The 111,273-nt window shown below is 51.8% G+C and overlaps 1 protein-coding gene across 2 annotated transcripts; it reads right to left on the reverse strand.

Moving 5' to 3' along the window:
* Positions 1-12,321: 12,321 nt before the first annotated feature.
* LOC136663243 (gamma-aminobutyric acid receptor subunit beta-4) lies at positions 12,322-77,756 on the reverse strand. Of its 2 annotated transcripts, none has more exons than XM_066640233.1 (9): positions 77,677-77,756; positions 76,050-76,138; positions 61,739-61,806; positions 29,374-29,594; positions 22,576-22,658; positions 21,373-21,510; positions 16,540-16,692; positions 13,347-13,591; positions 12,322-12,699 (listed from the first exon to the last, which is right to left on the reverse strand). In XM_066640233.1, the coding sequence occupies exons 1-9, from the start codon at positions 77,754-77,756 to the stop codon at positions 12,322-12,324; spliced, it is 1,455 nt and encodes a 484-aa protein (XP_066496330.1). The 2 variants fall into 2 exon arrangements, with proteins under 2 accessions (XP_066496330.1, XP_066496329.1); XM_066640232.1 differs by having other exon boundaries at positions 13,320-13,591.
* Between the last annotated feature and the right edge of the window lie 33,517 nt (positions 77,757-111,273).

Raw genomic sequence — 111,273 nt, forward strand, 5'->3', positions numbered from 1 at the left:
CCTTTTGCACCCCCGGAAGTGGCGTGGAAGGCTCCTTGGAGCTGGAGAAGTGGCGCACATCTCCAAGATCAAAGAAGGCACGCGCTGCTTCTCACCGCCGGCAGGTCCACTGCCTCCTCCCACCTTGCATTAAGGGACAGCCCTTAGATGCAGCCTGCTCTCAGTGCAGTTCCCAGCTGCTCTGAGCACCACGGGGGGGGGCCGTGCCCCTCCCCTCTATGAGGGAAGGTGGAGCCCTAAAATACCTGCACACAAGAGGTGCAACTCCTTGCGCGGCAACGCTCTAGGGCGCCCCTTTCTGCTGCTCCAGAGACAAGAGGCTACCTTGGAGAGGCAGTGCACTGGGAGTCGTGACTCCTGGTGCAATGATGCTCTAGGGCACTCTTCTTGTCTCCTCCTATAAAGGAGAGGAGGAGACCCAGCGCAGTGCCAAATCACTGCCTTGCTGTCTCTCCAGCAGCGATTCTGGGCTCGCCTTCTCCATCTGGAGGTTTTTTGTTTGGTGGAGTGGTGGCTTCTTTCCCTTATTAAAAAAAAAAAAAAAGTGGGGTGGCAGGCAGGAGGAGCCTGGCAGAGGCACCCCCAGAGGATTCGCACTTGGGTCATTTGCCCTGCTTGCCCCCTTCTCGGTCTGCCACTGGCACCAACAGTCTGAATTGAGGCTCCCCTTGTGTTATCCCAGTCCCTCCACTGGCAAAAAGACTCCTTCCAGCTGATGGCCTCCCCTGTGGGGTCTCAGATCCTTGCCAAGGAGGGATCTTCATGTTTATTTCACATGACTGCGCTCTCTCTCAAGAGAAATCATTTCCTCCCTGAGTCTGCTGCAGTCTAAAAGGCAGTTCTTGGAGGTGAGTGTTTGTGTGAGCAGCATACAGGCCTTGGACCCTCTTCTGACTTGAACACCAGTCATGGAATTTCCAGCAGTTCCCTGCTCTTGCCTCCTTGCTGTTGGCAACACAACACCTCTGACAAAGCCTGCTTGTACTTTGTGTGTGGGAGGGTCTCCCCATGCTTGGTGGTACCTGCTGTTTTGTTACTTAGGCCTGGGGGCTACCAGGGATGGCGATATCCCAGCAGTAACTGTTCTTTGGACCAGTGCCTGCCACCCAGGGGTGGATCCAGTGTTTGTATTTAGGAAGGGCCATGGGCCTCCAGGGCTCCTATTCTGACTGCCCTTTCGCCCTGCCCAGTGAGCATTCCTGTGGTACCTGACTTCACTCCCCATTCCAGTGGGCACCCTTCCCTGCTGGTGTGACAGTTTGGGGGAGGCATGCACCCATGGCCTCCCCTTGGATCCACCCCTGCTGCCGCTGCTGTGGTTCTCCTTGGCACTGCTGCTATGGCTGCCACCTATGGGGCTGTGTAGATTGCAGTGATGGGCTCTTTCCTCCTTGGGCCAATGTTAAGTGACATCAGGCCACCACGCCTAGATTGGTGGGCTGGGTGGGGATTTCAGTGGTTGCCAGTGGGGATAGTAGGTTTTGTCTTCTGCAATGCGTGCACATGAGGAGCATTGTCTCCACACTGTCACATGTGAGGCTGACGTGGAGTCATCTTTGGACAGTCACTGCCACTTGGTGATTGGTGGAGTCTCTGTGGCTGCTGGTGGAATTACTGGGATGGCTGCAAGCAGCATGGATTTCCCTGAGTGTTGGGAGAGTTAGAACAGACAAAAGAAAATATTCCTTTACTCAGCGTGTGGTTGGTCTGTGTGGTTGGTGTGTGGTCCATGTACAAACCATGATGTGTATGTGCAACCTCCTGATTTTAGAAATGCGCTCTGTCAGATGCAAGGAAGGGCACCAGAATGAGATCTCTTGTTATCTGGTGTGCTCCCTGGGGCATTTGGTGGGCCGCTGTGAGATACAGGAAGCTGGACTAGATGGGCCTCTGGCCTGATCCAGTGGGACTGTTCTTATGTTCTTAACTACAATTCCCAGGAGGCCTTACAGGTCTTCTTGTTATCTGGTGTGCTCCCTGAGGCATTTGGTGGGCCGCTGTGAGATACAGGAAGCTGGACTAGATGGGCCTATGGCCTGATCCAGTGGGACTGTTCTTATGTTCTTACTCCTTCCCCTTATCCTGGATGGCCTTAGGATAAGTTACCCTGATATTGCATCAACATAGCAGTGATATTGGTGCAACTTTGCAGTACATCACCTCAGCTGTGACAGCATCACCCCGTCAAAAGCTGCCGGATGTACTTCCCTTTCTTGCAGGAACACAGAACCCCTGGAGACAAAGCACAACACTGCACATAGCCAATTCACACTTACGGGTCCTTGAAGGCCCATTGGCTGAATGTGGGTCATCTGTAGGGCTCCACTTCCCATATGGGACTTCTGAACAAACATCCAAACTTGAACAACAACATCTACAGAACAAACATTCTGCATTCAGAGGGAGACAGAAAAGAAGGAGCCTGGTCTTCTTTCAAGGCTGTATTTGAAAGCGTCATTTCTCTTTAGGGTTAGAAAAAAAATCAAGAAAGATTCCTGACCAATTGATATTTAACAATTTTAAAATACATTTTAGTCCATGTAGATTTCCATTTGCTTAAAAAAGAGGGTGTGTGTGTGTGTGTGTGTGTGTGTGTGTGTGTGTGTGAGAGAGAGAGAGAGAGAGAGAGAGAGAGTGCGAGTGTGACCTTTTTCAAAATAACAAAAGAAAGACATGAATGTACACATTACATCTGTTTGGCACTGTTATGCTCATTAAAAAAAACAATTTTTGTCACGATTGATCATGTTTTGTACAAAACTGTAAACTATTTTCAAGTCTGTTTTTCAACATTAGTTCATTGTCGTCTTCCAAAAACTGTCCTGTGAAAGAAACAGGATCACAAAAAAGAAAAGCCAACAGATCTCTCAAAGGAGTCAGTTTCTGAAGGACGTACATGAAGTGCCTGGTGAAACCCCACTTCCTGTCCCGGCCGCTCTCCTTCCGCAGAGGGTGGGTTTCCGATGGCTCCGATTGCAGGAAGTGCTGCTTGGGAACAGGAAGTGAGTGCTCACCAGTCAGTTTCCATACCTGTAGAGTAGACAAAGATGGCTCTTTAGGTCATTTTATTTTATTTCTTTGTGTTTTTTTTTGTTTTTCTTGCCTTTTTATACAAAAAGTCTACATCTAAATCACTTTGCTAGAAACATTATTTCCTTTCTGTTTGTACATGTCTGAAGCAGAACCTGCTTTCGTGGAAAAGACAAAGGTCAAGGACTTTTCATGCAGAAAAATGCAAATCAAAGAAAGGTCATAAAAACGGGTGTTTTCTTTTTCATTTTGGAAACACTGTACAGGATGCAAAGGAGCCGTTCAGAGAAGGGTGAAGGTGACGCTCAGCAGTTCCTGCTGCAACTACGCACATTTCCCGCCTCTCCCTCATTTAATTTTGTGTCTCCCAGATACAGAGGATCTTCATTAGCAGCCAAAAAGATGGATGCATCTTACAGCCCAATTCTATGCGTGTCTACTCAGAAGTAAGTCCCATTCTCAGTGGGGCTCACTCCTAGGTGGGTCAAGATAGGACTGTAGCCTTACAGCCCAATTCTGGGCTGCCTGGCACCCAGAGGAGCAGTGGCACCAAAACGGCTGCCACTGCATCCTATGCATGGCAGGCAGCCACTGGCATTTGTCCCCTTTCCCCACGTAAGGGCACAGGCCCCACAATGGGGCTACTCAAAAGCTGACACAGAGTTGAGAGGCCCTGAATTGGACCAGAAGACCCAACGTGAGGTTCTGGATCCAGCAGAGCTTCACCCCTCCCATCCCGCTCCTCCGCCCTGCCCTCTCCCCCAGAACGCCTCCCCCTTGCCCAACAAACCTCTCTGCCACCCAGAGCTCTTCCCTTGCTCCAGGTGGCATGCAGCATGCTTCCAGGTGGCTCTGGGTTCAGCGTGGACTGATGCTGAGCTGGTGCCTGTGCTGACCTGGCGCCAAGTGTCACGGGCATGCCTTATGGCAAATTGGTGTCACTCGGTGCCGGCGAAGGGCCAGCACTAGGAGCCCCGGATTGGGCTCAAACTCAGCAGCTTGCCTACCTTGTCTTCTGATTAGTAATGACTTGTTCTTGCAGTTTAAGGAGCAGCTTTGCTGTCCTCCAATCCAAGTCAATCCATATCAGGGTGTGGCATTTTACAGCCAATGTCTATTTTTCAGTTGATGGCTGTACTAGCTAAGTTTGCTCACCAGCTGTAACTATTGTGTGGTCCCACCCCAGTTGCTTATCTGGGAAAACTCACCGGAGTCAGGGAGAAATGGCACCATGTCATCAGCTGTCAGGTTGCAACTGAGGTTTCCTTCTGTACCTGATATCACCACCACCTTGTCCAATGACTTCTCAGTACTGCCCTGAAAAATGACCTGAGTGGCAACCCTTTTGAAGCATTACTTCAGTTCTTTACCCCTCCCGTGTTTGCTTGCAGTTTTGGTTGGACTAGACTGCTGTTGCTTCTTGCACCTGGAGAGTAAGCAATTGCTACAGAGGGTCAGTAACAGGTGACGGGAGACTGCTGTCCTTTTTGTAAGAGTACAAAAGACTTCACCTTCCACAAACCTATTCAGTGGGTGGAATGGAGGATTTTGTGCATGTGTTTTTGCACCGTCAACTGCTTCACCCATTAAAAAGTGCCACATTCTCTTTCATCACAAAGACATCTGTACAGATTCTGTCTCCTGGGTCTCCTCTAAAACTACTGACCTGGGTTCTAAACAGGAGTCTAAAAGTATTGTCTTGCTTTGATTCAGTCCTGTAAAAGGAAGTTCTTCCTGCTCCTGGCTGAACAAGAGATGGTTACAATGGAAATCTCAGTGGAAAGCTCAAATGAGCCTTGAGAACCCATCTGGGAAGAGGGAACAGGGGAACCCTAAAAGTGGACGCCCAGTATTTCTCATCCCTGCACAACAAGCTGCCCCTGCCAAAATGTCTCTACAGAAGTACTAAAGATGCAGAAGCCCAGGGTCCATTGCAGCATTTCCAGTTTTTAAGGAGGAGCAACTGGATCCAAATTGCAAGAGGGTCCAGGTCCGATCACATCTGGCAGGCCTCATTCTTTGTAGCCAGCATGGCAACAGCACACTGTCCATGCAAAAGTTTTGGACTAGCATTTCATGAAGATCCCATGTGGAGCCAGCCTCAGCTTCACTCAGAAGCATTTCAGGAATGGCCAGTCTCTACCAGGGGTCTGAAAGGGAGCTCTTCAGACACAAGGAGGCTGATCGCATAGACAGACATCCTCTGAGAACCATTGCACCATTCAATCCTGATGCCTCTCACAGATCCCAGGCCTTGCTGGAGCAAAGACAGAAAGAGAGAGAAGCTGTTTCTCTTTGTGGGGCAAAGCCATTGAGGAGCTTTGCCTGAGACTCAGCTCTGTCCGATCACATCCCTCCTCCTTCCTTCCTTCTCTTGCAAACACAACTCTTTCATCTTGCAAGGTTCTTGCAAGAATCCTGAGGCCTGTTCAACAGTTCCTTCCTGGTTCTCTCTCTTCCCTCAAAGCTCTAGTGCAGTGGTTCTCAAACTTTTAGGGAGCTTTACTCCCTGAGTCTTTGGGGGGAGGGGCTAGGGCAGCAACACAATCCCCAGGATCATGTCGCTAAGTGGGGGGAGGGTGCTTTCACTTTCACTCACTGCAGGCTCCAGTAGTGGGGAGCCCTGCACAACCCTCTGCAGGGCTCCGGAGGCTTAGAATCTTCAAACTTCATGATTGCAAAGCACCTCCTGAAAGCCAGAAGTGCTTTGCGTTCACTGCCCTTGCCCCTTCCAGGGACCAGGGGACCTTTACACAAACTAGTGGGTAGCAACCCACCAGTTTGCAACAGCATGTACATGCTGTAGGAGACAGGTATCTAGACACCTTTGCCAGCCAATAAAGAGCTTCAAATATCCAACAAATGGTAGCAGAGTCTGCTTGTGCAGTGAAGCAGGCCCCTGTTCACCTGTGATGGTTGCACACTGATATTTGCAACCCACTTTTAAAGTGTGTTTTGAATCTCACACTGTCTCAGTCTGCAAAAGGCAGCTCTGCTCACGATCACATTCTGTACTAAAAAGCCAGTTCAAAAAAGGTCATTGGGGTGTGGCAAGGAAGTCACCATTCAGTCCAGTGGTCATTAGGAAGGACTGCAAGATGGATACTTGGTGTGCACACAAAAGGGTGACACGAACAGGAAGACCACCAAAAGTGGGGGGGGGCACTAGTCCTTTCCTCTGAAGATCAGTGTGCATCCTCCTTGCCACTTCCCTAGTTCACAGTATGATCTCTCACAAACCTACACATTTACTTCATCCAAGCCCTTAGCAACTAGGGCTGCACTAATGAGTTGCTGTCATAATTATATTATTATTAACAGTATTTATATACTGCTTTTCAACAAAAAAAATAAGTTCACAAAGCGGTTTACAGAGAAAATCAAATAATTAAATGGCTCCCTGTCCCAAAAGGGCTCACAATCTAAAAAGATGCAAGAGAGACACCAGCAACCAGCCACTAGAAGAGACAGTGCTGGGGCGAGGACGGCCTTTTCTCTCTTTTAATAGTGTAGATCAGAAGTGCAACATGGGGCGCAATCCTAACCAACTTTCCAGCACTGACATAGCTGTGCCAATGCATCCTGCAGTGGGGAGGCAGTCAAGGGGGCCTCCTCAAGGTAAGGGCATGTTTGTTACCTTACCTTGGATCTGCATTGCAGCTAGGCCAGTGCTGGAAAATTGGTTAGGATTGCACCCATGGTCTGGTAAAATGATCTTTCATTGGATGTGAAGTTTCAGATATAGGGAACTGCCATTTAACTCTGGGATTAATCAGATTAATCTGTTGAGTATTTTCAATTTTTAAAATTTTTATATTTCATTCCATTTTCATGAGAAATGCTGAAATTGTTAGTTTTCACACTTCAAACTTGGATGCACATCAAATTGGGGGTGTCCAGAGCCAAAATTCAGGCAAGTAACGTTTTGACTGAGGATGCATGCGTCCAAGATTGGTACAAGGTTGATGCTTTAGTGATTCCCCCATCAAGTCCAGTACTATTTCTCTCTCTCTCTCTCACACACACACACACACACCCTGCACAATCTTGCTTTGTGTCTGTCAATTGCTCCACTCTGGAATCCTCTCACAGGAAGCTGTGCACAGTGGTCAAGACAGCAGTCTTCCTGTGCGCAGTCTGGATAGAAGGCCTGGCTCTGCTCTCTTCCCAGGCCCTCCCACCACCATTGTCAGAGCCTCGTTCTCCTTTTAGGTCTTATATGCTGACTCTGTCCCATCTTCACCTGCAACTCTCGGCTAATGTTTGAGCTAATTGACATCAGCATCTCATGCAAGGCTCCTTCTGCTTGGGGGAGGGAAGTGCTTCCCCCCTATATCTGCATAATTGGGAAGGAGCATGAGGCAAGCCAGAACAGCTGACACCAGGGTCCCAGCATGGCTATGACAATACAACCACCCCACGTTCTGAGTTTTGGAAAAACCACCTGACAAAGGTAGACAAGGGGCTTGCTCCTCTAAGGAAAGTCAGCACAGGAAGGTGCCTTGCTCGGAGTGGAATTTTTAGAGGCCCCTTCCAAGAGTTCACTCCTTGGCACGCTGTGCAAGCAAAAGGGGTATGAAGTGGAACATCACTGGCCTGGTAACGGGGCAAAGCGACTGCCACTTTCCACTTAACTCTCACCCTCCAAAGCCTGCAGTCCTCTGCACACTACCCTTGGGACAAGTCTCACTGACTTCCCAGGAAGGCACTTCTGAGAGCAGGCACAGGCTTGCACTGGAAGCCACTCGCCAGACTGCCAGGTGGGACCAGACACGTGCACTATTGTTTTGGGGCTCTTTGCAGTTGGGAACACAATTTTGGCACTTCCATCACCGTGCAAGGAGCGACCCAACCCTGGTGCTCTTGATGGTTTGGTTATCCCTTCATTCCAGCCCCTCATGCTGACTCCCCCCTTTCTCAGCCCTCACATTTGCTGTTCAAAATGCCTGCGCTAATCTCTCCCAAGAATTGATTCTTGGACAGCTGTTCTGTCCACCTTTCCCGAAGTCACAGAACAAAGATCATTTGGGTTACAAGACATCATGGAATAAACCACCACAAAACAAAAGCTGGTACAACTACCTCCACCCACCCCTTCCCCACAGACCCCAGTCCTCACTCCCACTAAACAATTCCCTGACTGTCATGCCTGATGAAACCACTCCATTCCCCCACATGGTCAGCCACGGCACATGATCTGGGAAGCAGGGGCTGCTGGCGCAGTCTTACTCCATTCTTTGGCGCCTGCCGTCAGCCAGATGCAATTATAGCCCCTCTGCTGAAGACCACCCTGGTCCACCCAACTTAGTAAATACCCTCTTTACAACTGCATGCCACGCTGCTTCCCCCTCCAAGCCCAAGGTCAGCTCCACCCATCACAAATGTCATGGGCTCTGATGAGACACACATTCAGTATATCCAAATTCAACTATCTGCACTCAACAAACCATTCACACCACGCGGGCCGCTGCTCTGCTCACCATTCCTCACAATAGCCTGAGATGGGAGTCACGAATCTGCTGCTCCCCAGTCAGTCTGAGTTCCTGCAAGCCTCTCCTAGTGCGATTCTAGCATGGAAGATAAGAGTACATTTTTAACCCAATTTTTTGGGTACATTTTTTTGGGTCCTAAACACAAATGATTAGGGATTTCAAGGGTAATTTTGACTATACATAATTTTTGCTTGACTTTAAAAACTAAACCTCGTGTAAGATGCCACTCCACTGTAGACTCTGACATGCCACTAACCCAGCCACTCTCAAACTCACCAGGAGTTTGAGAAGCCTGGTAAGTCTTTGCGGGGACAAGGAGATGGTGGTGACACAATCACCAGGACTGCACTGTCACTGGGGACCAAGGGACTTCATTACATCTCTGATGAACTAATGCAAATCTCAGATATCTAATGTGCCCCACCCTCGTCTCTCCGAGTGTCCCGGCCTTTAACCCATGTGGCTCAGCTTTTGGGTAGTGAACCTTGCTGGTCGTCGTTGTCAACAACAGAGAAACTGTTGAGCCTGGGCCATTGCCCCATCTTGTTGCCAGACATGCACATCCCTGAGATAGCCATGTTAGCTCAGATGCCAGATGTCTGTGAAGACCAACCGACAGTCCCATTCACTTCATGCACTGTGGACTTCTCCTGTCCAATGATAAGCAGATTTATGGGTGCAGCATTGACTCCCAAAGCACAGCACATCCTTCACCTTCAGCTGCATTTTGTCATCTTTTGCACTGTCTGATTTCACATGTATTTCACTTCTGTTTCTCTCCCCAGAAGGAGCGAAGCATGGAGAAAGAGGGGCTGGTAGAATGATGAGAGTTTCCAGTTCATTAAAGTCCCTGAGAGGCGGCATGATTTTGTGCTAGCAGCAGAAAATGAAGCCTGCATGTTGGCCGAACAGCTGCCCTGAGATTTCAGACATGTCCCCGTCCCCCCGTCCTCCTCACCTCTGCTTCTGGCAAAAAGGCATTTGAGAATTGATAAATTCTACACTGGGTTGCAGACTAGTCTAGAACATTGTGGGGGGGGGCACTCTCCCCCCCCCCGCCTGCTCCAAGTCTCTCAGAGGCAAACAGGTGAGCCTAGCAGTGCTGCCAAGCAATTCTATACCCAGCCCTGCAGGCACTCCTCACCAGCTTCACTTGCACACGACTGCTCTCTGGTACCTGGCCGCGGCCTCAGTGTCACCCAAGTAACACATGAGAACTTCACAAAGTCCAAGCAACACATGGATTCAGAAGGCTTAGACAAGGCGGCAAGCATATCTGGAAGCACTGCCTCTAAGATGGTGAGCATGGCCAGGGAGAAAGTGGAACAGCTCCTCCCACTATGTAAGAGGGGGAAATGAATAGAGCATTGAGGCACAGAGATGACAGGTGAAGCTCTTGCTGGCAAGACAAAGCAATGCCCTGGAGGCTTGGTCCTCTCTTGAACTGTCAGGAAGATGGTCCAGTGAGTCCTTGAGTGAAGTCATGAACAACGGATACAGAACTGGTTTGGCACAAGTGGCAGCTTCAACAATGGACAGAGACCTGACCATGTATTCAAAAGGTGAGAAGCAGTGGGTCACTACTGTGAAGGTTGCTCTGCATCTGTCTCCAGCCCCTCATCACAGTGCGCAGGCTTGCACTGCAACGTATGTTGTGTGAACACAACTAGGTCATCCTCTCCAGTACAGGAAAAGCTGGAGCCAGTGCTTCTGGGCGCGCACTGCTGGAGGAAGCAGCTGGTGTGTGCAAGCACTTCCAAATTCACAAAGACCGTCACAACTGGAGCTGACCAGGAGCAGAATGACGGGCTGCGAATGGAAAGCTGCCTGCAGGTGTCTGGTCTCGAGAGAGAGGAAAGCAGACCTCCTGCACTGCGGGGGGGGGGAGCGGGGGGGCATGTGCAGCTAGTGGGAGATCTCTCAACAGCAGGGGAGAAAACCATTTCACACTAAATGTGATTATGCAGTTTGTTTCTGGCATATCATAAACCCTTCATGATGCTGCTCACAGCATTTGCATCTGTCACCTGATGAGGCAGAAGATCCACTGACTTTGGAGAGACGTTCAGTTCTTGGCTTGTTGTACCAAGGATGGGTGGGGGCAGGGGAAAGCAAAGGAAAACGGTGAAGACTGAAAAAGACAATGCAAGTATGGAAGGAGCATAGCAGAGAACAACCGTCATTCCTTCCTATTGAATGCTTTTGGGCTGCCCCTTATCTGAGTTTGCTTTTTACATCATATTTGATGCATGCAAAGAGGGGACATTTTTAGGCCCGGGGTCCTAAACCCCTTCATGAAATTCCTAATGAAACTTGAAAACGTGGCAACTAATGTTCGAGACCAGGTGAAGACAAAGCTTTGTGTCACTGCTTCAGTCCCAGCGCTGAGCTGGGAGGCTTCCCACATGCCTGTGATACTTTGGGTCTTCTGTGATCATCCCAGGGAACAAGAGTCATCATTTTGGCAATGCCTGTTGAGTCAGCACACTAGTCTAGTTCAAGGTGGGAATCCAATGTCTGCTCGAAAGACCACAGTTCTTCCTTTGCTGCAGAAGCTTGATGAGGGATCACGTACCAGCTTCTCTGGCACTAAAAACCCTCTTTAGCTTTCCACACAGTGAAGGGAAAGCCAGAGCAAGCTCCCCATTCCAAAGCTAACTCTGAGGCTCTTTTGCCACCACTGCAGACAATCTCCATGACATGTCTCCCTAGGTCCCTCCCCCCATGTTAGGGACACTGTTGAGAAAAGGGCAGGCATCACCTGTGTAATTTTCACAAAGGCTGCTGAAATTAGCTGCTTGCACCTGCCTCCTGAGACTAAGGTGTACCCCTAAATTCCTGGAACTGACAACACACACACAGGACTCTCCACACTAATGCTTCTCAGGTATATGACACCATAATCCTCCTTCTGCAAAATATATTTCAAACCCCTCTCCCCGAGCACATCTGCATGATCTCTCTCTCTGTCTGTCACTCACTCACACTCACACTCACACTCACTCACACACACACACACACACACACACACACACACACACATGGGGCAAAAAAAGCAGCTCCCAAATTCCTGATGTCTGGGAAAAGGCAGCTTGTAGTCTGGTCTTGGAATTGGATCTGCGCTTTTCCCCCAGTTGTTCTCCCTCCCTTCAGTAACTGTTTCTGCCCAAATATTTGCAAAACGACGATTCCCTTGTTTGTAGAAAGATCCTTATGAAACAGAGCTAAGATCTGGGATGCTCAAACAATGTGAGAATGTAGTTCCTTCTATCAAAGGAATAAATGAGGGAGCAAAAAAGAAAGGGGAGGAAGAAATCAGGCAAGGAATGACGCCAAGCACAGCCGATGAGAGAGTTGTGAGTGAATGGTGCTGATGGCTGTGCAGGTGGCAATCCATTTGGAGATTAACTTGTTCAGTGCCCCCCTTTACTCAATCAACTTCAATAATGTGTGCAGTTTTAAAGGGGGCAAGTGGGGGGGTTCCAAGTTCATCCAGCAAGAAACTGAAAAAAACCAGAATGAAGAAGAGACTGAAGAAGCAGAGGACGACCCTGCTTTGCCTCGACAGCCAGACCCTCCCCCTCCACAAACCCGTTTCCCTGCTGCACACATTCTGAATGTACTTAATGTGCTGACCAGAGAAGCAACATTTAGGAGAAACTTAAACCAAAGCCGGGAGTGGGGTGAGAACTGAGTATTTTGTCAAAACGAGGAGAAAAACCCAAAGACTGCAGCACTCCTGTGTGGTGGTTGTTGTCGTTTGAGCGTCTTTCCCTATGTTGTCTGGAACCTGCAGGCATCAATTTACATAGTACAACCAGTAAACCAGGTTGAAGAATCCAAAGGTGATGGGGAAAATGATCCTCGACCACTTGTCAATGGTGCTGACATCTGCCAGGTCCGGGATTTTGAGCTTCAGCTTCGAAGACCGCCGACGGAGCCGGCAGTTGGCACGATTGCGGGCACCAGCGTGGTGGGCCAGTGGAACGTGGCGGTCTAAGGTGGGGTGATGTCCAAAGCCATCTCGGGAAGCCAGCTGTTTGCGGAACTGAATTCCAGATCCTTCAAAGGACATGACAGAGTTTCGGGAGTCCCCCACTGTGCTCATCCTGTCCGTAGCCAGTAACTCGTTGTTCATTTCCAGGGTGCTGAGAAGGATGTTCCCATATGGATCCACCTAGAAGAGACAAGAGACATTGCGCAGACTGAGAATTCCAACTGCCTTTTAAGTGGCACCTGAGCAACTGCTGCATCTGGTTGCTCTGCTCCAGCAGTTCTGCTCGTGAGTCTGCAGCAGGACCGTGAGGGAGCAAATCCACACCGTTCCACCTGCTGAGGTTCACAGACAGAAGGTGGGATACCTGCTACTGCTGACCACCTCCCAGAACAAGAAGGGTTCTGTCATCTCAGACTGAGTCCACCAAACACCTGAACAGGAGCCACTGGCACACTAATGGTGAGGCTGACCTGAGGCGAGGCCACTCAGGCAAATGCTGCAGAACAGAAAGGATTCCAGTTCACCTGAGGAAGAGGGGCTCTGATCCCGGCTCAGCCACAGAGGCTCTCTGCAGCCTGGGCACAGCCCTGCCTCTCGGGTTCTCCTGCAAAATGAGTGCTTGGGACTTCCTTGGCTGAGAAGTTCCTTTGGAACTGGGCAGGGTTGCTGCTGTGCTCTTCTGTGGCACAGCCCTCTCCCCCTTCCACTGCAGACCACAGCCTCCCAAAAGGGCTTTTAAAGAAACTCCAACTCCACCCTTGGCCACGGTTAGGGTCAGGGTCAGAGCAAGGAACTGGCACTTTGCCACCGTTCTGCAACAGGCTCACCCTCTTCTCCTCATATCGGTGCCTCTCGTTGTTTGCCTTGTTGATGCGTTCACTCTGCTTCTTCTGCTGCCGGGGGCCTCGCCCAAAGAAAATGTAGTTGACAAAGGCATACTCCAGCAGTGCCAGAAACACAAACACAAAGCAGCCCATGAGATAGACATCAATGGCTTTGACGTACGGGATCTTGGGAAGGGTCTCCCGCAGGTGGGTGTTGATGGTGGTCATTGTGAGCACTGTGGTCACCCCTGCAAAGAACAGACAGAACAAGTGTGCTACGCTGCGTGACGGGCCAAGGGTCAGGCCAAGCAAGAGCAATGGGAGACCTCCAGGAGAGAGCATTTGGCCAATGTGAATACATGGAGGATCTGCGGATGTACCAAGTGCTGAGGAATGGAGAGGAATTGTGCACACCAGAGCTGAGCATAAATTCAAATAGCTGAATTGTCAAAATTATATACATAACATTCCAAATGTAAAATTTAAATTTCTGGCATCAATTTCTTACTGTTCATCTGTTATCAAAATATTAAGAGAAAAATGAATATCTCTTAAAAAAAATAACCCCCATTTCACTTTGATTTTAAAAAATTCTGGCTGTATAATCCTGCCTCAGCCCCTGGAATGTTTAGTTTGTAGTCCACTAAGACATCAAGATCCTATCACTCTCTCCTAGTAGTGTATCAAGCGGAGGCGGGGCAGATGGTGGTTCGTCCCAGGTGATGTGCCCTGGGAGAAACCGATGGGTGCGCCACCCAAGCTGTGGCCTGTGCCGCATTTGGTGATGAATGGGCACTCCTGCCCCCAGGCTCCGAATGGCCAGAAATGGCTGCCCTGGAAGCAATCTGACGGTGTGTGTGAGTGATGAGGCAATGATGTCATTGTGTCACCAATGAAACAAGTTGAGATGCAAGTCAGCGCAACTCCACAAAAGTCCACCGAAGAAAAAAACTCAGGCCATCTATTTGTCCAATCGTCTGTTCCGAGATCACCAAGAGAGCATCCTCCCTCATGTCCTGCCTGCCCCTAGCTCCTCCCCCCAGCTCGTGCAGACACACACACACACCCCGAGGCTTCTGAGAGGAATTTTATCAGGGGGTGCAAGGTTTCTTATGGGCCCCTTTCCAAAGGGGGAGAGGAAAAACAGAGCAGGGAGAGGGGGATGACAGCTGGAAAAGTCTCTGGAGGCCAGGTCTACCAGGCTTCCTGTTGCAGAGCCCAGGTTTACTCACCTGTGCAGCAGTTAGTATAGAAAACTAAACACACTTGTAAGTCTCTCTAAAATCTTTTACGTATAGAAAAATCATTGCAGAAAAGTGGCATCATTGTATTTAAGCTCACACTAGAATGGACAGTGTCCTGTGTGCACCAACACATACTTCTGCAGCAGCTGCAGTCCCACAGCTGTGTCCCTGAGCTCCTATCCACTCCTTCATGGCAAGCAGATCCACAGGCCAGCTTCCTCCCAGATTTGACAGTGTGTTAAGGAGTCATGTATGCATTCCTCAGTCTGGCACATAAGGCTGGTGGTGGCAGCAGCAGACACTGTGCCCAATCCTCACCAGCTTTCCTGCACCGGTGCAGCTGCAATGTGGCCTTGGGGTAAGGGAACAAATGTTTCCATACCCTGAAGAAGCCTCTGTGACTGCCCCTCCACCACAGGATGCAGCACATGCCCCACTGGCACAGCTGCACCGGCACTGGAAAATTGGATAAGATTTGGCCCACCGTGTGCCCGCAGTAGTGCCCCCAGCATCCTGTGTGGGTAGGAAGTCTGGGTGAGATCACAATATGTAAGAACCCAGGACATTCTTGGGCTCCTGAGCATGCTTTTTCACCCTGGGCCTGGGGACAAATTACCCCCTTTATCCCCCTCCCATGGGCCCTGACACACACACATGCACTCTCTCTCTCTCTCAATCTCACACACACACACAACTTAAGCCTTCCTCCTCCCCTCCAATCCCCACCTCCTGGAACAAACCTCCCCCCCACCACCATGTCTGCTGCTGCCTTGATCTGAATGCCGGCTTCCGGATCAGCCATGAGGTCTTTTGGCACAACACAGGAGTGAAAAAGTAAGCTCTGCTTGTGCGCCTTTTAGAGAGGCAAACCTCTTGACCTCCAGCATCCAAACGGAATCCCAACTCTTTTGGTAACACGTCTGCCAAACAGCGGCCAGTGGGCAGCCTGAGGAAGGCACATGGCCCATATCGCAGATTTTTTTTAAACTGTTCCCCACGTAGCCTGCCAAATTCTCCCCATGGTATTCATGGGGCCCTGGTTAGTCTATATGCCCCACTTCAGTGCCCACTAAGATAAGGGGGGAGCCCATGAGCCCCACTTGCTAGCCACAGAGGCCCATCTCTGCTGCAGAGGTGGGCAGTGTGAGTTCCAGCTCATCTCCCAGAGTCCTTGCATGGGCACTCAGGGAGACACCTTTTTCGTTAAACCTCAGTTCCCAGCATGCAGAGTGGACACAATATCAGCATTCTCCATTGCAGAATCTGTTTTAACATCAGAAAACATACAAGTGGAAACTGTTTTGAAAAGACTCTCTATTCCTACCTAAAGGACTTACTTGAAATACCGAATTCCAAAGAAACCTGGACCTGAACATGCAAATTAAGGAGTTTTATGTAAAACAAAGAGCTGAACTGAAAATGGCTGGACTTGCCCTGCCCTGAGCACACTGCTTCTCTGGGAAGCCTGTCACAGGCCACTTTGTCCTCTGCACTGCTGGTAACATCACCTGCACATGGGTGCAGCGATTGGTCTCCAAGGTACATTTGCCAGCACATCCACAGGAACCTGACCCGACTCTTCTGTGATATGCTTGATGTGGAATTGCTGACTTCAAACAGGAAATAACGGAGTCACTCCTTGAACACTGACTCGCTGTGGCAATGGTCTGCCTCCTGTTCAGGTCTGTTTGCTCTCTTGGTTTCTGGGAGTTGGCCTTGGCCTTGAACACTCTGCCCTACACCAGAAAAGGCTTCTAGGCCCAGTTCTAGCATCCAGGTCGCCCTTCAACTACTCAGAACAAGTGGCAGGTGGCAGTTTGGGCACTTGAATGAGACGGCTGGACGGCAACAATTTGCTGCCCCCCCCCCAAGTCCCCTTCTCCTTGATAACAAAGTGCAGAAAATGGCTGGCAAGTCCAGCTGGCAAGTCACTTTGCATAGACCAGACCTACCCAGTGCAACGCGGGCAGCAGAGGCATCATAATTGATCCAGAAGGAGACCCAGGAGAGGATAGTGATGAGGATGGAGGGCATGTAAGTCTGGAGGATGAAATAGCCAATATTTCTTTTTATCCGGAAGCTGAGGGAGAGTCGAAGGTAGGAGCCTGGCAATGAGACAAGAGAGCAGTTGGAGGGTTAGGAAAGGCCACTGGATCCTCTCTGGGAATCTCTTACCCTAGCTTTTGACTGGACAAGGTCAAATGGCTACTGTGTCCTTCAGAGAACTGGCCTTCTGCTATGGGGAACAGACTATGGGCGTGTGCTACATTTTTCAAACAGATGCATTTTTCACATCTTCCACTGACAGGCCAAGAAGCAACATAAATTAGGAAAGAGCAATCATTTCAAACTTTTTAACACAGCTAAACGTAAATTCCAAAGTGATAGGCATCAGACTGCCTGTATATTCAAGGTAAGGTGAAAAACCAGTGGGCTATGATGATGAGTATGCAAAGGTCTGTTCATAGTATCATCTGATCAAGACAGTTTGCCCCATCTATAGGACACTGGCTAGGGAAGCTGCCTTGTGAGCAACAGATGACATTTCATAGACAAGGGCTGAGCTAGAGCAATCCTGATTTCTTGCTCTGAACCAGATGCCTCCCCTGCTGACAAACATTTTGCTCCCCCCCCCCCAACATCTAAAATTTCTTCTTGGGCAGTTTAGACATTGGGCCTGTCTGTGTTGTGTCCGTGCTGTGAGTGCGACTGTCCCTTTCACTTCTTGGCTTTACCTGTTCCTAGAAAGAAGCCCATGTGCCCCGAGTACCTTGCAGGTGAGCTGGCTTCCTGTGTGGATGGAGAAACACATTTGCAAAGCCTGCACCGGCACTGCACCAGAGCAGAAAGAGGACAGGATTGCGCCTCAACTTTTGCTTTGGTGAATTAATCATTTTCTGAAGGGTCTTTCTCCATCTTCACCAGTAAGTCCTGAGAGATTCAAACAAGTCAGGCAGCACTGCCCAGTCAGGACCAATCCTATCCAGCTTTCCAGTGCTGATGCAGACACGCCAACGTGGCGATCACTATATTTTCACACAGTCATGTTGTTTTTGACTGGATTTTGTTTGTATCCACCTATCAAGCCCTTCCCAAGGACCTAGGACAGGCAGCTATCTTTTGTCTTCATGATGTTACGCTACAAATATTGCCGAAGTATATGTGCTGTTCCTAGTAAGGCTGACTTTGTTCATGGGCTGATGGTACTTGTGCTCATCCCAATGGTGTTCAAGTGCTTTTCCAGGTGTTTTGGGATGGCACCCAAGGCCCCTATGACTGTTGGGATACTCTTGCTTTCTTGTGCCACAGTCTTTCTATTTCTATTTGTAGGTCTTTATACTTGCTGGTTTTCTCCAGTTCTTTATTTTCTACTCTACCGTCACCGGGTACTGCAATGTCTACTATCCAGACTTTCTTACCCTTCTTGTCAATGACGGCTATGTCTGTGTGTTGTGTGGCAGATGTTTGTCGGTTTGTATTCTAAAATCCCAGAGCGTTTTGACTTCTTCGTTCTCTACCACGTTTTCAATTTTGTGGCTCCACTGCACTGTTTGTGTCTGGTGTGTTGCAGCATCCATCCAAATGTGAGTGTGTGTGTGATTTATAGTATTTTGCAGCATGTGTCCTGTGCATGGTGTGCCTTCTCACATGAATCTTTGCATCCTGCACGAGAAACACATAATCTCACAATTTACATGATCCAGAAGGCTTTGCTGTAGGAGTGACAGATGAAATTGCTGCTCCTGTTGGTTTCTGTTAGGGCCCAATCCTAGCCAACTTCCCAGCGCTGATACAGCTACAACGCATCACATTGTAAGGGAACATACATGAGGCCTCTGTGACTGTCTCACCTCCGCAGGATGCAGCGCACGTACTGTTGGCACAGCTGCACTGACACTGGAAAGTTGCATAGGACAGGATTGGGCTCTTAGACTCCATCTCTGAGGAGGTTCCACCAAACAGTTTCTTGATTGCTTGAGCAAAGAGACTGTAGTGAGGAAATGTCACCTGCTGCAGACATGTCCCAGCATTTTCAACTAAGGCACTGTTGCCAGCGTGGCTGAACACACAAGGATAACCAAGTGGCTTTATCACCATAGCCTTAGAGAGGAAAATAGGCAGAACTTCAGCAGGACAGTTCCACTTGTCACTGCAAAACTTTCTCCAGCAGATGGCGATGCAAGAAGGTCGTAACAGAGAGAGGGACTAGGAGTATAGGTCTGAGTGGCTTTGCTGGTGTGTTCAGCCAAGCTGACGCCTTGGCTTTTTGGCACCTGCCTGAACGGTTACCATAACAGGGGCAATTTGTGGAAGCATCCGGCAGACATTCATCAGATGCATCCCTAGCAAATGACTGGGGAAGCTTCAGTTCTTGAATTTCCTCCTCGATTCATCCCTTCTCAGCCTTTCAATACTCACTGAACATTGAAAGCACCTTAAATGTCATCCTAAAAAATCAAAGGCCTTTTAACATTTGAATATGATTTTGGGTACATGATGGGGGAGCATTAAAGGCTTTACTTAATTTTAAAAGAATATTCAGTACAATAAAATAATGCAGTAATATAAGAACAGAAGTACCTAAAACAGGATATAAAAAAGTCAGGATAATAAAAATACCATTAATTGCATCCCAGAAATATATAATATAAAGTCATTTGCACAGATAAATGCAAAATCATAACCGACAAATAAAAACAACTAAATGGAGCACAGATGTAAAAAGAATGCGGAGACCATTAAGGGCCCAGTTCTAAACTGGTCCAGTGCTGGTGCTGAGCCCTAGTGCCAGTGCCGGGTGCTGTGAACACGCCATAAAGCGAGTTTATGGCACCTGGTGAGCAAGGTCAGTCAAGCACCAGACCCAGCACTGGCAAGAGGAAGACACAGCCACCAGGGTAAGTGCAACTGCTGGGCAGTGGGGCAGCCTCTGGGGGGCGGGAGGGGGGTGGAAACGGGGGGGGGCAGAAGGAGGAACCTGGTGGGAGAGCGGTGGGACTGGCGGAGTTCTGCTCAACCATATCCTGAAGTCTGAGTCAGGCTGAAAAGTCTGACATGGAGTCTCTCACGTCTCTGCTGGCAAAATAGCCAGAGCAGACTTGAAAAGCCCCATTGCAGGGCTTTCCCCAGGGGAAGGGGAAGAAAGTTCCCCTCCCCAAGGAGACTCTGGTGGCTTCCAATTCCTGCTGGATACAGAGGTAGCTGTTTTGGCACTGCCGCTCCAGCAGGCACCCAGAAGCTCAGGACTGGTCTGTAAGCTTGCAGTAGGTGCTAGGTCTGTTTTTCTGCTTGGCAAGTAGCCAAGTCATCTGTGGTCACTCCTCTTAGCCCCAGGAAAGGACAACTGGCACTTAAGAAGCAGCATGGCCAGTCGGCAGAGGGACGATGGCCAAGAGGGAGCCACAGCCTCTGCCTGGACTAGAACGGAACTGCAGAACAGTCTCAGCAGAGCCAATACACACAGGCAGCGAGACAAAGGATCTCCCTCCCCAGAGCTGGGAACAGCGACGCTGCGGGGCTGAGAGCAAACCCCACCTGTTCTGAAATCAGGACTTCAGGTGGTGATCAGATCAAAGTATAAAATTTCTTGGTTTTTCAAAATGGAACAACTGGGAAAAGGAAGACGGAAAGCAGGAAAAAGATGTGAACTGAGGCAGCTCAAAGGCCTGAAAAAACATGAAAAACAGGCCACGTCTCTTTCGCAAGTGTTCTCTCTGAGCGCGCTCAGAAAGCCCGGCACGGAGACTCTTGATTGAATGCCGACCTTCAGGTTGATGTAGAATCGAGTAGCCCCACTGCAGGGTTACTCGCTTTACCTGGGGGAAGGAGATGAAAGATCCCTTCTCCCAAGGAGCCACCGGCAGCTACCAGGAGCCCACTGGATGCAGCAGCAGCCATTTTCAGTGCCGCTGCAGCCTGGTGTTTTGGGCAGCTCAGGACTGGGCTGGTAGTCAAGTAACAACTCCAAGTCTGAAGTTCTAAAAAGGGAGTAGACAAAAACTTTTATGTTAGAGTAAACCTGCTGTACATGTTTCCCTTTCTCCTCTAAACATGCTCCAATCCAGAATCTGTCACAAGCAAAGTGATTCTGGAGGAACAACAGGGGAGGAAGAGGATTTATTTTCCTCACCTTTTATTTCTGGAATAAGTCCTTCAGTGTCCCCTGTTCCAAGATTTCTCGATTGAGAGAGGGGGTCAGAGAGAGCAACTCACCACACAACCATCCAAGCAAACATTATGATCATCTCATCCTATTTGCTGTGGTGACCCAGAGGACCTGGCCAAGCATGGCCTTCTCACCGCAGCCAGCAGAGTCTTCCCATAAACTCTGGCAGGTCCTTTTGGAGCACGGTACTGAGCAACCAGGGGGTACAATTCAGGCAACACAGTCATCTACAGGGGCAACAGGGCTGCCAGTTTTCCCTGACATCTGCAAGTACACATTTGAGCAAGGTAGGGTTTCAGGAGAAAACCTCCATGCCATACAAGATGCACTGATGGCAGCACTGGGGCAGCGGGAAAGAGTGGGGCACTCCTCCTGCTAAGCATTTCTTATCCTCGGGAGGGGCAGAGGGAGGCTAGGGAAGGGCACTGGCCTGTACACATTTGAGCAACAAACCACACTGGCTCTCTGGTGCCCTCCGCGCATTTATGAAAAATGGTTTTCCCCAGGTGTCTGTTGAGAGTGGGTGCCAAAGCCTTCAGCAGCTCCATCCAGCTCTCAGAGCCTAAAGAAGCAACTACAGTTCCTTTGGCACCCAAATGCCTTAAGAGAGACCACCCACCTGTAGTGAAGTTCACTTCTCTGGTGACCAATCTTTGTTCAATGATGGTGAACTGGGGCAGCTCCAGCACTTCTATGCCGGTCACCGCTGAGTCATTTCCTTGCCAGAAGAAGACAATGTCATCGATCGTGTAGCCATCTGACCAAGAGAGGAAAGAGGAGCTCACTCAGATCTACGCCAAAGAGACTCAGCTGCAGGACCCATGTCGTCCCCCCAGGCAGGAAGCACCATCAGTGACTAGACGTGAACCCAGCCCACCTGTCTCACGCTTCTTGTCAGGAGCAGAACCAAGGGTGGAAGGGACTGATATTTGCAGAAGTTGGCACAAAGGAAGTGGGAGGGTGGAGGAGGCTCAGCCTGCACAGACATGCCTCAGCAAGTGGGGGGGATTGTTGGGGAGAAAAACTGCTCAAATGCCACTAGTTCATGTCCTAGGTGGGCGGGCACACACCATCATCTGAACACCCTTGGGGCTGGGCTCCCTGCAGTCTGGAAAGTCTACATGGAAGAACACGGGGGAGAGCCAAAGGCCTCGACTACCAGCTCAGTAAGATTAGAAGTGAAACAACATTTAACTCAGGCTCAGCTTCTGGAATTTTGAATTTGGCACCTGAGGCCAGAGCTGTAACCAACTGCACCGGCACCTGGGACAGGGATGTCACGTGACATCACGCCATCACTTCCCGGTTCTCCCAGGGGAGGGGCACTCGCATTCCTTCACTGTGGAGGATGGGAGCCTCCTCAGGAGAAGGAACAGGGAGCGCGAAGCCTCCACCAGGGCGAACCCAGAAGCGACTGCCTGATATGGCTTGCGGCGCAAGGCAGTCACTGCCAGGTTTCCCCAAAGGAGGGGCACTCGCTGCGGCTGCTTTGCACATCCCTGTGAAGGCTCCCAGGAAAAGGAATGAGGTGCGCAAAGTCTCCATAACTAGGGCAGCGCCTGGGGCAGTCATGAGCCCCTCTTGGCGGAGCACCTGGGCAAGGGCCCCAGGCTCAGTCCTAGTTGTGGCTCTGCCTGAGGCTGCAGCAGTCTCGTTTCCAAACTCTGACTTCACAATGATGCAAAGCTAGGACTGCTGCCACTTCACAGTGTTCCTCAGGCCACCTCTTGCAGGGAACGAGAGCAGGGCCCAGTGTGGGAGTTAATGGGAAGGCCCAGAGCCCAGCCTCAAAGGCCACAGCGGCCCTGCCTACGGTACGCACAGCTCTCAATTTCCAGGGTGCAGTTCTGCTGGTCCAGGGGGTATCTCCTCAAGTCCATCATGCATGCAGCTGTGGTCGTGATTCTGGAACAGAGCAGACAACAGAGAAAGGTAAGTCAGCAAGAGGGGCTGCTGTTGCTATGACAACTGGAGAAAGGCTGCGGGGAGGAAGGATCGTGTGCAGGGAGGGCGTGAGAGCAGCTCCTCTCCACATCCACTGCATGGCTCAATCACTGGTGACTCACCGCGTGTCTCGGCTGAAGGGAGGGTGGGAGGGCATGCACGAGAAGGAGGGGAGGGGAGGGGAGCATCACTGGGGAGGGGGCTGCGAGGAAGGAAGGACAAGGAAGCGAGGGCAACTCCAGCAGGGAGACAGTGCAGCCAGCTCCACTCCTCTGGCCTGACCAGGAGAGGCACTACAATTGTGTGGGCTGAGGAAAAATAGACATTTTCAAACCATCTGACTGAGAAACGCCATCGAGCGGAGAAGCTCGTCTTTCAAAGCGCGGCTTCCCAAAATTCCCCACAAAATTCCCGCAGGCAAAGGAGGGGTCCCACATGGGACCCACAAATCACTCCCCCTAAGCTGCACAAACAAGTTACGTAACCCCCAGTTCTCCAGCACAGAACGACGAGTTCACAGGAGCCAAAGTTGGCCAATGGCACCACTGAGCACATCCAGTGTGGGACCGGCACGCTGGCTCCAGTCCACAGCACCAGTCAGATCTGGGGCAGGGCCTGAGCGCCAGGCTGCTGCACAGAGGAGGGGACCAGGGCCAGTGGCGCTTCTCCCACTACGGGCACCACAACAAATGGCACTTTCCCCACACAGCTGCGGGAGTCTTTCCAGGTCTGGGGGCCACGTGCCAGCAGCAGCCATCCAGTGGCGCACACACGTCTGTCACTGGCCTCCCCACAGTCAGCTGGTCAGCCTTTCACAGTCGAGCACCGTGCTGTGCAGACAGAGGCTGGGAGCGCACTGCTGCCGACTCAAGCACCTGCTAGGGAAAAGGAGGCAGGGCATCTGGGCTTCTGCCCCCCTTTTCTGCAGACCAAGAGTGCCCATTTCTTGGCCGCGCCCATGTGAGCTGCCCTCTCTGGGACTGAAACACAGGGCACATTGGTTAGCGCCATGGATACCATTGCCAGGTGCCTGTCAGTCACTGCCCCTTCCTGCCTGCTGCTGCCTGGAATGCCAGCAATCAGAGGGCCAGGTCTTCCCCGCCCTGCCCCCTCCAGTCAGTATCTGAGACTTTTGCCCCAGCAGAGCCCTCAGGAAAGGCTACAACACAGCAGCAAGACAGTCACAAAGGCCCAGTGACACAAATGGGAGAACGGAACACCAAAAAGCCAGCCTCAAAAACCAATTCCCCAGCAGAACTTAAACGGCTGAAGACGTGCCCCATCTCTGGTCCGAGATCTTGCTGGAGCAGAGGGCTTCTCTGCTCTTGCGATGGAGCACAAATCTCCACTCTCTCTTTCAAAGCAAAAGACCCTCCGGTAATTGGAGGGAGGGTGTGGGCCAGGGGAGAGCAAGGGCTTTCTGTCACAAGGCCTACCCGCTTCTTTCAGTCAGGGAGGGGGCTCCTCACAGGCATCCTGAACTGGAGGCCTCCCCAGGGCCAAAGGAGACATGGGATGGAAGCAGCAGCCACTGATGGGCAGGACCTTTGAAGGGAGGGCTTCAACAGCAACAAGGATTGCAGGGAGTGGAGCTGAGCCCTCCACATCACCTGAGGTGCTTCCAGCATCAAAACTGGCCTGTGGGTGGTGGATGGAGGCCCAGCTCTGACCCAAATACTAGAAGGGGGACGGGGGAGAGAGAGTTCTACTCCCCGCATGTGTTCACACACTGTCTCATGGTGAAATGAGACAATGCTGCCCCCCATCTTATACATCACCATCATTGGTCCTTGGAGGTACAGAAGCCCAGCTTGGGTCTGCTTGTCTAAGGAAGGCTTTCTCTGCTCCTGCTGATCTCCAGTTAATTTCAGTCGCCCACGTGACACAAATAATACACTCAAGGCACGCTCTTTTCCACATGTGATTCCTCTCAACCACTTCCACTTCTCAGTTTTCTTTTCAGGGGAAATGAACCCCTGTGATTGGGGCTTCACTCTACTCAACATCCATGGCTCTTCTGAAGTCACCAGCTTCCGGTACTAGCCTGATGACCTTCTCCGAGTCCACCTGGCTTCTGAGAGTGTCTCCAAGCCCTCTCAGACCACCTCAGATCCCTTCCTGTTAGGAACCAAAGAAGACCAAGGAGTAGAACCTTCTTGGTGGCTGCCTAAGTGGCTGTGATCTCCCCATTGATGTGCCTCCCACGTAAGGCTCATCTGCTTGCTGGAAGCTTCAGTTAGGCTATTGTGCTAGTTTTTTGAGTGATCTGGCGCAGAGAGATTTTAGTGTGTGTTGCTGTAATTATTGATTTGAAACTAAACTATTTTTAAAAACTTTTTTGTAAGTTGCCCTGGAAACTAGGCAGGACTTAGGTATATGTTAAATAAATAAATAACATCCGTTAGTTGCTGGCTGCAGCTGGGAACACTGGTGCAGAGAAAACCAGTGGCTGTTCCTCATGTGTGAATCAACCGTCTGTCTGGAATGCAGCTCTCCACAAAGTAGAGGGATGGTCTGACACTGCACTTGGGGTCCCCACAGATGTGAGGGCAGGTGAGCCTGAGGCCATGTGCCATTTGTCTGCAGTTGTGCCTGCAGAGGCCCTCTGCATGTCCAGAACTGTTGAAGCCGCTTCTGGGAAGAAGGATCTGCTTTTCCTTGGTATCGTTTGAAGCAAACTGAAAATCTGGGAGGAGGGGGGATAGTTTGCTTGAAATTTTATGTGGGAGAGGAAGAAATGCACCCAGTTCCAGTGGTCTGCCCCCTACGCCTCTGAAAATGTGACATCTGCAGCTAGGCTTGTGGGCTGGAGACTGCTGGGCTGATCTGTGAGAGTGGAGTAGCTTGTCAGGCAGCAGCATGCGGTGGGGGGCAGAAATTGCTCCTGCTTGGCTCTGCCCCGACTCACCAAGAGTCACCACTGGAGCCCCGTCTTACAGACCCAGTTCTCGGTGCAGGAATTCCATCATGTCCCTGGCCAAGGAGAGGAAGCAGACATTTTGTTTTACCGCCTAGGGGTTGTGAGTGATGGGGAAGGATCTGTGTCCCTCTGGCAGCCTCCCAAACCCCACTGCCTGTTTCTGAAATTGCCTGAGGGATCCCTTGCACATGTGTGCGCATGAGGCTGGGTGGGGATCTGCAGCCCGTGCCCTTCTCTGCTGCCCATCCACAAGGCAGGAATCAGGCAGCACACAACCAGCCAACTGTGAACAGGAAAGCATTGTGATTCCCTGAGCTCTGGAGAGAAAGAGAGAGAGGAATGGAGATGGGAGGGTGAGGAGTAAACCAGAGGACAGGCAAACCAGGATGAGAATGAGCTGCCTGGCCGAGCGAGTGGCTGTCTCTTTAAGAGCGCCTGCATGCTAAATTTATCTCTCTGCTGTCTGTGACTAGGGTTGTAGGAAGCCTTGAGGAGTGCCTCTGCTACTGCCTGATGTGCTATAAATAGACTGGGGGAAGGGGGATTCATAGATATCCTCACAGGGTGGAGACTGCAAATGAGAGATGGGGAACGGTGCTTCACAGTTTTGTGAGAGGGGAGTGGAAGAGCCAGACTGAGATTCACGGCTGGCAAGGTTGTGTGGTGTGTGCATTCTGAACAGGGTCTCCTTGCTATGCCAGCCCCCTCCTCCTCCTCACTGCACAGAGAGGCCTCCTCCTGGGGCATTCCCAGCCCCCTGAGAGTTGCAGCCGTGGAGGAGGACAGAGCAAATGCCAAAGCCTGTGACTCAGGATGCCTGCTGCTGCGCCCGGCTTCTTCCGCCTCTCTCAGATGGCATCCGTGGGAAACAGCAGCCACCACTGCATCTCCTCCTTTCCCCCAAAGTACAAGAGGCAAACAGTTCTTAAACAACATTTTTCCAGCTCATTTGCAGGACCCTGTGGGCTGAAACCTCCCTGCACTGTCCACCCAAAAGCAGTGCTGAGAAAAGTGGGGGGGCTACGAGTCTGCCCTGGGTTTCCATTGGGACAGGGACGAGCAGCCACTTGAGTGTCAGAGGCTCTGGACCCATGGCAATGCTGGAAGCACTGGACTTTCTTTCCCCAGGGACCAGCAGACCAATCTGTTTTAGAGCCAGCAGCATCTCACCCAAGAGGCTTCCTGGTACTGCAATTTCTGCAAGAGGGGTGGAGCAAGAACTGCTGCAGGTTGCCAGCAGATTCCCAAAGCCAACTGTGCAGGGTGCGTGTGCCAGATTGCGCAAGGAGAAGGCCTCCCTGACGAGTGGCACTTGACTGCAACAAAGGCAGCGTCTTCCCACACTCACCCCAGGGATCCCGGTGGGCTTCGCAGCCTGGACCTGGGGGCCTCTGTTGCAAGGAAACCTCATTTGGCTGGTGCTCAACCCACAAGGGCACAACGACTCTCCTGCTCACAATTATTGACTCCACAAACATTACAGGCTGGGAAATGCACCCGTGACATCACTGAAGTAATCTCCAGGACACCCCTCTCTGGCCACTTTGTACCTTTTTCTGTCAGTGGGGAACCTGTCCACTGCACCAAGCAAGCAGGGGAAAACTCAGCAAACTCGGCCTGGATAAGGAGGAGGAGAATGGGGGTGGGAGGTGAGGTCGGTGATGCCCTTGCGTGGCTGGAATTGAGTGGCCCAAGAACACGGGGCTCAGCTGCAGGCATCAGGGAGAAGGCGTTGCCTCCCCCCAGGCAGAGCTGGTGCTCAGCACACTCCTTGCCTGCAGTGGCTCTGCACTGCTCCATCCACTGCACCTGAACCAGCTCAGGGACAGCACAAGCTCAAACCGACAAGGCAGCTCATTGCAGGGACTCTGACCACAGACTGACAAGAGGCCCGGCTGCCCCCTCACCTACCCACATCTTCCCAGCTCTGGACAGCAGCCGTGCAACAAAACAGAACCCACCCGCAAGGCCCGGAGTTGACACCTGCCACAGCCTCGTGTGCAACAGGCCACACACCTGCCATACACAACACCTGCCACAGCCTGTGCAATAAACAGAGGCCCCAACAAACTCTCAAGAAGGAAGTCCCTCCCCTCCCAGTCGACAAGGTAAATGTATCGAGTCCTATGGAAAGCGAAACTGAGCCACGCATGCACATTTACTCAGGAACAGTGAACATGTTTGGGCTCTTATAGAAGGCCAGGAAGAAGGGTAATACAATGAACGTGGAGCTCAACAAACATTTCAGAAGATGGTGCCCCCCCCCCAGTAAAAAGGATAAAACAGAGGCTTCAGCAGCTGGTAAAGTGAAACATTAAGTCTCCTAAAGCTGGCTAGGTCCTGACACGGTGCCATTTTAAAAAGTGGTCCCAGGACTACAATGTCTGGGAGCCCCAGGTGGTGCCTTTCCAGCTTAGAAGCTGCTGTGGAAGATCAGGCCTGGAGGTCTCTCATGCTACCAAGCCCAACCTGTTACTATTTCCAGAAAAGAAAGCCAGGATTTTGTCTGGGAGGTCAGGAGAAGTATTTGTAGTTGCCTGTCATTCCCAAACCACCATTTTCTCCCTGCACCTGAGAAAAGTGCTTGGAATTCCTTGTTGCTATAAAGCTACATCTGCAGTTACTGGTTTTGCCAGCAGAGCTGGCACAGAAAAGCCTTTCAGCGTCATAACTCTAACAGGAGTTCAAACCAGCAGCATTTCTGTGCTGGGCTCAAGTGCCGGCGGGCTGGCAGCACAAGGCAAATTGCAGAGATGGAAGTAAATGCCAGCAGAAGTCATGCAAACAAAGGTAATGTCTACTATACAAAAGTGGCGGCTCTGAAACAGACCCTGGTCAGATACAACATTTTCCTTTGATCTCCAGTGCTAGAGAAAAGGAACATAATGAAAAGCTACCATGAAACTCCAGCCAAATGCCTCTCCCTGGTCTTGAATGATGTTCTCTGTTCAGCTGACTGTGCATACCTGTAGATCCCATTCGTCCCCTGCTCTTCCTCAGGGGCCGCACACAGCCCATCCACACTGCACTCCAGCTGCAGGAACAGCAACTCCAGTCCTCAGACCATTTCAGCTGCACTCTTTACATACTCTCCAAATAAACTCCAACTACCCTATAGGCTTATTTCGCAAACAGATGTGATCACATCTAGAGCTGCACAGTTCTTCCCAAGAGATTATTTTTCCCCTCAAAATGGAGAGGTATGACCGCAACCAGAGCAACTCCATATCCTATGCTGCTTATCTTAAACGGATATACAACTCCCCCCCCCCCCCAAGTGGACACAAGCCATGCAAGTCAAATGGTATCAGGGACCAGAGCACTTACCCAGACACCCAGGGGAAAGAGGACCATACTGTGGAGCTGAGCGAAACTGTCATGTACAAACCCAGATGAGATCAGTGGATAAGACACCAGGCCAGGGCCCCACAGGTCACCATTGGTAACTCTCAGTCTTTCTTATCCATGAAAAAACCAGTTCGTTTACCCCTGCAGGAGGAAGCTGGGCACTTTCTACCCCTAGCAAGAAGTCAGACACAAATGTCACATTTTGAAATCCCATCAGACAGACACAACCCATCTTCCAAATCAGATGACTCATTTCAGTCACCTGCTGGGAAAGTATGTGGCCGTGAGAGAAATGCAGCTACTTCTGGGGTGAAGCATGTCATGCAGTCAAAAGAAAAAACACTCCAGCCTGTTTCTCCTGAGCTTCCTCAAAACATTGGTGATGAGCTGGTGCCATTCCGGACTCACCTCAGGCCATACAGGACAGTTCCATCTGGGTGGAGCCGGATCATCCGGTTCTTCACTGTCACCCCGTGAAGGAAGGACTTCTTGTCATTCAGGAAGTAGGTATCAGGGAGCCACAGCTGATCTGCCACGCGGTTATCCAGAGTGAGGTTCAGGGGCAGGTCGCTGTAGGCCAAACGCTTGTCTCGCCAGCTTTGTTGAAAATACATGGTGATTGTGTAGTCCTGGGAGAACAAACATCATGATGGTTAAACCTCAGAAGGAGAGTCCCATCATCTCTCCCCTGCTCCAGGGCAATGGCCAGGGAACAACGCACCAGTGCAGGGCAACCCCTCTGCCTCTGGGCACATCTTGCAGTCCTGTCAGCTATGCCCCAAAGGGGCTCACAAAGGGACACCTGAAAATCAACAAAATTAAATAGAGCACCACAAATTAAGCAAACATGAGCCAGAATGACCAAGTCCACTGAGGGGCAGGGAATGGTGGAACAAGCAGGCCGTGGAGGACACCCTTTTTGTGTTGGCTGTTTCGGGGATCTGTCTCGCAGCAGCAGAATGTTACCTCTGCTTCTCCTCTTCATAAACCACCGTGGGTTGCAGCTGCAGGAAAGAAGGGGTGCCTAACTTTAAAAAGACACACATAAAGAAAGCTCACCTCTTCTGAAAGCAACGCAGGCAAACATCACACGCCCTCCCAACTTATGTTCCAGCCCAAGACTAGCCACAAGATTCGCTCACCGGAACTTCCGCGGACTGAGTCACAGGGAGAAGGGGTCTTCTGAATGGGGGGGGGCAGCAATATTGTTGCAACAGAGAAGGAATGCCTAGAAGGGCTCAGGGAGGAGAGGAATTCCAAGAAAGAGCAGCGGCCTTGATCAATGGCTTGTTATCTCAGCTCCTCGGCCTCCACTTACGGTTTCTGAATGCCAGCAGCAGCCTGTGCGTTCAGTGTTCATTCTCTTTATAGTGAATGCTCTGGGATTGTTTTGCAGGGAGCCAGATGACAACTGCAGTGCTGCTCACAGTGGACACAGCACTGCCTGGAGGACAGGTCCTTCTTGGCAATGGCGAGGCTAACCATCGCGTAGTTTGGTGCCAAGCTCAAATGATGCCCCAGAAGCAGTGTCACAACAGGAAGTGACGTCATGCCCGGGCTTTAAAATAAATGAAAATTGGGGGAAACCCCGCCTCCTCCCCCCAGCAGCTTGCCACCCTCTTGATCCGCTGTCTCCCCCCAGCCAGTGGCATAGCTAAGGCACCCACCTGCTACCTAAGTGCCCCTTATGTGCTAGGGTGAAGAGGGAGCATTCAAACATTTGGCCTCTGGAAGCCTGCAACATCTACTAAGACACCAGGGCAGGGGGATGGGGGCAGCTGCTTTCTGCCTGGAGTATGGATGGAGTGATGCCTCAGAGGCAAGCCTGATGATCACCCATGGGATGCAGGGTCTCTCTTCATGCATGGGGCCCAGGGCACAAGGAGTCCCTTCACTCTGGAGGCGCAGGGTTGCACTAGACAGGCCTTTGGGTCAGAGGACACCTACTAAGCTGGCCACCAGGCGGCTTATTAGATAGCAGTTCTCCTTGTATTGATTTGCTGTCAGACCAGGTTTATTGTAATTCACCCATCTTAATTGCTCAGCTAAACAATCCCTCTTCCTGGGGAGGGGGAGCTTGGGCTTGGCATCTGCTCCTTTGTCTGGACTGGCACCTAATAGTCAGGCATGTGGGGGGACTCTGAAGCAGTTCAGGCAGAGCTCTCGGCGTTTTGATGAACACGTTCATCAGACTGGCTCTGTCAAACTGAACACAGAGCTCTGGCTCTGTTGTGGGTTCCCATGCCTGTGAACAGGACTCAGCAGAACACCACCAGTGTTGCGGGCAGACATGGACTAACACTGTGCCGCTACAGACCATTCCTTGGAGCTTCTCAAACTTTTAGCACCAGGACCCACTCTTTAGAATGAGAATCTGTCAGGACCAACTGAAAGTGATGTCATGACCGGAAGTGACATCATCAAGCAGGAAAATTTTTAACAATCCTAGGCTGCCATCCTATACACACTTACCCAGGACTAAGTCCCATTGACTATCATTGTTAAAAGCATATGAATAGTAGCCTGTTCAAAGTACAAATCTGTAACATTTCCCCAAATGCAGCCCCATACCATGGAAGCATCAAGTCTAATAAATTACAAATAAAATACTGAAATGAATGGGGACCCACCTGAAACTGGCTCATGACCCACCTAGTGGGTCCTGACCCACAGTCTGAGAGATGCTTAGAGAGCTTGCTCCTGTTCAGCAGCTCTTGTGCACAGTCACATGTGTGTCTGTCCCACAGCAACAGGTGAACGAGCTGCACTCTGTTCGATTACAGGCACAGGACCACCAAGAAGCTGAGTGACACTTCCCGTCTAGCTGGACAGCTGCCCTCACCAAGCCTCTGCCTTATACAATTTAGCATTTCAATCGCTGTCAGGGAATTGCAAGATTCTTGATCTTTTCTGGAGGCAGGCCCTGCCAGAATGCTGCTCTAGTGATGGTACAGCAGCCACCAAAGTCCAGCACAACAGTACTGAGGGAAGCTGCTCTAGCCATGGGACTACGGATGCACCTCTGTGAAACCCTGGAAGAGGTTTGGGGTACAGGGTTATCAATATGCTGATAACACCCGACTCTGCCTCTCATTTCCACCTGGCACCAGGAAGGTTGTCAAGGTTCTGAATCGGTTTTTGGATGCTGTGAAGGACTGGGGGGTGGGCTAATATAGTGACACTGAATCCAGGCAAAAGAGAGGTGCTGTTCATCAGGAGGAAGGCTGTCTCTGCTCTGCACAGGGTTACACTCCCCACGGGTAAGGCTCACAATCCGGTTGTGCTACATGTGCCGCTCCTGAATTGCACTGCCCATTTTATCTGACCAAAGGGCCTAGCAGGACTGGTGCTCCATGATCTCACTGGCTGCTCTCCCCTTCCTTGCCACACTTTTGCCTCGTCTGTTGCCTAGCAACTCTGCATCATTTCTGAATACTAAGCTCTCCCATTCTCCCCCCCCCCACCTCTCCTTTCATGCACTTGTGTTCTCCAGGGGCCTGAAAATGTGAAAATAGGCGGGGGGGGGGGGGCGGGAACACACACACACACACACACACACACACACACACACACACACACAGGTTTCAATCCTGATGAGCCTCTAGGTGCGACTGTGTCAGTAACAAAGAGGGATGCCTGCGCACCCTCGCAACCCTTGGTTTTTTAAATGCTTCAGCAGCAAACTGCGGTACAGATTTGCAATTACATCTGGCATGTATTCTGACAATGGTGTTCATGCACTTACAGATGTGCCAGGACCCTCTTCTAGCTTGTCTGAAAACTGGAGCACAGCCACTTCCAGTCCTGTGCACACATGATGTGCCTTGTTCTTCAACATGTGCACTGTTTTCAGATACTAGATGGCCCCTTTACCCTGGTATATCTTGAGAGAGAAAAATATCATGAATGGAGCAGTGGATCTCTCCTTGAAGTCACACTGCACTTTTTAGTATTATTATGAGATTTTCACACTATTATTATTAGATTTCCGCACAGTCAGGCAGATGTTATTGACTGGTATGTTTTATCCAGACATTGAGTCCTTCCCAAGGACCCAGGATGCCTGGTTTTTGTCCTGTTTTGCTCTTATAAATATTGTTGCAAGACGTAAGCTGTTCCCAGTAAAGCTGCTTTCTATAGTTGGTGGATGGCACTCTGTTGTTGTTGTTGTTAATATTATTATTATTATTATTTATTGTTATTTCTCATGACACAGCTGCTGGTTCTTTAGCAGGACTTGGTGTTAATTATTAGTCGGGCCCCACCCAGGGGCCTAGGACATTGTAATGCACTTATGGATAATGTGTGCTGAACCAAGCAGGGTAGCTTTCTGAATCTGACCAATAGTGATTTTGTTAATGTTCCGATATTTTAAATGCAATTCAAGCATTTTGGGGACTGCATTGGTAACCAGTGTACCAATCACAACTGGGATGACCAGGCTACCCATTTTCTACCATCAGCTGACAATGGGTCACTTCAGAACAGTTTGGCTGGGCTGTGGCAAATGCTGCAAATTTCATTTCAGAATCTGTGTCCTGTTCTCAGTTCTTTTAAATGATGGGTTTTTTAAAATAGTATAAGCTACCTATAATGAGAAGTATAAATTTTAGCAAATAAATAGTGACATTGCAGAATCTTGTACAGCTGACATGACAAATTAGGATTCCTGCATTTTGGCAACCTGGGGAAGAAATGTGCCTTGTAGAAATGTCAGGCACACACTCATCAGGTGTAGCACTATGAAATGAGTGGGGAAGCTTCACCTCTTGAATTTCTGCCTTGACACACCACTCCCCAGCAGTGGCATAGCTAAGCTATCTCCTACCCAGAGTCAAAGAAGAGTTTGTCTTTGACAAAATCAACATTAGGTAAGTAAATAAAAAGAGTGCCCTGTTTTGGTTAGAGATGAATTCTACAGTGCCTTGGGTCCAAAACCTGAACCTCTCTGGTGGAGGGGGCCTCTGTTAAATGCATGGAAGAACAGAGCAAGACACGTGAAAGATGGGGCTACTCAGTTGGCAGTGCAGTGTCAGAAAGCTGAACAGACGGGCAGCCTTTTTCAGCAAGGCACTACTCTGTCCCCAACAAAGCTGACACATGAAAAGCTCGCTGCCACCCAGCCTCCTCTCACACACATGCCTCCCCCGCAACCATCTAAAAAGATGCAGAAGAGCACCAGCAAACAGCAGCTAGACACTACTGGGGTGAAGAGGGACAGTTACCCTCTCCCTGCTAAATATAACAGGAGCACCACTTGAAAAGGTACCTACCTCTGCACCAAGTTAGGGCCAAATCCTATCCAATTTTCTAGTGCCGGTGCAGCTGCACCAATGGGGCCTTAGGGTTAGGGTTAGGGTATGGGGCGTGTGCTCCGTCCTGCAGCGGGGAGGCAGTCACAGAGGCCTCCTCAAGGTTGGGAACATTTGTTCCCTTACCTCGGACTGCACTGCGGCTACACCGGTGCGGGAAAGCTAGACAGGACTCAGCCTTTCACTATCTACCTTCGAACCAGTTACTTACAAAAGACAACTTTGTATGAATAAATCCTTGGATATTTGGAAGACTTTTTAAAGGCTTATTTATAATGTAACATCAATGATTAATTTTTTCTTTTCTTTCTTTTCCTTTTCTCCTCTAACATATAATGTTGTATTGACACTTTGATTTACAATGTATTTAGTGTATTATGTTTATCGCAATAAAAAATTACCAAGTTAGCCGGGCTAACTGTATTATGATACATGAAAATGAGAGCTGACATAGTAACATCTTATTGCTTCCCTTCTGTATCATAACAACACCTCATTGGCTCTCAAAACAATCAGTCTCATTGGTCACTTTGGAGTTATAGAAATCCACTTTTTGTTCCATAAGGCAGTTTTCTTTTTCTGGTTAACTGGCTTTAACTCTTGATAGATTACAGATATTTCACCGTGGTTTGTTTCAATACATTCTGCATTAAATTACCTCTCCAATGATATATTAACATGATGGTATTATTTGTACTTACCAAGGTTTTCACAATTTTGGCCACTAGTGTCAAGCTCAGGTTGTTGCCCCCTAAGGCAATTGACCCCCCCCCCAGCTACACCACTGCTCCCCAGCCCAATGCCTAGCTGAAAAGTAGATGGGTACAGAGGATGAGTGCATCGAACCCAAGTTAGAAAGCCAGCATCATATAGATATTTAATATTTGAACATAAATACCATGTTTATGGGGGGAAACCTGTGCCTACCCCCGCACCTGCACAGGCTGTTCCTTTCTGGGTCCCCTTCTGGGAGCCTTGCGCACCACCCAGGCTGAATCACAGCAGCAGCTTCTTAGTGGGACACACAAAGGGAGCTAAGGAAGGGAGAGCTGAGCCTGTCCTGTCCTGCCACACCCTGCTGCCATGCCAACAGGCTGGCCAAAATGATGGAGCATGGGGGACCCCCATCCTAGGGCTGAAACAGCAGGGGGTTGACAGCAGGTACAAGGGGAGGGTAGGTAAGCCAGCATGCCAGTGTGGAGCACTCTCCTTAGGGCTCATGAGGAACCTCATCTACACACCTCAAGCCACACCCATGTAAGCGAGGGGCAACCCTGAGTGGCCAACCCACACTGTGCTGGGCAGACAACTATACTATACCACAATGTATATTATTTACAGGTATTTTTACCCTGCTTTTCCAAAAGCCAGTTCAAAGCAACTTACAACTCCATTTAAAATAATCTGCAACATCATCATAATTGTTATATTATAGAGCCCGTCGCCTGCATCATTAATTACCCCCCCATCACACAATACAGAAACTGCTGTGCCAACTGGAAGTGACTCTAATGAGCCACTGAGCACATATTTTAATGAGGCTGAGTTCCTGAAGAAGAGTGTGCTGAGGTGTGCCTGCTTGAGGCTGTGGATGCGCCAAAGATTCCAGGCAGTGGGTTCACCAACTGGCAGTTCCGGCATGGTCTACAAAGAAACTGACACTCGATGCTGCAGCCATGGGGTGAGAAGGCACTAGGTCTTTACCTTCTCTGCAGACCCCTGAAGGATGCACAACAGGCCATGAGCAAGAAAAACAGAATTATTCCCGGTGCCTATCCTGTTCTTGGAAGAGGAAGGGGTTCATTCTAGACCGAGTGGGATGCCCCTTCCACTCCACGAGACAGGGCCAGACTTGCTTCATCCTTTGGTGGGGCATCCCAGCTGGAACTGAACAGTAAGGACTAGAATTTCCCGAAACAACCGCATGGGGGCCCACATGGTGCTAGGAAAAAGCATCGTAGAACCTACGATGACAGCCTGGCCCACTGGCCAACTGAAGGATGGTTTTTTTTCCACAAGGGTGAGGGGAAGGTAGGAACATAAGAAAATAAGAACATAAGAACAGCCCCACTGGATCAGGCCATAGGCCCATCTAGTCCACCTTCCTGTATCTCATAGCGGCCCACCAAATGCCCCAGGGAGCACACCAGATAACAAGAGACCACATTCCGGTGCCCTCCCTTGCATCTGGCATTCTGACATAGCCCACTTCCAAAATCAGGAGGTTGCACACACACATCTTGGCTTGTACACCGTAATGGATTTTTTCCTCCAGAAACATGTCCAATCCCCTTTTAAAGGCGTCCAGGCCAGTCACCATCACCATATCCTGTGGCAAGGAGTTCCACAGACCAACCACATGCTGAGTAAAGAAATATTTTCTTTTGTCTGTTCTAACTCTCCCAACACTCAATTTTAGTGGATGTCCCCTGGTTCTGGTGTTATGTGAGAGTGTAAAGAGCATCTCCCTATCCACTCTGTCCATCCCCTGCATAATTTTGTATGTCTCAATCATGTCCCCCCTCAAGCGTCTCTTTTCTAGGCTGAAGAGGCCCAAACGCCGTAGCCTTTCCTCATAAGGAAGGTGCCCCAGCCCCGTAATCATCTTAGTCGCTCTCTTTTGCACCTTTTCCATTTCCACTATGTCTTTTTTGAGATGCGGCGACCAGAACTGGACACAATACTCCAGGTGTGGCCTTACCATAGATTTGTACAACGGCATTATAATACTAGCCGTTTTGTTCTCAATACCCTTCCTAATGATCCCAAGCATAGAATTGGCCTTCTTCACTGCCGCCGCACATTGGGTCGACACTTTCATCGACCTGTCCACCACCACCCCAAGATCTCTCTCCTGATCTGTCACAGACAGCTCAGAACCCATCAGCCTATATCTAAAGTTTTGATTTTTTGCCCCAATGTGCATGACTTTACACTTACTGACATTGAAGCGCATCTGCCATTTTGCTGCCCATTCTGCCAGTCTGGAGAGATCCAGGAAACTGGCCTCAGGATGCCCTAGCTACCACCCTCCAACCGACAGAGAAGCTGTGGAGGGACTGCAGTAGAGGGGTCTTGCCCAGGACTGTAGTGGGCAGAATGAACCCCTTCCTCTTCCAAGAACAGCATGTTCATAGGTAATCATTCTGTTTCTCTCTGGAAGAGGAAGGGGTCAATTCTGAACTGAGTGGGATATGCCAGAGCTACATATCACTTCAGTGGGCAAGGCAAGATCTCCCTCTACTGTTGCAGGACCTTCTGCAAACTGAAACCCTCCTTCCAAAGGCAGCTTCGGTAGAGGCGGCCAGATCAGTCTTGTAGTGCTTGGTAAAGGTATTTGGAGAGGCCCAAACGGGTGCCTTGCAAATGTCACAGAGGGAGGCCACCCCTTTGAAGGCTGTGGAGGTTGCGGCCCCCCATGTGCCGTAATGCCCTCAGGGCACACTTCCCCCAGCGCCCGACAGGCCTCTGTAATGACCCCCTTTAGGCATCTGGCCAAGGAAGCCACTGAGGCTCTCTTGCCTGGGGAAGATCCAGCAAAGGTGATGAACGGAGCATCTCTTTTCCTGAAGGCTTAGAATGATCTGAGTAGTAATGCAGTGTCCTGTGCATGTTGAGGGTGTGCCAGTTTTTTTCCCTCCTGTGGTCAGGCTTAGGACAGAAGGACGGCAACACGATATCCTGCAACCTATGAAAAAGGGAGTTCATTTTAGGGAGGAATGACAAGTCCAGGCGCAAGCCCGCCTTGTCCAGGTGGAAAACGTGAAGATTAGTGTTGATTGAGAGGGCCCCCAATTCTGACTCAAGCCAGGCCACGGTAACAGCTATTAAGAACAGAGTCTTGAAGGTGACCTCTCTCAGGGGGGCCATGGCCATGTGCTCAAACGGGGCCTTCATCATGGCAGACAGAATCTTCCCCAAGTCCGAGGTAGGAAATCTGTGGACGGTTGGGGGCTGAGCAAGGTTACCCCTTTCAGGAATCTCTGGACATGTGGGTGTGGGGAAATGCTACGCTTGAGTCCTGCATGCCGCTACCCGCCTTTTGAGGGTACAAGTGCTGAGGCCCTTTTCTAGTCCCTCTTGCAGGAACTCTAGGATGTGCCTGGCCTTGGGCCTGACGCTGCTGAAGCCCTTAGAGTTGGCCCAATGCACAAACCGTCTCCAGGTACAGTCATAGACCTTTTTGGTTGCCTCCTAGAGGCCAAGAGGGTGTTCAGGACCTCCTCTGGGTACCCGCACTAGGTCAATGATGCCTGTTCAATAGCCAGACTATGAGCCGGAACATCTCTGACTTGGGGTAAAGAAGAGGCCCTTGCAGTAGCAGATCGGGGCAGGTCGGAAGTGGCCACCCTGGCCCCTCCACCAGCTGAATTATCCCCACAGCCTGTGGGGTCAGAGGGGCGACACCAGGAATACTTCCACTCCAAGCTTCCTGAGCCTGTGAAGAAGCAACAGTAGGAGGGATGGGGTCAAAAAGCGCAGAGCAGTCCCTATGGCCAGAGGCATCACAGGGCATCAATGTCCTCTGTCCCCAGGGCGTTTGACCTTGAGAAAAACCTGGCTACTTGCAAGTTTTGACTGGTGGCAAACAAGTCTAGGACTGGATGGCCGAACATTGAGGCGATCATGGCAAACACGTCTGGGTGGAGGTGCCACTCAGTCTCGCTGTCTGACAGCTGAACCAGTCTGCGGTGATGTTTTCTGATCCTGCCAGATGGTCCATCCTCAAAGAGGCAAGGTTGTTCTCTGCCCACTGAAGGAGTCTGAAGGCCTCCTGCATCAGCAGGGCAGACCTGGTGAACCTTGCTGTGGAACTGCTTTAACCCCAAGCAGAAGGCCCGCAGATCCAGACAAATGATGCTGTGAAGACCTCTCTTGGGCTCCAGAGTCCCTGTCAAAATCTCCCTGTAGGTGGGCTCCCTACCCCAGGAGGCTGGCATCTGCAATCACAGTTATCCTGGATGGGATCTCCAGGCTGACCCCCTGGGATAACCTCCCTGGAGCCAACCACCACTTCAGGCAATTCCTTAACTGCTGTGTCTCAGGGACGGGACAACACGCTCTTTCCTCTATCAGATGGAGGAAGGGGGAGAGGATCAATTGAAGAGGAGGGGCATGGAAGTGGGACCCAGCCACCACATCTGAAGAGGAGACCACGAGACCCTGCGGGGTGGAAAGTTGCAGAAGGTCCACCTCCTTCTCCCTGATGGCGGCTTTTAATAGGGTCTCAAGGGATCCTTGTCTCTCCCAGGACAACGAAATGCAGACCCACAGCTCCAGATGTTCTACCTGCTGTTGAGGTGTCACCAAGCCCTTTTTCTTGTTTATCACAAATTGTGAAGGGAGTCCATGGTGACCCGTAGATCCCTCAGCGCCTGGGTTCTGGACTGGGATTTCACCAGAATATCGTCCAGATAGGGGGAAAGAGCCATTCCCTGCTGCCTGAGGGAAGCTACAGGGCCACCAGGACCTTGGTGAAGACCAGTGGTGCCGCCGTCAACCCAAAAGGCATGGCTCTGTGCTAGTGGCTCCCAGCTGGCCTGCTGAGGCTGCTGACCACGAGGCAGGGGCTCACGTCATGCAGTCTATGAACCCCCTGACGCTGTCCTCAAAGCGGGCTCAATTCCTGTCTAGGACTAGGGAACGGGTAGGGAGAGACAGAGAAGGAAGTATAGAGAGAGAACAAGGCCAGCAGGAGAAGGGTCTCTGGAAGAGGAAGGAAAGAAAGGAAGACAACACTAAGCTCTATGGAGCTAGCAAAAAAACCCGACCTGTCCCTTAGAGAGTCAGAACCGGACTGGGGCTGGGATACCCCACCAAAGGAGGAGACAACATTAAGCAGAAGGAGGCGGAGAAACAGCCACTCTTCTGAGATTCCACCTTCCTGGCCCTCCATCTCGATTCTCCCTATAGCATGGTCTTCCTGGCCATTTCTCCTGTGCTAAGTGGATGGAGCTCTGCCCCAGCTGGCAGGCTCCCTGACGGCCAAGCAGAACACCCTGCAGCCTCCACAATCACACGTCGGTTGAAGAAAGCTCCACTGCCTGGTGTGGGTTCCGTCAACGCAGGAGGACCCGGTTTACTCTCTCCCACTGTGCACCGCTGTGCTGCCCTTGCTGGACAACATTTATTTTGCAGATCTGTTTCTAGGGGTTCAGAGAGAGCAGGCACAATCTGGCACTGTGCCTGATTTAGGCAGACATGCCAAAGGAGACTGCCATCCTCTTCCTTCTTCCTAAGTAGCATACACAAACCACCAGATATAAAAGCCACAAAGGGTGACCTTGAGCAAGACTAGCCACCGCTTCCACTTGCATCTCAGCCCTTGCCATGCAAGGAGTTCACAGGTACCCCTTGCAGGCCACAGGACAGCTCCTTGCCTCCCTCCTCCTGCAGCCATGCAAATTCTCCCACAGCTTCTAAACCGGTCCCCTGCTATCTGCCCTTATTCACGTTTAAGGTGAATGGCCCAATGGTGATGCTGACATTAAGCAAGGATCTCCACAAGGGAAAAACTGCAAGAATCACAAAACAACATGCAGATGCAGCAGCTCAGGCATGGAATGAGGTCTGACTGTCCATGACGACATTGACTTGTCTGTGTCTGCAACATCTTTCGAACAGTCAGCGGAATCGTGAGCAGTCATACTGTAAAGGCACCAGGGCATGGAAGGCTTGGACAGTTTTGGAGGATGGTGCTCTCTCTCTCTCTCTCTCTCTCTCTCTCTCTCACACACACACACACACACACACACACACACACACACACGTCCAAAAGCTTTCTACTCTGCTGAAGGCACCACCAACAGGAACCTCCTTCACCTCATGCCACAACATTCACTTCTAGGGAGCAGACTTTTCTGGCTGGAACACAGATCAGCCAAGGCAGCACCAGCTCCAGCCTAATGGAATTCTGGCCTTCTCATCAATCCCACGGAAAATGTCACCAGGGCTAATTGAGAAGGGAGATTCCGCATGGCCGGTTTGGACACAAAGACACAGTCATATTGTCAAGAACTGGGGGGGGGGGTATGTTCCATGAAGACCCCATCAGAAAGAAGGCAGGAAGCTGGTGTGGACTGGCCACAATATTTATTTACTTACAGCCCAATCCTATCCAACTTTCCAGTCCCGGTGTAGGCACAATGCAACCCCAAGGTAAGGAAACAAATGTTCCCTTACCTTGAGGAGGACTTCGTGACTGCCTCCCCACCAAAGGATACAGTGCACGCCCCATTGGCATGACTGCATTGGCACCGGAAAATTGGATAGGATTATGCCCTTATTTATTTTTATCCCACCTTTCTTCCCCTAAGGTGACCCAAATGCTCTGTTCTCATTGGCTGCAGTAGCTGCCAAACAACCCAGGATGAAGTTGAGTATGGAAGTAGCACTAAAAGAAGTGGCTTTATCATTATGTACAAGACTAGACTAAGTCCCAGACCAGCAGCATCCAACCTTCAGCTCTCAGGATGGACTCAGTAGCGTTCCTGGGAAGGTGGGGGAAGGCAAAAGCCCAGGGGGCCATGTGGAAGGGGCGGCAAAAATCTCTCCCCCTGCCCAGTTGCACCCCCCATCGCCAGTGCCGTCACACTCCCTCCTCCGCCATTTTTTTAAAGCAGAGAAAGTCAGGCAGGCAGGTGCACAGCCACTCTTAGAGCTCTTCCATGCACCTCCAGACCCTCCTCCTTCCCTCTTAAAAAAAGGGGGTAGAAGTAGGAGGGGCAGTCTAGAGTGGTGCGGAACCGTGCTGAGAATGGCTGCAAGCTCACAGCCACTCTCAACACAGTTCTGGAAATAACCACGGTGATGCGATGACATCACCGTGATTACTTCTGGGTAAGGGGAGCGGCATTTGTTCCCCCTACAGCCAATAGCAAGGCAGCTAGGACCGCAAGTGGATGAACTTGCACTCACCTGCCAGTGCCCCACAGACTCTGCTCAGGTTTCTTGGCACTAAGGCAGTATGGTGGCCCAGAGTGGGCATGCGAGGGCACTGACCTGTGCCCCGGACCAGCTTCAGGGTTAGCAGCTCCTCCACACACACACACACACACACACACACACACACACCTGAACATCAGTATAAGACATCAAGGACTCTGCACTGAGTATAGGGCAGGAGGTTGGTCAGGTTAATCTTAATCCAGCCATGTCCTGATGCCAGCAGTAATGGTGGGGAGCAACAGTCCTGGTGGACAGTATGGCACACTCCCTCCAGGGGAGGGAGATGCCCCTTGGACAAGAGAAGGTCTTACCTGATGGACTCATCTCCAGGCCATGCAGATGTCCCTCAGTTCCTGCCAGTTGAAACTGTTCCTGTTCTCAATGCCAGTCCAGGTTTCCTGGGCCACATTCTGATCCAGACGGACACCCCAACCCATGAGACTAGCATCTGTGATGACAACAATACCAGGTGGGATCCCCAGACTGGCCCCCTGGGTTAGCCTCCCCAAGGCCAGCCACCGGGCTAAGTCCAGCCTCAGGTAGTCTGGGATTTTAACCTGGATCTGTGCTCTATCTGATGGAGGTTAGGACAGAGGCGATCCTTAAGATATTGTGACCTGAATCTGATGGCCTATCAGGGCACCATGAGCCCCTGTAGCCTGGCCAGTGACATGAGGTCCATCTTGTTTGCCTCTCTTGTCCTGCTGACCAACTGGGACAGTAATTGTTGGCACTCTTACAGACAGAGAAACTGAGAAACGTCCTCATGTTGATCAGGAGACCTAGGTGCTCTACCACTTGGGTGGAGACAAACGAGCGCTGCTTCTCGCCGACCATAAGCCCATGGTCCCAGAGACAGTCTAGGGTAATCCTGACATGCTCTATGGCCTGAGATTCTGTGGGGGACCTGATCCAGAGGACATCCAGGTAAGGGAACAGTGAAATGCTACAAAGGCACAGATGAGCTACCAGAATCTTGGAGAAGGCCTCAGTTAAACCAAGTGGCAGGATTGGTAGTGCCACTTGCCATAGCCAAAGCACAGGAACTTGTGGTGGCAGTGCGGGATTGGGACATGGAGGTACGTTTCTGTCAGGCTGGATGCCAGAACATGCTGTCCCTCGAGAGCCACCACTACAGACCTCCAGGACTCCATCCTGAACTTCCTTTACTTCAAAAACTTGTTCAGCCATTTTAGGTCCAGGATGGCCTTCAAGTCCCTGTTCTGATGGGAACCAAAAACAGAACTGAATATACCCCCTTGACCCTCTGCTTGGGTAGCACTATGTCAATAGTTCTAACGTCAAGGTGATGGCCATCAACTTCTGATGGTGTTTCATCAGATCCCTTGACACGGGACTGGCCAAAAACACTCTCAGGCAACCCTGATAAACTCCAGGGCAAAGGTTTGTGACACCATCTGATGGACCCATGCATCAGAGGTGGACCCTAGCTGGCGGTCTGCGAATGTCGGAACACAGTCACGGATGGGGATGGGCTCATCTCCAGGCCTAGCATCACGCATTTCTCTGGTCTTTACCAGATCTGGGGTTAGTGAGCTGGAGGAGCCAGTGCCCCTGCCTCTAGAAACATCCCTGGTCCTGTTCCTTCCCCTCTGTGTGGACTCTCCAGCACAGGGACCTGAGGAGAAGGGCTGAAGGAACGACCCTTGATTTTGGTGGGTTCCTTCTTCCCAGGGGGTAAACCTTGTGCTTGTCCTTAGTTTCAATTAAGAATGGATCAAGCGCTTCCCCAGAAAGCTTGGAGCCCTTGGAAAGGGACTGCCACCAACCTGGTAATGGAAGCCGAGTCCCCCTCCCACTGTCTGAGCCAGATCTCGTGTCTGGCAATTCAGGCAGTTCTTTGCCTTCTTGGGAAGGTTGTGCTCGGAAGCAGCTGGTTCTTCCACCCCTACAAGGTAGCACATGCCATGATGGAATTAGCTGCTGTTGCCCCGAGGACCTGTGCAGATGCCTCAAAGTTTCTTTTAAGGGAGTGACCACCCTCCAATCGCAGGAATCCTTAGGGCCCCCTCCCCCTCAGATGCCAGGACCACCGCAGAAGAGATGGTTATGATGGGCACATCAACTGAGGGGACCCTGAGACGCTGCACAGTCTGATCAGGCAGGGTGTGTAACCTGCCAGAGATACTGGAGGTGTGCTTGGGGTATATGGGATGGACCCACTGATTACCCAAGACACGCTGGAAGGCCTCAGGGCAGGGCCCATCTCTGGCTTGGCTGCCCCTGATGAAAAAACAAAAACAGCAGCTACCCAGTGTGCAGCTCCACAAGCAGGTTGCTGAGCTGAGGCTGCTTGGAGGGCTTCAGAACAAGGCCTGGGAGGGTTTGGCCACAGCCTGGGAAAGATCTCTGTGAGGAACCGTCTGGCCAACTATGAGACAGATTCCTCTTCGTCTGCCCCTTCCCCAGACAACTCCCCTCCTCCAGTCGGAGGGTGAAGGAGTGGGGCTGAGGTCCAGAGGCCATTCCTTCTTTCTGGACTTCCTTCAGGCTTGGCTTTCCCCATCCACCCCCTGGGGAGTTCGGGGGGGATGAATCTGCTTCATGAGAGGAGGAAGAAGCCTCAGCGTTTGCTGGAGCGTCTGCAGGTCCCACAGGCCTCAATTGAGAAGCTATTGAGGCCTGCAGGCCTGAACGGAGGCCAGTAGGCCCCAAACCCTCCGTGCCAAGCTGTTCCTGGCTACGGAGGGAGAGGAGCGGTTGAGGCAAGAGGGAAGGCGGAAATGCCTTGTGGTGGGGGGCAGGCGCTGCCTGGCATGCTTTGGTGACGTCCTGTGAGCGCAATTCTGAAGCCCCCTCCACTGCTGCTTTGACCAATTTTGCCAGCTTAGGAGGCTTGTCCTTAGCACTTCTGGGTCTCAGCCGGGGGGGCAGACCCTGCCCTGCTCCCTCTGCTGCTGACCCGCTCCATACCCACGTCCGTTGTGGCTGGAAGACACTGCAAAGGAACTGCGCTGGGCGGGAGCTCTTCCGCAGCGCTGCAGCTGTTGCGCCAGAATGGTGGGCCGCTCCGCTGCCACAGGAGGCGCATCACGACTGTGTCCGGGGCTGACGGCCACTCCGGACCCTCGGGAGGCTCTTTAGCAGCGGAGGCTGCCCTTGGGGAAGCGCTCGAACGCACTCTCCCAGCAAGGCCTCGCTCTGCTGAGACTGCTGCTGCCCGTCTGTGGAACTGCGCTGGAGCGTCCGCACGGTGCCAGAGGCCTCCTGCTTCAGTCGAGAAGCTATTAAGGCCTGTAGCATTTATTGAGACCTGCAGGCCTGAACCGAGGCCCGTAGGCCCCATGCCCTCTGTGCCAAGGCTGTTCCTGGCTGAGGAGGGAGGGGCGGTCGAGGCAAGAGGGAAGGCAAAATGCTGAAGACTTCCGTGGCAGAGCTCAGCTTCCACACGACCTCTCTGTGCAAGGCAGAGCCGGAACGGGGACTGGGAAGCCTCCCCCGGGAGGAGACCACATCCATTTCGGCCCTGCCTCCTGCAGTGGGAGGGAACACCATCAGTGATGAATGCCCCCCTCCCTCTCACGGAGAATGCTGTTTGCTGAGAACTACAAGTAGATGCAGTCCAAGCTCAGTCTTGTTGTGTGGGGCTGTTTTGTAAAAATGAACCTGCAGTGTGGATGAGGGGTCGCAGATGGAAGTCACAGTGAGTTTCATGCATTGTTGCCTGGGTTGGGGCAGGAAAGTGCCAGGACCCACCTGGGGGCACAGAAGGAGAAGGGCTGCGCCGCTGAAGAAGCCGCCCATCCACCAGGAGCCCAAACTCGGGCAGCGGTTCACGTCCACGCAGAGGGAGACTCAGATTGGCTTCCTTGGCTCATCTACCACGAGCTCCTGCCTGGACCGAAGGAACACCACCCCCGAAAAGCCTGCTTACTGAAAACGGCACCCACACCTGTGAGGACCACACGGGGTCCTGCATCATGTGAGCCGGGGAGCATTTTTTCATGAAGAAAACCCTTTAAAGCCAACCTGCCGCCCCTTATTGGCTTCCAGCACTGTCAGGCTCTGAGCAGATGCAAAACGGGGCTTCTCCTCCTGGAACATTCACTACAGAATCTAGAAGTATCTACTGCAGGGATGGGCACTGCCCAGGATGCCATCCAGAGCCCGACAGCCAGAAGGACCCCCAGACAAACACTGGGGGAACCTCCCAGCTCCTTGCCCTGCACTGCTTCAGGCCCAAGATGCTATCCGAAGAAGGGATATTTGGGACTGATTAATGGTAGCACAAGGAGCCATGCAGCAACAGAAGCCAGGCCGTCTCCATGGCAACTCCGCCCTGCTGCACACCTTCGATTTATTGCATGAATGGCCCCTGCCTCCCGGCACACAGAGAGGAGGAGGACCTGGTGTTCGTTGCCAGTGTCTGCTGTGCTTCCCAGAGACAGGCAGGGGCATCCTGCCAGGCAGACCCCTGTTCAGTGCACAAAAACCTGGCCACTGCTGGCCCCCCACTCTCTTCGCACAGGGTTCCACGGCATGGCTGTCCTTTGATCACTCCCTTGACTTTGGAGGAGGCTCCTCTGAAGGGCCTTCACATGGGTTGGGTTCTGGCCAAGGCTGCCCTTTTGTGCGCAGACTCTGAGCTGCTACACTTGCAGTTCTGAGGGAACTGAAGAGCCCTTGAAGGGCGCCTTCAGTTGCCTCTTCTGCTATTCTGGCAGCTAACAACTTTGCAGCGAATGGAGCTGAGGGACAAGGAGGCCTCTTTGTGGAAAGGGCTGTGCAGGACGGCCGGCAGCCGAGCCGAGCAAGGCACATTTGAACACGTGTGCCACTGAGAACAGGGCTGGTTTTGGCTGCCACTTCCAAGGCCCTGCCCAAGGCTTTGGCCTCTGCCCTCACAGCCAACTTGGGTGTGTTTCCACTGGAGCCTCTTCACCGCTTTGCCCCACAGGATGGTCCTGTCCCCAGGCAAAGCTTCCTCACTGGCTCTGGTTGCCTAGCAACAGAAGCTGTGCACATGGCATTTGGGTTCACAGGAGCCCTTCAAAGGTGACCTCCTTCTGAAAGAGGAAACCAGGACACTGCCTGAATCAGAAGTAGCCATCTGGCAAGAGAGGAAGGTGGGGCCGGTGTCTTCAAGAGCTGTGGGACATTGGAGTTGCTCGGGAAACAGATGCCAGCTCCATGCTGGGAAGTAGGGACCCCACTGGTTTCTCTTCCAGGGTCAGTCCCTTATTTCTGCTTATTTCCTTTAATTCAAGGCATGCCCGAGACACACAGCAAAACACTGTCCTTGGGTGCCAGTGCCTGCCTGGAGAGCTAAAGGCCAGACCAGTAACCTGTCTGTTTGGCCAGGCTGATGGCAAGAGGCCACATCCACCAGCCGGGAAGGTAACGCTTTTCCCTGAGCCATGTAACTCCCCCCCCCATTGGTCCATGGAGCCTTAACTGTAAATGGCGGTTTCCTGCCTCCAACACACAGGTGAAGCTTTCCCACTTCAGATGCTGCTGCAACAGCATATTTAGTGTCTTGGGACCAGGCCGCCTCCCTGGACTCATCTGGGAAAGTGATGTGTGTCAAAGGAAAGGCTTCATGCCTCCAACAGTCCTCACCAACCCCATGATAAAGTGCTATCAAGGAAGCAGGCTAACCAGTCAATGGCCTGTCCAGCTACCAACCCTCAGCTAGCTGGGAAGAAAAGGCCAGAGCCCAGGAGGGGCCCTCCACCAGCAAGAGAGGGGCCCCTGACCAAGAGACTCCATCTGGGAATCCCACAGCCTTCTACAGAACATCTTGGCGTAAGGGCCTTGTGTTGTTTGTTCCCTGACCCATCAGTGGTCCATACTAGGTCACCCCCTTCCAGCCTCCACACAGCTTGGAGCTCAGCGTTCCCAGCGATGATGTATGACCATCACTGTGAGTCCAGAAACACCTCAGGGGTCCGCTGTGGCAGCCAAAGAGACCTGCATACCAGCACAGACCTGCAGAAGGCTTATTGCCCACAAACCCCTTTCCTTTCTCTCCCCACCCCCAGGTGCCATGGAAGCTGCCGGCAGAGCCAGGGCAGCCTTAGCAGGGGTCGGCAACCTTAAACACTCAAAGAGCCATTTGGACCCGTTTCTATCCAGGGCAGAGTCCAAAGTCAATAAGCCAAGTCACAGTCCAAGGTCAGATTCCAAAGTAAGTCAGTCAAATCAGTCAGAGTATCCAAGTCAAAGTCAATAAGCCAAGTCAGTCAGTCTCCTCTGCAACCTGCACTCCTTCTGCAACCCACCCACCCCTTCCTGCCTCAAGGTGCTCCTTATATCCCTGAGGGCCCTATTGCCTTCAAGTGGCTGCAGCTGTGCAGCACACTCTGCTGGATGCCCAGGCCTTACCCTTAAAAGGGCCACTGCTGACACCACATCTACCTCCTCACCAGATCTTCCAGGATCCCAATACATATGTCTGTTATGACATCTGCTTATCTTACATGGATACTAAAGAACTTCCCCCACCTTCCAGAGGCACCCTGCTGGAAGGAAAAAAAGACACAGACTCCAGAGGTGGGGAAGTGAAGAAGCCAGAGCTGGGGGGGGGGGAGGAAGATGGGGGGGGGCAGCCACAGGCCAGCTTCTGCCCTGCCTGCCTGCCTGCCTGCCCTCTCTCACTCAGGCTGCAACCCTCTCCACACTATCCTGGGAGTAAGCCCCATTGACTACAATGGGACTTCTGAGCAGACAAGTTGGTTGGAGCTCTCAGGTTGCAGTCCTCTCCACACTTTCCTGGGAGGAAGCCTCACTGACTACTTGTGAGTAGACCTGCATAGGAGGGGGCTGAGACTACAGCCCTCCACACCTTCCTGGGAGTAGCCCAGGAACTACAGCAGGCCTTGCTGGAGAACAGAACAAGAGAATAGAACTGGGAGCCTTGCACGGGCTCCCACTCACCCGTCCTTGCGCTTGGCCTTGAGCACGCTCCAAGGCTGCCATCCCAGGCACCCTTTCCTGGGAGTAAGCCCCATCCGCTGTAATGGGGCTTACAACTGAGTAGACATGCATAGGAGCAGGCTCCAAGGCTGCCATCCCAGGCACCCTTTCCTGGGAGTAAGCCTCATCTGCTGTAATGGGGCTTACTACTGAGTAGACACGAAGGATGTTTCCTCTGCTGTGGAGGAAAAGCCTCTCCTTGCACTGAGTGGGGACCTGCTCAGGGAAAGGCGGGCTGCAAGGGCTCGCAATGGCTGAGGAGGAGGGTGCCCTGCTGGAGAGTTGGGGAAGGGAAAAACAGGGAGCTTAAGCCTGCAGAGTGGGCAAAATTGACAAGGGAAACCAATGCGGGGCAGGTGGGGGTGAAGGGAGAGGAGGGCAGTGAGCTCAGGGGGCGGAGGGAAACAGCCTGCCCTCCCAACACAGGTGCCTCCTGTCACCCCCTTTGCCACTTTCACCCAGAGGAGCCGCAGCAGACAGCTGAAAGAGCCGCATGCAGCTCCAGAGCCGCAGGCTGCCGACCCCTGGCCTAGTGGTCCTCTCTCTCCAGGCATCCCCGTCTTCCTCCCACCATCCTCACCCTGCTCCTTACATGCACTGCCCTGCATGCTCCTCACTGCATGCTCGGGGCTTTCGCCATTGCCACCTGCCCAGGGAGAGCCTTCCATTGCTGCCACAACCCCTGCGACTCGGTGTTCTCCAGCCTTGCAGAAGGGCTGCCATGCAGCTGCGCCAACTGCCCGCTATTTCCCCGGCCTGTGGCTCATGAAGAGCCAGGCTGACTGCATGTGGAGGGTTTGCTACCTTTCATCTCTGTGAAGGGAGACATTTTTCTGCTTTTCGTTGGAGGCCCCAGACCTGCCCGAGGCCTCTGATCCCCAAGCAGCCACTCCTGACCAGCCCATGCAATACTTGGAAGCAAGGAGAATCAGCTCCCACTCCAGAGGTGATTCCCACTGGAGTCTTGGTGCAGCTGTGATCAAGAATGCTTGTTTGGAGGAAGAAGTGTTCCCAAGGCCCGCTTCTAGTCTTGCCTGAAGCGCTCAGTTCCCAGCCACAGCCTTCCGCAGGGACCTGAACCTTTCTATCTCGCTCATTTCCCTTCCGCTTCCTTCTCCCTGGCACTCCAAAACCTTCCCTTGGTCCCTCTGGGAAGCATCTGCTCTCCCTCCATCCCCTCACTCCTCACATTTCCCTCCCTTATTCTGCCCCTGCTCATGCCACTCTCTTCATTTCTCTTCCTCTAACCATTTTCCCCAGGGCTCCACTGCTGGGGTGACAGCCATAGAATCCCCCCGTGCGTGTGAGCTAATTCAGCCAGGTCCTTTTTGGAATACTATAGTAAACTTTTGTGCACCTTCACCCTTGCCTCTTGTTTTAAGAAGCCCTGCCAGTAACCATGGGGAAAGATGGCTGCGCTGGAAGCTCTCTCTCTCACACACACACACACACACAGAGCCCAGGTGGAGGGTCTCAGATGGTGGCTGCAACACTCCTGTGGCTCACAGCAGGGAAGAGACTGTTCTTCCAGGGCTGGAGTTTGGAAACCACTCTTCCTGTGAGCTCAGTGAAATCTATGCAGGATTGGTTTATCTATCTATCAGATTTCTAAACCACTTTTCTAAAAACCCAAAGCAGTGTACAGACACAAACATAAAGATTAAAATTAAAATCAAACATTAAATCATTAAAATCAAATATTAAAATAAAACCATTAAAACAATTTAAAAGATAACAATAAAAGAGCAGATTAAAATGTTAGCCGCATAAAAGTTAAAACTGGGTCCCTAAGGAGTGCCTCCCTCCCTGGATGCCAGGCAAACAGACCTTCAAACCCTGCTGGAAACCATACACAGGTGCGTGCCGCTTAACAACCTTCTACTTAACGACAGACCACATATACAACAGTGATCAAAGCACAACGAAGAGGTTCTTAATGAAGAAGTCCAAACTCCCATAACCTGCAGGAGAGTGTCTGTTAACAAAGAGGCAATCTATCTCCAGTAGCCTGTGCAGCCAGCTAGTATCTGTTTACAAAAGAAAGGCATTCGATTGCGCTGAATGTTCGCTTAACAACCTAATCCCCGTTGTTAAGTGTTACACCTGTAATGAAGAGGCTGCCCTCAAATCTTTTGGCAGCTGATTCCAGAGGTGTGAAGACACAACCGGGTGCAGTGGTGGATCCCAGGAGGGGGCCATGGGTGCCTGGCCCCCTCAAACTGTCCCGCTGAAGTTTTCCAACTGCCAGACACAGACAGTTGCCCATGTGGGGCTTTGCTGGCCGCCTCCTGCTTTCCCTGGCCAGGCAGTTCCCCCTGCCCCATTCCTCCTCCCTCACCCCCCCCCCCCCCCGCTCAGCACGTTGCGCTATCTCCCTGGCAGTGGGTTTGTGACTGGGGCTGCAGTGCGGCTCACTCCCTTCCCCTGCGCGTTCATGTCGGGCTGGTTGCAGTGGATGGGGAACGAGGAGGAAGGGCACTGGGAAGGAGCTCCAAGGAGGGGAGGCAACTTGGCCAACTCGCTGCCCTCAGCTTCCGGCGACCGTGGGCTGTGGCAACTGGCACGAGGTCTTGGCCGAGCTGTTAAGGAGGGAGGTTGCTAGGAGCTCCAAGGGGGCGAACTGGGTGGGGAGGCTGCCCGCTGCCCTGGGCCTCTGTTCTGTGAAACTGCATGTGAATCAAGGCTACGATCCTCTCCGCACCTTCCTGGGAGTAAGCCCTATTGACTTTCTTCTGAGTAGACGTGCATACAGTAGGGCTCTGAGACTGCAATCCTCTCCATGCCTTCCTGGGAGTAAGCCCCATTGATAATAATGGGACTTTCTTCTGAGTAGATGTGCATACAGTAGGGCTCTGCAATCCTCTCCACACCTTCCTGGGAGTAAGCCCCATTGACTATAATAGGACTTACTCCTGACTAGACAAGCAGAGGCTTGGGTTTCCAATCATAAAAAAGTCATAAGTTACATCACATGAGATTTGCCAATAATCCTTCAAGCTTCACACATTGGTGAGGTCCCTCCAACAACTCCAGCCTTTCTTTCTCCCTTGCTGCTCTTCACCAATGTGGTTTCACAAATAAAATTCTATGAGGGAGAGGAGCAGAAACAATAGCTTAAGGGAGGAGGGGGGAAATTCCTAGTTTGTACATACATAAATTGCTGGCTGCAAATTCAATAGCATCCACATAAAGGAAGTATGCCACACCACCTTGCTTGGTTTCTCTCCCCCTTTCCTGGGGGGGGGGGGGTGGAGAGTCGCACAAAGACCTTAAGAAACGTTTTGAAAAGGATAAACACAACAGGAAGTGTTTTCTGCAACACAATAATCAAACTTAAGGGCTTCGAGATCCAACAGATGGAAGATCAAGGCAACATTACTGAAAGAGAAGAAAACACCCCAGTTCAGAAAGAATGGAAGATAACTGCGGGGAATCTATGTTATTTTAAAGAGGAACATCACTGAGTGGCTCAGCTTCTACTTGCAGTTGTGGACCTAGTCCCGGTGCCGCACGGGGGCACAGGACCACAAAATGCCACCCCCCTGCCCCCAAAACAGTTATATAAACAGCCATTTTTTTGCATTTTGAACACCTTAGAAGGACTTCTGGGGACCGGGAAGGCTGCAGGCAGCTTGCAAAACGGCTTCTAAGGCCTCAAAAATGGGCCCAAAATTTTTGTTAAAAAATGACAGAGGGGTAGGTTGCAGCGCTTCCCCCCCATGGGGTATTTGTCCCCCTGTCCCCACCAGGTATGCCAGTGTCTACTTGAACTGTAGTTTTTGATCCCATTTTCAGAAAAAGTTATTTCTAATTTACAGCATGTGTCACAATAAACAATTGTATATGTGCATAACATTTACTATTATTGCAGTATTCCAGTACAACGAATACCATGCAGTTTCATCTGGTTCTGGACCAGAACATGGATGAAAGTAAAAAATGGATGCATAGCATAGCCTGATCTAGCTTGCAAATTTATTTTGCTCTGCAAAAAAAAAAAGTAAATAACTAACAATATAACACAAGCTAATGTGTGTGAAACCTAAATACACTGAAATAAAAGAAAAATAAACATAAGTATGTCAAAAAACATTGTGGAAGGCTGGATGAAATTGGGCAAAAAAAGGAAAGGATGAAATTTGGAATGTGGTTATAACTGAAAATAGCTGAAAGACCAGGGTGGTGAAAGTCAAACAGATGGAAGTGAAGGTATTGCTGGATTGTCTCAACTCTTTAAACTGGTTTCACCCACTTCTGTGTTGTTATAACCCATTTCAAGATCTTGGGATTTCCAGGGGGGGACCTTAAGGACTTGTGTGCAGCAGCGATACAATTATTATAACACAAGGCCAAGACAGATGTGAAGATTCACACTACAGCTAAGAAGACATACATAAACTGTGGCAAAAGAAATGTAAGAAGGTGATACGGGAGGCCAAGCGAGACTATGAGGAACGCTTGGCCAGCAACATTAAGGGGAATAATAAAAGCTTCTTCAAATATGTTAGAAGCAGGAAACCCGCCAGAGAAGCGGTTGGCCCTCTGGATGGTGAGGGAGGGAAAGGGGAGATAAAAGGAGACTTAGAGATGGCAGAGAAATTAAATGAGTTCTTTGCATCTGTCTTCACGGCAGAAGACCTCGGGCAGATACCGCTGCCCGAACGGCCCCTCCTGACTGAGGAGTTAAGTCAGATAGAGGTTAAAAGAGAAGATGTTTCAGACCTCATTGATAAATTAAAGATCAATAAGTCACCGGGCCCTGATGGCATACACCCAAGGGTTATTAAGGAATTGAAGAATGAAGTTGCAGACCTCTTGACTAAGGTATGCAACTTGTCCCTCAAAACGGCCATGGTGCCAGAAGATTGGAGGATAGCAAATGTCACGCCTATTTTTAAAAAGGGAAAGAGGGGGGACCCCGGAAACTATAGGCCGGTCAGCCTAACATCCATACCGGGTAAGATGGTGGAATGCCTCATCAAAGATAGGATCTCAAAACACACAGACGAACAGGCCTTGCTGAGGGAGAGTCAGCATGGCTTCTGTAAGGGTAAGTCTTGCCTCACGAACCTTATAGAATTCTTTGAAAAGGTCAACAGGCATGTGGATTTGGGAGAACCCGTGGACATTATATATCTGGACTTTCAGAAGGCGTTTGACACGGTCCCTCACCAAAGGCTACTGAAAAAACTCCACAGTCAGGGAATTAGAGGACAGGTCCTCTCATGGATTGAGAACTGGTTGGAGGCCAGGAGGCAGAGAGTGGGTGTCAATGGGCAATTTTCACAATGGAGAGCGGTGAAAAGCGGTGTGCCCCAAGGATCTGTCCTGGGACCGGTGCTTTTCAACCTCTTCATAAATGACCTGGAGACAGGGTTGAGCAGTGAAGTGGCTAAGTTTGCAGATGACACCAAACTTTTCCGAGTGGTGAAGACCAGAAGTGATTGTGAGGAGCTCCAGAAGGATCTCTCCAGACTGGCAGAATGGGCAGCAAAATGGCAGATGCGCTTCAGTGTCAGTAAGTGTAAAATCATGCACATTGGGGCAAAAAATCAAAACTTTAGATATAGGCGGATGGGTTCTGAGCTGTCTGTGACAGATCAGGAGAGAGATCTTGGGGTGGTGGTGGACAGGTCGATGAAAGTGTCGACCCAATGTGTGGCGGCAGTGAAGAAGGCCAATTCTATGCTTGGGATCATTAGGAAGGGTACTGAGAACAAAACGGCTAGTATTATAATGCCGTTGTACAAATCTATGGTAAGGCCACACCTGGAGTATTGTATCCAGTTCTGGTCGCCGCATCTCAAAAAAGACATAGTGGAAATGGAAAAGGTGCAAAAGAGAGCGACTAAGATGATTACGGGGCTGGGGCACCTTCCTTATGAGGAAAGGCTACGGCGTTTGGGCCTCTTCAGCCTAGAAAAGAGACGCCTGAGGGGGGACATGATTGAGACATACAAAATTATGCAGGGGATGGACAGAGTGGATAGGGAGATGCTCTTTACACTCTCACATAATACCAGAACCAGGGGACATCCACTAAAATTGAGTGTTGGGCGGGTTAGGACAGACAAAAGAAAATATTTCTTTACTCAGCGTGTGGTCGGTCTGTGGAACTCCTTGCCACAGGATGTGGTGCTGGCGTCTAGCCTAGACGCCTTTAAAAGGGGATTGGACACGTTTCTGGAGGAAAAATCCATTATGGGGTACAAGCCATGATGTGTATGCGCAACCTCCTGATTTTAGAAATGGGTTATGTCAGAATGCCAGATGCAAGGGAGGGCACCAGGATGAGGTCTCTTGTTATCTGGGGTGCTCCCTGGGGCATTTGGTGGGCCGCTGTGAGATACAGGAAGCTGGACTAGATGGGCCTATGGCCTGATCCAGTGGGGCTGTTCTTATGTTCTTAGGTCCCACAGAAACATCATTTATCTCAGTAATATTTAGGTAGCTGCACTGCATCATCCACAATCATGAGATCTGCACAAAGGCAAGTGCACATTCTACATGATACTTTGAGGGACTAGTGATCCCCAGATTAGATCACACAGCTTGCACACAAAAATCTCCAGGTTGGACACAGGAAGGTACCTGTAATGCATCTGCAAATTCACTCCCATGGGAGGTGATGGGGACTGGTGGCTTTAAAAGGAGATTAGATCAGTGGTTCCCAAACTTTTTAGCACTGGGACCCACATTTTTAAGTAACACTCTATCAGGTCCCACCTAGACTTACCAGACTTTTAAAAAAGGAGATCTAATAAGAAATAATACTAGTTATCTTGCAAACTGCAGGAGCTGAGCTCTTTGCAGGGTAATTAGCAGCTACCATATTCGATTTTTGAATAGCTTGAGACAGTTATCTGATTTTTCCATCACTCTTTGGGTGTCCCACCCAAAATCAAGTCATGACCCACCAGTTTGGGAACCACTGGATTAGCTAAAACTCATGAAGGGTCTATTAAAGATTATTGGTCAGGATGGATAAATGAAACCTCTGGCCTGGCCTCTATGGCCAAGTTCTGGTGGGTGGATAGACCTGGGCTCCCACCTGGACTTGGAGTCCAAATCTACCAGCCAAGAGACGAGGTCAACAAGATGGGTAAATCTGGGCTCCAAATCTATGTAGGAGCCTAGGTCTACCCACCCAGCAAACCTTGGACATGGAGGTCGTAAGTTAAATCAAGAGCCCAGATCTACCCACCTGTTGACCTGGCCTCTGGAGTTGGTAGTAATCATGGTCCCCACAAACACTGGATCTGCCCCTGACCGAGTGACACCTTCCTTGCCTTCCTTGGAAGTAACAAAGAGGGAATATTGGATGTCATGTTCCTGCACCTTCACAACATTCCCTTTCCTGAGCATCACACAGTTGGACACCTGCTTCAGCAGCCTTGGCAGGAAGCCATCTAGCTTCTAACCAAAAACTTCCCATGAGGAAGAATCCACTACTGCTCTCACAGTCAGGAAACTCTTCCTCATGTCTAGCCTGAATCTACGACTTCTGGTGAGGTGGAAATTGCTTCATGCTCAGAAACGCCTCAGGTGCCTCGTCTGCCCTAGAAAATCCAGCTTCAAGGGAAGAGTCGCACTTTTGACTGGACCCCGAGCGGGGGGTGGATGCGTGTACTGCGAAAGGCCCTTCCCTCCCCACCGCCATGGCTCAGGTGCCAAGGGAGGCCTGGCATCTGCGTCCACTTTGGGTTTGGCTGTGCAGCTCACTTGTGCTCCTTGCTTTCTGCAGCACTTCCTGTTTTCCTCACTGACTTTCTCTGAGTTACTGTGACTGGCTGCAGAGAATGAGGCTGCCTGGGGGGTTCTGGAGGGTCCCGCTTGCTCTGGAGATGGCATTTCAAGGCCAGTCCTGAAGGGCTCTGTCTGAGGGGCACCACTGCCCCTGCACCCTCTAGGGACAATGGGGGGATGGTGGCGCTGTGTGGTCAAGTCCAGCATGTGTGTGTGTGGCAGAGTCCAGAGGAGAGCCAGCAGAAGCTCCCTGGGTAGGTGGTTCTTCGGAGAGCGGTAAGCCCCGCCTACTCCAGGTCCCAAAAGGGTGGGAGGCCTGAGGGCCCCCAGACTCAAAGGACTTGCCTTCTTTCAGGTGACACCTTCAGGCCTTTCCCTGACCAACCGCAAAGACCTTGCCTGCATGCTGCCCCTTTCCCCGAGGGCCACCGTTCACTGGATCTGTCTCCCTCTGGGGCAGTTATTTTCTCACAGCACACTGACAAGGCACTAAAATTGTCAAGGCACATCATCAGTTTTTTAACAATTGACAAGGCACACCACACTGACAGCAGGGGGCTCGCATCCTCCAGTAGCCCTGCTAACAAATGAACCTCCTCCAAACTCCTGCGGCACACCTGCAGACCATCCACAGCACACCAGTGTGCCACAGCACAGTGGCTGAAAATGGCTGTTCTGGTCATAAATGGCCTGAGGATGCCTTTGGCCAAAAACAGCTTATGGTTTAGAGAGGCAAGGGAAGCAAGGCGCAGTGATGTCAGCACACGCACACGCACACACGCACACACACAAACCCCAGAAACAAACATTCATCAGAACCAAGCAAGAAGTGATAGCAGGAGATCCGTGAGCAGATCTGGCTCACAGATCTGGCTCAGATCTGGGGCAGGAGGTCTGGCTCAGTTGGTAGAGCTGCCGCCTTGTATGCCTGAAGATCTGAGGCTGCCAGTTCAAAACAACCGGAAGTACCTGAGAACTGACAACACGCTGATGAGCAGACCCTTGGTGGCAGAGAGGAGTTGCCCTCAAGTGGAGCGTGGGAGGCGAAGGGCCAGAGAGAGGCCAGACCGGGAAGGAATCCAGCTGGAAGGAGGAGTTCTATGAAAGACGAGAACTAGTCAATTGTAAAAATCCCTACGAGGGTTTAGAACAGCCTGCCTGTGTAAACCGCCTTGGATTAGTCTGAGGAGAAATCTGAGGACCAAAGAAAGGCGGTATATAAATACCTGTATAAATAAATAAATAAATAAATAAATAAATAAATAAATCTTCTGTGGGGTTTCAAAGGGCGAAGCAGCCATGATGTGCCCCCGCCCCAATTTGGACTGAGTATATGGCACCTTTTTATCTAGGCACCCCTGGCTAGCTCTGAGGGGCACATCTGATCCAAATGGCACAGGGAGAAAGGGTTAACTCTCACTCCCCATGCCAGGGCCCCACTCCAACTCAAGGGCCACCACAGAGGCATTTTTCCTAAGAACTCAATGGGAGAGCCAGTGATTGCTCTGGTTGAGTTATCCCCTCCACTACTACTCCAGCTAAGCCAACCGCCACATTATTCTCTCTGCTGCCAAATTCAAAGCTGAAAAACTTTCAGCCCTGGCTTGGACGGGGCAGTGTGACACCGAAGCCCCTCCTGGTTTGTGATGCCAGCAGTCATCCAAGGACACAGATCAGAACACCACGATCCACCATCCGGAGCCAAATAGCTGGGCTGTGCGTGGCAGACTCCTTAAGAACATAAGAACAGCCCCACTGGATCAGGCCATAGGCCCATCTAGTCCAGCTTCCTGTATCTCATAGCGGCCCACCAAATGCCCCAGGGAGCATTTGATTAACACCAGATAACAAGAGACCTCATTCCGGTGCCCTCCCTTGCATCTGGCCTTCTGACATAACCCATTTCTAAAATCAGGAGGTTGCGCATACACATCATGGCTTGTACCCCATAATGGATTTTTCCTCCAGAAACGTGTCCAATCCCCTTTTAAAGGCGTCTAGGCTAGACGCCAGCACCACATCCTGTGGCAAGGAGTTCCACAGACCGACCACATGCTGAGTAAAGAAATATTTTCTTTTGTCTGTCCTAACCAGCCCAACACTCAATTTTAGTGCATGTCCCCTGGTTCTGGTGTTATGTGAGAGTGTAAAGAGCATCTCCCTATCCACTCTGTCCATCCCCTGCATAATTTTGTATGTCTCAATCATGTCCCCCCTCAGGCGTCTCTTTTCTAGGCTGAAGAGGCCCAAACGCCATAGCCTTTCCTCATAAGGAAGGTGCCCCAGCCCCGTAATCATCTTAGTCGCTCTCTTTTGCACCTTTTCCATTTCCACTATGTCTTTTTTGAGATGCGGCGACCAGAACTGGACACAATACTCCAGGTGTGGCCTTACCATAGATTTGTACAACGGCATTATAATACTAGCCGTTTTGTTCTCAATACCCTTCCTAATGATCCCAAGCATAGAATTGGCCTTCTTCACTGCCGCCGCACATTGGGTCGACACTTTCATCGACCTGTCCACCACCACCCCAAGATCACTCTCCTGATCTGTCACAGACAGCTCAGAACCCATCAGCCTATATCTAAAGTTTTGATTTTTTGCCCCAATGTGCATGACTTTACACTTACTGACATTGAAGCGCATCTGCCATTTTGCTGCCCATTCTGCCAGTCTGGAGAGATCCTTCTGGAGCTCCTCACAATCACTTCTGGTCTTCACCACTCGGAAAAGTTTGGTGTCGTCTGCAAACTTAGCCACTTCACTGCTCAACCCTGTCTCCAGGTCATTTATGAAGAGGTTGAAAAGCACCGGTCCCAGGACAGATCCTTGGGGCACACCGCTTTTCACCTCTCTCCATTGTGAAAATTGCCCATTGACACCCACTCTCTGCTTCCTGGCCTCCAACCAGTTCTCCTTGACTCAGTTCAGTTGTAGCAACAACAGAGGACTGGTTGGTGCACTCCTCCCTCCCACTTCATGCATGAAGGGAGGCTGTGGAAAAGGTTCCTTTGCCATTGGTAGCAAACTGCAGTTTCCAGCTTCATTCAGCTTTGGGGAGTTGCAGTTTGTTCAAGTCACAGTTAGTTAAAAGCCAGGAAACCCAACCCTAAAGAGGCACGTGCTGTTCGCTTGTGTTCATCATAGCAGATCACGTTGCCGTGAATCTGAACAGAGCTCGTTTCCCAACTCTCTGCTCTCCTGTGCTGTGGGAAGCCTGAGAGACCCTTTCATAGGGTCTGCTTCTTCCTTCCTTTCAGAGGAGGACTGACCATACCAGCACTTATTCACAGAGGTGAAGCGCAGGAACATTTGGTGAGCAGGCAACATCCATGAAATTACTTCTACCAGCCAAAAAGCCTTTTCCCAGCCAGATCAGAACTCAGAAACATCTCTGCTCTTTCTGACACAGTTTGTCAACACCACTTCTTTTGGTCCCTGGGATACAGAGAGAGGGACACATTCCAGAAGGGCAGGCAGCAAGTTTTCACATAATGAGAGCCTGTTCAGGAGCCTCTGAATGCCCAAGTCAGCATCTCCATAGACCTTCTGAATCCCATGGCTGGCTCTCTTTGCAGAACACCTGTTGGCTCTTCCCAGGTATAAACTGTTGAAGGCCAGAAACCTAAAATGGTTGTGCAGAGGTCTCCCTTGCCATTCTCTGTTTTGCAACATAATCCACAAATGGAAAGATCAACGAACATGGATAGCTTTATCTAGCTTTGGACAGAGATCCAGACTGCAAAAGGGGATCGATAGATTCTCAAACACACAAATCCGAGAGGCTTAATTCTAGTCCCCTGGTGAACTGAAACTTAATAGCAGAAAATCTCCAAACCAAAATGAACTGAGCCTCTCATCTTCTCCTCCCTCTAGCACAGCACCACACTCCAAACAAGAGATACGCTGGGACTGCCTGATGAAATGGCAACCTATGCCTGTGTGGCCTGTTGAACCTGGATCGCTGCCTCACTTCCCACACAGTTGAGGGTAACATAGCAAGTTTTTAAAAACTGTGCTCTACAGTGCTCCAAGTGCTGGCTGGCCTGCCTGCCTGCCTGCAGCAGAGAAGAGGTGCATGTTGGGAGTCTGGGATGCATGGAAAGGGACCTTCACATACCAAGCCTGAAGACAACACAGGTGTCCCATTCTAATGCCTCCAAGTGGAGGGCAGATTCCCATGAGAGAGATTCCCATGAACACATGGAAAACCTCAGGAGGAAACCTCAGGAAAACATCAGACATGGCACTGTACACATTTCCCATTATCTGGGTAAGGCAATACCTATTGGGTAACAGAGTCTTAAGAACATAAGAACAGCCCCACTGGATCAAGCCAGAGGCCCATCTAGTCCAGCTTCCTGTATCTCACAGCGGCCCACCAAATGCCCCAGGGAGCACACCAGATAACAAGAGACCTGCATCCTGGTTCCCTCCCTTGCATCTGGCATTCTGACATAACCCATTTCTAAAATCAGGATGTCGCACATACGCATCATGGCTTGTAACCCATAATGGATTTTTCCTCCAGAAACTTGTTCAATCCCCTATTAAAGGCATCCAGGCTAGACGCCATCACCACATGCTGTGGCAAGGAGTTCCACAGACCAACTACACGCTGAGTAAAGAATGCACCTCATTTTATGTACCTCATCTGTCCCTACAGGAGGCTGAACCTGAACTGGGTTTTGGAAGTGAAGCCAATGAGTGGGCCCCCTTTCCAGGCTACAAATGGGGCACTGGGCTGGCTCCCAGGGCGCAAAATCAAGACATGCCGAACTCCAGGCACAAGCAAACAGGTTCTGATCCTTGTTTGTGGTCGTACTTACCATGTTGACTTCTGAAATCTGATCAATGCTTGAAATGTGGATGCTCATTCCCACCGTAACAGGGTTACCTGAAGAGAAGGAGGCAGAATTAGTCCCTGCGTCTGCTGGGAAGCATTTCTTTCCTTTTCCTCAATGGGGCAACCTATCCACACATTTTCAGCAAAGGAAGGTGCAAAGTGTGCTGAAGGACACTTTTTGGCAGGGGAGAAAGACTGGGCAGCCCTTTGTAGCCTGGGGCTCAGGATTGCTGCCCCCCCCAACAAGGTTCTGAGGCCAGAGTCGGAAGGTCTTTCTCTAGTGGCAGAGGAGCTGGTTAATGGAATCTCCAGTCAAAGCCCCTCTCAGACGTGTGCATGTAGGACAGAAGCCCCTTCCCAAAGTGGCCCCCACACACCAATGCCTTGGCCTTCCCCCAGTGTAACCTCAGAGGCCTGTAGATGTGACTGGGAGCAGTGATGATCTTGGCCCCTATGCCACCCAGGGCCAGGACCGCAAAATCCCCCCCACAAGTGCTGGGACCCCCCCCCCCCACACACACACAGATACCAGATGCATCCAGAGGCCTTCTGAGGGCCTGAAAACGTCACTTCTGGTTCCAGGAGGGGAGGCAGCAGAAACGGGTGGTCCTTGCAGTGGCACCCCAAGAACCCCCCAAGGGACATGTGGACCCCCCCCGGAACACCACTAACTGGGAGGAATGCTGTGTGCGATCTGACTGCCCTGCCCCTCCACCGGAGGATGCAGCACACACCCCATTGGGACAGTTGCACTAGTGCTGGAAAATTGGATAGGACTGGGCCCTCAGTTCAAGGGAGGGAGGACTGGGATTCTCCTCAAGAGCTGCCCTCCCCCTTTCACCATGAAGCATCCTTTATTTTTTTTCCCACCCACCCCCTTGTTTGGGGATGCTTACCAGAGTGAACTGAAAAGGAATGTGCTTTGACTTTTTAGTTGGTTCTAGTATGTTTCAGAGTGTGTGTGTGTGTCCATCCTAACAGCTCCAGTCAGTTAATTGCAGTTCTTGCCAATGGGAGCAGGGGAACAGACAGCTGTCTGCCCAATCGTATGCATGCACTCAGAAGTAAGTCCCATTAGTCAGTGGGGCTTACTCCCAGGAAAGTATGGCTAGGATTGCAGCCTGAGAACCCAACCCTAAGCATGTCTACTCCGAAATAAATCCCATTATATGCAATAGGCTTACTCCCAGGTAAGTGTGGAGAGTATGGAAGCCTGTGTCTCCATACTAAAGAGTGGTAGGACTAGGTTTTAGCCACAGAAAGGCTGCAGTGACTGTCCATTTCCACCGTGCCAGGGACCCTTCTCTTTCTCAAAAGTTTGGCCCAGGCTCCTTTCCATCCAGCTAACGCTCCCTCCTATCTGCAGCCTGTGGGAGGCAGGACAATGCCCTTAGTGGAAAGAGTTGACTTTTAGACTGCACTCCTGTACATACTTACCTGGGAGTTAGACCCATTGAACACAATGGAACTTACTTCTGAGTAGACCTGCTCAGTGCCGCAACATCTCTCTCTGCACCAGGAAGTTTAAAGCACCAGAGCTGCAAATCAACTCTGCTGCTTTAAAGAAATATTGGCTGATGGAGGGAGGGGATGAGGCTCCTGAAGGAGGGCAACTCCTTGGTTGATGAGCTTGAAAACAAGGGGATGGCAAAGAGCCTAAAAGTCACTGAGCAGGTCTACTCAGAAGTCCCATTGTATTCCGTGGGCCTTACTCCCAGGTAAGTATGTACAGGAGCACAAAGGAGGAGCAGCTAGGACAGAGCGGCAAAGCAGGAGGCCGTAGCTAAGGGGGGGAGAGCCACTCTGCCCCCCAAACACTAGGTGGCTCACAGAAAAAGCCTTGAAGCAGCACTGGGCTGCCAATTCGATAACAACCTGGATCCCTGCTTACCCTCTGCCACTGCCCTTCCCCACTGGCACAACAGCTTTGGGGGCACCACACACCTATGCCCCCCTTGGATCCGCCCATGATGGATGCAGGTCTGGAAGCCAATACAGTTCAGCACATCCCTTGGCTGGTGCAGGGAAGACCAGTTGCAAAACACATACAGTGGGGTGTGGCAGAGTGGCTGGGCAAGACCCCCCCCAGACTTAGCCCCCCCTTCCTTCTTCAGTGACCACCATCACTTCCTTCTTCAGAGGGCCACCATCTTGGAGAACGGTTTTAGGACTGCTGAGATCATTAATGTGAAGCACTGTGAGAGCTTTCGTTGCAATGCAACAGATAAGCCTAACTATGACCCTCCCCCCCCACACACACACACACTTGGTTCAGTGCACCTATTGCCCTTTGGAGAGGACAAGAGAACACACAGGTCTTCTTTTTCTAAGAAAGAAAAGAGTCCTGTTTCTAGACCTCATGATAGTAAAGAACAAACTGTCAATGGTGAGGTGCTATTTTTATTTATTTAGAAGTTCAGACACCAGCAGGGGCTTGGAATGGACCCTGGTAGCCAGGGGCTGGGCCGCCATATTGGCAGCCTTCCCTGACCTTTCCCACAAAGCCCTGATCCAAACTGCATTTTACATGACAGCTGCTGGTCCATTTTAGAAAAGCATCCTTCATATGATTATAATCCATTTATCGATTGTGGGTCCAATCCTATCCAACTTTTCAGCACCAATGCAGGCACAGTGCAGCTCTGAGGTAGGGGAATATGCCATTACCTTGAGGAGGCCTGTGTTGGAGGAAATTAAAAATAGTTTCCTCTTTGGGGGGAAGCAGAGTAGCTTAAGCAACAGACCCCCCCCTTTGGGTATCACCCCAGGGAACCTCCCTCACCCTGCTGACTGGTAATCAATAAAAAAGACAAAGAGGCAATGGCTTGTTAAAGTTGCAGAAAAAGAAGTTATTTACTTACAGTTCCACTGAGTGTATATTTACAGCATCTGATTAGGATCAGAGGTTCAGCTAACACTTAGAGACAGCAAGGCCCTGGAGCTGCCTCGCCCTGCATGCCTTGTGCTCAAGATGGCCTGGGCACCAGAGCCCTGGTGTGCACATCTTAACAGGTCGGTGGTCAGAGGACGTGCTCAGAGGAGAAGTGAAGGATAAAGGGTTAGGGCCACACCCCACAAGGATCACAGAGAGAACAGGTAGAAAGGTCAGAGTCACGGGCCATAGCTTGACCCCTTCTGGACAGCATCCTGCCCCCTCTGGACAGCAGATGGAGTTGCACCAACTCCTGCATGCCTGCCCCCACGCTACAGGAAGCAGCACATGCCCCATTGGCACCACTTCATCTGTGCTAGAAAGTTGGATAGGATTGGGCACTGTATCCAAATCCATTTATGCCATCTCACTTGAAGTTTGGTATACGTGTCCCACCTGCCACAGCTCCCCCTGTTCCCAAAATCCACACTCTGCCCTTTAGGAGTCACTGCTCCTCCCTCATGCCCCTCCAAAAAAACACTAGAAGTCTTTAGAGTTGCTCAGATGTTTGAAGTGCAGGAAACTGCTAGCCAAGTGACCCTGGCTAGCAGAACCTCCTTGGTCAGAGGAAGCATATCTGAATACCAAGTGCTGGAGACAAAACAACAGGGGAGACCTTCACACCATGCCTTGCTTCCAGAAGCCTTTGGAAACAGAGGGCTGCTTTCTTCACTCAGATGGGAGTGGGCTTTTTCAGGAGCTAGATTCTATTTTGAATTGCCCAGGCTCAGGGACTTTTTGAACTTTGGCTGGGGAAATTTCTCTTCTAGACCTACTATCTGCATATGTTTGGAGCATTTACGTCTTTGCTTCTGGAAATTTTAGGTGTTAGGTAGCATTTTAGTTCCTTCATAGTTAAGGGTGAAACATCAGGAAAGACTAAATTTGAGGAATGTGAAGTCCATAGGAAGATTCTGACAATTGGTGAGAATACTGACCACAAAATGAAAAAATAAAAAGAAAGCAAACACCAGCCACATCACATTACAAGCCAAAGATCAAATGGGATAGAAAAGTCTTCAGCTAGCACTGAAAATGAAACAGGGACAGGGCTGACCTGGTCTCCTGGGAAACAGAACGCCACAACCTGGCACTGCCACAGAATCACAGAATGGGCCTTTCCCCACGTCACCACCAGCTGTCCTTCTGGAGCAAGGGAAGCACAGAAGAGCCTCCCAGATTATCTCAGGTGGGTGGGAGGCTCATGTGGGGAGAGGCCATCGTTCAACTGCTGTGGGTGTGATGGGATCGCCACGCCTTGAACCAGTCAGCATTCAAGCAGCAGCCACCCCTGGAGCTGAAGTTTCTGGAAAATTTTGTGGCATTGTGGTACCTTTTGGAGCTGCCCTCGAGGACTATCTGGATAGCTCTCAAAGGCAGCCCCAAGCAGAGTGTGTTGCAGATCTCCAAATAAACTGTAGCCAATGAATGGCCAACCATGGTCAGGCCGGAATGGCCCAGAATGGTCTTAAGGGCCCAATCCTATCCAACTTTCCAGTGCCGATGCAGCCATGCCAACAAGGTGCATGCTGCATTGTGTGGTGCTGGGGTCATCCTGGAGACCTGCTCAAGGTAAGAGAATGTTTGTTCCCTTACTTCTGGGCTGAATTGCGGCTGCATCGGTGCTAGAGAGTTGGATAGGATTGGGCCCTAAGCTGGGTAAAAGTACCCTGGTCTGTGGCTGACCCCTGCACTTCCAAGTGCAAAGACAGGTCCAGAAGTCTGTGACTTTGCTCTTGCAGGGGGAGTGGACCAGCTCCATAGGCCAACAATCCCATAACCTGGGTCACAGATCTCCCAACCAGGTGACAATCACCTGCCCCTACTGCGGAGCCTTGAGGCATCACAGGTTCAGGAAAGAGATTGGTCAAGCCAGTGGACAGCACACATTAGAGCAGAGGTTCCCAAACTTTTTAGCACCGCGATCCACTTTTTAAAACAATACTCTATCAGGACCCACCAAGGTTTATGAGGCTTAAAAAAATTATTTATTAAGGGGCATAAACTAAGATACATTTATCTCTCTGTTTCAGTGGTTCTCACACATTTAGCACCAGAACCCACTTTTTAGGATGAGAATCTGTCAGGACCCACCAGAAGTGATGTCATAACTGGAAGCAACATCATCAAGCAGGAAAAATTTTAACAGTTCGAAGCTGCAATCCTATACACCCTTACCCAGGAGTAAGGAGTTCTGACCCACAGTTAGAGAAACACTGCTCTTTATTATTTACACACTTGCAAACTGAAGGAGCTCAGATCCTTGCAAACTGCAGAAGCTGAGCTCTATGCAGGACAATTAGCTCCTGCAGTTTGCAAAATAGCCACACATTGCTATGCAAAGATCTCCTGTAGTTTGCAAAATAGCTGCTGAGCTCTTTTGCAGGGCAATGAGCAGCTACCCTGCAAACTCCAGGAACTTAGCTCTTTGCAGGGTAATTAGCAGCTATCTGATGTTTGAATACCCTCAAGGCTTGAGGCCATAACTTATGGCATATCTCACCATCACTGAGTTTAAAGGTAAAGGTGTCCGTCCCCCATTAAGCTTAGTCCTGCAACTCTAGGGGACTCATCTCCATTTCTAAGCGGAAGAGCCTGCATTTGTCTGTAGACAGTTTCCCTGGTCCTGTGGCTGGCATGACTAGATGCCTAAGCCCAGGAACACTGTTCCCACCTAGGTGGTGCCTATTTATCTACTTTTACATTTACATTACATTACATTGTAATTGCACATTACGCTTGTACAGTGTACAATGGTACATTACATTGACATTTTTACATGCTTCCAAACTGCTGGGACAAGCAACAGGAGCTCACCCTGTCATGCGGATTGGAACTGCCAACCTTGCATTGACTCAGCGGTTTAACCAGTCAAACCACCACGTTTACTTTCGAGGTTCTGCTCAGCACTTCATGACCCTCCAGAAATCAGGTCACAACGCACCAGTGCGTCCCAACCCACAGTTTGGGAAACACTGCATGAAAGGTTAAAAAAAATCCTGCTTGCCATTTGAGCAGAAGAAACATCCCTTTGGCTCTAAGCATGGTTACCAGGTCTGGCCTGTTACATGAAGGGTGGCCCTCTAGCATTTCCAGATGAGCTGTTGCCATCCTGATGGGTCAAAGCAAAGCCTGTTCAAGACCTCCTGCTTCCTACAGCAGTGAGTCAACGACTGCCCCTCTTACCTTGTAAGCACCAGCACCCCATCCCTATATTAATAAAAGAAAGTGGGAAATGTTGAAGTGGTAGCTTGTGGAAGCCCCCTGCTTCTCTTCCCTACATGCTCACTTCCACCCCACCCCCTACATTCCCATTTTGATTCAGAGAGTGGAAGGCGGAAAGGCCAGCAAGTGGGTGGATATGGGTGCCACCTTCCTGGCTGCTGCATAAGGCAAGCACCTCCACTGGCCTCATGGAAGGGTCAGTGGAGGGGAGCATCCTTCGAACTCAGGCGAGGGGACAATGCCCCAATCCCAGTGGGCTTCTGCTCAGACCCTGGGCCAGCAGGCAGTAGAGCTGTTTCCAATCTGTAGCCACTGAGTGGGTCTGAAAGCAGGACACAAGCAAGCACTGCTGTTCTGCCACTTCATCACAACCTATGCTGGGCTGGGATCAGTATGCAGTCCAGGAGCCAGCCAAGACATCATTGCACGATCTTGATCTTCCAGGCAACACTGTTTTCTGGAGCTGCAGTGCTGCAGTTTGCCAAGAATGTCCAGGGGTTTCTTCAGACTTCTCAGCACTGCTCCAAGGGCTCCAATGACAACTGACAATCATCATCAGGTTAATCACAGCCCACCTGGTGGTGGCTGGTGCTCTCTACATATTGAGCCATTTCCAAGGACGTAGAATAGCTAAGGGATGATGATGGTGTCTGGGGCAGTCCTCACCTCCAGCCCTCACGGGCCATCCAGCGGAGCCCCTGGTGGTGGGTGATCTTTGCCATGGCCTGACTGGGCCCATCGCCAGGCGGCCTGGGCACAGCATCCCCTTGGAACAGCGACACAGTCACTGCTGGGACCGCTGGGGAAAGCCGAACCAGCTAACGCGATCGGTGTCCGATGCAGCAACCACTCCCAGGTTCTCTGCAAGGCACTTGGGTCGCAGACACCCCCACTCCCACCAGATAACGGGCCATCGATGTGGCCACAGTCGCTGCCTCAGCGACCTGCCAGCAGAGCTGGTAGGACAACCAGACAGGGAGGAGGCTCCCTTCAGCATCAGGGCCCATGAAGGGAGCAACACATACACCAGGGCAAGGGCAGGAAGGGGTGGGGTGGGGTGGGGACCAGAGCTGCTTGCGTAATAAAGGTTCCCCAGCAGCCCATGAGGAGCTCAGTAAAGGGCAGGCATCTGCCTGCAGGGATAAGCTGCCTATGATTCCTGAGAGGGGAAGGCAGAAGGAGGAAGTCGGGTGCTTGAATCCCCTCTCCTGGCCACATCTGAGGCTGCTTGGGATCCTCTTTGCATTCCTCAGCATGGTCCTCAGTCTCCCTCCTGGTCACTCTTCCTCACTGTCAGCAGTGCCCTTGACCAAGTGGCCAGTAAAAACAGTCCCAGCTGCCCAGCCAGACCATACATGTCATTGTTGTTATGAATATTACTCCCTCTGCACATGTGGATAAAATGCCAGGTTTGTGTGCTTGGCCAGGGGGAGAATTTCATGCCTTCCAAGACAACAAAAGGGACAAGATTACTGTGCCTGGCAAAACAAATTCCTTCCCTTGCAGGTTGCTGGAAGCTCCATTTCGCCTGCTGCGTTCACTGTCTCTAACTGCCAGCCTGTCCCCCACTAACTCAGAAGCCAAAGGAGTGGCTATTCTTTTGGTTACAGACAGACAAGAAAAGCCAAAGTGTTCTGCGGTCTGTGATCAGAAGTTCAAGAAAAACCTCCACAGCTGCACTGTGTGAAATGACAGGCTGCTCACTGCATGACACCTTTGTGGCCATGCGGTGCTTTTGGATGGATGCGCACTAGAGAAAAGGTGAAGCCAGAGATTCTGGGCACTCTTAAGCCAAACCTTGAAGAATGACAGCTCCCCTCACCCCCTTTCACTACATGCCAATGAGGCTTCCCCCAGAAGGTAAGAAGAGGAACAGGAGGAAGAGGCAACAGGAGGCGTGGCCTGGAGGTGGAACTGCCACTTTGCCTGAACAAGCAAGGAAGAGTTAGCTTCAGCCTTGCTTCGGATGGGCGACCGGACGCCACTGATGGAGCTCCGCAGAGGCACATGAAGGACTGTGGACTGCATGGCTCTGGTGTCACAGAATGCCCCAAAGACAGCATCTCCATCATCTTAGCCCCAGCTCAGTAAAGATGCTTAGTGCTTGCATGCCTACGAGTGTGTGAATGCTGAGGGTCCAGGTGCAAACCAGCCCAAGAATGGAAGCCCAGCTCCAGCACCAAGCCTGGAAAGTATGTTGCCGGCAGCGGTTCTGTGTCCGTCCACCGTGTGTCTGCAGTGCAAACGACCCACAAGCGAGCCTCTTTTAGGGTAACTGGCCCTGGTCAGTGACTTGCCCATCTGAGCCCGTGATGGAGAGTTCTCAAGTTCCTGCTTGCCAATATGCTGCACAATGAAAGATGCTGAATGAAATTCATTTCTGGGTTAACACTTCATTTCCTATCCAGCTCAGGACACCATCATAAAGTCATGGAAATATTTGTAGTTGCATCTACCAAGAAAGCTTTTTGACATCTTGCATTGATCAAAGGGACCACAAAAAGGCATTTCCTCTCCTTTTTGAAATGTTAATAAAGAAATCACACTGTGCAGGCAGCATTTGTTTACAGTTCCGTCTTAGCACATGTAGTCATGCCTGGTTTGCATAAAGTTGGTCCAGGAGATCTTTAGTGGATCTTTAATGAAGCATACTGGAGTCCTGTCCCTTGCAAACTGAAAAGAGGTGGGATCCTCTCCTTGATACTCAGTCACAGAAAATTACCCACTCAAATGCCTCACAAGGTGATGTGTGGGGAAGGATTTTCACAGCCCTCTTTAACCAACCAAGGATGAACACTTCCCCCAAAGATCTCCACTGCAGGATGTCCAAGGAGGAAGACACAAAAGGGACCACTACAGGCCCCACCAGGTATCAGAATCCACTTTTTGCAGCCAGTGGCAAATAAGAACATAACTAAAGCACCTAAGAAGAGCCAGCTGTTGGATCAGGGCCAAGGGGGGCCCATCTAGCCCAGCATCCTGTTTCCTATAGTGGAAACTCAGAAACTGCCAAGGAAAATGCATGGAGCCCTATGGAACATAAGAACAGCCCCACTGGATCAGGCCATAGGTCCATCTAGTCCAGCTTCCTGTATCTCACAATGGTCCACCAGATGCCTCAGGGAGCGCACAAGACAACAAGGGACCTGCATCCTGGTGCCCTCCCTTGCATATAGAAAGTGAAACTGAGCCACAATGTGTTTATGAGACAGCGACTGTGCCTTGGTGCATTGGAAAGGGCAGGCCAAGAGGAATGCAACAGCACCAGAATGGTCCCAATCCAGTGCACGCAGGCCCCCAAAATACTCAAGAAGGAAGTCCCTCCCTCCAAGCTGATAAATGTCTTGAACCTTATGGAAAGCGAAACTGAGCTGCAGTCACATGGCTCTTGGCTGTGTTGGTGTGTTTTTATGCACTTTAAAACCAGTTTGTTTCCATAGCAACTCAACACTAGTTCAATTCTGCTGGTTCAAGTTGCTATCTTCTCAGTGTTTTAATTTGTTTGAGTTTGGCAGCATCAGGTTCGTTGCAGTTCTCCAAACAAGCAGCAAATCTGAAATGGCTCCTGTAAGTTTAATTCAAGTAGCTGTGCTCTTTTGGGGGGGGGGGGGGTGCCATTCCTGCAGCTATGTCTGCTGACAGCCACAGGCATAAAACACATCTCTACCACCTATATGATAGTGATTACACTTGATAAAAATGCTCTAAAATTGATTACAAAATCAATCAATTTTGTGCGTGCGGAAGGAATCTCTCTGGGGCCCAACATGGTTGGAAACTATGCTTCCAATTTGCCAGAAGCCCAGTTCAAAGTGTCAGGGAAGCTCCAGGAAGCTTCCCCGACACGTCCTGGAGTTGTGCGAGGCTTCGGGCGCTCCAGGTAGGGGGGGTGGATTTGTGCGAGGGGGGCAGCAGCATCCCGTGGGGGTCACCACTGTGGACCTTTGCCTCAGGATGCGGGGTAGGGGAGGTCTGCCACTGACACGGCCAGTGTCTGGCTGCCGCCACCACCAAAGGCCTGTGGTAATCACTCTCTTTCTTCCCCCATGCACCAGGTGCGATCCTGACACTGCTGCCGCCTTGCCGGCTCCAGCAAGTCACCCACTCTTGAAGAGAATCGAGGCCAGAGATGGGCTGCAGGAGAATCTATTTCACTGCCAAACTGCAGGAAACTCTCAGAAATAAACAGGCAACAAAAAGCAGAATCTCACAATTCTCCTCTCCCATTGTATGTGTCAAGTTCCTCATGAGTCTCCTTGCACATCTGGACCATCCCCGGAAGCCCTGCTCTTCTGAGTGCTGCCTGCATTCACCTTTGGAGGTTAGCCCAGCAGAGGTGGGGAGTAGGGCTGGTCAGTGCAACACCCACCCTCAAGAGGCTTGCCAGCTTTGGCTCTCGACTGCCTTCTGCAGGGATAGTTATTGGATAGGATGCACTTTTAAAGAGCTGAATTCAGGCTTTAGTTTTTTAATAAGGCTTCTGTTTTTGTTTCTCAACTGGTCAGAACACTCCAGGTAATCAGGGACAGCTTCTCAGACATCTCAGCACACACTCTCCCCACAGCTGGCCATCTGATGAATGTCTCCGCCTCGCTTCACTTGTCTGCAAGGTTCTTTGGAGTCTTCTGTCATACTGGTCAGCACCACCATTTTACTTGGTCATGGAAAAAGTGCTGCTAAGAGCTCGACTACGGAAAGGGAAGAGTGGCTGGTTGGGGCTTTTAAGTCGTGAACAAAGCGGGTCAGGTGGAGGAGCAGGTGGGGGTCCGAAGGTGATCCTGACACCCACTTTATCATCACACAAGTGCGTTTCTCAGCCACTTGGCGTAACCTGAAGCTAACGAGACGTCTCAAAATTAAAAAGTGAACTGCAATCCCCAACAGGCCTGTCCTCCTTTTGGAATCAGTTGGACCTCCCCCCCTCCCCACACACCCTGGGTAGGGCAGGAGCATCATGGCCTTTGGGACCACGCAGGCCTGTGTGCTACCCTCCATCACATTCTAAGGTGCCAGCAGCAGGCTGGCACGGGGTGACAAGAGCCTTGCAGATAATCTCATCCAATATTCTGTAGCATTCCCCAGACTGGGACCTAGTTGCGTTGCCTAGAATGGCGAGGAGGAGATGCAGATCCCATGCAGATCCACAGATCCCATCCTCTCCAAGGATCCATCCTGGGACCGGTGCTTTTCGACCTCTTCATAAATGACCTGGAGACAGGGGTGAGCAGTGAAGTGGCTAAGTTTGCAGATGACACCAAACTTTTCCGAGTGGTGAAGACCAGAAGTGATTGTGAGGAGCTCCAGAAGGATCTCTCCAGACTGGCAGAATGGGCAGCAAAATGGCAGATGCGCTTCAATGTCAGTAAGTGTAAAGTCATGCACATTGGGGCAAAAAATCAAAACTTTAGATATAGGCTGATGGGTTCTGAGCTGTCTGTGACAGATCAGGAGAGAGATCTTGGGGTGGTGGTGGACAGGTCGATGAAAGTGTCGACTCAATGTGCGGCGGCAATGAAGAAGGCCAATTCTATGCTTGGGATCATTAGGAAGGGTATTGAGAACAAAACGGCTAATATTATAATGCAGTTGTACGAATTGATGATCAGGCCACACCTGGAGTATTGTGTCCAGTTCTGCTTGCCACATCTCAAAAAGGACATAGTGGCAATGGAAAAGGTGCAAAAGAGAGCGACTAAGATGACTGCGGGGCTGGGGCACCTTCCTTATGAGGAAAGGCTGCGGCATTTGGGCCTCTTCAGCCTAGAAAAGAGGCGCCTGAGGGGGGACATGATTGAGACATACAAAATTATGCAGGGGATGGACAGAGTGGATAGGGAGATGCTCTTTACACTCTCACATAACACCAGAACCAGGGGACATGCACTAAAATTGAGTGTTGGGCTGGTTAGGACAGACAAAAGAAAATATTTCTTTACTCAGCATGTGGTCGGTCTGTGGAACTCCTTGCCGCAGGATGTGGTGACGTCATCTGGCCTGGGTGCCTTTAAGAGGGGAGTGAACAAGTTTCTGGAGGAAAAATCCATTACTGGTTATAAGCCACGATGTGCATGTACAGCCTCCTGATTTCCGAAATGGGCTATGTCAGATTCAAGGGAGGGCACCAGGATGAGGTCTCTTGTTATCTGGTGTGCTCCCTGGGGCATTTGGTGGGCCGCTGTGAGATACAGGAAGCTGGACTAGATGGGCCTATGGCCTGATTCAGCGGGGCTGTTCTTATGCAGAAAGAGCAAGTCTATGCAAGAAAGGCCTAGTTAAATGCAGCTGGCAGCACAAGGAACACCTGCCACACCTCACAGCTAGGGTATTTTAGCTGTGGTAGGGTAATAGCCTTGGTATTTTGTGCTGTAGTGGGACTTCCACAGTGTTTGTTCTGTTTGAGTGCCAGCACTTTGGATTGGTAGCTCACAGGGAGGACACCTGGGCTCAGTTCACATCTGTGCACACTGTCATTTAGCAGGCACCTGAAGCACTGACTAGCAAGTACTGTGACGTCCCCTCAACAGCAGTGACAGCATCTTATGTGCCATCGGGGCGAAGGGGTTTCGGGGGCTCACCAGCAATCTGGCACCAGCACTGTCCCCAGTGCAACTCCCAAGCAATGTCAGCCATGCAGAGCATGAGAAGGCGCCCTACACAAACGGTGTCCTGTGAGGCGCTTCAGCCACCAATCCGCTTGCAAGGGCTTCTCACTCCACATACAGCAAGCAAACCTGGCAACTCTCAGTGTGCTTCTTTCTGGCCAGCAGCTCCTGGTCTCTCCCACATCCTCACTCTGCACTGGAGAAAATGATCTTTTCTGCATTTGCTCAGTGTCTATTTGACACCCCCCCCCCAAGCCTCTCTTAAGACCCCAGAAATGTATTTGTATGTGGGTGTTACAGAGTCCAACAACACTCAAGTTCTGGATCTGACATCATTCCAGTCAAAGCCTGAAGCGTGAGATCAACAAGTATCATGTCAGACCTGAATTTGTCAGAATCCTTCTTGTTTCCGATGATTGTTGGGCTGCCCTATTTGTGATCAGCAGAAACTCCATCGCCTCTGAGCAAACACCAAGCCAGTCCTGAACGAGTGTGGTATCCTGTGTCAGTAGCACTTGCGAGCCCTGGGGGCTGGGGATAAGAATAGGCCCTCAGTGTGGCTGTACTTGTCGTAAGAGGCGACTAAAGTAGGTGACTAAAGAGGTGACTAAAGAGCCACCGGGTAGGTGGGACTCCTCAGCCTGGGAAGGCAGCTCATCTGAGAGAAGGACAACTCTGATCCCAAACGTCCAGTGCCTTGTGGCTACATCCAGTTATGGAAAAGGCATCAGGAGTCAACCTCCAGGCAAAATCCGGAGCCGGAGGCAGTTCATGGCTGAACATAGTCACGTTCTGGCAACTCTGCGACGCCGCTGGAACCAACCATATTGGCTTCTGCCTTTCCATTGGACCATTTCAGTGACATGGAGAGGGGGGATTTGCTGCATGGGTAACAGCCTATCCTCCATACCTACTTTACCCAGGCTTCGTGCACTGGAGAGGACACTCTGTTCCGGAACCACCATTCAGAGCGCGATACCAGAGTCTTCCGAGACTGAAGGATGCCAACAGCACTTGCGAGAAATAACTCCACAAACATGAGTGGCTCAGCCTAAGGTGGGTGGGGGGAGGAACAACTGGCCAACACTCTGGTAGGCTAACTGAGTGCAGGAAGCACCTAAGAGAAGCGAAGAGAACCACCTAAGAGGTTCTGAGACGTGTCTCAAGGCCATGCGCAGACAGTGGCTGCTTTCCCCAGCAATACACCTTTCAGTCCTGAGTGGACTATAGAGAAGACTGGATCTGACCTGGCACCAAGCATCTGGCCACCAGATTGCGGGGCAGAAAGAATGGGGAGAAAGACGGCAGGGATGCTAGGTCCATGGGGCATGGAGGAAAAAATGATGAGGGTTGCTCAGAAAGGGGGGATGGGTAAACAACAGAAGGCGGGAAGCACAAGAGGGGTAAGAAGAAACACATGGAAACGTCCAAAAGATGGCCTCACACAAGCTGCAGAGGAGCAGCCCTATCAAACAGAGCAGGAATCTGGCTTCTCTCTGTTGACTGGAGACTGTATCAAAATGAGAATGCCATACCTCCAAAGTCAGGCCGGAGGCGGACATCATAACCTTTCAGCAGCTTGTCCACAATCTCTTTCACCACCGAAATATTCCCAGTGGATGGGCTGGAAAACAGAAGACCAACAAGGCCTGGTCACCATCATGCACACACACACACCCCCCACAGCCCCCTGTGGTCAAGTGCGGACATGTTTCCTACCCAGTCCCTGGCATCTCCACAGAAGGGCATGATCCTAAGAGGCATATGATGACAGCCAGTGGGGATTTTTGAGCCTGCCTGTGTCCTGGAGAATGATCCTGGGGGAGGGAGCTGTGGGGAAATCTATGGGGGAGCAACAGTTCTGTCTGGGGAACCCACACCCAGGCTTGGTCTCACAAACACATTCCAGTTGTCTCCCCACAACACGCCCAGCCTCCAGCCAGGACCTGCATGCGCCCCTCCACCCCTCTCTTGCAGGAGGTGCAGCGAAGCGCCAGGACTGCTCTTTCCCACTCACTCGGAGGTCTGCCTGAGTTGCACAGGAGGCTGCCTCGAGCATCGGCAGAGCCACCAGAGGAGCTCAGGTGGTGACTCCCTGCCCGGCAGGCACAGCAGAGGCCCACAGGCCTCCGCTGCCAGGCCAGGGGGTCTCCCGAGGGCCTGGCTCCGGCCCCACTGCTCGCAGCCTGCAGCCTGTTTGCACACTCGCCAGGCACAGGTCGCTCTGCGCCTGCGCACCTCTCCGCGCAGTCCTCGGTGCGGGCGCCTCTCAGCGGAGCCGCATCCTGCTGCCGAGCGAGGCGCGCTCAGCCTCCTTGCGCAGAACGCGCGGGGCCTCTGCCTTCCTCCGCTGCGCCCCCGCACAGAGCAGCCTCGCTGCCGGGACAGGCCAGGGCGGGAAAGCAGCTCCTTCGGAGCCGGCTGAGGGTCCGCTGCGAAGCCCGCCTGCCCGGGGTCGCCCCGGGGGGCGTGAGGGCGAGAGCCGGGGGGGCGGCTGAGCGAGCCCGGCACTGGGGCCGCTGCGCGGGAGCCCTCCTTCCCTCTGCGGCCAAAGGGCTTGCAGGTCGAGGGCTCGCGCCGCCCCCTGGCGGGTCGCAGGCCGGGCCCGCGAAGAGCCGCGAAGGCTCCCTGGAAGGCAGCGCGCCGGCTGGAAGGAGGCCGGCGCGCTGCCCCGGGGCGGCTGCGGGCCAGGCGGGCACCTGTGGCGAGCCTGGCGCTCCGCCTCAGCCAGGGCGCCACGGCCGGCAGGTGCGGACGCCCGGAGGCCGGCTCGCGGCTGGAGCGGGAAGAGGCTCCCGGGCTGCTGGGACTGGGGCGGTGCGGGGCCGGGCCCAGCGAGGGGGGCGCCCCCGGGCCCGACGCCTCTCCTTCCTCGCGCAAGCGGCTGCTCGGGGCCGGGGGCGCGTGGGGGCGAGGCCGCGGCCTCCCTGCCTGCGCACCCGCTCTTCGGGGTTAGGGAAGCGGCCGCCAGGGGCCGAGCCAGCCGGGACGGGGGGAGCCCTGCGCCTCGTCCTCCGCGGCAGGGGCGGCGAGGCTGCCGCCGCCCGAGGGTCGGGCGCCTCCGCGATGCCAGCCGCCGAGCAGGCTCCCCCGCGCCCTCCGGCAGACCCGGGCGAGCCCTCCCCACGCGGGCAGGGCGGAGGGCGCCGCGCCGCCGCTTACCTGTGCGCGCAGCAGGCGAGGCACAGAGCCGCCCAGGCCGAGACGCATCCACGCAGCCCGCCTGCCCGGAGTGTCCACATCTCCACGGCGCCTGGAGGGGGGGCTGCGGCGCTCCTGTCGGTCGGCCTCCGAGGGGAGGGGAGCGGGCAGCCGGGGGCGGCCCGGTCCCGGCTCACATGGGGGGCTTCGGCGCTCAGTGCCCGCCGAGGCGGCCGCTCCCGGCTCCCGGCGGCGGCATCGTCTCAGCGCGGCACGCTCGGGGGGGGGGGGCGCGAAGACCGGCCCTGGACGCGCTCGGCGCTGCCGCTACTCCGCCATGCAGCTGCAGACGCTCCTTCGGGGGGCGGGGGCGGGGCGGAGGGAGTCGCTGTGCGGGAGGAGGGGGCGGCGGGCCGGGAGGACGGCGCTCTGGCCAGGCAGCGGGAGCGACGGGCGCCTTCCCTGCGCAGCGGCGCCCGCCCGGCCGCCACAAGGGTTTGAGGCGCCGCCGAGCCTGGCGGGGCCGAGGAGAAGCAGCCCCTGCAGGCGGAGTCCCCGCGAAGACGGGCGGCGGGCAGGCGGCGCTGCGCTGCGCTCCCCTCCCCGGCGCGGCCCCGCGAAGGCGCTTGACGTCACCGCGGAGCAGGTTCAGTCCGCGCGGAGACTGGGGGTCCGGGGCGCTCCCTTCGGCGTGGAGGGCACGTTCCGGCGCCAGGCCGGCACTCGGCGGGCGGGCGGCCTCCTCCCGTCCCGCTGGGAGGATCTCCGCGGAGTCCGCTGGGCAGGAGCTGCAGAGGGATCCCCGCCTCTCGCGCTCCCTCCGCGAGGGGGTCGCGCCCCCCCCGTGCCTCTGCGGGCAAGGAGAGGCCTCGGCCTGAGCGGGCGCGGAAGCGGGTGGTGTGCACGGTGACTCCCGCCACTGGGCGGCTGCCCATTGCTGGGGGACGCACAATGTGCATGGGAGGAGCCGGCTTCCAGTGCCGGTTCGGCCGCCTCGCAGGGTTGTTGTGCGGATGAACCGGGGGAGGAGGGACCACGCGCGCTGCCCCGAGCTCCTTGGAGGGGGGACGCGGGAGAACATGAACGCAGAACTTGGACTTGCCAGTTGTGGGTGGCGTCAGAGGGGGGCCAATGCGCTCACCACCTGCAGTGACCGTCCACCGCCCCCAGTCTCGGGTGTGCCTGGGGACACTTTCTTTGGCCCCCTGCTCTCTGCCCAGGCATTCCCGAGTCCATGAGCACATCAGGCATGTGGGGCACTGCAATGCCATGCAACCCATTCGGAACAGAGGCTTCTGCCTTGCTCACAGCCACCTGCTCCTCACATTGCACAGCTGGGGGGGGGGCTGTGCTTTCTGCAGCTTGCACCAACGGTCCTGAAAACGCCCTCTGGCTCAGCACTAGCAAGAAGGCCTGCCTTTTCACCAGGCCGGAAACTGTGTAGGCTTCGTGTGTGGAGGAAAAATGGGGTTCCGCCCTCTGCCCTCCCTGTGCATGGACTCTGCTTCATACAGGCTGGGCACAGGCATTGGCTGTGGAGCCTGCAGTCTCACAGGTGCTGGGGGGGGGGAGTAAATAGCACAGTTCCCTCACTGCACTCCCCAACTGCTGAAAAGCCCTATAGCGGATCTGGGTGCACTGCTGCTTCTGTCCAAGAGGTGGGAATTTGGCACCATCCCTTCTGACTCTTGTTCAGAGCAGTTTTCCAGGCATTTGCAGGATAGAATAGAGGATCGCAGTCTGGCAGCCACTGATTTTCCAGGTCCTCACAGCGGTCATCACAGCGGCCTCTGCAGAATCATTCTCACAGCTCCTGGACCCTGAGTAACGGCCCTTGTGCGCTGGCAGGCAGGGCGGGCCACGCAGCGGCACTTCCCCAAAGAAGAGGCAGCATCTCTGCTAATGTGTCAATCTAGGACCTGCCCTCGCAGAGCTCCCTGGAGGAAGTGGCCTGTCCTCATGCATCACTGAAGTCCTCCCAAGCGAAGTGCTGCTGAGCCTTGCGCAAAAGAGGGGGCTCAAAGGGAAAGGGGGAACAGGCCCTCTGGGATGGAGGTGGAGAGTCTCCGTGAGAGGCCAGGGCTCCATCCGACCGAAGAGCAGAGGCAGTGGTGGCAGCTGCGGAACCAGGCAAGGGCTCCCCACCTGACCTCCCTGGCTGTGGACCCCCCCCACCTCCTTTTGGGAGGTGCCAGCATAGCATTCCTCTAGGTGAGGGACCGGACCGACAAGGCTTCTGGGACTGAGGCACACTGCTGATTTTGACTTCCTCATTGAGACACACTCTGAGTGTCGGAGTCAGGCAGGTGGGCAGCTCTGCAGAGGTTCGGATGAATCTTAAGGAGTCTTCAGTGGAGTGGCCAGTTGGCCAGGCTGACAGTGAGACCAAACGGGCATCTGTTGGCTCTTTGGGTCATCTGACCTTCCTGGGGACTGAGCTGCAGTACATTTTCCAGGACGTTGCTCAGGTGGCATGGCAGAGAAGGCAGGTGGCTGGAAAGTGCCCCAGTGGGGAGATGCTTTGTCAAAAATGTTTTGCAAGCCCAAGTACGCCATCTCTACCAGATCATCCCTCCCCCCATGAGTATGTGTTGGTTTGCACCCCCACACGTGAATTCCTCGTGCAAAACTCCTGCCTTCTGGTTTCTTTCCTCCAGGATTCCAGCACGAATGGGAAAAGGCAGCCAGCCTTGATTCCTTCATAAGACTGTGCTGCTGGGCCTTTCCTGAGTGCCAGAGCTTTGCTCAGGAGCTGCTTTTCCACGAAGGGCGGAGGAGCCATGTGGCATGCAGGATGGGGGAACCAACCACTACCTTGCTGGGGCTAAAGTCAAAAGAGGACTGAACGGTCAGGCTTGGGATGGGACAGGAGGCCTGAAGATGCCCAGTCCAATGGGCAGGCTGGGAAATTACCTCTGAGGAGATGAGCAAGGAGCTGCATTTGACAGTGTACTGCTTAGCCACAGACTGGGGCTGCTGATGCAGTGCAGTCTTGCTCCTTTCCAGCTCTGAACACAGGAGAGAGGTGGGTAAAGCACTGAGGTCTGTGCTGGATCCAGAATGTTCAGCCCTTGTCAAAACCCCTGGCACAACAATGGGTTCAGAGAAGCAGCCTTGTCAGACACGCAGCACTGTCACCTGCACGAGAGAGGTGGGCAAGAGGTCTTCCGGCGGCTGCTTAAGCTTCTCTCCGTCATGGCTTGCTTGCTGCCATGTGAATTCATGCGGTGGATAATTCATGCTCTTCTCGCTGAGCTGTGGGCAGCAGCTGTAGCAACCGTGGCTCCTCTGGAAGCTGCAGCTCTGCCTCGGGCAACATGGGGTGGGCAACATGGGACAGGTCCTGAGCATCCCTCCAGCAGAGATTTCCTTGCCAAACAGCTCCCTGAGGTGCGTGACCGAACAGAGTTTCTGCTGCAACATTGGTCCCGATCCCCTTCTAATGTCATCATTATGCCCCCCAAACAAAAACAATTTTATTTAAGTCTGACACATATACTTAATAAAATGCATCCAATGTTACAGACTGGACAGCAGAAAAGGAAATGACATTGTACTTTGATTATTGGGTGATAGACATAGTAACCATGTGAGCAAAAGTATTTTCTCCCTCATGAGCCCCAATATTTGACAGGAGTGCATCAATCCCCACAGAAAATGGCTTGTTTATCCAAGTGAACTTTCCCATTTCTGTGGTTTCCACATTTTAATCACCCATTAGGCACTAAAGACCTTTCCACTTCTTTAGGCAAATCTTGAACTCTCCTGATGCTGCTTGGAAAGTTTTCTGCTGTCTAAGCATCACTTTGTGTTTTCAAGATAATCTTCAGCTGTGAGCCAGCAGGGACTGCGTGGAACTGATAGGTGGTGGGGCACAGGGAGAGCTACCTCTGTTTGCTCAGTAATAAAAAAGACAGTGCTTGTGTCATCAGTCTCTGGGGAGGCAGCAGGAAGACAGCAGGTTAGGCTGCATTCATAGCTAGCTAACAAAACAAAAAAAAGCAGGGCAGCTGGCCAATCAAAAATAGCAGGGCTGCTGCATCATTAAGCTCTGGGGAGGCAGCTGGAAGAGTTGCTTTCTTCTGCTTAAAAAAAAAACATGAAAAAGCAGGGAGGAGCCAGTACAATGGACCAGCTCTCCAAAGCACCAGGAGAGCATTTTCTAGTTGCTTCAGGAAGCCTGAGCTGAACTCCAGCTGCAAGTGGGGGAAGAAGAGGTGAATTTAAAAAAAAAATTATTGGGGGTGGGGGAGAGTGTGTGTTGCAGAGACTGAGCTTAAGGTAAGAGTGAGTGTGTGTTGCCTCCCCAGCCTGAATCTACCAAGAAGGGACATGATTCATATCCAAACATCCTCCAAGCTGGAGGGGGTTTAACTGGGGCAATTTGCAGGTCCCCAGGCAGACCATCTTGCTCAGCAAATCCTTACTTTGTTGAACATTTTCATAAGGAAGAGGCAGCGGTGCATGAGAAAGGAAGAACGGCACCAATTCTGAGCATGTATTTGTGAGCCAAGGGCCCCTCCCAACCTTGATGAAGCAAATCGGACACTTAGTACAACAACTGTGCAGGTGTTAATTTGTAACACAGGTGATTGTTTAAAGCACTGGTGGGCATTTAGTCGAGGAAGTGACAGGTGACATGAAGAATTGTTGCTCCTCCCTTGGTCAAACATAGTAAACTGTCTACTCGGGCACCCAACTGTAAGGGGGTCTGAGCCAACTGCAGTGAGGTAAAATCTTCCTTTATGTCTGGACAACAGTGGAAGTGTGATGATGGCTCACAGCCCAATCCTAGCCACACTTTCCTGGGAGTAAGCCCTATTGACTGCAATGGAACTTACTCCTGAGTAGACATGCATAGGATTGGGCTCTCAGGCAGGTTAATGGTGACTGGTGCAGGTCACATAGCCCTGGGGCTAGAGAATGAAAAAAGGGCATTGGGAGGAATCCTGTAACAGAGCAAGTGGTCATTTGTCACAGGGGACTCCAGGTCCGAGTCACAAGTACAAGTGAGAGGCAGCCAAGGCCAGGGAGCAGCTTCAGATGGGAATCGTCACTGGGAAGGAAAGTCGCAGGAGTCAAAACCAGGAAACAGGATGAAACTCCGCAGGCATTTTTCACCCTGCAGGGCACATTCAGGCCACCTGGTACCCAGACCATGGCGAAGGCCCTGACGTGAACCCTTGTTATCTTCACCGCTGGCTGCACGCCTAGCACCGCCTGCTTGCCTGGGACCCACTCCTCGCCATGGGGCACCTGACACCAGAATCATCCAGAGCTCTTCTCACCCTCTGACCGCTTCCCCTCCCACCTGCCCCTAGGCTTGACTGCTTGAAATAAGTTCCCCCACCTCCCAAGCAGTGGCAGTGATGCTGTTGCTGGATGCCTCGCCACTGCAGCTCATCCTGGTGAGTAGGGAATGTCCCTCGGGGTGCAGGGCCCACAGAAGTGCCTCCCTGCAAAAATGTTTTGCATTGGGCCCTGCAGCTCCTAAAGCCGGCCCTGGTCACTCTCCACCTTCTGCCTTGCTCATGTGCCAGCCATTCTGTTCAGAAAAGGGGGGACCTTTGCCAGCCTGCAGCTCAGCGTGAAAGTGGGAGAAGAACAAATGGCGAATGCAGCATCATGCTGGGACATTTTCTGTGCCCTCTCTATATATACTATTAAGGCCATTTGCTCACCTTGATGGACCTCCATGGTGTGTATGCACATTTGCTGTTTGCCTCTGCTGGGGCTGGAGGGTTTCAAAGGATGTTAGCTCTCCTTGCCACAGCTCCCCAAACCTTGACCTATATTCATCTCAGCCGTTCTCTTGCTGTGGAAACAAATGCAGGCACCAGGCCTCAGTCCTACTCCGGGTGCCATTTCACACCCTCCCTGTGCCCAGGGAGGAACATGTCCCCATTAGCACATTTGCACTCTACTAAGCAAAAAAGTGAATTCTGCCAGAGGGAGGTGATGAGATCAGGCCTTGGTTGCATCGACCAGTGAAAGAGACTGCTTCTGGCCTTGCACGGCAGCCCCCCTGCCTTACCTCTGCCCCTTGGGCTGCGCTTACCCCGCACAAGGTCCGAGGTGGGCAGATGTGGAATCAGGGTGTGAAGAGCACCCCTTAGCCACACACACTATGAAGGGGAAGGGGACCCAATCCCTACACTCCTTCAAGGAATGGGTGAACCCTTTGGTCATGAGTGGACATGGCGCATCAATGATGAACCAGAGGCAACAAGCCAGAGCATCCCTGTGTGTAAACCTTACAAAAACCATAGGATTGCTGTTGTCATGGGGTCGTCCAGTGGGAGGAGTGACAATCCCGTCTCTCTCCTTCACTGAGCCGGGGGGGGGGGGGTTAAGCACATGCTAACCTCAGCCAGAGGCTTGACCAGAAACCTGCAAGCTGCAAACAGCACTGTTGTCCCTGGTCAAGGAGATGTCATGCTGGGAATGTACCCTTTCCATTTAAATCTCACATGGACTTCCAAAGAAGCTGATGGCAGGATGAGGGAGGCAGCTGAAGGGCGTTTACTCCATCTCTCATTTGATTCAAGATGCATGGGCAGCCTGATTAAAGAACCCAAGTCTGCATGTTCCTGCAGCACCAAGTAAGCTTTGAACTACCCCTCGTCACCCCTATGACTGGGAGACAGTCAAAGGAATATGGAGTACAGGGTAGGATCACCCCATCTTACCCGATCAGTGGGAAATGCCTTTAGCTACTAAAACTGCAGTATCTATGGGTCATAAATTGCAGTTCATTCAACAAAAAAATATTTTTAGAGTTTATTGGCCACCACAGTGCCTTAGGGAAGTGATTTTCAACCTTTTTCATCTCATGGCACACTGACAAGGCACTAAAATGGCAAGGCACACTGCCAGGTTTTTGACAATTGACAAGGTACACCATGCTGCCAGTGGGGGGGCTCACATCTCCAATTGGCCCTATTAATAAATGAGCTTCCCCCAAATTCCTGTGGCACACCTGTGGACTACTCACGACACACCAGTGTGCCACGGTACAGTGGTTGAAAATGGCTGCCTTAGGGGTTGCTGGTACAGCAGTTTGCTTAATGCATCTCTCTCTCTCTCTCTCACACACACACACACACACACACACACACACACACCGTGATTTTAATTATATAAACTGAGCAAGCAAGCAAGCAAGAAAGAAAGAAAGAAAGATTTTGTTGTGATGTAGAGAATATAGTTTGTGTGTATATATGAAGCAGGCAGGTAGGTCTAGGAGAGTTCCCCAGGCAAGGGCTCAAGATGACTTTATTTATCCCCTCAAGAGCAGTGATGATGGCCACACCTGGAGTATTGTGTCCAGTTCTGGTCGCGGCATCTCAAAAAAGACATAGTGGAAATGGAAAACGTGCAAAAGAGAGCGACTAAGATGATTACAGGGCTGGGGCACCTTCCTTATGAGGAAAGACTACGGCGTTTGGGCCTCTTCAGCCTAGAAAAGAGGTGCCTGGGGGACATGATTGAGACATACAAAATTATGCAGGGGATGGACAGAGTGGATAGAGAGATGCTCTTTACACTCTCACACAACACCAGAACCAGGGGACAGCCACTAAAATTGAGTGTTGGGAGAGAACAGACAAAAGAAAATATTTCTTTACTCAGCGTGTGGTCAGACGGTGGAACTCCTTGCCACAGGATGTGGTGATGGGGTCTGGCCTGGACACCTTTAAAAGGGGATTGGACAAGTTTCTGGAGGAAAAATCCATTACAGGTTACAAGCCAGGATGTATATGTGCAGCCTCCTGATTTTAGAAATGGGCTATGTCAGTGAGGCAAGCTGGCAGAGGTAATCCAAACTGTATACATGTTCATGTGCTAATGTTGTTCAAATGTATGTATGAATCAAATGTTATGTTATGTTAGAGAGAAATATGTATGTTAGCATGTTCACAAGCACAGTTGCCAAGAAGAGTTTAGATCCATTTTACCCAGAAGCCTTAGAGGGAGGACTACAAGCTGGGAGTCCTCAAGGAAAAGTCTGTTAGGAAGGAATCAAGGATACATCCTAATTGCTCTTTTATAAGAACAAAAATAAAAGGAGAAGTATAATAAGTAGAGGAAATGGGTAAATAAGTTAGTAAATAAGTTAGGGAATAAAAGAATTAGTTTGGAAATAGAGAATACAGTAAAAGCAAATGAACTCTGTGTCACCCTTCAGAGTCAGAGCTAGCCTAACACAGAGAGGTCCCAGATAGATAAACAGAGGTAGTTAATTGCTTAAGCAATAAACCAATTTGACACAATCAAGATAACAGCAATTAGTTGTCAAGCTAACTAGGTAAAATTTATAGATTCAAGCTGAAGCTTCAAAGAATCCCCTTGACAGATTTATGACATCTGAGTTCAAACTGCTTGCTGCTGGAATCCCCCCCTCTTCAACTGCAATTCTAAGACAGTATTGAGCAGAGAAGGAAAAACACACAGAAGAGCACATTGGATTATTTTAAAAAACCAAAAGACATTGTTAAACCAAAAGAAAGTTTAAAATAATGTATGTACAGAGAAGCAGTGTAACATCTAAGAGTTAGGCTGCAGAAGAAAGGCCTACATTTAGACAGAGAGAGCCTTTCATGAAACAGTAGCAAATTAGCCAGAGCAATAACAGTAGATAGAGAGTGACAGCTTCTGCTACCAGCAGAAGTGTTTTGTTTGGGTAAACGTTGTAAATGGTAATTAGTAGGAGAGATTAGAGGTCAACAGAAGCCACATGAAGTCCACAAATGAAAATGCAGCTTCTGAACAGTTTAATTCAGACGCTCAAGCACCAAATAGGGACTTTAAAAGCTGTTCTAAAGCCATTTAAAAGGAAAGTAGCACATATAATGTTACAAAATTTATTGTTTGTAAACTCAGAAGTTAGCAAGTATATTCTTTGCTGAATATTAGTTAAATTAATAAGGGAAAATAAAGTTAAAAGGATTTAAGTCTGCCTTAGAGCGAGGCTTGCAAAATAAAGGCAGTACAGCTAATGTGGAATGTGGAATTCTTATCTAAGCAGGAATATTTCAAACCTGACAACTAACTAAAATGCCCAGACTTTCCTAGGCGCCAGAATAGATAGTGAATTTAAGAATATTTCTAATAATAAGGAATAATAATTAATCTTGGAAGACATGGACTCATTAGCAGAGAGTCTGTGCATTTTCAAAGTTGACAGAACAGATATGAACTACATATCAAAGTTGGCAGAATCCGATAAGGAAGAGGCCTCCAGCTAGAGATTTCTCTTGAAAATGCAACTTATATCAGAGAAGAGAGAGATTTTATAGAAATCAGAAATGTCTTAATAACTTTTTATAGGAAAAAGATACAAAATATTTTAAATTAGATTGGAAAAGAGGATAAAATACTGAATAAAATAAGTATAAACATGGATTAAAATAAATGAATTATTACAAGATTAGTGTAATTGGGAAAATTAAGATAGAGGCACACTGCCCCCTTTGAAATAGTATTGACATTACAGAAAGGGGAGGAGTTCTCCAAAATGGCGAATACAGTAACCTGAGATGTTTAATGTATGCTCCAGATATGGCAATAGCCAATGGAAAAATCCCCATATCCGACATCATAGGCTCTAACACATGTGATTGGAGTTTTCTCGAGACAAAGAACCTACAGGTATATATGGTCACACCTAGCAGGGAATGTTGCTTTTTCTCTGGGACACTGAGAGACCACAGCTCTCACCAGGGCACCAGGATGCAGGTCTCTTGTTGTCAAGTGTGCTCCATGGGGCATTTGGTGGGAAGCTGGACTAGATGGGCCTATGGCCTGATCCAGTGGGGCTGTTCTTATGTTCTTAACTACAATTCCCAGGAGGCCTTGCAGGTCTCTTGTTATCTGGTGTGCTCCCTGAGGCATTTGGTGGGCCACTGTGAGATGCAGGAAGCTGGACTAGATGGGCCTATGGCCTGATCCAGTGGGGCTGTTCTTATGTTCTTAACTACAATTCCCAGGAGGCCTTGCAGGTCTCTTGTTATCTGGTGTGCTCCCTGAGGCATTTGGTGGGCCGCTGTGAGATAAAGGAAGCTGGACTAGATGGGCCTGTGGCCTGATCCAGTGGGGCTGTTCTTATGTTCTTAACTACAATTCCCAGGAGGCCTTGCAGGTCTCTTGTTATCAGGTGTGCTCCCTGGGGCATTTGGTGGGCCGCTGTGAGATACAGGAAGGTGGACTAGATGGGCCTATGGCCTGCTCCAGTGGGGCTGTTCTTATGTTCTTAACTACAATTCCCAGGAAGCCTTGCAGGTCTCTTGTTATCAGGTGTGCTCCCTGGGGCATTTGGTGGGCCGCTGTGAGATACAGGAAGGTGGACTAGATGGGCCTATGGCCTGCTCCAGTGGGGCTGTTCTTATGTTCTTAACTACAATTCCCAGGAAGCCTTGCAGGTCTCTTGTTATCTGGTGTGCTCCCTGGGGCATTTGGTGGGCCGCTGTGAGACACAGGAAGCTGGACTAGATGGGCCTCTGGCCTGATCCAGTGGGGCTGTTCTTATGTTCTGATGATGATGATGATTGATGATGGCAAAGCAGCAGCATAAGAGGCAGCTCAAAGGTGGGAGAAAGGGGAGAGGGGTAACAACAGTCCTATGTTAATAAAATCAGGATTAATGATTCCATTAGGTGATGAGAGAGGGTGACTGTCTCTGCACCCTCTGCTCTTTCAGGACTGAGGAGGTACAGAGCCTGTTCCTGTTCACCTGATAGCTCCTTCTGCTGACATGAGCAATTTCTCAGGATCCCACCTTGCATCCTGTCTCTAAATGACAGCCAGCAAGAGCAGCAAATGTGCTACCTGAATCCCATTTTGCTGAGGCAAGAGATAACGGCCTCCAGAGGAGCAGCTTGTGCCCTCCACCCCGCAATCGGGTGTGTGGAATAGTAACCCTGTGCAGGGCTGTAAAGGGAGCAGCCTGAAGGGAAGAGTAAGGAGCACCTCAGGAGTGAATGAAATGGGATGGGTGAACAGAAATCTGCATGCTGATACTTCAGAGTGAAACTGCCACCTCACCCCACGTGTTGGTTCAGGGGGAGAGCAATCCTGGGGAGCAATCCTGGGGAACGTGCTCAGAAATGGCCAGACTTTGGAAGGCTCCACTGGAGAAGGAGATAGATTAATTACATTTTATGCAATTAATTAATTGGGTCCAGGCTACCTGAAAGACTGCCTCCTTCCATACATTCCAGCCCAACCTCTCAGGTCAGCTGAAGGGGCTCTTCTACAGGTGCCGCCTTTGTCCCAAGTGAAAGGGGTGGTGACTCGGGGGCAAGCCTTCTCTGTGGTGGCACCAAAACTACAGAATGCTCTCCCACGGGAATTGAGAACAGCTCCCTCTCTCATGACTTTTCAGCGAAGGCTCAAAACACACCTTTTTCATCAGGCATTTGGTTACTGAGTGGATTTTTGCCCTCTGTGTCGCTGATATGCTGTGGTGACGTGACTGCCTCCCTGGACTCATCGGTTCCCCATTGGCTTTTCTCTTGACCACTAAATACCATTAATGTTTTAATGTTTGATATTTTTTATTTGCTGTGATACTTTGTACTTGATTTCTAAGCTGCTGTGGGCATTTGCTTTGGCATGGGGAAGGCGGGGTATGTATAAATAAATAAATAAAATTTAAATGAATGAATAAATTTTACTTGGATCTGGTTTGTAATCAGCAGGGTATGATTTTACAAATACTGTACCAAGCTTTCCACTCCACCCCATACATATTGCCACCTTCCCAGACAGATGTGCCAGCAGATTGCTGGTAATTTGCTACCCAATGAGTCTTGTTAACATTTTTGTAAAGGGAAAAATAAAATAATATCAGTACATCACCCCTCATTTTGATTCTGTTTTTCTTTTTTTGCCAAATAAGCTGTGGCCACACCTCTTTGCCCTCTTCCTTCCTCACTTGACCACCTCCTGCTCAGCACACAAGGCTCAAAGCCTACCTCTCAAAGACTACACTAGCAGCCCAATCCTATTCACACTTTCCTGGAAGTAAGTCCCATTGACTCTAATGGGACTTACTTCTGAGTAGATATGCATAGGATTGGGCTGCCTAACTTTAAGGCTTACGGGAGTCCCTGCAGGTACAGAGCTTTCTGGGATGATCTTCCGTGGAAGCATCTCCCCCACTCAAGGCTCTGTGGTTACCAGGCGTATCAGCAAGTTGCTGCGGGCTAGAACATTAAGGTTTCCCCACCACAGTGGGCTGGGTAAAATCTTCTGGCAGGCTCGATTTGGCCCCCAGGCCATAGTTTGGAGACTCCTGGTGTACAGCTTGGCTTGTCTGAGTCATCTCCACGGTATTGCCCCTGTGATTGTGAAACCTCCTGCACAGCTTGACTGAGCTGGTGCCTCAAATATTCCAAATGTTCAGAGTGCAACATCTGTAGGAGAGGACAGTTGTCAGGTGGGGACTGAAACCTTGCACAAGTGATGTGGAAGGAGGAGCTGTGTGGAGAAAGTTCAGAACTAGAATGCTGGCTGGGAGAGATCGTTCGGAAGGTAGCAAACCTCACAGGCAGGCAGTGAACACTGAGGTCATGTGGCTGATGGAAACTGGGGCAGTGGGAAACATAAAGAGTAGATGGTGAGGAGGCTGGGACTAGGGTCTAGGAAGCCGAGGGGACATGGGGCTTTCATACTCTACCCTGAGAAGGCTTCTCTGCCTTCTCTTAGTTTCCTCAATGGGAGAATTCTGCCTACTGTGAAGTCTACAATTAGTGTGACATTGTGAACTGACAGCCTGAGGGAGGTCCTGAAGGCCCATAGACAAGGGAATGGGGTGCTACAGTTCACAAATACACTTTTAACTAATCAGTCTGTCCATTGGCTTCTCATGCCTGCATTTGCTTTGCACTCACAAGTGCACCTCTGGCTGTAGAAATGGTGACCAGAACTACACAGAGTTGACATTTGGTGGGGCAGTCCTGGCTTTGGACCTTCAGCCCCTCCCCCCCAGCTCTACAGTGATGGACTCTGTGTGTCCAGTTGTGGTTACCTTTTGCAAGCCACTTTGGCTGCAATCTTTCCCTCACTAGAAGTCTGCAATGAACAAGATTTCCCTACATGAAAATAGCGAAGAAAACCAGTTATCCATTATCCCTTTGCAGGATCCATTTTGAGCACAAGGGGGAAGCAGAACTCTAGGAACCAAAGCCAGTTCCCTTCCTGGAGCACTGATGATTCTGCAGAAGAGAGGCAAAAAAGACAGGTGTTTTGTTTTTGTTTTTATCGGAGAGGACCTTCTCCAGCAGTTTGTCCAGCTGCCCTGAAGGAGAGAACAGATGGAGCACAATGAAGGAGCAAGCATCATGGATCAAAGCCAGGTCAAGGAACTGCCACACCGGTGAGCCCTCCTTTGCACTCATGGGAAAAGGTTCCTCTGGTTCCAGCCCAGAATGCAGCTCCAGACCCACAAGGAAGCCATCAGGATGGGGTACAATTCCTCAACTGAGGCATCCATTCGTGGGCTGAATGCTTCTCCCCAGCCAACCCACTCCTAGTTTTAGAGAAATGCCCCTGGATCATCCTGGGAGCCTGGCACGCTGGCAGCACACTGCACTCTCCTGGAATTGTGAGCTACTGCAGAGGTCTCTATTGTTGGCTGCAATCCTAACCACACTTTCCTGAGAGTAAGCCCCATTGAACAAAATAAGACTTACTTCTGAGTAGACCTGGTTAGGATTGTGCCCTATGTGACTTATCCTGGACAGTCTCTGATAGCGCATATTAATGCAGGGGGTTCCTGGGCTATCTTTGGCTTCAGCTGGGGGACTCTCTGGAGATTCAGCCACTGGGGTGCTGGGCCACCCTTGACCCAAGGCTTTCGTGGAAAGAGCGTTCCAGGCATTTCAGTGGCAGAGTGGTCCTGAATGAATGGTGAAGGCACGTTTGAGCACTGGAGTTCAGGTCTGATCGTGAAGGGATCCTAACTTCTTAAGCATGGGCAAGAGAAGAGTTTCCTGCCATCCACAGTACCAATCTTAATTTGAAAGAGAGGAACCATCTCCCTGGAAATATCCCCCTTGTCAGGCCAGCTTTTAAAAAAATTCTTGGATTCCTGAATGAATTCTTGAATAAACTGCTGGCCACAGCCCAGGAGTTCAGACACTCCTTTCCCCCAAATGCTGCCCCAAAGGAACCCCACACAACCCCTGCAGCATCTTCTGATTCCCTGCACCGTTTGTAACTCCTGGATACGAAGGGCCAAATCTTATTGTGCCCAGCGCCAGCAGTACACTCGTACCACTGGTGCTGGGGTCGTGAAAGCACCTTCCCTCCGGCAGTGCGCATGTGCTGCCAGCACTGAAGCAGCACCAGTTGGCGCTGTGCCTCCGCACCAAGAGGACCCAGTGCTAGAGTGGCTGGGGATAAGCATCGCTGTCAGCTGGTGACAAGGCTTTTGGGGTGGGGGGTGGTGAGCAGGGGGAAGACCTGGGTGGAGGGAGGGGAGGATTGGGCCCAAGAGGGGGGGTGGAGATGGCTGCAGAGTCTGCTGCTGAATCTTCTGCTCCCTCCCTGGCTGGGAAGCTCTGCACAGGCTACTTTGGTTCTGCGCCCGCTCAGTTGCGGGTGCAGCTCCAAGGAGACTCATTGGGGCCACAGCACTTTTACGCAGGGTAAAGGAACAAACGCTCCCTTCCCTCAAGGAGTCTCCGGCGGCTGACCCGGCCCCATTGGATACAGTGGCAGCCATTTTGGTGCCACTGTTCCTCTGGGTGCCAGGGCAGCATAGGATTGCGCTGTAAGTCTCTTTGTCACAGCTGTGTTTGGCACCTGGGCATCTGCCCCGGGGGGGGGGGTATCCCTGTTTCTTCTGGTTCCTCCTCACAGGCTCTTCTTCCATGAATGAGCCACCCTGCAGAAAAGGCCTCCTCTTCCTCATGACTTCAGGGCTAGTCCAGAGATGCTGGACTATTCCTGAAGGTGGGACTTGCTGTGAGATGCCCTTTCCATTCTGAACAGCAGGTGAGCAAACTGGACAGAAACAGATAATAATAAAGAGCTTGGAGCAAATGGCAGAGATCAGGGGAGATAAATGGCACGTGGTGACTTAAGAGAAGAAAACCACTAAGGAACTGGACTGTCTTCAAAGGCTTCTGCAAGTGGTGCCTCTGGCTGTTCGCTCGCTGGCAACAAAGCAGGTGCAGAAGGACTATCATCCTGGCTGCCGGAAAAGCAGGGCTGCAGCTCGAGCTGTCTCCTGAAGGGTGCTGCCTGCCTGGGGCACTCGGCCAATGCAGGGACCCCTACTGGGGCCATATGTTGGCCCAGGGCGGCCTCCCCAGTTGCCCCACCCAAAGGACAGCTCTGTCCACGGGATGAATTGCAGGATCTCTTGCAAGGTTTGGGGAGGAGTCTCAGTCGCTGCCTCCAGGTGTAGGCCTCTCACTTAGAATTCAGAACTCACCCCAAATGCTTATGGTTAGGCGGAGCATTTGCAGCGCATTGTGGAGGCTCTGTTTGAGAAGAAGGTGGGGACTTGAGATGTTGCTTTGTTAGACTTCCTTCTAGTCGGTGTGTGTTGTCATTAACATGGAACTTGTTTGACTTTCAGTTCCCTCAAACCAGAATTTAAGATTACTAAAGTAGATACCTCGGAGGTACCTCACTTTCTCCCAAGTCTGGAGGCAGCCCAATTATGGGGGGAGGGAGGGAGAGAGACAGTCCACAGACGGCCCCACTGCCAGCAATGCAGCCTGTTGCTCAAAATGTTGCAAGATGTTTTTTTTTTGGGGGGGGGGGGGGTCTCTTGGAGACAAGGCAGGATCTTATTTTGAGACCTTCTGGTAGGACCAGATTTTTCCACAGCAACTTGCTATGAGTTTGCTTGATAATTACAACCTAAGAAGTCCACCAGTGATTCAAAATGGATGGATTTCAGTTTCAATATCTTTAGTTCCACTGAAGTCCTAGTGAACCCAACACAGAACCTGTGTATTGCCAGACGGTAGGTGGTGGGTGAGGAGAGTTTAGCAGAGAGAAAGTCTGAGCAAGGGGGGGCTGTTGTAGCCTCGAGGAGGTGGGGGTGCAACTCAGTGGGAGGAAGACCACCTGCTTTGCCTGGAGGTCTCAGTCTCAAGCCCCAGCAGCTTCTCTGCGAAGGACCGAGGAAATGTCTTCCTGGCACCTTGAAGAGCTGCTGCTAGCCTGTGTCGACAAGAGGAGTGGGACAGACCCCCAGACCCCCTCCAGGCCTGACTCCACTAGAAGGCAGTTTCCCAGGTTCTCCAGATGTGCTCGTTCTCCCCTGCCCAAAACACTCGTGGAAGGCCAGCATAAATCAGCACTTGTTGCGTGGTTGCCCCTGTGGCAGCACCAATTGTAAAACAGAGATGCTGGACTATTCCTGAAGGCGGGACATGTGAAATGTTTAATTTTCTTTTTAAAATGTGTTTGTTATGAACATAGAAAAAAATGTTATCATTTTTATTAAAACCCAATTCATCCTTCAAATAGTCAATGAAAAGATGCCCATTCCTTTCTTCTATCACCATCCCTTGTAGAAACCACACATCTCAAAGACTCCTCGTGTACTTATGCTTAGATGTCTACAGAACTATCAGGTCCATCATCCTGCCACAGGATGTGGTGATGGCATCTGGCAAGGAGATTGGATAAATTTCTGGAGGAAAAGTCCATCACAGGTTACAAGTCACGATGTGTGTGTGCAACCTCCAGATTTTAGAAATGGGCTATGTCAGATGCAAGGGAGGGCACCAGGATGAGTTCTCTTGTTATCTGGTGTGCTCCCTGGGGCATTTGGTGGGCTGCTGTGAGATACAGGAAGCTGGACTAGATGGGCCTGTGGCCTGATCCAGGGGGGCTCTTCTTATGTTCTTATTACTCTCGGGCTACGGTTTCATTCTCAAAGAATCCATCCATAGAGAGCACTTGTGCTCTCAGTTGACTCATTCCGTCCTTGCTTCGTGGGTTATCCTGGAACTGAGCAGAATCGCTCTCCTCTCCTTCCATTGATGGGAGGGCTACTTATTACCTGCAGCACTGCAAGGACCCTTGCAAGGAGAACATTGTTTCGGGCTCACATCGCGCCCTTACCAATAACTGAACACAATACCCGCTATACCCAGCCACTCCTTGACAGGGATGAGAAGCCATATCCAGAACCTCTGAATGGGAAGCTATGCCCACTACGTGGATGCGGCAGCCTGCAGCACCAACTATCACCCTCTGGGGACTATTTAGTGCACGTGGTGGGGAAGAAGAACACAATGAGTACCACAGATGAAGACAAAGTGGGCCTCTGTGGAGAAGTGAAAATGCTCTTCCAGAAGTCCCTTCCCCTTCCTGGCTCCTCAGAAGCTTTTTCTGGGGCTCTGGATTGAGGGTTGGGTTCCAAGGCATGTAGTGAAGGGATTCCCTATTCAAGCCTTAAGCACCCAATTCAGACTCAGGGTCAACGATTCTGTGTCCAAGTGTGAGACCAGGGAGGACTCCCGTGCCGTGCAGGCTGAGGGGCTCGGTGAGGATTCTCATCCACATTCATTGTGGTGACGAAGAAGCCCAGAGCGCTGCTTCCATTCTTTCAGGCCTGTCAATCTGGAGTCAAAACCATAACTGAGCAGTCCTTGGGAGCTGTGGAACACCCGCTGCCCATCCCGCACAGGGGCACAGAATCAGGTGGTTGACATCTAGCCATTGGGGGGGGGTCCTCTCTCAGTTAAGCTGTAGATGTGTTGCCATGGAGACTGGCTAATGAAGCCCTTGGCTGCAGCTGGCTTGACAATACATCCCAATACGGAAGCAAAAAAGCAGTTACAGCAGTGTGTGTGTGTGTGTGTGTGTGCGCGCGGGGGGGGGGGAGAAGCCCTGAGTTTAGGCAGCTCTTCTATCTTCCATGATGTGCGGCAGCACCCAGTGAGTCAAAGGTCCCTATGGAGCCTTCCAAGGCACTGGTGGAGGCTGCAGTGCATGCAGAAGATGACTGGACAAAGGGTATGGTATTCTACGAGGAAGTGCCTCGGAGAGGCTGGTTTGAGGAAGATAAAGCTTGAGGTTGCTGCTTTGCTGCCCAAAGGAGGACCCTTTCAGTCAGCCAGCCAGCCAGGGTCCCCGTCAAAAGCAGCCATGGGTCACTGTCCCTGCTACCTTCTTCTTCTGCCTCTTCCATGGAGCTCTTTGTGAGCCAGTCTGTGCCACTGTGTCTTTATTAACCATGTCACCATAAAACACCCAGGTGCCACAGGTCATTGGCTCCTTTATCGCTTGGTTGACTTTTCTACTTGCTTGGATAAAAAATGTCCCTTTCAGACTTGTTGGCCTTTGCCTTGGGTTGGGTGTGTCACAATCAGGCTGTTCTTGCAGTTCCCATGGGGCCTTAAGAAGGTGAGACCAAGGCTCTTCCAGCCAAAGGCTTGGCCAGAGTGGACATGGGAGCTGCCAGGCTTGATCCAAAGCTCTGAATTTGCCAGTTCACCAATGAGGGCCACCTTCAGTGGGGTCCACCACCAGTGCGGTCCACTTTCAGCTGCTCTATTTCCTTTGCTCAGCAAGAAGAGCATATGAAGCCTGGCATTGAAACGGCAAACACACCAGCACACCGTCAGTGCTGGGCCTCCATACCTTGCACAGGGCATGGGTCAGCAACCACATGGAGACAGGCTGGCATTAACGGGGCTCTACGTGTGAGGATCACCAGCAGCCTTTGTAACTGGGAAGAGTAAAGCCACAAGCACGAGAGGGCTCATGGCTTTCTGAGCTCAGCTCCCATCTGGGCCATCATGTCTCCCAAGGGCTACACAGAGCCCGTCATGTTACGACAAGGCTACAATCCCCTGCAGATTTACCTGAGAATATCAGAATTCATAGTTTGGGTCCAGGTCACCTGAGGGACTGCCTTCCCCCCTAATTCTGGTCCACCCTCTGAGGTCCACCCTCTGTCCACCCTCTGAGGGTGGCACCTTTATTCCAAGTTAGAGGGGTGGTGGCGTGTGGTGAGCCTTCTCTGTAGTGGCACCACAACCTTCCAGGGGAACTGAGAACTATTCCCTCCCTCATGGCTTTCCAGTGAGGGAAACAGATGCTTCTGTTCTGTCTGGTATCTGGACTGATGTCTGCCCCTCTGTAATAGTGTTTTGGTTCTGCTGGCCCCCTCTGAAACAAATAGTCATCCACCCCAATGGTTTAATTGGTTTTTTCAGAATGATTTTATCCATCGTCTGTAAACACTGTGCATTTTATTATGGAACTTTGTAAGCTACCTTTGGGTATTTGCTTCAGTATGGGAAGGGTGGGGGAGAGAGAGAGTCTTACTGAACATGATGCCTACCACTGGAGTTGGACTGTAATGTAAATATCTGGGATATTTTTAAATTTCATTTTTCTACTTTTTAAAAAAATTATTGCATTCTACTGCAAAAGTTTAGGTCGACATAAACTACACCTTAAAATGGAGAATAGTAAGTTTCATCATAGAAATAAGTGATAGCAGGAGACACTTGAAGGAAAAACACTAATGTTGATTATTTGTTTGTGGTATCATCTTCATGGGCAGGTAGAGCCTCCGTTCGCCCAAAGATAACATCAGAAGGTCGCCAGTTCGAGGACACCGGCAGCTCCCTGAACGGCTGATAATGGCGAGACCTTGAAGTAGCTGACAAGCCCAGCTGAGTGATTCCACCTGCCCTTGGTGTGAGCAAGAAGCGTCTTGGCTGCCCTCCATGTGAGAGATGGAGCTGTTTGTCAGCCTGCGTGGGAGAACTGGAGGCCAGAAGTGAGACCAAACCAGGAAGATCCATTCTGAAATGTGGTTGGTTCTTGAAAGAGAGAACCTCTATGATTGTAAAAATCCCCTTGAGCGATTTAGAAACGCCTGCCTATGTAAGCTGCCTTGAATAAAGTCAGAGGAGTAATCCGACGACCAGAAAGGCAGTATTATTATTATTATTATTATTATTATTATTATTATTATTATTATTATTATTATTATGGTCATGGAGTGTCACAACAAGTGTCCTTCCAAACAGATCGACACCACTGCTGAAGACACAAAAGCCCTGTGCAGAGACCCCAAATGGAAGTCAGGGGGCAGGAACAAGCTGGAGGGTTTTGTTCTCCGAGTATAAATGCTAAAAGGACACACCATCTTGCCCTGCCCAGTCCAGCCCTCCCAGATTGAACCAGGCAGACCAAAGCACAGACAGCCAAAGCCCCCCCCCCCCCAAAGGATGTTGATGGAGGAAAAGTCCATCACATGAGCCAGAAAAGGTATGTGTAACCTCCTGGTTCTAGAAGCAGACTACCTCAGAATGCCAGGTGCAAGGGAGTGGCAACAGGATGCAGGTCTCTGGTTGTCCTGAGTGCTCCCTGAGGCACCTGGTGGGCCGCTGTGAGATACAGGAAGCTGGACTAGATGGGCCTATGGCCTGATGCAGTGGGGCTGTTCTTATGTTCTTAAACTACAATTCCCAGGAAGCCTTGCAGGTCTCTTGTTTTCTGGTGTGCTCCCTGGGGCATTTGGTGGGCCGCTGTGAGATACAGGAAGCTGGACTAGATGGGCCTATGGCCTGCTCCAGTGGGGTTGTTCTTATGTTCTTAACTACAATTCCCAGGAAGCCTTGCAGGTCTCTTGTTTTCTGGTGTGCTCCCTGGGGCATTTGGTGGGCAGCTGTGAGATACAGGAAGCTGGACTAGATGGGCCTATGGCCTGATGCAGTGGGGCTGTTCTTATGTTCTTAAACTACAATTCCCAGGAAGCCTTGCAGGTCTCTTGTTTTCTGGTGTGCTCCCTGGGCATTTGGTGGGCCGCTGTGAGATACAGGAAGCTGGACTAGATGGGCCTATGGCCTGATCCAGTGGGGCTGTTCTTAGGTTCTTAACTACAATTCCCAGGAGGCCTTGCAGGTCTCTTGTTATCTGGTGTGCTCCCTGGGGCATTTGGTGGGCCGCTGTGAGATACAGGAAGCTGGACTAGATGGGCCTGTGGCCTGATCCAGTGGGGCTGTTCTTATGTTCTTAACTACAATTCCCAGGAAGCCTTGCAGGTCTCTTGTTATCTGGTGTGCTCCCTGGGGCATTTGGTGGGCCGCTGTGAGATACAGGAAGGTGGACTAGATGGGCCTATGGCCTGCTCCAGTGGGGCTGTTCTTATGTTCTTAACTACAATTCCCAGGAGGCCTTGCAGGTCTCTTGTTATCTGGTGTGCTCCCTGAGGTACCTGGTGGGCTGCTGTGAGATACAGGAAGCTGGACTAGATGGGCCTATGGCCTGATCCAGTGGGGCTGTTCTTATGTTCTTAACTACAATTCCCAGGAGGCCTTGCAGGTCTCTTGTTATCTGGTGTGCTCCCTGGGGCATTTGGTGGGCCGCTGTGAGATACAGGAAGCTGGACTAGATGGGCCTCTGGCCTGATCCAGCGGGGCTGTTCTTAGGTTCTTAACTACAATTCCCAGGAGGCCTTGCAGGTCTCTTGTTATCTGGCGTGCTCCCTGAGGCACCTGGTGGGCCGCTGTGAGATACAGGAAGCTGGACTAGATGGGCCTATGGCCTGATCCAGCAGGGCTGATGTTCTTAGGATGCGCCCAAGCAGGGTGCTGAGCTTCCCAGTGATGCCCCCCATGGGAGTCCAGAGGCTGGCCTTTAATCCAGAAGCCACCTGTGTGCTACAAAATCCTGACCCACATTTCCAGTGTCAAGGTGTGACTGTTCTGAGAAGTTATTTTTAAAACAATCTGTTAATTGGTTTTGGAGTGTTGCTTAATTAAGAAAAACTAGTGAAAACAAGTCCACACCAAATGTCCTATTTCGGATGCACTTATCTAAAAAAGTGCCACAAGGTACCAGTGCAAAGGAGATGGCAAAATGCAGCAGGAGAGGTGCCTGCTGTGCGATTGTCAGTTTGCTTTTTTCCACTGTGGATCTGAGCAGAAGTGCTGCATGTCTGTTCCAGCTCTTTTCTATAACCTTCAGAGCCTCCAAGGAGAAGGCCCCAGGTAGGGTCTTCCCTGTAGGTCTCCTGGGGGAGGGGGCTCATAAAGACCCTGAATGTGGAGAGCTGGTGTGCAACACGGTCACGTCACTGTGCAGCAGACTGCCTTTTCCCAGATGTTTTCTTTCCTCAGTTTCTGCCTCCCGCACCAGCCTCAGTCCGTTCTGTGTTGCAGCCAGCTGGCCGGCCGGACTGCCTGCTGAGATTGATCATAAATCAATCATATGATTTATTGATCAATCATATGATCAATTATGATCATAAATTGATCATAAATGACCTGGAGACAGGGTTGAGCAATGAAGTGGCTAAGTTTGCAGACGACACCAAACTTTTCCGAGTGGTAAAGACCAGAAGTGATTGTGAGGAGCTCCAGAAGGATCTCTCCAGACTGGCAGAATGGGCAGCAAAATGGCAGATGCGCTTCAATGTCAGTAAGTGTAAAGTCATGCACATTGGGGCAAAAAATCAAAACTTCACATATAGGCTGATGGGTTCTGAGCTGTCTGTGACAGATCAGGAGAGAGATCTTGGGGTGGTGGTGGACAGGTCGATGAAAGTGTCGACCCAATGTGCGGCGGCAGTGAAGAAGGCCAATTCTATGCTTGGGATCATTAGGAAGGGTATTGAGAACAAAACGGCTAATATTATAATGCCGTTGTACAAATCTATGGTAAGGCCACACCTGGAGTATTGTGTCCAGTTCTGGTCGCCGCATCTCAAAAAAGACATAGTGGAAATGGAAAAGGTGCAAAAGAGAGCGACTAAGCTGATTACGGGGCTGGGGCACCTTCCTTATGAGGAAAGGCTACGGCGTTTGGGCCTCTTCAGCCTAGAAAAGAGACGCTTGAGGGGGGACATGATTGAGACATACAAAATTATGCAGGGGATGGACAGAGTGGATAGGGAGATGCTCTTTACACTCTCACATAATACCAGAACCAGGGGACATCCACTAAAATTGAGTGTTGGGCGGGTTAGGACAGACAAAAGAAAATATTTCTTTACTCAGCGCGTGGTCGGTCTGTGGAACTCCTTGCCACAGGATGTGGTGCTGGCGTCTAGCCTAGACGCCTTTAAAAGGGGATTGGACAAGTTTCTGGAGGAAAAATCCATTATGGGGTACAAGCCATGATGTGTATGCGCAACCTCCTGATTTTAGGAATGGGTTAAGTCAGAATGCCAGATGCAAGGGAGCGCACCAGGATGAGGTCTCTTGTTATCAGGTGTGCTCCCTGGGCATTTGGTGGGCCGCTGTGAGATACAGGAAGCTGGACTAGATGGGCCTATGGCCTGATCCAGTGGGGCTGTTCTTATGTTCTTATGTTCTTATATCAGCTCTACAGGTGCAGGCGATGCTTTGTGATCTGACCCACTCCTTCCAAGTGCTTCCGTCTGGCTTCTTACTTTTCAGAAAGCTCTCTGAGCTGGTTTCCTTTGCCACCTCCCAGTTTTTCTTCTCAGGGCACTGCTTAGAATAGATTGTGCTTTCCAAACTATCCCATCCATCTTGGACTTTTTTCTCCTTTGTATGTTCCAGCCTTGGAATGCTACCTGATTTTCCTCTGAGTCAATTAAAATCCTCTGCCCTGAAATCCAGAGTGGTACCCAACTTCCCAGGGTTTTCCTTACCCTTGTGGCCACTTTCACCCAAGTCCCTACCAAATTAACTCCCTAGGCCAATTTATCCCCTTTGAGGAGGAAGAGCAAACCTCTCTCCTTCCTCCTTCACTTTCTGACTGATAAACGTTCTCAACAAGGCAAGGCAAAACATTTTTGGACCTTCCATTCTTAGCCAAGTGAGGCTACAATCCTATCTACACTTTCCTGGGAGTAAAGCCCACTGACTATAGTGGGACTTACTTCTAAGTAGACATGACTAGGAGTGGGCGCTTAGACTTCTAGTGCAGTGTTTCTCAAACTGTGGCTCAAGACCCACCAGGTGGGTCACAAGCCAATTTCAGGTGGGTCCCCATTCACTTCAACATTTTATTTTTAATACAGTAGAATTGATGCTGCCATGGGATGTGACTGCATTTGGGGAACATTACAGATCTGTACTTTTAACAGGTTACTGTGTGGAAGGGATTGTCACTCCCGAATTGGCCTTTTCAGCCACACTAGACGCTGTTCCAGAACCACCTTTCAGAGCGCGATACCAGAGTCTCTCGAGACTGAAGGTTGCCAACATGATCTGTATATGCGTTTAACAATGTTAGTAAATGGGACTTACTCCTGAGTAAGTGTGTGTAGGATGGCAGCCTAGGATTGTTAAAACTCTTCCTACTTGATAATATCACTTCCAGTCATGACATCACTTCTGGTGGGTCCTGAGAGATTCTCATTCTAAAAGGTGGGTCCTGGTGCTAAAAGTCTGAGAACCACTGTAGTTGATGTCAGAATAGCTGACCACATGACCACCCGAGCTTGTCTCAGAGAGAGCCTGGCGATCCCCACCCCCACAAGAGAGAAGAAGGTCTTGTGTGCTCCTGTTGGGCATTATGGGAGCTGCTGGAGGTACAGCTACATTTGTGACTGGCTCCTTCTACAGGGACAGGATCCCTCAGTCACTCCACCTGACCACAGACCACACAGACTTGTGGGAACAAAGCTGGGGGACTGGACTGGTAGTGGTAGTGGCTCCCACAGGGACCAAATGCTTCTGTTCCTGAATGGGTGCATGACTGACCCCTGGTTTTGTGTGCCCAATCTAGTATCTTCCTAAATGGACACCTGGGTTGGTTTCCACAGCGGAATGCAGAATGTTCTCCAGTTCAAATGTCAATGGAAATTCTTGCAAGATCATTCAAGTGATAAGTTTCTCTGACCTGCCCCCTCCCCTCCCCTCCCCTCCGCTCTCAGCCAGGCAGCTGAGCTGTCCTGCCCACCTCCTGCTTTGGGCTGTTGCTGCCCAGCACACCCTGCCTGACCAGCACCGCAGTTTCCCCCTTCATGAAACCCACCTGATGAAACTGCAGCCACCAACTGCTCACATTATTCTTTTCCCCACCAGCCTAAAGTTGGATTTTGGGGATGGATAGCCCCATCCCTGAGCCTCAGCGACCCCTCAGGACCCCAGCCCTGCAACGGAGCAGTGCTGTCCTTTGTCTTCGAGGGCAAGAAGGCAGCGTTGTCTCTTTGCCAGAGGCAAGTGGAGAGGAGCGGAGGCCCTTTGGCACAGGGAGGTTTGTCCCCTTCCTTGGCACACAGAAAGGCTGCATGTGGCATGCAAGCCCAGAAAGGAGCCCTGCTTGTCGCTGCCCCAGGACTGAGAGCCGGCCAAGGAGAGCATCATGAGGGCCAACTGGCACCAACAGCTCATCTGCCTCTGATGAGCTGCCGGCTCGTGTTCAACCACTGGAACATCTTTTTTCAAGCCCTAGGGAAAGCGCTCTCCACTGCAAGGCCTTTGGGATTGGCACAGATGTGCCTGACATCTGTCCAGCATCCCCTGTGCTTTCCAACTGCCAGGAAGAGTGATTCTCTTGCAGCCGTTGGACAACCATTCAGCATTGTTGGCATGGGAAGATCTCAGAAACCTGTGGCAAACCTGACTTCCAGCAACAAGAGAGAAATGTTTCTGAGCCTCTGCCAGCCTCGATGCCAAGAAATGTGGGGGGAGGGCTTCTGAGGTCTCAGGCAAGGAAGGGAAACTGCCCCCCTCTTGAGGATGCACACAACAGAGTCTTGCGTTGTAACAGAGAGTGACAGACAGAGACAGAAAGTGGGTGCCAGTGGGTAATTTTCACAATGGAGAGAGGTGAAAAGCCGTGTGCCCCAAGGATCTGTCCTGGGACCGGTGCTTTTCAACCTGTTCATAAATAACTTGGAGACAAGGTTGAGCAGTGAGGTGGCCAAGTTTGTGGATGACACCAAACTTTTCCGAGTGGTGAAGACCAGAAGGAATTGTGAGGAGCTCCAGAAGGATCTCTCCAGACTGGGCAGCAAAATGGCAGATGCGTTTCAATGTAAGTAAGTGCAAAGTCATGCACATTGGGGCAAAAAAAATCAAAACTTCACATATAGGCTAATGCAGTGTTTCTCAAACTGTGGGTCGGGACCCACTAGGTGGGTCACAAGCCAATTTCAGGTGGGTCCCCATTCATTTCAATATTTCATTTTTAATATATTAGACTTGATGCTACCATGGTATGTGACTGCATTTGGGGAAACATTACAGGCCTGTACTTTGAACAAGCTACTATGCATAATCTTTTAACAATGATAGTCAATGGGACTTAGTCCTGGGGAAGATTGCAGCTTCAGATTCCTAAAAATTTTCCTGCTTGATGATGCCATTTCTGGTCATGACATCACTTCCAGTGGGTCCTGACAGATTCTCATTCTAAAAAGTGGGACCCGGTGCTAAATGTGTGAGAACCACTGGGCTAATGGGTTTTGAGCTGTCTGTGAGAGATCAGGAGAGGGCTGGCAGCTCGATGAAAGTGTGGACCCAATCACAGTGGTGGTGAAGAAGGCTAATTCCATGCTTGAGATTATTAGAAAAGGTACTGATAATAAAATGGTTACTATTATAATGCTGTTGTACAGACCGATGGTAAGGCCTCACCTGGAGTATTGAGTCCAGTTCTGGTCACCACATCTCAGAAAGGACATAGTGGAGATGGAAAAGGTGCAAAAGAGAGCGACTAAGATGATTACTGGGCTGGGGCACCTTCCTTATGAGGAAAGGCTCATAAGGGCCTTTGGGCCTCCTCAGCCTAGAGAAGAGGAACCTGAGGGGGGCATGACTGAGACATACAAAATGATCAGTGGCTGGAGAGACGCTCTTTCCCCTCTCACCCAACACCAGAACCAGAGGACAGCCACGAAAAATGAGTGTTGGGAGAGCTGGACACAGAAGAAAACCTTCCTTTCCCCAGCATGCAATTAGCCTGTAGAACGCCTTGCCACAGGACGCGGTGATGGCATCGGGCCCAGGCGCCTTTAAGAGGGGCCTGGACACATTTCTGGCGGAAAACCCCTTCCCAGTTGCAGGCCGAGCGGGGCACGTGCAGCCTCCTGATTTGAGGAGTGGGTTTCCTCAGAGGGCAGCAGGACGCGGTCTCTCCCGGAGGCATCCGGCCCAGGACCCTGCCCGGCACGGAGCGCGGGGGGCGCCCGAGGGGACTAGGCGGCCTCGGGGAGCCTCTCCGTCGGGTCCGCCCCCGGACGAGGAGGCGGGGCAGCGACGCCCCTTCGCGCGGCGGCCGGTGCGGAGGCGCCTGTCCGCGAGGGCTCCCGGCAGACGCCAGGCGCGCCAAGGTCGGCCGGCCCTCCGGAGGGCGGGGGAGGGAAGGAGGGGCTCCGGCGCGCTGCCTCCTCCGCGCCAGTCGAGGCGAGCTGCCGCGCAGCACCGCGGCTCCTCCGACGCCCCTGCCGCCGAAGCTTCCACGCGGGCTTCGCAGCGCCGCCGCCGCCCGGCCCGGCAGGCAGCGGCGGCGGGGAGAGCGGCGCGCCCGGACGGGCTCCGGCTCCAGCCACGCCAGAGGTAGGGGCTGCGCGGGGCGGCTTTCTGCGGGCGGCCGCAGCTCCGCGCCCGGCACCTGACACCCCGCGGGGCCCCCGGCGGCGCTGTCCGCAGCAGCCAGGGAAGCGCGCCCGCCCGCCCGCCTCGCCAGGACGGAGCGCTGAGTGCGCGCCGGAGACCGGCAGTCGGAGCCGCTTCACGGGCTCCGTCGCGCCCCGCGAACCGCGCTGCCGGCGCCGGCCTGGAGCGGAGGGGGGCGCGGCAGGAGCCCCGGCCCTTCTGGGGGCTGCTGCGCCTGCGAGCGTCCTGGGGGCCTCGGCATCCGCGGGCGGGCGCGGCCTCCTGGCGGCGAGACGAGCGGGAGGCGGCCTGCTCCGCTGACGTCACCCGCGCCCACCTGAGGAGGAGGCGCGGGCAGCCCGCCGGGGGGGCTCGGGGCGCAGACGGCCGGGGGGCTCCTCCCCCCACGCACCGGGCCGGGCGGGACGTGGCCGCGGGAGTGCTGTCGGGGAGACCCGCCTGCGTCGCCCGGGCTGGGAAGGGGCCCGCGCCGCCCGCCTCGGCGACTGCGGCAGCCGCTCGGCCGGGGTCTGCAGGCTCGGACAGGGCTTCGCGGTGGGGGGGCGGGGGGCGCGCCGCGCTTCGGCCTCCACGTGGCGGCGGCGCCGCCGCGTCTTCCGGTCCGTCACCGGGGAGCCCCTCCGGTGAGGCGGAGGGAGGCCGTCGCCGCGGAGGCAGCTGCGGGCTCCGACTGGGCGGCGGGCGCGGCCACCGTGTGCCGCGGCTGCGCTGCGCCTCCGGACCGCGCTGCCTCCACAGCCCTGGCGGGGCCTGGCTCTCCGCGGAGGGGCGCGCTTCCCCCGGAGTGCCGAGACGGGCGTCCCGTCGCAGCGCCTCCTCCGCGTTCGGGCGGCTCTCCCGCCCTCGTTTGTCGGCGGCGGGTCTGCTCCGGGCCGGACAGCACGCGCGGGGGCGGCCAGGAAACCCGCCGCCGCGGAGGACGCCTGTCTGGCGGCGGAGCTGCGGCCGCCCTCCCTCGCTCCCTTTCCCGGGGCAGCAGCGCTTCTTCGGCCTCTTGCGGAAGCCCTTCCTGGGACAGCAGGTGCTGCCGCCGCCACCGCGGGCGGGGCGGGTCTGGGCGCGGGAACGGAGTCGCCGAAGGGAAGGGGGAGGACCGGCCGCGCAGGGGCGGGGCCCAAGGGGTGTGCTGGGGACCCTCCCGGACGGTGCTGGTGCCCGCCGGCCACCGTCTCTGCTGCGCTCGCCGCAAGTCGAGTCCCTGGCAGGCTCCCCCCTTTGGGAAAGCTCTTCCAGGGGAGGGGAAGCGAAGCGGGGGGGGGCAGAAGTGGCTTGGAGTGCCCACAATGCCAGCCTCCGCCTCCGTTGGCTGTGGCTGCTGCAGCAGGGGGGAGGAGTCAGAGAGTCTGCCATGGGGGGTTGTGTGTCGGCTACAGTTGTGCGTGTTGAGATTGTGCGTCTTGGAAGTGCACAGAAGTGCCCTGGCAGCTGCTCTGCCCTGCGCCTTGTTGCCTCTTCTCGCTGCGCTGAATTGGTGGGTTCCAGCTCTAGTCCGTCCTGCTTGCAAATCCAGGTCCCCCCCCCCCCGGAGGAGCAAAGGGCACACTGGTCCAGCCTGGATTGCTGGGCATGCCCATAGCTCAGCTCCACCTGGCAGAAAAAGGGCCCTCTGCTGCCCCGGGGTCTGCCTCCAGCTCCTGGATCTTTCTGGCTGGGGCCACATGCCTGGGCTGCTTCTTTTGGGGTGGGGTGAGAGTTCCTGGGCGGTGCAAAGACTAGACTTCCGTGCCTGCAGCATTTCAGTGCAGCTGCAACTGTCGTCTGCCTCCTTTGAGGTCTGGGGGCCGGTTGTGTGGAAGGCACATGAGCCAAATGCAGATCTCCAACCTTGCAGGTTCTACTCATGGGTGGCTGCAACTTCGACATTGGCTTCACATACAGAGTGCTGACTACTGGGGCTCCCGTGAGTAGGGAGCAGCTCTTAGGTTTTGTGTTGAGCAGAGAGGAGGCAGGCGGCAATGGCTTCATCATGGCCCACACAGGGAGTCCAAAGCCCTGAGAAGGACACAGCAGGGGGTGGTGCTCCTTCTGGGCTCTGCAGTGCCTGGTACTTGTTTGTCCCTGAAGCTTGACCCACCGAGCACTTGGTGGGCCACTGTGAGATACAGGAAGCTGGACTAGATGGGCCTTTGGTCTGATCCAGCGGGGCTCTTCTGATGTTCTTATGTCCTGTTTTGTCCAATGAAGTTTCTGGAAACAGGAAAGAGGGGGGGACAGTGGCAAGCGCACAATCTTCTTGCACCAAACTGAGCACAAAACGGCAGTTCATGTGGAAAGCTAAGGCAGCATCTGATGGCACAGAGCCTGCCTGAAGAGTGCATGACTGCGTTCCTGGCAGCATCAGCCACATAGGCATGTAGTCAAAGGTCAGTGTGAGCCCAGAGACACATCATCGACCAGTACTCGGTGTTTAAGGGGGGCCCGGGCTCTGCTGGTGGCCTCCGCAACCACATCAAGGCAGTTGGACTTGGAGACTCGTGCCCAGCAGTAATGATGATGGTCACACTCTGACAGCTGTGTGGACATTGCAGGTGAACACACACGTCTCCCCAGAAGGGCTTGAGAGAACGAGGTGAAGGGAGTGGCACGGGGGTCCTGTCCGATTTGCCCTCTTTGGGTTAACGTTGCCCTGCCTGGAAGTCTTGGAGATCCTGAACCTTCTCTGGCTCCAGCTCTGAATATGGCTATTCAAAATACATGGTTCATTTAGACAAGAAAGGGACAAGGATGAACCAGGAAGTGGAGTTTCCGTGCAGTTGGTGTGAGAGGACAGAGGCTGAACCCTCGGGGGGGGGGGGGGGCGAAGGTGGCCTGCTCCAGCGCTTTCTGCTGCTTCAGCCATTCGCTTGCAAAGTGGTTCACAGCATTTCAAGTTTGCTTCTCCATCCTTGCAGGCCTGTTTCAAACAGTGCCTGGAAGTGCTCAGGAAACAGCCTCATTTCTAGCATCTGCATGACCGGAGGCTTCTGTCCCTGGCGGTGTTCCTGGTGGAGAATGTTCTGCATGCCTTGGACGCCCTGCAGGTGTCCTGCTTGGCTCATTCTGCAGGAAGTTCAAAGGAGGTCTGCTCAGAGCCGTCCTTGCATCCTCTGTTGTGAAAGGACCAGGAGGATCTCTGTGACCCCCTTTTTCTCTGGGACTGACCTCTGCACGTGAACAGATGTGCTCCTGGCTCCTCGGTGCTCAGTGTGGCTGTGTAGAAACTCTGCCTTTGTGCAGGCATTTTACTGTGAGGTTATGAGACCTGCTAAAATTGGATATGTGACTTTCTGACAAACAGGCACACAAACACCACACCTTCAAGAAATTTACAGTGAGGAAGCAAAACTGTGACAGTTAAAAAAAAAACCTGTCTCTGCCCTTGTTGTCCCTGTCCTCGTTAAAGAGAATACCTGGGAGGCGAGCTGGGAGTGATGCATGGAAGGCTGCACACAGGTGCCTGGCAGTCCTCCTTCCCAGAGCCAGGAGGAAGCTGCTTCAGTTTTCCTCAGGGATGTCCCACTTACTCTAGAACTGAGTGGGTCTCCTGGGCTCACTTCATTGTGCCTTTCCTTGTCTGCTGGAGGGTGAAAGTCTGGCTCGGGGCAGACACAAAGGGCTACTGCAAGCCAACATTCACCCTGTGGTCTGGGTGTGGACAAGCAGACTTAAAGGTGTTGCAATAGTTAGAGTTCCTGCCCTGGAACAGTTCCATGGCAGAGTGTTTGCTAAGACCGTGCAAGTCATGGGCATCTAACTGGTGGAACACCGTCCCCAAAGGTCCAAACCCTTCCCAATCAGCAGTTTCCATTGGCATGAAAGGGCTCTGTGCCCTGCACTGTGCCCTGATGGCTCCTGCATGTAAAGGCCCCACTTCTTCTAAGGTCCTGCACACCTCCAGGTAGCCCAGGAGGAGCAGGCACTGCCCAGAGGCACTGGCAAAGCGCTGGGGCTTCCACAGCTGCACTTGAGCAGTTCTCAGCCTGGCAAGGAGAGGAACAGGCTTGGCCTGGCTGTGCACAATGGCGGCAGTGCGGGACGCCCCAGGACACCTCACGTGACATGAGCTCAGGGTTTGTCACAGTGGTGACCGCTTGCTTGTGTTACAGCCTGAATGTGGCCTTGGAGAAAGAGTGCTTTGCTTGGAGGAATGCTCAGTGTAGGAGGGGATCCGAGCAGACCGCGACCTGGAAGGGGCTTCAGGATTCTCACTGGTGCATCTTCTGTCAGGCCAGAAGAGTTCCAATGTAGTGTCTGACGGCCACTGAGAGGGGGCCCTGGCATGCCTCTCACCTGAAATTGTGCTGAGATTGCCCAGGTCAAGACAGTATTTCCAGTGCAATCCAGGACAAAAGGCAGGCCGTGGTCAGCCACAAGCCTCAGTCATGAGCGACCGCACTGTGGCGGAGAGTGGTCCTGACGGTGCTCCTCACTCAGTGCTTTCCCCCTTTGCTGCAGCCCCTGACAGGAACAACCCACAGTGAGATCTCAGCCTCAGGCCATCCTCCCCAGATGTTGGCCCAGCTGACTCCGCTCTGGTTGTGCACCCAAAGACCTGACCTCCTCATGACTTGCTTCTTCTCTTCCTTCTTGCAGGTGCAGCAGATCTGGGGGCTCCCACTGCTGTCTCCTGAAGCGATGGCCCTGAGAAAGACGTGGGCGCTGTCTCCTCTCTGCAGGGTCAGCCTCTGGATTCTGCTCCTGGTGTTTGCACTGCCTGTGGAATCCGGGTAAGACAGCCAGAATTGAGGGGGTGGGTGGGGTGGATTTGGCAACAGAGGCAAGGATATCTGGGAGTGGGTTATGGTGGGGCAGACTGTTAAATGGCAACCCCCACTGCTCCAAGTGTTGGGAAGGTCCAGGGGGCACAATGTTGTCTGGGTTTGGGGGAGTCACTGAAGGCATTTGGTATCCTCAGGTCTGCTGTAGCTACAAACCTGCAGGCTTGAGCATGGGGTGGAGTTAAGTGGCTCACACCCACAAGCGACAACAGCTGCTGCCTCCCTGTGTCTCCTCAGCTTGCCCTTCCACTGCTGCCTGCCTGCCAGCTCTGCCTCTTGGCTGCCAGCACAGCCTCTGCTGAATCCCGTTTTGACTCTCTTCCTTCCCCAGAATCTTCAGCTTGTGTCTTACTCTTCAACCCTGAGCCTCATGGTTGTTAATCATACATATTTATAGTCTGCTTTCAACCAAAAAAATCCACAGCTTGGTTTGTAGAGAAGATCAACTAAGTGAACAGCTCCCTGTCCCCAAAGGGCTCACAGCCCAAAGAGATGCAGAAGAGACACCAGCAGCCGCCTCTGGAAAAGATACTCCGCTGAATGGGCGGTGAGGGACAGTTTCTCTCCCCCAGCAGTCCAGAGGAGCCCCACTTGGAAAAGGGCCTCTGAGAACGAGAAGGGAAGGAATCACCTCCTCTGGGGGGCCGAGGGGCTCTGACGGAGGCTCCCAGTTGAGCACGTTCTTGGGCCCTCTTGTGTCCCGCCAGGCAGACTGGCCAGGCTGTGCCTTGGGGCCTGGCTCCAGAGCCATGGGCAGACAGCACCAGTCCCTGCCTCGCAACACGGCTTCCTTTCTCACACCACCTGCAGTCATTTGCATGGCAGGGATGCGAGGGGGAGCACTGCAAGGCTGAGGGGGCACCTCTGGCAAGGCAAGGCACTTCAGTTTCTGAATAGAGAAACACCTCAGCCTCCCCCCCCCCCGCATGAAAGCCCTCCCTGTTAGTTTTGCAGAGGTGGTGTGACCCAGACCGTGGCTGGATGCCCTGTGCGAGGAGCACGCTGAGGAGGAGAGTGACCTGCTTCAGTGAGTGGGATGCAGGTCATAGCAGTGTGTAGTGGTGCCGGGTTGGAGGGAGGCAGAGGCAGTGAAAGGCACCCCAAATGTGTCACCCCCTCGAAAGCCTCACAATCTGCTGCTTACGCAACCCACACCAGCTGGCCTCATGGATGGGCCAGCCCTGCGCACAGGCCTCGGAGGGACATTGGCTGTGACCTGAAGTAGGCAAAGGGTGGTCCAAAGCATTGCTTCGAGGCTCAGTTCCATGTTCCATCGTGGACCATCCGTACTGAGATGGATGGATGGTGCAGTGGGTACAGAAGACTCTGCC

Source organism: Tiliqua scincoides, chromosome 12 (genome assembly GCF_035046505.1).
Source record: "Tiliqua scincoides isolate rTilSci1 chromosome 12, rTilSci1.hap2, whole genome shotgun sequence".
In the NCBI taxonomy this organism is placed as follows: Eukaryota; Metazoa; Chordata; class Lepidosauria; order Squamata; family Scincidae; genus Tiliqua; species Tiliqua scincoides.

Coding starts and splice junctions, on each gene's coding strand:
- LOC136663243 (XM_066640232.1), bottom strand. CDS start 77,756: ATGTGGACACTCCGGGCAGGCGGGCTGCGTGGATGCGTCTCGGCCTGG. Junction 61,807..76,049: donor CCTCCGGCCTGACTTTGGAG/GTATGGCATTCT, acceptor CCTTCTCTTCAG/GTAACCCTGTTACGGTGGGA. Junction 13,592..16,539: donor TGCTGCCCGCGTTGCACTGG/GTAGGTCTGGTC, acceptor TGTTCTTTGCAG/GGGTGACCACAGTGCTCACA.